We start from the raw sequence: 111,058 nt of genomic DNA on the forward strand, positions 1-111,058 counted from the left end.
CTGCATGAAATGCAGGGAGCTGCCTTCTACTGAACGGGGGGGGGGGGGGGAGAGAACGGTTCTCTGCTAGAAATCCGCTGATCCTAAACTCCTGGACTGACAGACAGGCACTATGCTGTTGAGCCTGAACTTCATCAGGGCTTGTTTCCTGGCCAAGCTGCCTAAGGGCCTGCTAGGGAGTAGCACAGTGAAGAGATCACCAGTGCCCCATGGGGGTGGTGGTGAGAAGGGTAGCGGTGCTCAGCCATCATGGCACAAGAGGTGACTTGCATCTCCTCCTGGGCCCACGCTGCTTCCTGCTGGGTTCAAGAGAGGCCTCTGGATCTGGCAAGCAGGGATGTGGGTCCCGGAGGTGATGGGGCTAGCTTGCATAGTTGAACTGTGGAACTCCCTGCCTCAGGATGTGGTGATGGCTGTCAACTTGGAAGGTTTTAAGAAGGGAGTGGGCATATTCAAGGAGAGGGCTATCTGTGGCTACTAGTAAAAATGGAGACTAGTCATGATGCATACCTATTCTCTACAGTATCCAAGGAGCATGCCTAGTCTATTAGGTGCTGTGGTACACAGGCAGGATAATGCTGCTGCGGACGTCTTGCTTGTGGTCTTCCTGGAGGCCCCCGGTTGGCCACTGTGTGAACAGACTGCTGGACTTGATGGGCCTGGGTCTGATCCAGCAGCGCTCTTCTTATATTCTTATGCTTGTGTGTGTGTGTGTGTGTGTGTGTAAAGTGCCGCCAAGTCGCAGCTGACTTATGGCGACCCCTTTTTGGGGTTTTCATGGCAAGAGACTAGCAGAGGTGGTTTGCCAGTGCCTTCCTCTGCACAGCAACCCTGACATTCCTCGTTGGTCTCCCATCCAAATACTAACCAGGGCTGACCCTGCTTAGCTTCCAAGATCTGAAGAGATGGGGTCAGCCTGGGTTATTCAAGTCAGGGCTTGCTTGGAGCTACCTTGAACCAGCCCGGCCCCTTCTCAGTATCAAGTTGGAATGAATTTGGAGGAGAGCAAATGGAGTTATAAGACGTCAGGACAGAAATACATTAAACAAATGAAGAAATAATGCGAAGGCAACCTGTTTCAGGCGGTAGATTTTGTGATAACCCCAACCCTAAAGGCCACCAAATTGTAAATTAGCTGTTTATTATACTTGTAACTGGCAGAGCCCCGTGGCGCAGAGTGTTAAGCTGCAGTCCTGCAGCCCAAGCTCTGCTCACGACCTGAGTTCGATCCCAACGGAAGTTGGTTTCAGGTAGCCGGCTCAAGGTTGACTCAGCCTTCCATCCTTCCAAGGTCGGTAAAATGAGGACCCAGCTTGCTGGGGGTAAAGGGAAGACGACTGGGGGAGGCACTGACAAACCACCCCGTAAACAAAGTCTGCCTAGGAAACTGTCGGGATGTGACGTCACCCCATGGGTCAGGAATGACCCGGTGCTTGCACAGGGGACCTTTACCTGTAACTGACAGAGAGGTGCCATTTTGATTTTCATTCTCAAGGGCCAACGTGTGCTTGCTTGGACTCACCTTCCAAGCCAAGACGTCTGGGTGACTGTCCTGTACCCCCCTTGAGGTAACCCAGGAGGAGGAAATCTGGCTCCCTCGGCAGAGCTCACGCTCAAGCCTGAGGAAATTCTGCCCAGGCTTTGGCCAGACTCTGGTTTGCCCAGGGTTTCGAAGCCAGCTTGCCCCTCCGTGTGCCTTGGAGAGGGATCCGTTCCCAGGAGTCGAGAACACAAAGTACAGTAAACTTTGCAGATGATAAGATTCCTGCCAACGGATGATGAAAGGTGATGTCTCTCCAGAGACACGTCCTGTGTTCTTGGGGTCACAGTCAACAGGAAATGACTGAACTGGGCAAGGGTAAGCTTTGTTGCTGTGAATAGCTGCCAATGTTTATTGGTGGAGCTATTTTGAGTATGTGTCAAAAGAGTGACCCTTCTGTACACGAGGCAATCCATCTTATTATGCAATTCACTTGCATAATAGTTGCATCACCCTGCCGTCGTTACATCTGCTGATGTTGCAGTGGGGCATTCTCCATGAGCCCTAGCTGGGTGGGACCTCACAGGGGCCATTCAACCTGGGCATCGCCTCTCTTCAGTTTAACACTTGATACCCGAATTTGCTGGTTTTCCTCTTCTCTCCCTTCTCCCTTTTGTATCGTGACTATTAGAGCGTGAATCATTACGGCTGGGACCTGTACGGCGCTCAAATGGTGTTACTATTTGCCAACTCCGGGTCGGGAAATTCCTGGAGATTTGGGAGTGGAGCCTGGGGAAGGCAGGGTTTGGGGAGGAGAGGGAGCTCAGCCATAGAGTTAGGGATGCCAGCCTCCAGGTGGCAGCTGGCGATCTCCTGCTATTACAACTGATCTCCGGGTGACAGAGATCAGTTTTGGAAGGCGGACTCTATGGCATTGAAGCCCCTCCCCTCCCCAAACCCCACCCTCCTCAGGCTCCTCCCCAAAAACCTCCTGCCAGTGGCGAAGAGGGACCTGGCAACCCTACCAATTCAGCCATTTCCTCCAGGGGAACTGACAGCGTTTCCATACCCCGCTGTTCAGCCTGCTGGTGGTGGGGGTCTTACCAACGGAGAACTGAGGCCTTGCCCCCATGTTGTCTATGACGTGTTCTGGCTTTCACCACAAATGACGCTATCACATCTCCAACAACGTGGGGACACTCTGGAATTTGGCCAAAAAAACTATGGGAAAAATGGCTTCTACCAGCCTACAGTTTGCTGCTGCTAAGTTCCCCCCTCCCCTCCCTCGCTAGTTGCCAGGGGGCACTTGGCAACCCCAGGGACTGATCTCCTTAGCCTGATGGTCATTGGTAGTTCCAGGAGATCCCAGGCCCTACCTGGAGATCGGCAACCCTGGGGGGGGGGAACACAGCATGTCGACTTTGTAACGTGAATCAGCCCGTAATCAAGAGGTACATCGGATCATTGAGCATACACATACAGTTGCAATCAAAGAAGCACAAAGCAAAATTCCAGTTTAGTATGCAGCGTAACCGGTGTGCCTGTTTACAGGAAATCCACAGCAAGGAATAGTTTTTCCTGAAACAGAGCATGATAAATATGTAAATATCTAAGTATTTATGATATAAATATATGTATATGATAAAACAGTATACAATAAATGCCAACCAGGAATACATACCTTTTTTTTCACCGAGTGCCAACCCCACCAAGTGGGGTTGAAGTATTTGAAACCGTGTCTCTTTTGTGGGGAGGATACTGGAAAAGAAGAAGGTCCTGAGACTCTTTGAAGAGCAGGTCAGGGTTTAAGCAAACAGCAAAAAGGACTTCAGGATTCTCCATGGCCGAGACCCCCTCATTCCCTAGTTTACATCCTGAGATTCAGGTCACCATTTCACGCCATCTAGGGTTTCACTACTCTGTTCCTGCAGATATTTATGGTTGGGTTCTTCTGCACAGGAAACTTCCCTCTTTTGTTCACAGTATGTGACAATATAAGTGGGTACCACTCGGGACCCTGAAAACGAGACTAGGCAGCAAACTTGAGGCTTCTGTTGTATCTGGAGAATCACGGATGTCAACCCAAGCATTAGACAGACAGACAGACAGACAGATATATGGACAAAGCTCAGTACAAAAGCAACCTCAGGCCTCCCGTTCCAAGTTGCTATTCATTATTACAAATTGGCCAGGGCTTTGGCCAAGCAGCGGATATAGTGCCACATAATAAATTTATAAAGGAGCTTGGAGAACCTCCAGCTATATGTAGGAGCATCCAAACTGGATGGTCAGCGAAAAGGCAAAGAGGGTTCATCTCAGCAGGCCAAATGCTTATAGCAAGGTGGATCCTTTAAGGCAGCCAGCAGGGTTTTCTTAAGACAATACTCTTGGGGAGGTCGTTCTGAGTTTGGCCTGGCTTTTCAGTGTGGAAGGAGGCCAGTGAAGACTGGGTTTTTAGGGCAAAAGCAGAGGGAAATCTGACTTCAGTGGACATGACCAGAATCCATATTCTCTGCATTCATAGAACCATAGAATTGGAGGGGTCCATAGAGGCCATCTAGTCCAACCCCCTGCTCAAAGCAGGATCAGCCTAGAGCAGGGGTGTCAAACATAAAGCCCGAGGGCCGGATCCGGCCCCTTGAGAGCTCTTACCGGCCCGCAAGCCAGCTGCCTACCCCACTCTCGATCTGGGCTGGCGAGGCAGGGCCCAGCCCGAGCAAGTGATATTTGTGTCATATCCGGCCCTCGTAACAATTGAGTTAGACACCCCTGGCCTACAGCATCCCTGACAAGTGCTTGTCCAGCCTCTGCTTAAAGGCTGCCAGTGAGAGGGAGCTCACCCACCTCCCTAGGCAGCCCATTCCACTGCCGAACAACTCCAAAGAATTTTTTTCAGGACAGTCAGTCTGTGTTCCAACCCACTTCCAGCCCACTGAAAATGTTACATGTGCATCCCCTGTGACACATGTGCAGTCTGAACTGAGTTGAGGTGGCCAGGATTACTCCCTAAATGACTGAATCAGCCCCTTCTGTGCAGAGACTGTAGAGAGCCGGCTCTCCGCTTTCTCAAGAAAGGCTCTAAAGGGTTCTTACACAATTGCAAATAAACACCCCAAGAGGGAAGGCAGGCGTGTATTACTGTTCCAGAGAGGTAGCCGTGTTAGTCCATTCCTGTGAAAGCAAACAGGGGTTTTGCAACACCGTAAAGACTTATTGCCCCATAAGGTTCTGTACACGAGACCCTCTTTCGTCAAATGTAGGGTTGCTAACCTCCAGGTGGGGTCTGGAGATCTTCCTGGAATTCAGATGACAGCGATCAGCTCCCCTGGAGAAAATGGCTTAGGCCTTTTATGCATGGCTGTTTCCCTCGTGGGCACCCCTCTGACGACTTCGGATCTTTTTTTGTGACTATGCAGGCTGTTTCTGACCGTCAGAGGTCACCTCACTCTCCCCCTGTGTTTCTGAAGAAGTATCTGAAGAAGTGATCTGTGACTCACAGGAACTCATACCCTGCCAGAAAATGTTGTTAGTCTGCAGGGTGCTACTGGACTGTTGCTCTTTTCTACTGCTACAGACAGGCTAACATGGCTACCCATCGTGATCTATCTTTATCAGATAAAATTCAGATGTTCCAATTTATCTATGGACCATCAGTTTTTCCCTACAATCGTAATTCTTGACGTATTTCTCATAGGAAAGCTGATAGATTTCTTACAAATGAATCATGTCACCTGCAAACAGGTTGGGTATTTTTTTTATACATAATCATTAATTTTAGGAGTTTTCGTTATTCTAGGACCATTCCTAAATTCGGCAGGATGTGCATCACGAATAAGCTTCCAAACACTTTGAAAGCATGCTCACATTCAAAACAGGCAATCTCACAAAGTTTAGCATAGGAAACTTTAGATACTTAATGCTTTAGTGTTATCAGAAATTAGATTTTAAAAAGTCTGAACATAAATGAGACGTTTGGTTAACATATTCAATCAGTGTGCAAATGCCATCTGGAGGGATTGTGGAAATAACTCCTGCTGTTGGAGAGCGCCCTCTTCCGGCTTTGGCATCAAATTCAAATGTCCTTAGTCCCGTGTTTCAGGAAGATGCTTTCCTAGAAGAATATCCTTTTAGCAGAACATTTACTTCAGAGATTTAATTTCTGCAGGACTGTCTAAGAGGGCTGATCAAACTCTACACGTGTGCTCACACTAACAACATTTTATTTATTTTTATTTTTAATTTTTTAATAAACTTTATTACTGGTTCTTGTAGGTTATCCGGGCTGTGTGACCGTGGTCTTGGTATTTTCTTTCCTGACGTTTCGCCAGCAGCTGTGGCCGGCATCTTCAGAGGAGTAACACTGAGGGACAGTGTCTCTCAGTGTCAAGTGTGTAGGAAGAGTAATATATAGTCAGAAAGGGGTTGGGTTGAGCTGAATCATTGTCCTGCAAAAAGTATCAATGGTAAAAAAATTAAACGCAAAAGGTGAAGGAGGATACAAGGGTGTGGAGAAAGCGCTATGGAAAATAGTTTCATAGGGGAAAGGGGGGAGGGGATTTTTAATTTTTTTTAAAAATATCAAATCCAGGCCTAAAAACAGCACGTTGTACACAGAATGGTGCGGAGGGAAAAGGGGTGGGGGAGGACCAGCGTGGAGGTAAACTACAGCCGTAGCAAGGGGAAGAGAGGTTTTGATATATGAAGAGAAAAGAAAAATTTGACAGGACAATTTTGCTACTTAAAAGCTGTTTAGGGTTTTCACACTAACAACATTTTCAAAAGTGGCCGCATCTCCCCTAGGGTTGCCAGGCCCCTCTTGGCAACCAACAAGAGGTTTTTGGGCCAGAGCCTGAGGAGGGCGGGGTTTGGGGAGGGGTGGGACTTCAATGCCATAGAGTCCAACTGCCAATGTGGCCCTTTTCTCCAGGGGAACTGATCACTGTCACCTGGAGATCAGTTGTAATAGCAGGAGATCTCCAGCCATAGATTCCATCCTCCAAAGCAGCCATTTTCTCCTGGGGAACTGATCTTGATCATCTGGAGATCAGTTATCATAGTGGGAGATCTCCAGGTGCCACCTGGAGGTTGGCAACCCTAAGAAGAGGGCATAGTTTAAACGCGGTGTACCTGGTACTCTTTCAGTAGGAATAATTAAAAAAAGATTCAGCTCTTCTCTGGAAATCAGCCTTTTCAGTATCCTTTCCCTGGATTTAACAGCCATTGGCTATTCATCTGCGGGTTCACAAAATCAGCTTCAACTTTTCTATATTATCAGAAATAATGGGAAAGGGAAACCGACTGGGGTGAACATCTGGACTGGCCAGGGGCGCCCTCTGGTGGCCTAAACTGTGACAGCAGCAACCCTAGGAAAAACGCCAGGCAGGCTGGACAAAGTGGTAAATTTCAGGGCATCCCAAAACACAACCAAGACAAATCTGGACATCTGGGCCGGAACTCCTCCTCCATCCACATCTGCCAAATGAAAGCAATGCTCTTTTATGCATGGCTGTTTCCCTCGCCGTCACCCCTCCGACGACTTCGGGTCTTTGTGTTGATTATGCATGCATTTTCCGTAGGGTTGCCAGGTCCCTCTTCGCCACCGGTGGGAGGTTTTTGGGGTGGAGCCTGAGGAGGGCGGGGTTTGGGGAGGGGAGGGGCTTCAATGCTATAGAGTCCAATTGCCAAAGCGGCCATTTTCTGCAGGTGAACTGATCTCTATCAGGTGGCGATCAGCTGTAGTGGGAGCTCTCCAGCTAGTATCTGGAGGTTACAACAATACCACTACTTGGACCACAATTTAGGAAGTTAGTCAAATATATGCAGTCGCTATGGCTTATAAAGTGAACAAAATATATTATAAAGACCAATAAAAAATTCCATGCAACAAGTGTATAAAATTTTTTTAAGTATTTCACATAGAATTTTTAGTTCTGTTACTTCACATGAACCATACAATTTATACACTTTCTTTGCAGCTTGTATTAATAACAACAAACAAAATTATGGACCACATACAACCAAGACAGGTAAGTATCCTGTTTCAAAGTCTGTTTCTTCAGTTGGTGTATAATATTGTCCCATAAATTATAAAAGTAAAGGTGATTGTTCTGCTCATCTAATTATTATTTTCTTTTGCAGGTTTTTTGTCCCACGCTGCACTTTAATATTGCTTGTAGTTCCTCTTTGTAAGTTTATTCCAATATAATTCTTCTATTCTAATTTATTAAAGAAAATTTAATTTTATCATCAGAATGTCATTGGTTATTTTAAATAAACATGCATCAACTTCCATAAAATATACATACAAAATTACTCACCGACAACTTTCCATGTCTTAACATGCATCCTAGCATATGCTTTACAATCAATGTTTCAATAGCACCATGCTGGATAATTTACAACCAGATGTTTCTGAATAAATGGGAAATGGGATCACACTCATTAACACAGGGGCGGTTTCACAAAAATCCTGAGTAGTCGCACTTGGCATTTAATCCATTAGGGGTTACCATATTCATCATAGTGATGAAAAGGCCTCCTGTTGACTAAGAATTTTGTCCACATTTTCCTTGACAAAACGGTTTTTCTTATATTGCCATAAGGCGAAGAATCTCAAGTCAGTATCCTTATGTTTGAATTACGCAAAATGCGAAACTACCGGCGCCTCCATTACAAAACTGCAAATGCGCGACCTGTGTTTGCCGATCCTTAATTTCAGCGATCGATTAGTTTTGCCTATATAAATTAATTGGCACGGGCACAGGAGGGAATAAATGACATTAATAGAAGTACAATCCATGCATGATTTTATTATATCTCAGCAGAGATGTAATGCCACCCAGTCCACCCTTGAAAGTAGCCATTTTATCCAGCGCAACTGATCTTGGTTGTCTGGAGATCAATTGTAATAGTGGGAGATCTCCAGGTGCCACCTGGAGGTTGGCAAACCTCATTCCATTGCTCACGTAGGGTCTAATCACCTGTTACGCCTGAGGGACGGACCGAGCTAGTGTTCCCCTCAGAATGCTTTGGGTAGAGAAAAATCACATGAGGAGGAAAGTAGGGTTGTCAACTTTGGATTGGGAAATTCCTGGATATTTGGGGATGGATCCTGGGAACAGCAAGGTTTGAGGGTTAGAAGAAGAAGAAGAGTTGGTTTTTATATGCCGACTTTCTCTACCACTTAAGGGAGACTCAAACTGGCTTACAATCCCCCTCCCTCCCCCTCCCCACAACAGACACCCTGTGAGGTGGCTGGGGGGGGGCCGAGAGAGCTCTACGAAAGCTGTGACTAGCCCAAGGTCACCCAGCTGGCTTCATGTGGAGGAGTGGGGAAACCAACCCAGTTCACCAGGTTAGAGTCCACCGCTCCAAACCACCGCTCTTAACCACTACACCATGCTGAGGACCTCAGCAGAGTATAACGCCATAGAGTCCACTCTCCAAAGCAGCCATTTTCTCCTGGGGAAATGATCTTTTCCCTCTGGAGATCAGCTGTAATTCCAGGAGATTTCCAGACCCCGCAGGGAGACTGACACCCTATGTATTCTCCCTCTCCCGTGCATTGGGGAGGGGGAGTTGTTTCCCCAATTTTGCTGCTCCACTTGCCCCCCCCCCAGTGCAGTTTTTACACAAGAACGCTGTTTGGAGGGGTGGGTGGGAGCCCTTCGATTGCCCACAGTACCGTTCCTGGCCCATTTGAGCTTTCCTCTTTTTAAAAAAGAAGCCGTTCACAACAACAGCCGCGTGGCTGCAGGGAACACGGGAAAACAAGTGTAGACAAGTGAAAAATCATAATGTGTAGTCGAAGCCTTAGAAGGGGGGGCACTTTGCTGAGGATTTTGCTGTTTCTTCATAATACCTGGCTGCAGCCTTTTGTTGAGCGTCCCTTCTCACGTAAAGGCATCCTCTGTCACGCTATTGAAGCAGATCTATTCACTTCAAGCGGTATGGTAATCAGCAAAAATAAGACCTTAGGCAAAGCATTCGCCTTGATCACATTCTTTCCACTCGGGTCAGTTTTAATCGGGACACTCGTTCTGAATCCTCCTTGACGACTTGACACAATTGCTTGTGATCTGTTTCAGCCAGCTTATCTAGGTTTTCTTCTATCTCTATGCCAAGATACTTTCACGTTAAAAAAAAAAATCTTCCAAGGGATAGATACATCCTAGTCGGACTAGTTTTAACACACTCAGACATGTTAATTCCTAATCATTCTGATTTCTGAAAATTAACTTTCCAGCTGTAAATTGGTCCAAACTTCTGCAGTAAAGATACAGGGCATGACAGGGGCGATCCAAATGGTGTGAACGCTGGGAATACACAAAGCTCTCGGGGATCTGAAAACAAATCTTTACTTTTCTTATTTCCAGAGTCTCTCTGAAAGGTCAGCACAGAGAACTAGTCCTGGCTCGTACTTGGATGGGAGACCACCAAGGAAATCAAGGGCTGCCACGCAGAGGCAGTCAATGGCAAAACCACCTCTGTTCATCTCTTGCCTGGATGGCCCAGGCTAGCCTGTTCTCATCAGATCTCAGAAGCTAAACAGGGTCAGCCCCGGTTGGAACTTGGATGGAATAGAAGAAGTACCCACATTGCATGTATGGCATCAGAAAGTTATGGAGTTGGCCAAGATAGCCAAATTAAGTAAATATATAGAAGATAGCTGGATCTCTGACTTTGCTACAGACTGGAAGGTATGGTCGATATATATTAATCAGTATTTTAGGGATAGAAAAATGACCTTAGGTTTTAGAACTTAAACTTACTAAACTGTAGACTAAGATGAAAGAGGAAAACCCAACAAGAACACAAGAACATAAGAAAGGCCCTGCTGGATCAGACCAAGGCCCATCAAGTCCAGCAGTCTGTTGGCCAACCAGGTGCCTTTAGGAAGCCACAAACAAGACGACTGCCGCAGCACCATCCTGCCTGTGTTCCACCGCACCCAAAATAATAGGCATGCTCCTCTGATACTAGAGAGAATAGGTATGCAGTATGACCAGTATCCATTCTAACTAATAGCCATGAATACCCCTCTCCTCCATGAATATGTCCACTCCCCTCTTAAAGCCCTCCAAGCTGGCAAGAGATGGACGGAATCAATAAAGGAAGCCACGGCCTTCAATTTGCAGGATCTGAGCAAGGCTGTCAAAGATAGGACATTTTGAAGGACTTTCATTCATAGGGTCGCCATGAGTCGGTAGCGACTTGACGGCACTTAACACACACACAAGATGAAAATAACTAAATAATAATTAAAGTAAAAACAGATAAAATCAAAGCTATTCACAAAAGAAATGATATATATAATATGTTCTGTATGAGGAGAGCTGGAAGTCGGTTTCTGTATTGTTTTATATTTCACTTTTTCTTTTCTTTTTCCCCCTTCACTCTTTCTTTTTTGTATACTATGTTTATTTTTGTCTATCTTGACATATTCTGTAGTATTTTGTATACTTCAATGAAACTATTTAATTTTTTTTTTAAAAAAAGAACTTGGATGGAAGACCTCCACGGAAGACCAGGGTTGCTCTGCAGAGGTAGGTGGCCCCACCTCTGAATGTCTCTCACTTTGAAAATCCCATGACGGGGGTCACCACAAGTCGGCTGAGACTTGTCAGCACTTTTCACCTCCACCAGATCAGGGCTTCTTAAACTTTTTCCACCCTCGACCCCTTTTCGCCTGAGAAATTTTTACGCAACCCCAGGTATATAGGCATATAAGCTAGGTATACAAATCAAACATTTACTGATAATAAATAATAAAGAAATTTATACTGTTGCCAAAGTTTTCGCGGCCCCCACATTCAGTTCTGCGACCCCATATGGACCCACAGTTTGATCTAGATGATGTATATCATCTAGATTACTGGAGAAGAGTCTCCTTTATATTGGGACACTGTTGGTGAAATATACCCCAAACTGATCTAAATCTGTTGAGGTCTTGTCAGGACCACCATTGAGTTCACTGGGCTGGAAGTCTTTCGGTCCATATAGCAAATAGGTCTTTGGTTTTGCATTACCAGCCAGTAGGGTTGCCAACCTCCAGGTGGAGTCTGGAGAACCCCCAGAATTACAGCTGGTCTCCAGACTACAGAGATCCCTTCTCCTGGAGAAAATGGCTTCTTTGGAGGGTGGGAATCCATGGCATCATATGCTGATCAGGTCTCTCTCCTCCCCAAACTCCACTCCCCAAATCGCCAGGAATTTCCCAACCCAGAGTTGGCAACTCTATCAGCCAGTGACTCCTGAAGGCAAGAAAAGGCCCAAAGACAGGTCAGCAGGGCTTTTGTTGGCCTTTTGCCATCATAAGGTCAATAACCTGGGAGTTAATATGAGATTTCGGCACACACATTGTTTTTGATCACAAGCTGGTTGGGCAGGAAAGAGGTACAGTTTGAACCGCTCAAAAACCAGATTCTCACCGTCACGCTTATGCTGATGTCCTAGCGTAGCCAGCCTCCAGGTACTAATACACCTCTGTGTATACAGGCAGTTATTAAGGCTGACACATGTTTAGGCTGACCATATGTACCGTTTTGAAAGGGACAGTCCTGTTTTTATCATATTAACCGTCCATCCCGTCTTTTTAATTAAAATGTCAATTTTGTCCCGTTTTGCACCTCATTACACTTCCAACGTTTGTTTCCTTCAGTTCTGACATTTCTTATGCTGCATGCAGGCATGGCTGGCTAAATTCTCATAGAAAAAGTGTTCCAACCGGGGTACGCTAATATTACATAACCCCTGCCCCGTTTTTGTCTCAAGGAAATATGGTCAGCCTACACATGTTGTCCTATGATGTCCAGATGTTTCCTGGCTCCACTGGACACTGATCCTCCTGTGCCTTGCGGTTTTCCCCAGCAGTTCGCTTTACAGTAGCTTTGTAGCAGTTTTGCAGCTGAATGCAAAAGGCAGACTGCTTTCTGTTGTGGCCACGTTGCTGTTTTCAGACAAACGATGCAGGAGGATATATATTTTTGTAAGCTAAAATATTTTTGTATATACGAAATATTTTAAGAACCATGAATTATTTATTATAGTACAAACCTGTGATTTTTTGAGATATTATGTAGGTATGCATTTTATTACAGGTGATACTTGCACGTGATACTCCTTGAAGCTTGACGAAAGCTCTGAAATGGGGATTTTACCGGAAGCCCATTGCGTTTGAAATCTGTTCCGTGCTTCATTTGGACATTACCATTCTGGATTGTCAATTTTTATGCACCTGATTTTGTTGTGTATATACACTTACCTGATGTAAATTTATCGCATTATAACAAGTTCTTGCTCTGTATTTATATCCTTGGGATATTGTTTTGGTGAGGCTCCACCTCACAATATAACTGCTTGCAAAGTGCTTTGTATGTGCTTTATTGAGCTTTATACAAGTGCAGACTTTTGATTTCCTAACCTCCAGGTGGTGGCTGGAGATCTCCCGCTATTACAATGAATCTCCAGGTGACAGAGATCAGTTTCCCTGGAGAAAAGGGCAGCTTTGGAAGGTGGACTCTAGGGCATTACACCCTGTTGAAGCCCCTCCCCAAACCCCACCCTTCTCAGGTCCCCCCCCCCCCAAATCTCCAGGTATTTCTCAATCAGGAGCTGGCAACCCTATTTTGCAGTGCAGCGTCGAAGTTTCCCCCGGATCTTCCAGAATACCTTTGTAAATAAATAGTTCTGAATGAATAGGGTCCCTCTTCGCCACCAGCAGGTGGTTTTGGGGGCGGAGCCTGAGGAGGACGGGGTTTGGGGAAGGGAAAGACTTCAATGCCATAGAGTCCAATTGCCAAAGGGGCCCTTTTCTCCAGGGGAACTGATTTCTGCCGCCTGGAGATTAGTTGTAACTGCAGGAGATCTCCAGCTAGCACCTGGAGGATGGCAACCCTAAGAATGAAGCAGAAGAGCATCTTATTTTCGTTCTGCTGCTCTCAGTTTAGCAGCACTCCTGTGTGGTGAAACAGTCCGTCTGTTCGTGGCCACGAGTCAACTTTCCTTTCCTTCCACTAAGCGTGGGCTGTCATTGGTCTCAGAACAGCACCAGGCAAACGGACCTGAACCCCAATTTGGGTATCTGTTTCTCTGCCGTTTTCTCTCCAGACGTCTCTTGCCCGTTCCAAAGAGAGCAAGCCAGGAATCAGGCCTCCCCCACCCCAAAAAAAAAAAAAACCACACAGGGCTTTGTCTGTCTGAAGTGGCCTGGGAGCGAAACCCCTTTCCCAGCTCGCCTGATCTAAACATCGGGATTCTGTCCGTGCTTCTCTCTTCAAGAAGGGTCCCTTCAGCTCTCCCCCCCTCCCCCAGCTTCCTGGTCTTATGGGCAGGAGACAGCACGGAGGGTGGGGGGCACACCCAACAGGGCCGTTATATTGGCTGCTGTGTTTTATCCTGCATGCTCCATGGGCGTCAGCTCCCGTGGGAAAGGTAGGGTCTCGGTGGCAAAACTACAACTTTAGGAGGGGAAAGGGTGGGTGGGGGGGTTGGTCAGGCTCAGGGTGTGGAACGGCGTCTTGTCGGCTCCTCAGAGGCCCAAATTAGGTGTGCGGAGGGAGGGCCGAGCAGACATAACCCATCTGGCGCCACTGGGTGAACTGAGGCCTTCCTTTCAGCACTTTCACACGAACCGAATAATGCACTTTCAATCCACTTTCAATGCACTTTAACGATTGTTTGCAAGTGGATTTTGCAACTTCACAGTAAAATCCAGCTGCAAATTGCATTGAAAGTGGATTGAAAGTGCATTATTCGGTACGTGCGAAAGCACCTTTTTTAAAAAGAAGGAGAAGAACAGCAGCCACCAAAAGTGGGACAGATACATCCGGTTGAGGCCGCAAGGGTTCCATCAAGCAGATCTTCTTGCTTGAACACATGAAGCTGCCTTCTACTGAATCAGACCCTTGGTCCATCAAAGTCAGTATTGTCCACTCAGACCGGCAGCGGCTCTCCAGGGTCTCACGCAGGGGTCTTTCACATCACCTATCTGCCTAGTCCCTTTAACTGGAGATGTCGGCAATTGAACCTGGGACCTTCTGTATGCCAAGCAGATGCTCTACCACTGAGCCCCTCTCACAGCCCCTCTCCAAATGAACACACAAAGCTGCCTTATACTGAATGAGACCATCTAGGTCCATCAAAGCCAGTATTGTCTTCTCAGACCCGCAGTGGCTCTCCAGGGTCTCAGGCAGAGATCTTTCACATCACCTACCTGTCTAGTCTCTTTAACTGGGGATGCCGGGGATTGAACCTTCTGCATGCCAAGCAGATGGGACCTTCTGCATGCCAAGCAGATGCTCTACCACTGAGCCACGCCCCCCCCCCCAAAGGAGAGTACAAAGCAACTGTGGAACAACTTTGAACAGTTCTGGTCACAGACAGTCATGGCAGCAAAAGACTTCGACTTAGAGAGTCCTACTGTTTTTAGGTGCAGAAACCCTGCTTGATGTGTTGATGCCGGGTGTGATCCTCACCAGTTTCAATCTCTTAAGGCTTTCTACAGGAAAATCATTTATGAAGTCATTGATAATATCTACAGCAGTTTACACAATTGCTTGCGTCAGACGCGTCCCAACACATGAGCAAAACTGAAAAGTTTGCCATGGGAAAGGATGATAGTACATCGGGATACATTTTTAGATATTGCAAGGGAGAGGAAAGTCAAACTTTTAGTTCTTTTTGTGATGTGATCGATCTATTTAGCAGAGAACAAGGAAAATGTCTGCAACAGCTACTACCAGAATTAGTTAAACTTATCAGAATAGCCCTTACCATACCTGTTTCCTCCTGTGCCTCAGAAAGGTTATTCTCATGCCTTAGCGGAATAAAGACCTTTCTACAGTCAAGCATGAGACAGGAAAGGCTCGATCGCATGGCTCTTCTTCATGGACATTCACAGAGAATATTTGATTTTACAGTAATTTTAAAAATGTAGATAAAGAAACAGTTTGCATTTTTAATTAAAAGTTGTATTTCAGCTGTCTGAAGATCATTTGTTGAAGCCCCCCCCCCCAATTTCTGGGGAGCCCCTCCCTAAATCCCGCATGGCCCTGCCTCCATAGATAGTGGCAACGGAGGCCCCTCCCTGTGAGGTCACTGGTTCCTCCCTTTGATGTCATAGCAATGCCTCTGGCCCAGCCCCAGCCCCAGCCCCAACCCCAGGAAATTGGGAGAGCCCCTGAATGGCAGCATCGCTACGTGGAATCTGAAAAGTCCCACCTCTGCTGGTTGGACAACATCCCGGCCGCCCACTTAGATCACTGGCTCTCTCTCACTCACCCCCACTTTCCCCCCTCCTGCTCTGCGGCCGTGATATAATTGTGAAAAAAACCAACCAGATGTCAAAATGTCAAATACTTTTAAGACCCTTTTTGGAATATTTCCATAATTGTTTTTAAATTAAGATTGGTTATGATTATAATTTTGAGCCAAAAATAATTGGGATGTTTAGGTTCATTTTTGAGTAGTAAATGCCTGAGTGCGCATCCTTGATTTGTATTACAAGACACCCTGAAGATCAGAAATGTTTTAAAACGAGACAATAAATTTTCACTAACTGGACAATATGGAGGAAAACCCTCTCCTCCAACTAGGGTTGCCAACCTAGGTAATGGCTGGTGATATCCTGCTATTTCAACTGATCTCCAGCTGATAGAGATCACTTCACCTGGAGAAAATGGCTGCTTTGGCCTTGAAGTCCCTCCCCTCCCCAAACCCCGCCCTTCTCAGGATCCGTCCCCAAAATCTCCAGGTATTTCCCAACCCAGAGCTGGTAACCCTACCTCCAACGCTTCATGGTTTTCCGCCGAAACATAACAAACCCATATTACTGAAAAAGCCTGAAAATGGGATTTTAACAACAACTTCTAATGGTCAAAATTTAGGTCGTTGTATCTTCAGTCATATGAATCAACCTTGGGGGAAGCCGGCTGCAGCCATCAATAGGAGATCCTGCCCTCGGATGGACTTTTTGTCCAGTCGGTGGAACCAAATGGTCATCCTGGGACCTGACTTGTGGGGTTTCTGCTTTCCCCAATGATCTTTAATATCTGTCTTCGGCCCTTAAATGAAATAATCCAAGGCTTTGGAGTTGCTGGTTACCAATATTTATGTATTCGTTTATCTATCAAAATATTCGTACCCTACCTTTCTTGTTGGACTATGACTATGCAGATGATACCCAACTGTATACTTCTTTATCTCAGCCTCCAACTGCAGTTGCCTGCGTTCTAAACCAAGGTTTGGATGCCACAGTCAAGAGGGTGAAGAACAGCAAAACCAAGTCAAAATGCTCGCTGGAAAAGCCAGAGGGTAGTTAGGAAAATGGATTGATGGGTTGAGGGCCCATCAAGTCCAGCAGTCTGTTCACACAGGGGGCAACCAGGGGCCTCTAGGAAGCCCACAAACAAGACGGCTGCAGCAGCATTTATCCTGCCTACATTCCAAACCAGCTGATATAACAGGCCTGCTCCTCTGATCCTGGAGAGGATAGGTCTGCATCATGACTAGTATCCATTTGGACTAGTAGCCATGGATAGCCCTCTCCTCCATGAACATGCCCACTCCCCTCTTCAAGCCTTCCAAGTTGGCAGCCATCACCACATCTTGGGGCAGGGAGTTCCACAGTTTCACTATGAGTTGTGTGAAATCTCCAGCCTTTGGGGGCTGGCTCCTTCCTTGGCTTTCTCTGGGAGGCGAGGGTTGCCGCTGGCCTCCGCTGCCCCCCCAACCACTCTCTGCCACCCATTTCCCAATTTGTCCCAGGCTCTGGGCTCTCCATCACCATGCTGGCTTCCCTCAGGTTCACACCAAATGCCCACACAAGTCCCTGCTGCAAAGGAAGTCAAAAGATCAAGGATTTGCAACCAGTCTTTCCCAGTTTCCTTTGGGCTGATGGTGGAGATTGCATCCCCAGAGACGATTGGAAGGATTAGCTTTGTCTCCTTCTCTCTTTTTATCTCTGTCTCTCTCTCCCCCCCCCCCCACACACACCCCCAATCCCTTTTCTTGGGGCATTTGTCTTTGAGGAACCTGGGGTGTTCTTTTGATCACTTCACTTGCTCTCTGGCACTTGAGTCCTGATTGGCTGAAGGACTTAGAGGGGGGAAAATCTTTAATTAAGTAGATAATCTCTTCTTACGAATTTCAGTGGCTCCATTTCAACCCCCCCCCCCCTTTGCTTGCACTTCAGGATGGATTGTCCTTCAGCGTAGTTTGAATCTGGGGGTCATTCAACTTCTCTTCACACTTGAGGAGCAGAGGAGAGAAGCGCCTTTCCTCTCCTCGTGCCCCCCTCATCCCCACCCTGGCATTTTAAGACCTTCCTTCGCAGTCTGCCTGTCCTTCCTTCCCTCCCCCCCTCTCCTTCATCTCTTTGGATTATGTTTCGGATGGGCTCTTATCCGGGCACGGTGCTTCTGGTCTCCTTCTTCCATCTCAGCCACCCTTGGTGAGTATTCCCTGCTTCTTGCTTTGCGTGTCCAAGGGGACACGGGCGCCCTGCATTTCCCTTCCCCGCACCAGTCATGGTTGTCTTTCTCTTTCCCTTGGGATGCTCGTAATGTCTTCATGTCTTGTGAAGTCTGAGCTGGCTAAAAGGCAGATCCCACAGATCCCTTTTGAACTCCAGAATCCCAGGTTGCTGCTGCTGAGATAAATCAGCGGGAGCCCCAGGGGAGCACCTTGTAAAAGATCTGGGGCATCACTTCCAATTTCCAGGATGAGATTATTGCCGGGCGGCTGCTGTCCTGTGCCCAGGACCTCCTGCGCTGTAGCACTATCTCCATCTCCTGTTTTATGCCCCCAAGGAGAGCCAGTGTGGTGTAGTGGTTAAGAGCGGTGGTTTGGAGCGGTGGACTCTGATCTGGAGAACCGCGTTTGATTCCCCACTCCTTCACATGAAGCCAGCTGGGTGACCCTTGGGCTAGTCACAGTTCTCTCCAAACTCTCTCAGCCCCACCTACCTCACAGGGCGTCTGTTGTGGGGAGGGGAAGGGAAGGTGATTGTAAGCCAGTTTGATTCTTCCTTAAGTGGTAGAGAAAGTTGGCATATAAAAACCAACTCTTCTTCTTCAAACTGTTGGCAGTGCCCATTTCCTAAGGGGCAACTGAAATTCATGGCTTGACACAAGTTAGGAGTAATAAAGGGGGTTAATCTCACACGAGGAGAACCGGCCTTTTGGCAGCATCTTTTCAAGAGCAGAGTTTGGTCTCTCTGGTGACTTCCCATGATCAACAGGGAGTTGTTTCTGCTTGGTCCCGGGGCTGTGTTTTGCCATGATTTCAGTACCTGGCCTGGCCTGGGTGGTGAGGGATATGGCACCAGGGGCTCAGGATTTGCTTGGCAAGCAGGAAGTCCCTGAGATCTCCCATGAAAGGGCCCTTGTGTGTCGGAGGTGCTGGGAGAGTCCCCGGATCGCTACCAGCAGTCAGAGAAGGAATCTGTATTCTTCTGACCTGGCGTCAGGCAGCTTCAGAGTTTTGCGCTGCCCGACCGAGAACATGGGGAGAGGGGGCATGTGCAACTCTAGAGTGCCACATGGATATTGTGCGCTTTCTTCACAGTTTATTTTCTGCAAAAGATGTTAGAGTGACACAGAGCTCTGCTGCGGTATGAACACAGGCAGTTTTTCAAAACTGGGCACTGGGGTTTGCTAGCGTAGGCTCTGACCAGTTTTCAAGTTGTGATGGACTCATCACTGGGCTGAATGAACTTGGGCAACAAGGATGTTATTTTTCTCCCCTCACTTGGCCTTGGTTAGCTTCCCCAAACAGCGGGATCCCAGTAGCATTAACTTGTTTGAGGAATTCAGTAGGAGCCGGAATTTGCACAGGCAAGCTTTGCAGTTTGTCCAGAGCAGTTTGTCCAGAGTGGAGGTCCGGCGTGTCCATACCAAGAGCCCTTTCGGCCACCTTAACGCCACTGGGATCCCATCACCTAGGAAGCGGGGCAATATTCAATGCCGCCCACAAAATGATCATTTTGAATCCCTCAGTTGCTAGGACCAAGAGACCCATGAGCAGGAGAAAGCGGTTTTGCTGTGACAGAAAGTTGTGTTTTGAGCCTCATCGAGCTACAACGAGCCGCTACTTGAAAGTCCAAAGGCAGCCTTAAAGGGAAGCAAATGGAATTTTGTGGCAGTAGAAAAGAGCCAGAGTCCAGGAGCACCTTAAAGACTAACAAAATTTCTGGCAGGGCATTTTTAAGATCAACAGCTTTCTTGCTATCTATTTATTTATTTGACTTCTATTTATTTATTGGACTTCCCAGCTTGAATGGTGAAATTGAATCACGTGTGCATGTCCTTTTTAATTGTTCCTTTTATGCTTGTAGCCGATCCCCAGTCATTGATCCACTGTTTGTAAACAAGGAACTGTTTTCTGATGAAATCAGGACAACCTATCTTATGACCACACAAACCCCAAAAATAATTGAATCAGTTGCAAGGTTCTTACAGTTAGCAATCAGATATCGTGAATGGAGTGTAGCTTTCCTTAATGGCTGATTTGGGATGGATTTATCCAATTTTATTTATTTGTACTTGGATTTATCCTAATGTATATTCTTCCTTTTTTATATGCCAATAAAGGTGTGTGTTGTTGTTGTTGTTGACTTCCCAGCTTCACTAAACTAATTTAACATGCCTAGCAGTTAAGGAAACCTTCGTTTCTGTCCAAGCTCAGATGAATCGGGCCTTCTAATCCAGCAGTTTCACCCAGAATTAACATCTCCTTTTCAAAGTCCGTTTGCTGAGCCCATAAATGCCCTGGGTGGTTAAAACAGTTTCTCGCTGGTTTCTGGAAGTGCCCATTTTGGAGTTAAATTTGTTTGTTCTTCTGCTGACCTGTTTAAATCTATGTAGATAAGGGAAGGACATTTTTTTTGGCAAACGATTGCACAGATTACAGGGGGAAGTGAGCTGGTGAAAGCGCCCAGAGGGTGGGACAGACTTTATTGGGTCTTGTTGCCTGAGAGGGTTTGGGGGCAAAGTTGGCATCTGGGCTTCTTTGAGGGTCTAGTTCCTGGGTTTATGTCTCTATCGTTATCTGTTTTGGAAATATGAAGCCATTTGAAGCTATCAAGTCAAGGGTAATTCCAGCTGGCATTTTACCTTGCCAGAGTTCTCAGTTGGGTCTCTGCCCTTTGCATTTCTATTTCTTTTTAAAGAAATCCACCATACAGATTACATACTTATCCCGCAAAGACAGAATTTTTTTTTTTTTTTACTGCTTTTCTAATTCCCGGAAACTTGCCCACACAAATTCAGACCTATTTAAGGTATCTAAGTAGCAAAAAGTACAATCTTAAACCCACTTTGGATCAGGTTGAAGCCGATGAAGTTCCCCTTGAAACCAGTAGGCATTAAACCCGATTACATCTAACTGGTCTTAGTTCCGTCGCCTTCCTCAGGAACGACACTGTCCTAAGCCACGTAGCGTGCCTTAATGCAGCTATAGACTGAGCTGGAAATACTAAGTACAAAAAAGGATCTCATAAGCATGAAATATAAACACTATGCAGTTTAAAGGATTAAATGGTAGAGAACCTCCAGTTTTAACAATGTTAGCTGTTCTGTCTCTTATTCAAAATAATGTGTTTAAATAGTGATCTGTAATACGTTATGGTATATTCAGGCATATGTTAAGGCACACTTTCCTTTTCCCCTTTCCTGGTTGTACATTCACCCCGTTTTGCCTTGGATTTGCTGCTCTCTAGATGCACATTTTCTCCATCCGAATTCTCAAAAATCTGCACGGGGGCTTAATGGTTGAGTCTTGAAAGTTTGGTTGGGGAAAATGTGCATCTAGAGAGAGGTAAATCCAAGGCAAAATCTCCCGTGCATAAATGGCCATAATAAAAGGAAAGCCCTGAAGTAGTCGGCTGGGTGACTGTGAGGAAACAGACAGGCATAAATGGCCAAAGAGAGCTTAGACTCGTGAAAGCTTCTACCTGGGAAATCATGTTGGTCATTAAGGTTGGAGGAGAGTGTTACGGATACCGTGGACTGCCAAAAAAACAAATCATCCACAGAGTAGCACAATGTTAAAAAAAAGAGACATGTACAAGAAAATAAAATCTAGTAGAATTAGCTCGCCAACCATTTCATCTCCCCCTGGGATAAAGCCATAGTTAAGAAAATTGAATCTCTTGGAATCACTTTGGAATCACTCCTTCTCCTCGAGGAGACCCAGGCCTTCAGTTATAAAGCAAAAAGACATGGATTCAGAAAGTCAACCAGCTCACCTTTATTTTTTGGCATCTACCCTTCTCCAAGTTCCCTCCCTAGTTACTTCTCCACGCCGACATCTCCTCAACTGAGATGTTATTTTATGTTGGCCCGATTCAATCTACTCCCCACGGCGATGACTAGGGGTAGATACGCAAAGCATCCACATGATAAGAGACTATGCTCATGTTCTGCTAAACAAGTGGAATCTGTAACACATGTGACTGACATAATGCCTTTTTTACTAAGTGATAGGGACCCCAAGGCTACATTGTCAGTGGCAAGATTTGTTTCAGTCCTTATATCCCTCCAACACTAAATGTATGCTGCTCAAGATCAATTGATCAAGGAGCTTCTAAGGGATAAAAAGAAAGGAAAAAACCAAATCAGCGAGTTATAGATCAAATCAGGCCTGAACTGACCTTAGAAGCTAAAATGACTAAACTGAGGCTATCGTATTTTGGTCACATTATGAGAGGACAAGAGTCACTAGAAAAGACAGTCATGCTAGGAAAAGTTGAGGGCAGCAGGAAAAGAGGAAGACCCAACAAGAGATGGATTGACTCTATAAAGGAAGCCACGGGCCTGTTTGCAAGATCTGAGCAAGGCTGTCAAAGATAGGACATTTTGGAGGACATTGATTCATAGGGTCGCCATGAGTCTCGACGGCACTTAACACACACATTAGGGTGCTATTCTACTGCAGATCAACTTCCACCTGAAACTGGGACATTATCTAATATCACTTCCTTACTCATAAGTAGTCTCAGGCCATTTAGAGGACCATTAACAGTTTCAGGAAAATGATCCTCCCCATCTATAACAATCTACCTTTAAAAAAAAAGTCACGGATGGCCAAATGTGGTCCCATTTTTCCAACTGAAATGTGTTTGCTCCATACAGTAAGAGGCAGTTCCCAAGCGGCATCGGGTTTCTGGGTGCAGCTTATACGCTTGCAAGAGCACGGAAGGTCCCCTCTTCGGAGCAGTCCGGCTTGCACACCAGAAGGTTCCAGTCCGAAGAGCTGCATGCCCCAGCCAAATGCTCTTACTCTTGAGGTGCCCCCTCTCCGTTGCTGGGGAGCTAACATGTTCCCTCTACTGTGGATCGGTGCAACCATCTGGCAGTTCAGTCCACTGAAGTCAATGGGAATTACTTCTGTACAAAGTCTTCTTTTAATTCCCCCCCTACTCTGATATTATATAGTGTACAATATCCTTATTCATGTAATGTATTTGAGTTAGCAATTCTTTCTGGATGACCTGAGAGATTATTTCTTCCAATGCTTTTGAAACAATTCTCAGTTGTTTGGGGTTTTTTTGCCATGAGAAGGATCAGATTTATTCAGCTTTGTTGCCAAATAGATTGATGAACCTAATCAGACTGAAATTCTTAAATAGACATAAATGCATCGTTGTGGAACAGAGAGACCAGAGATGGAAACGGAATCAACCATGAATAGCAGGTTTTATTACCTATCAGCTTCCAGAAAGTCTTCATATTTAGCTTCTCACCATTTCTAAAGCACTGTTTTTGTTTGATTTTAGTCTTGAAGAGGATTTCTTGAGGTTTCTGCATTAGACTGAACCATCTTCCTTCTTGCAAATGCTGAGGCAAACGAGTACAGCTATATTCCCCAAAGGTTTTTGTAGCAAATATAATCTGCAGTATGATACTGATTGATGTGATATCATTGTAATGCCTTCAAAGATTAGTCATGACATTTGGGGTGGGTTAGGGTCCTGGCTGTGAGGAGAAATGGTACCACCGTTCTCTTATCACCGCTAATGGGCAAATGGGCAAAATAAACAAATGCCTTCTCCGTTGTGAGCCCCACCTTGTGGAATGGCCTGCCTGAAGAGATCGAGAAGCTCTCCCTCTCCTGGCTTCCTGCAAATGATGCAAAACTGAATGATTCAGAGCGCTCTTCTATGCAGGCAATAAGGTAGCCCTGTACAAAAAGCTTCACAGAGTTACCTGGATAAATTATTGGGGGCTGTGGTCTGTGCTACTGTGTATAGGTTGTGGTTAGGCTGGCTCCCGTTGTGTCATTTTGCGTCATTGAATGTGTCATCTTATCATTTCTACTGTGCTTCAGTACTGTTATTTTAGACTTCTGGTTGGTTCTACAACCCCAGTCCTATTTCATTGCTCACTGAATGTCCTACCCTGGCGATTCTATCGACTCAGTCTGTATAATCTGCCTTGAGTCCCCGTGAGAAAGGGGGGCTTTAGATAATGTAAATAAAGTAAATAAATAATGGCAAAGAGGTTGCCAAAAACGGAGTCTCCCAATGACATCCTCATGCAAAGCGGCCCGTGAAACGTTGCTGCAAAGCAGGTGAGTCGAATTTCGGTGAAACACCACCAACAGTATAAACGTGACGGTTGTGTGACTGTTTTCAGACAAAGCCTCCTGACTCTTGTTCCATCCCATTTGACAACTCGGAACCTTAGGCTAGTCACAGTTCTCTCTGAACTCCCTCAGCCCCACCAACCTGACAAGGTGTCTGTTGTGGGGAGAGGAAGGGAAGGTGATTGTAAGCCCGTTTGAGTCTCCTTTAAAAGGTAGAGAAAATTGGAGTATAAAAACCAATTCCTCCACATTCTCCTCCTCCTCCTCCTCTTCTTAGAATCATAGCATCATAAAGTTGGAAGGGACCACCAGTAGGCATATAACAAACCAACTCTTCTTCTTCTTCTTCCTCCTCCTCTTCCTCTTCCACCTCCTCCTCCTCCTCCTCCGGTGTAGTGCTTAAGAGCAGTAGTTTGGAGTGGTGGACTTTGATCTAGAGAACTGGGTTTCATTCCCCACTCTTCTGCATGAGTGGCAGATGCTAATCTGGTGAAGTGGATTTGTTTCCCCACTCCTACACACAAAGCCAGCTGGGTGACCTTGGGGTAGTCACAGCACTCTTAGAGCTCTCTCAGCCCCTGGGAGCAGAGCGGCAGGAGCACCGGATTAGGATCAGCTCCAATGCCACACTTTGCTTTTTGCCCCATCTCTGCCCATGGCAGCCCTCACCATTTCCAGGGCTACGTCACGGTTTCTCTTTGGAGACAAATTTCCCAGCGTTGGGCTTGAACAGGCAGACGGCTGTTTCTCAGGCTTGAAAACAACTACTTGGCCCCCTTTAAAGCCCCAACCTAGGAGATCGAGACCGATAAGAGAACAACTCTGTACTTACCGAATCTTGAACCGTAGCCTCGTAGGGCAGTTTCCTCACCTCCTTGGACTAAGGCTGCTTTCATACCGAGGCTTGTCTTCATCTTGGCTTCCAAATCTTTTTTGGCGCATCCACACAACAGTGTGCGTTAGTTGTTCTTCTTTCCCCATGTTTTCTCTGTCCTCAATGTACTGTGTCATATACCTGCTTTACTATAATGTTTTAGGGAAAATCTCAGACTAAGCATCATTTGGAAGTAGGGGTGCCAACCCTTCAGGAGATCTCCTGCTGTTACAACTGATCTCCAGCCGAGTTCAGTTCCCCTGGAGAAAATGGCCTCTTTGGAAGGCGGAGTCAATGGCATTATACCCCATTGAAGTCCCTCCCCTCCCCAAACCCTCCCCTCCTCAGGCTCCGCCCCCCAAAACCTCCAGGGATTTCCCAACCCCGAACTGGCAACCCTATTCATGAAGGATAAGCCTTGACAGTCAAATGGAGTCTTCATGACCAGAGACAGTATATCTCTGAACCCCAGTTGCTGAGGCAAACAGAATGGGCTACGACTCTTTGGGTAGCTGCTCTTGAAGACTGAAAGTTGGGGTTGCCAACCTCCAGGTACTAGCTGGAGATCTCCTGCTATTACAACTGATCTCCAGCCGACAGCGATCAGTTCCCCTGGAGAAAATGGCCGCTTTGGCAATTGGACTCTATGGCATTGAAGTCCCTCCTATCCCCAAACCCCACCCTCCTCAGGCTCCGCCCTTAAAATCTCCAGGTATTTCCCAACCCGGAGCTGGCAACCCTATGTGGAAGGAATGGTGCACATTCTCCTGTGACAAATCAGTGACCTTTTCTGAGTCATTTTTGCTGCCGTGCCTTTTCAGGGTAATTAAAAAGCAACTGTAATTGTTACAGCGCTATAGCACCGTAACAATGTATTAATTTGCAAAGTCATATTTCCTTGCGTACCTGGAACCTCCTGCCTTCTTGCTAGATGGCCTGGCTTCCCTGCTTTCATGAGTGAGATAAGCTGCTCCCTTTACCATTACAGTAAACACGGTAAGAATAACAATTAAAATTTGGTTGGGACAGCCACTAGCCTAGAGCTAGCATGGTGTAGTGGTTAAGAGCAGTGGTTTGGAGCGGTGGACTCTGATCTGGAGAACCGCGTTTGATTCCCCACTCCTCCACATGAAGCCAGCTGGGTGACCTTGGGCTAGTCACACTCTCTCAGCCCCACCTACCTCACAGAGTGTCTGTTGTGGGGAGGGGAAGGAAGATGATTGTAAGCCAGTTTGATTCTGCCTTAAGTGGTAGAGAAAGTCAGCATATAAAAAACCCCAACAGCAACAACAACAGTGGCTGTATGTAAAATTCATGTAAGTAAGGTAAAGGTCCCGTGTGCAAGCACCGGGTCATTCCTGACCCATGGGGTGACATCACATCCCAATGTTTACTAGGCAGACTCTGTTTATGGGGTGGTTTGCCACTGCCTTCCCCAGTCATTTTCCCTTTACCCCTAGCAAGCTGGGTACTCATTTTACCAACGTCAGAAGGATGGAAGGCTGAGTCAACCTTGAGCCTGAAACCTGAAACCGACTTCTGCTGGGATCGAACTCAGGTCGTGAGCAGAGTTTGGACTGCAGTACTGCAGCTTAACACTCTGCGCCACGGGGCTCCCAAAATTCATGTACCTGTGATTAAAAAATAATAATAATAAGGTAATCCTCATGTCATGTTCAATGCATGTACAGCTGAAAATGTGATACAAACCCCACATTTGTCCAGGTACCGGTCCCTGGTTTAGATTGCAAAGCAAAGCATGTTGGCTTTTTCTTACAAATAGATAAATGCAAATACACACAAGATGCATGTGTGTTCACTGTAACATGTGAGCAGTGTTACAGGCGAAGCCGCGTGGGAGTTGGGCAGTGGTCACTCTGGGGGTCACAGGTGACTTTCTACCTTTTGCATTTCTCCAGAACATGGGCAGATCATCACGAGAGGGTGGGCAGGAAGGGTTGGGTCAGTGCTGGGCTCTCGCGGCCCTTTCTGACAGGCCCAAGGTAATGCCGATCGCCACTTTGGGGTCAGGAAGTGATTTTCCTCCTGGCTGGATTGGCCAGGGATCCTGGAGGATTTTTTTAGTCACCTTCTGGACATGGAGTAGGGGTCACTGGGGGTGTGGAGGGGGAGGTAGTTGTGAACTCCCTGCATTGTGCAGGGGGTTGGACTAGATGACCCTGGTGGTCCCTTCCAACTCTATGATCCTGTGATTGTATGAGGGGTTTATTTCAGAATTTTATGGTGAAGGGTCAGAGATTTGTAGGTACGTTTGCAAGACATGTAGGTACGTTTACCTCCAGGGATAAGATTTGTTGGCTCTCAAACAATTTGGCTCACACCTTCACTGAAGATGGCCAGCAGCCCTGGGTGGAGATGCGCAATCTGACTCACAAGAACAGAGACATTTGCCAAGTGAAATGGAGTTCTGGAGGGCGCTGCAGAGCAGGAGAGTGCCCCTGACCGCTGAGCAGGTGGATTTCCATTACTCCTACTCACCTGCTTCTGGCGTTCCCAGCATGAGGGTGGGGTGAAGAGATGAGTGGGCAGGTAGCCAGGTGTGGAGAAGTAAGCTAGAGTTGGTGACGGCAGTGAATAGGGGGTGGGGCAGCAAAGGGACATCCCTTCCCTTGACCTTTCCCATGGGTATCCACTTGTAGGAATATTAATATTAAACCCCCCAGAAAATCAGCACAGGAGAAAATTGTTCAAAAATGCAAAAGTCTTATTGATGCTACACACATATATAACAACACAATAATCTATACATCACTAACAACAGTGCTAACTCAATATCCCAGTACTAATATATACAGTGCATATACAGTGCAATCTCTATTTTACAATGTAGTCTTCTTAGTAATTGATTAGCCCAGTCCTCAGAACGATCCAATGATTGGTATCATCCAAAGTAATCCCATATGTTAGTAAATAGGGCGGGGGACGACGGCCGTTTCACACTCTTTCTTCAGCCCCGTTTCCAATCAACTTTTTATTTTCAAGTTGATCAAGTAATTCTACTGTCTTTTTCTGCCCAACTCCTCATCAGGATAGTTCACTGGTTCCCCGAAGGATACTCTCAAGTGTGGGCAATAAGCCACATAAGTGGAGGTTGGCAACCCTAGAGCATGAGGTTGTTCATCCATTACTAGTTGAATCCAGTTATTAACTGTTTGTGGTTTGGAACCATCTACCCTCCTGGGGTCGATGGCTGCATTTCTCACAATTCCAAAGGGTGCCAGAGCAGAGAGGCAGCAATAGTAGAAGATTGGGGGAGGGGATGCATCATGCTTAGGGTTTCCAACCTCCAGGTACTAGCTGGAGATCTCCTGCTATTACAACTGATCTCCAGCTTATAGATATCACTTCACCTGGAGAAAATGGCCGCTTTGGAAATTGGACTGTATGGCCTTGAAGTCCCTCCCCTCCCCAAACCCCGCCCTCCTCAGGCTCCACCCCAAAAACCTCCCGCCAGTGGTGAAGAGGGACCTGGCAACCCTAGTCATGCTCCAAATCTGAGGTGGAAGGGCTGTTCTTTCACAAATGGGCAATCCCTTCCATCTCCATCTCCCTCCCTCTCTCTCTGATAAGCATGTTAAGCATAGTTTCAGGTGGGCAGCCGTGTTGCTCTGCAGTAGAAGAGCTGGATTCGAGTCCAGTAGCACCTTAGAGACCAACAAGATTTTCGGGTTATAAAGAGTCAGCGCTCCCTTCATCAGATACGGCTCAGCTTTTAAAACAGCCTGGGTCTGGTTTGAGGAATATGTGGCTGTGGTGGTGCTAAATTGGTGCTAGATAGGGTTTCCAACCGCTGGATGGGGCCTGGATACGGTTGCCAACCTCCAGGTGGTAGCTGGAGATCTCCTGGGATTGCAACTGCTCTCCAGGCAACAGAGAAGAGTTCACCTGGAGAAAATGGCCCCTTTGGAAGGTGGACTCTATGGCATTATGCTACATTTCCAAATTGAGAAATAGCTGGAGATTTTAGGGGTGGAGCCTGAGGAGGGCACGGTTTGGGGAGGGGAGGAGCTTCAATGGGGTATTGTAAAGCCTGTGTTATAGTATTAATTTCGAATTAATATAACACAGTGGGAGGTTGATAGTTCAAAGCAGTAGTTTATTGAGCTCAATAATACATACCGGATAAAACTGTCCTAATGCGCAGGACAGTCTTCATACCGAACAAAGGATTGCTACCCCAGTTATAACTTCTGATTAGGGATGTTCCAATTATGTCGACTTCCTAAACATTGGTTGTCTGCCTTTCTTTAATTAACATAGTATATAGAGATTGGTAGAAGCTGTCTCTAAGCAAGCACTTGGTCTTGTGATTCACATTCCTAACAGTGAAGGTAAGACACTGTTTTTCTCTACAGGGGAAAGCCTGTACCAGGCAATGTGTTCTGTTGGCCTCTTGTAGTTATGGATGCCAACGTTCCCAAAGTTTCCATGTGTGGGTAGAATATATCTGCCTGATGCTATGCTCTATTCTTGAGCATAGCACCTCATGAACCTATGAATGTTTATACATATGAAAGAATATATGTTTTCCTATAAATGAAGTTTATAGGCACTTCAGTATAATGCCATAGAATCCACCATCCACAACAGCCATTTTTCTCTAGGTGAACCGATCTCTGTCACCTGGAGATCAATTGTATCAGTGGGAGATCTCCAGCCATCACCTGGAGGTTGGCAACTCTAATAAAGAAGTACTAAATTAGGGTTGCCAACTCCCTATTGGGAAATTCATGGCGATCTGAGAGTGGAACCTGGGGAGCAGAGGGACCTCATTGGGCTATAATGCCATGCAGTCCACACTCCAAAGCAGCCCTTTTGTCTGGAGGCAACCGATCTCTGTAGTCAAGAGATCAGTTGTACTTCTGGGAGGTCTCCAGCCCCCACCTGGTGGTTGGCAGCCCTAATTCAAACTTCAGTTACAAAACTCATATTTGGATCATAGAATCATAGAACTGGAAGGGACCACCAGGGTCATCTAGTCCAACCCCCTGCACAATGCAGGAAATTCACAACTACCTCTCCCCCCACACCCCCAGTGACCAGAAGATGGCCAAGATGCCCTCCCTCTCATGAACTGCCTAAGTTCATAGAATCAGCATTGCTGACAGATGGCCATCTAGCCTCTGCTTAAAAACCTCCATGGAAGGAGAGCTCACCCCCTCCCGAGGAAGCCTGTTCCACTGAGGAACCGCTCTGTTAGAAAATTCTTCCTCATATCTAGACGGAAACTCTTCTGATTTAATTTCTGCCTGTTGGTTCTGGTCCGACCTTCTGGGGATGCCACAGCTGTTTCATGAAGAAGAGAGGGGATTTTCAATATTTTCCTTTCTTCCACCAGTTTTTAAGGAGTTAGTTTCTTGCTTTTGGAGTCTAAATTAGATTGCTGATCTACAGTGAGGGAAAAAAGTATTTGATCCCCTGCTGAATTTGCCCGTTTGCCCTCTGACGAAGAAATGACCAGTCCATAATTTTAATGGTAGGTCTACTGTAGCTGTGAGAGACAGAATAACAACAGGAAAAACCCCAGAAACCCAGAAGACAAAAGTCAGAGATTGATATGCATTATAATGAGTGAAATAAGTATTTGATCCCTTTGCAAAAGATGACTTGGTACTTGGTGGCAAAAGCCTTGTTGGCAATTACAGAGGTCAGAGGTTTCTTGTAGGTGGCCACCAGGTTTGCACACATCTCAGGAGGTATTTTGTCTCACTCCTCTTTGCAGATCCTCTCCAAGTCAGTAAGATTTCGAGGCTGATGTGTAGCTACTCGAACCTTCTGCTCTCTCCACAGATTTTTGATGGGATTAAGGTCTGGAGACTGGCTAGGCCATTCCAGGACCTTAATGTGCTTCTTCTTGAGCCACTCCTTTGTTGCCTTGGCCGTGTGTTTTGGGTCATTGTCATGCTGGAATACCCATCCTCGACCCATTTTCAATGCCCTGGCTGAGGGAAGGAGGTGCTCACCCAAGATTTGACGATACATGGTCCCATCCATCGTCCCTTCGATGCGGTGAAGGTGTCCTGTCCCCTTAGCAGAAAAACACCCCCAAAGCATAATACGTCCCCCTCCATGTTTGACGGTGGGGATGGTGTTCTTGGGGTTGTAGGCACCATTCCTCCTCCTCCAAACACGGCGAGTTGAGTTGATGCCAAAGAGCTCGATTTTGGTCTCATCTGACCACAACACTTTCACCCAGTTCTCCTCTGGGTCATTCAGATGTGCATTGGCAAACTGCAGACGGGCCTGTACATGTGCTGTCTTGAGCAAGGGGACTTTGCGGGCTCTGCAAGATCTCAGTCCTTCACGGCGTAATATGTTACCAACTGTTTTCATGGTGACTATGGTCCCAGCTGCCCTGAGATCATTGACAAGTTCCCCCCATGTAGTTCTGGGCTGCTTCATCACCATTCTCATGATCATTGCCACTCCACGAGATGAGATCTTGCATGGAGCCCCAGACTGAGGGAGGTTGACAGTTAGGGTTAGGGTTAGGGTTGTCACCTTCTCACCAAGCTGCTTGGCAATAGTCTTGTAGCCCAGTCCAGCCTTGTGCAGGTCTACAATCTTGTTGTCCCTGACATCCTTGGACAGCTCTTTGGTCTTGGTCATGGTGGTTAGTTTGGAATCTGATGGATTGCGTCTGTCGACAGCAGAACCCTAACCCTAACCCTAATCTGGCTGGTTGATAGGGGATCAAATACTTATTTCACTCATTATAATGCACATCAATCTCTGACTTTTGTCTTCTGGGTTTCTGGGGGTTTTCCTGTTGTTATTCTGTCTCTCACAGCTACAATAGACCTACCATTAAAATTATGGACTGGTCATTTCTTCGTCAGAGGGCAAACGGGCAAATTTAGCAGGGGAACAAATACTTTTTTTCCTCACTGTATGTCCTGTGTTCTTAAGTCCTCTGTCTAGTTGTTTTATATTTGTAACAAAAATATTAATCATGACAATAATAACCACCAACCTTTCTAATTTCAACTCTATTAAAAGTTTATCTCGCTCTCTCTTTCTTTCTTTTATAAGCAAACCCAAGATGGCATTTTTACATCAAGTGCAAATATCTGACCATACCCAACAATATTTATTGATGAATGGGGCGGGTGGGAGAAATCAGTCTGGAAGCGCTCCCCCACCCCAGCTGTGAAGCAGGATGGGGTGGGCGACATTTTGGCACGTGTGATCGGCAGGCAGGAGAGGAAAGACCCCTCTGGGGGCTGCGTGGGGTGGTGGGGCGGGCGGGCAGGGATGGAACAGAAGAATTCCAGGCATTCTCCCCATTGATGACCTTCTCTCTCCCTTCCAGGTCAGTGAATAATTTCCTGATGACTGGTCCCAAGGTAAGTCCGTCCCCTTTGATCTGGGTTTCAGTCGGCCCAGATCGGCTGGCCTCAGTTCACCTCTTCGTCTCCGGCTTCTTGGGCCGCCCAGGATTGCAAAGGCTGCATCTCCTTCTCCTCTCGCTTCAGGCTTTTGTACATTGAGATGGAGTTGTGAGAGAGAAGCAAATAAAGGTCCATCTTTGCCCCGTTCTTTCCACCCAGAGTCCAGGGCAGGGGCTGTACCCATCTTAGGGTTGCCAGCTCAGGGTCGGGAAATACCTGGAGATTTTGGGGGTGGAGCCTGAGGAGGGTGGGGTTTGGGGAGGGGAGGGACCTCAGTGGGGTATAATGTCATAGAGCGCCCCCTCCAGAGCAGCCATTTTCTCCAGGGGAACTGGTCTCTGTTGCCTGGAGATCAGTTGTAATCCCAGGAGATCTCCAACTACTACCTGGAGGTTGGCAACCCTAGCCCATCTACCCTCAGAACAATCACAGGCCTGTTGGACTGAGAGAGTCCCTCCCCCCACAGCTGGGCAGTAGGTTTGCCAACCTCCAGGTGGTAGCTGGAGATCTCCTGCTATTACAACTGAACTCCAGCCGATAGAGATCAGTTCCCCTGGAGAAAACGGCCACTTTGGAAGGTGGATTCTATGGCATTATATCCCAGTGAAGTCCCCCCAACCCCGCCCTCCTCAGGCTCCACCTCTAAAACCTCCAGGTATTTCCTAAACTGGAGGGGGCAACCCTACCTGTGGCAGCCATTTCCCTGCCCGGGGGTGGGGGGATGATCTCACACAGCTGTCCTGTGCTGTGACTAGCACGGCGCTCCAAATGAGGTCCCTTGGGCAGGAAGAGCGTGAAATCGTAAAACGTGGTTTTGATCATTACAGTAACCGGGCGCTCATCTCTTCTTGGCCCCTCTCTCAGCCCCCTCATCCTACTCCTTTCATTTCTGTTCACACAAAGATTCCTCTTTCCCAGCCTGAATACAGTTCTTCGCAATCGCTAACACAATTCTAACCTATATGAATGAAGCACACCATATAGGCGCACAGCGTTGATGCTTATAATAATTCCTACCCTTTTACTACATAACATGTATTTCCTCCTACTATCACTACGGGAAAACCAAATTCAGTGGCTTCTGTAGTTCGGTGGTCCTCTTGGAAGCTCTTGGACGCTGCTGACCGTCGTTCCCTTGCAGGCGTATCTCATCTACTCCAGCAGTGTGGCCGCCGGGGCCCAGAGCGGGATCGAGGAATGCAAGTTCCAGTTTGCTTGGGATCGCTGGAACTGCCCCGAGAGAGCCTTGCAGCTCTCCAGCCATGGAGGTTTACGGAGCGGTAAGTCAGCAGAGGGCTCTGAGGCCGCTGGGCGCAGGCGAGACTTCTTTTGCGTGGCCGGTATTCCAGCCCTCGCCCTAACCCTGCCCCAGTTGGGTGTCTGTGGCCTTTTATGCACGGCTGTTTCACTCGCGGTCACCCCTCCATGACTCCGGGCCTTTGTGTTGATTCTGCCTGCCGTCACCGACCATCAGGGGCCGCCTCGCTGTCCCCCTGCCTTTCCCCGCCTTTTGCCTGCATTTTCAACTTTGAGATAAAACAGGTCCCTGGCGGACTCTAATCTGGGAACCGGGTTTGATTCCTCCACGTGAGCAGCAGACTCTAATCTGGAGAACCGTGTTCGTTTCCCCACTCCTCCACGTGAAGCCAGCTGGGTGACCTTGGGCTTGTCACAGCTCTCTCCGAACTCTCTCAGCCCCACCGACCTCACAAGGTGCCTGTCGTAGGGAGAGGAAGGGAAGGAGGTTGTAAGCCACTTTGAGAGTCCTTAAAGGTCGAGAAAGCCAGGATAGGAAAGCCCACTCCTCCTCCTCCTCCTCCATCTTCTTCCTGTCTTCGCTCCACAGCAAACCGAGAAACAGCCTTTGTCCACGCCATCAGCTCGGCTGGGGTCATGTACACGCTGACACGCAACTGCAGCCTTGGAGATTTTGACAACTGTGGGTGTGATGACTCCCGCAATGGACAGCTGGGTAAGGCGCATCCTGGGCGGCCCCGTCGCTGTTTGCTGCCCAGGGAGGATGGGCGCAGGAGACGCTCCCGGGGGCTCCCTGGAACTCAGCGCAGGAGGCAGGGCGCTCTCACAGGCATCCATGGTCCGGCTGAGCTTCAGCCTCTCCGCCCCGCAGCCTTTTAGAGGGTCAGATCAGAAAAGCCCCTTTTCTGTAAGGGATGAGCACGTAGAGCTACAAGGTACTCTCCAGGGTCCATCCTGGAGGGTCCATCCGCTCCAGGGTCCATCCGCTGGGCTCAACTGCCTCTTCCGAGCCTCTTCCTGAGTGTCTTCGTGAGTCACAGAGCCAGTGTGGTGGTTAAGAGTGGTGGTTTGGAGCGGCGGAGGCTGATCTGGGGAACCGGGTTCGATTCCCCACTCCTCCACATGAAGCCAGCTTAGGTGACTTTTTTGGCTATGGGTTTTTTGGCCAGACGTCATGTTCCCCCCCCAAAAACTGCTTAGCCTGCCTCTCACACACTGCTCCAAAGTCCTGGTCGGAGAGAACCGGGTGCCAAGACCTGCCTTGGTCAGCTCTCAGACCCATGACCTTTGTATGCCTACAAGTCCTAACCATGCACCAGCGAGGTGTAGTGGTTAAGAGCGGTGGACTCTAATCTGGAGAACCAGGTTTGATTCCCCACTCCTCCACATGAAGCCTGCTGGGTGACTTTGGGCCAGTCACAGCTCTCTCCGAACTCTCTCAGCCCCACCTACCTCACAAGGTGTCTGTTGTGGGGAGGGGAAGGGAAGGCGATTGTAAGCCGGTTTGAGACTCCTTAAAAGGGAGAGGAAATCGGGGTATAAAAACCAGCTCTTCTTCCTGCCTTCTTCTTTCAGCCATAAGGGCCGCCCTGAAGCTGCAGGGAGGGAGAAGTCAGCGAGGAGCCCCCCACCCCACTTGCCGGTTCCCTCTAACGATGGGTCTGTGTCTCCACAGGGGGGCAAGGATGGCTGTGGGGAGGCTGCAGTGACAATGTGGGCTTTGGGGAGGCCATTTCCAAGCAGTTCGTGGATGCCCTTGAGACAGGGCAGGATGCCAGGGCAGCGATGAACCTCCACAACAACGAGGCTGGCAGAAAGGTAAGTTCTCTGCCCGGTCACACGTGGAGAATCCAGTCAGGGGGTCTCGCCCAAGGAGTATATTGTATTGATTAGTATTTTGCATGTTTTTTTTTTTTTAATATTGGAATTGTAAGCTGACCTGAGACATTAGGGAAAGGTGGGGTATACTTCTGTTCATTAAAAAAAATAGACAAATGGGAACCTGCGAGGAACTTGCAGAGAGGAGGCATCCCGTTCCCCTGCATTTGCTTTCTCCCCTCTTCCCCAGCCCCTTCTCTCCCCTTCCATCTTCTCTCTCTCTCTTCCTCCCTCCCCTACCCCTTTTCTCCCAGTCTCTCCCCCACACCAGTGAAAGCACAGACAACATTACTGTGCTTTGGGGAGGAATTTAAACTCCTCTCCAATTTTTATAAGTTTTAGTGGTTTTCTGCAAACCAGAAGCGGTTCCCCCAAGTTTGGAGGAAAAAATCCCCCTTCTCTCAACATTGCCCCAGTCTTCAGATTTAAGTATCCGCAGACTGGGCCATGTTGACTATTAGACATATGGATAAGAATGGAAATATAACCATCAAGAGGTGAGCAAGAACCAAGATCCACCACAGATGATCCCATTCAAATTCCCACCATTACATGGGCATGGGGGGTGGGAGAGAGAGATTGGGCGAAAATGCACGGTCGCTTGAGCCTCCTTTCTTCCCTGTTCCAGCCAGGATCGAACGCACGAAGGTGCGTTCGATCCTGGCTGGATCCTGGCTGGAACAGGGAAGAAAGGAGGCTCAAGCGACCATGCGTTTTCGCCCATTGAGTTCCTTAGAAATGACCTCAGCTATACTGTCATGAAGACCCCAGAGGAGCTGGGTGGCCCACTTGTTGAGGCAGGATGCTGGGCTGGATGGACCCTCACTGGTCCGACCCAGCAGGGCTCTTCTTCTGTTCTTATGAAGGCCTCGGCCTCTACGCCCTGTTGTTGGCCCTCCAGAAGAACTGGTTGGCCGCTGTGTAGGACGGGATGCTGGACTGGATATGGGCCTTCCCTGGTCTGGTCCAGCAGGGCTCTTCTTCTCCTTCACGCCTAGGCGGTTAAAGGGACCATGAAGAGGACCTGCAAATGCCACGGCGTGTCTGGCAGCTGCACCACCCAGACCTGCTGGCTGCAGCTGCCCGAGTTCCGGGAAGTGGGCACGTACCTCAAGGAGAAGTACCACAAAGCGCTGAAGGTGGGCCTGCTGCGAGGGGCAGGGAACAGCGCCGCCAGCCGGGGGGCCATCGCTGAGACCTTCAGCTCCATCTCCAAGAAGGAGCTGGTCCACCTGGAGGACTCGCCCGACTACTGCCTGGAGAACAAGACGCTGGGCCTGCTGGGGACAGAGGGCCGGGAGTGCCTGAAGCGGGGCCAGGCCCTGAGCCAGTGGGAGAGGCGCAGCTGCCGGCGCCTGTGTGGGGGCTGCGGGCTGGCCGTGGAGGAGCGGCGGGCCGAGACGGTGTCCAGCTGCCATTGCAAGTTCCACTGGTGCTGCGCCGTCCGCTGCGAGCAGTGCCGCAAGCGGGTCACCAAGTACTACTGCGTCCGCAAGGAGAAGCGGGAGCGCAGCGGGGGCGGCGGGGTGCCCCGCAAGCTCAAAAGGAAGCAGCCCTAACGTCCGGGCCCACACGCCCGATCGTCTCCTGACCCCCCCCCTTCAACTTCCTCCTACACATCTCTTCGTTTCTTGTTTTTCACGTGTACAGACGTCGCTGAGGAAAGACGGTTCTGCCTGCGTTATATTTAAGGTAGCGGCAGAGAGGTCCCCACCCAGTGTGGGGAAGTGTCCGCGCAGGGAAGATGTTCCTTGACGTTCCAGCAAAGATGAAGCCACCCCCTGACCTCACAGACTGTTGGGAAGCGAGCTTAATTTTGAACTGGTTGACAGTGGGGACCATTATCTCCAAGAGAGGGACCTGCAGTGGCCCTTTTAACTTAGGGGTAGGGTTGCCAACCTCCAGGTGGAATCTGGACATCTCCCAGAATTACAACCGATCTCCAGGGGTCAGAGATCAGGTCCCCTGGAGAAAAATGGGTGTTATTTCCCACTAGGGTTGCCGGGTCCCTCTTTGCTACCAGCAGGAGGTTTTTGGGGCCGAGCCTGAGGAGGGCAGGGTTTGGGGAGGGGAGGGACTAGAGTCCAATGGCCAAAGCAGCCATTTTCTCCAGGGGAATGGATCTCTATCGGCTGGAGATCAGTTGGAATAGGAGATCTCCATCTAGTACCTGGAGGGTGGCAACCCTATTTCCCACACACACACCCCTGTTATGGCATTATACTCCACTGATGTTCCTCACCTCACAGACCCCGCCCTCCACAGGCTACATACCCAAATCTCCAGGAATTTCCCAGCCCAAAGTAGGCAATCCTAGTGGCCAGCCCACCCTTATCAGTAGGGTTGCCAACCTCCAGATGGTAGCTGGAGATCTCCCGCTATTGCACCAGGTGACAGAGATCAGTTCACCTGAAGAAAATGGCCGCTTTAGAAGGTGGACTCTATGGCATTATACCCCACTGAAGTCCCTCCCCCCCTAAACCCCACCCTCCTCAGGCTCCACCCTCCAAATCTCCAGGTATTTCCCAACTTGGAGCTGGCACCCCTATCAGGAGCTAGTAAATATTCTAGGGGCTCTCACCAGCTTCCAACTAGATCCAGCCTTAGGGCTCTTGCATACATAGGGTTGCCAGCTCCTTCTTTGCCACCAGCGGGAGGTTTTTGGGGCAGAGCCTGAGGAGGGCGAGGATTGGGGAGGGGAGGGACTTCAATGCCGTAGAGTCCAATGGCCAAAGTGGCCATTTTCTCCAGGGGAACTGGTCTCTATCAGCTGGAGATCAGTTGTAATAGCAGGAGATCTCCAGCTAGTACCTGGAGGTTGGCAACTCTAGGCATACAGTTAAGTGAGCCCAAGGTTCAGGGGCAAACTCCTGGGATCAGAATTCGCCTCTTCCCAGAACCAGAGCCCGTTCCCCCATTTGTCTTCCTGTTGGGAGTCTTTTCTTGCTCCTGACCTCTGCCTCAAAATCCAGTTTGCTCCTTGATCAAAGGAGCAACTCATGTGAATTATGAGTGTTATTTTGGAGGCCTTGATGGTATTGAAAGGCTTTTCAGGACAGGTGAGTCTGGAAACTGCCCTTGAGAGGTCAGGGCAAGCTGGAAGAGTGAGTAGAAGTAACCCTGTATGTGAAACGGGAGGAGTGGGAATCCTTTGCAGATGGAGCAGAACACTGTTTTGAAGGGGAAGATGGACAAGAGCAAGACACATGGGGTGTGGGAGGTTGGCAAATTTAACAACCGACACTTTGGATGTTTCCATGCTTTTGTGTCAGATAAAAATTTGCCAGATTTTTTTCCTGAAACGTAAAAAAAAAAAATCTTCATTTTCTGAACTTTTTGTTCCATAGAATTGGACAGAAAATCTTTGACTTTAGGGAAGGTAACGGCAAACCACCCCGTAAAACGTAGTCTGCCTAGCAAACATTTTGATGTGACGTCACCCCGTGGGTCAGTAATAGGGTTGCCAGCTCCAGGATGGGAAACACCTGGAGATTTGGGGGGGGGGTGGAGCCTGAGGAGGGTGGGGTTTGGGGAGGGGAAGGACTTCAATGCCATAGAGTCCAATGGCCAAAGCGGCCATTTTCTCCAGGTGAACTGATCTGTGTCGCCTGGAGATCAGCTGTAATAGCAGGAGATCTCCAGCTACCACCTGGAGGTTGGCAACTTTAGTCATTAATGACCCGGCACTCATATGGGGGACTACCTTTACCTTTTTAGAAATTGTTTCTGGATGACTGGGGCGGGGGTGGGGGTGGCAGAAGGTTGCCCAATACATCCACAGTGTATTATTTTTAGTGCCTGGCTAATATTCAGAGTCTGTAATCAGTTCCCCAAGGAATTTTTCATTCCTCCTTGTCTTGGCTGGGTAGGGTACCATCCGTGCCGTCCTGGAGCGGACTCCTTTGTCTCTTTGATCATCTCTGCAGCGTTCAGCGGTGCATCCCGGTGTGAATAAGGGTTTTAGGAGCTCTGGTGGGAAGAGATCAGGGTGCCCCTTGACCTCTTAATCAGCTGCTGTCTCAAACACGCCGGTTTAGGGATCCCATGACTCACCCTCTGATGCTGCTGCGATTCATCTGGCCCATCCAGCCTGGCTCCCAGCGGTGGGTGTTCCTTGCCCTTGTGGTCCGCCCCGGCTCTCCTGGTACCCCAGAGTCATGCTGCAGAGTAAACACCCCCCCGCCTTAGCCTCTCTTAGCACCAGCACAGAAATGTTATCCCAAGCAGAAGAAGCAGCGTTGGTTTTTATTTGCTGACTTTCTCTACCTTTTTAAAAAAGAGAATCAACCTGGCTGACAGTCACCTTCCCTTCCTCTCCCCACAACAGACACCTTGTGAGGTAGGTGGGGTTGAGAGAGTTTGGAGAGAACTGTGACTAGCCCAAAGTCACCCAGCAGGCTTCATGTGGAGGAGTGGGGAATCGAACCTGGTTCTCCAGATTAGAGTCCACCGCTCTTAACCACTACACCTCGCTGGTGCATGGTTAGGACTTGTAGGCATACAAAGGTCATGGGTCTGAGAGCTGACCAAGGCAGGTCTTGGCACCCGGTTCTCTCTGACCAGGACTTTGGAGCAGTGTGTGAGAGGCAGGCTAAGCAGTTTGGGGGGCGGGGGAACACGACGTCTGGCCAAAAAACCCATAGCCTGTGCCAAGCAGAGCCATTCAGATGTCTTATTTAGGATGAGGGCATTTTGAGCACAGAGGGAAAGGAAGGCAACTCCGAGCCAGCCAGGCCAGAGGAACTGCTTGCAATAGGCTGTGAGGAGCCCACACCACGCCAGAGATTACATTTTGTCGGTGTTTTATATCCCCTGCAGTGAACCCCTTGCGGGAGGGAAGTGTACGCTGTTGAAACTCCCTCCGTGCCTCCTGCAATGAAGGGGAATTACATTGTAAATAGGAGTTAAGCACTTTGAAGTTTTAATTTATTGCACAGTTAAATGTGATGTATGCGCAACCGTTCGCCTGCCTGGATTCCGTATCTCGATGAGGCTTTAGTAAAAGCTTTGTTACTCTTTTGGATGGAAGACGTATTTGGCCACACAATGGGATACACAGAAGTATTTTTGTCATGGTATGCAGGAAATTCCCTGTGGGGCACGACATACCAGGAGCAGTGATTGCCCCCCAGGGGGAAAAAAAATCCATCTACTGAAGTTTCTGGTGTTACTTTTAAACATTAGAATGGCCCTAAACCAATCTACCTAGTTCTTTCTGGCCAGCAGAGACCTCTAGCTTCTTACTCAATCAATAAATTGAAAGCTGTGCTAACTAAAAGTGAAGGTGTCTGAGCAGTTTCTTTGGGGTTTTTGTCTGTTTGTTGTGGGATGTGAACAGAAAATGTATTCAGGTTCAGATTTGTGTTTTCATAACAGAATTCAGATTTTTAAAATATTGCAACGGCAATTGGCATATTAGCTAGTCATCAGGGCAACTATTTTCATTGTTTTCAGCGGGGAATACATTTCGCCTGCAACTTCCCCACCACTATTTATTTATTTAAAACATTCGTATGCTGCCTTTCCACCCAAATAGGGTCCCCGAGGGAGATGGAATTTCAAATGTACATATAAACATTTAACAATGCAATAAAAACATACAGACGTACAGGGCCGGTAAGCCTTTACTGGCAGCATGCCAAAAGAAACAAAAAACTTTTCATCTGATGGAGGAAGACAGTGTCAGAGGGAGACAGACAAATCTCCCTTGGGAGCGAGTTTCAAGGTTTTGGCGCCGCGACCAAGAAGGCCCTTTCTCTAGATGACCCATCTAGCCTCAGATGGCAGGGACACCTGAAGCAGCAGGGCCTCCGAGGATAGTGGTAGTAGATGCATCGGTTCCTATGAGAGAAGGTATGCTGGCCCCACACCTTATAGGGAGGAAGTTCTAGAACTTAAAGACAAATTGCAGACTAACAACTCACCGGGACCAGAGCGACTCCATCCTAGAGTTCTTAATAGGGTTGCCAGCTCCAGGTTAGGAAATTCCTGGAGATTTGGGGGTGGATCCTATGGAGGGCAGGGGGTGGGTGAGAGGTAGGGTTGCCAGTTCTGGGTTAGGAAATACCTGGAGATTTTTTGGGGTGGAGCCTGAGGAGGGCGGGGTTTGGGGAGGGGAGGGACTTCAATGCCACAGAGTCCAATTGCCCAAGCAGCCATTTTCTCCAGGTGAACTGATCTCTATCGGCTGGAGATCAGTTTTAGTTCTGGGAGATCCCCAGGCCCTACCCGGAGGTTGGCAACCCTATGAACTCAAATGTGAAATTGCTGGTCTTCTAACAAAGATGCACAATATGTGCCTATTATCAGTCTCTGTACTGGAGGACTGGAGAATGACCAATGTATCTCCCATTTTTAAAAAAAGGATCCCAGGGGATCTGGGAAATTACTGGCCAGTTAGTCTGTTCCGGGTAAATTGATGGAACGTACTATTAAAGATAAAATTGTCAGGCATATAGAAGGACAAGCCCTGTTGAATAAAAACCAACATGGCTTCTGCCAAGGTAAGTTCTGCCTCACAAACCTTTTAGAGTTCTTTGAAAGTATCAGTAAACGTGGACAGGAATGAGCTGGTCAACACTGTTTATTTGGGTTTCTAGGAGGCTTGTGACAAAGTCCCCCACCAAAAAGACTGCTAAGCAAACTTCATAGTTATGGGATAAGAGGACAAGTCCTCTTATGGATTGAGAGCTGGCTGAAAAATAGGATGCAGAGAACAGGAATCAATGGTCAGTTCTCACCATGGAGGGATGTGAGCAGCGGGGTGCCTCAGGGATCTGTGTTGGGACCGGTGCTTTTCAACCTGTTCATCAATGACACATGGACACACGAAGCTGCCTTATACTGAATGGTCCATCAGAGTCAGTACTGTCTACTCAGACTGGCAGCGGCTCTCCAGGGTCTCAAGCAGGGATCTTTCACATCACCTACTTGCCCGGTCCCTTTAACTCAGGGTTCGGGAACCTTTTTCCTGCCAAGGGCCATTTGCTCATTTATAACATCATTCAGGGGCCATAACCAGGTGTAGATCTCCCGGCGCGTGGGGGGGGGGAGAGGCTAGGGTTGCCAGGTCTCCAGGCACCACCAGGAGGTTATAATCAAATGAACGGCTTACAAGTGCTTACAGGAGTATGGAATTCAAAATATGGCACAAGACAAATATTTCCAATATAGGAAAATAACAATGCAATTCTTGCTATTAGAAGAATATATTGAGAACAAATAGGATACAAATACACTTCTAGAGCAACAAATATGTGGCAACGGGTCAAAAATGATCCCAAAATAAACACAAAATATAAGAATATACCGGCGCAAAGGCTCAGTTCATATCAAATTCGTTGTAAATAGAGTTCATAGATATTGCATCACATGGCAACGGAAACAAGACGTGGTACAATGGAAATCCGGTATAATTCCATTTCGTGTGAACTTTCTCAAGCCTTCAGTCTTTCCGTGCAAAATTCATTCAACACTTAAATGAGTGTACCTTTCCTATGTCTTTGGACGGCAAAAGTAAGACGTCATTCAGGGGCCATAACCCGGTGTAGATCTCCCGGCGCGGGGGGGGGAGAGGCTAGGGTTGCCAGGTCTCCAGCCACCACCAGGAGGTTGGCAACCACAGGGGAGGCCACGCAGAGAAGGCCTGGAGGGCATCCCCGCTCCCCCCTTCCAGGCGGGAGGGCAGCCAGCGCTGGGCCCCGAGCAAACGAGACGCCGGGGGGGGGGGGCGCAGCCCAGAGCCGATCCTCAGGAAAGGAAGGGAAGAAGGAAGGAAAACAGAGAAATGGAGGGGGAGAAAAGGACGGAAGGAGACAGACAAAGAAAGAAACGAGGGAGAGAGGGGGAGAAAGAAGAAAGGGACAGAAAAAGAGAGAAAAGCCTTCCCCCCCCACACACACACACCCCGCACACGCTGGCCCCATGCAACCGGGCCCCAGCCTCCACGCCCCCCCACCCCCCCACCCTGAGTCCACAAAAGGCCCTCCAAGCCCGATTGGCTCCCGCACGCATGTTACGCCACCGGGAGTCACCAGCCTCTCCCCCCCCCTTGCCGCTTGACAGGTGGCGAGAGGGGCTTACAGTGTGCCACGGCATTCCTGCATGCCACAACTGTAGGGGGCAGCCTTGGGGGAAGCATCCCTCCCCCTCCCCCTCCTCTCGCCGACCAACAGTCTACAAGAGGAGGTCCAAAGGGTGCCGCGGCCCCAGGAACACCCTCGGGGAGGGCCGCGCTGTGCTGCGCCTCGCGGCTGGGCCCTGGAGCTCCCAAGGGCCACTGAATATGTTCTCGGGGGCCGCATACGGCCCCCAAGCCGGACATTCCCGATCCCTGCTTTAACTGCAGATGCCAGGAATTGAACCTGGGACCTTCTGCATGCCAAGCAGATCCTCTACCGCTGAGCCACAGCCCCTGCCCTGACCTGGAGTTGGGGACGAGTAGTGAGGGGACCAGGTTTGCAGATGACACCAAATCACTGAGGGTGGTTAAGACAAAAAAACAGATTGCAAAGAGCTCCAAAAGTCTCTCTTGAAACAGGGGGCATGGGCATCAAAATGGCAAATGAGATTCAACGTGAGAAAGGCTCAAGGGATGCATGCTGGGGCAAATAATCTCAACGTCACATATACACTGATGGGATCTGAGCTGGCAGAGGGAGAGACCGGAGCACGTATGGACTGGCTCTTTGGCTGCATCCCCTTCCAACGACGGTATCCAAGCAATCGTTTGTCTCTTTCCCTGAAGCTGCTAGACAGCGGCCTCGGAGGGAGGGGAACAGGGACGTCAAAACAACCCTTGAGGAAGCTGTGCTGAATGGCCTTGATTATGCTGGGAGCTACCAGGGGCTTCTCCGGCTCAGATCTGGGCCACACCGCAACAATGTATGCTGCCCCACTGGCCCCCAGTGGCCCCCACTGGCCCTCCAGGGAAGCGGTCCATCAGGATCTTTAAATTAAAGGGCCAGTCCACCTCTGCATCTATCTCCCTCCACTGAAACATCTGCATCCCCCCCACCAGTAAGATCAAGCAAGATGTTTGCTTGTTCCTGCACTACGTTTGCCAACCTCCAGGTAGTAGATGGAGATCTCCATTATAGCTGATCTCCAGATAGAGACCAGTCACTTTGGAGGATGGTCACTTTGGAGAAAATGGTCACTTTGGAGGATGAACTCTATGGCATTGAAGTCCCCCCCCTCCAAATCTCGCCCTCCTCAGGCTTCACCCCAAAAACCTGCAGGTATTTCCCAACTCGGAGCTGGCAACCCTATCCTGCACTCGAGCTATTACTTGCTCACAAACGTCAACCATTTTGGCAAGGAGCCATCTTTGTCCACTGTGGCTCCAAGCAATGGCAGAGTGTGCTACCATGACATTTCCGGGGAAAACCCAGAGGTGGCACAGGGTAGCTCTAGGAACAGCCAGAAATTCTTCAATGAAACCATAGAGTTCCTGGTGATTCCTAGAGCTACCCGAAGTCACTTTTGGGTTTCCCCCGTAAGTGATGTGGCGGGATGCATGTTGTCACCCCCTGTCCCCAGACCTCCTGCTGGTTGCCAGGCATGGCCTATTAACCCTACAAGGATCTGCCCCGTTTCAAAATTCTGGGCATGGAAATGCCCGTCAGAGATGCTGCCGTGGGCTAAGTGTTCTGGTCCAGCCACGGCCCTATCGAGCTCATTCCTCTGGCTCCCCTTCTCTCCCCAGGGAAACAGAAACCCGAAACAGAGTGGAGCCTGCAGACAGAGTGGTGTTGACCAAGTCTGTTCAGATGTCTGAACTGGAGGTCATTTTGTTCAGTGTACTTATCCTCCAGAGGTTAAAAAACAGGGCGTCAGATTCTGATGATGTCAACCTGTTATAACTTAAGGGCTCAAGGAGGGCAAAACTTTCAAAACCCTTCTTTAGAAAAGAGTCTTGACTCAAGGCAAGCCATCCTGGTTATTCTTCCACAACTATTTATAAAAACACCTTCAGCTGGTGAAATAGCTGTTGCTGGCCCTCCAGAGGAACTGGTCGGCCCCTGGGTGATCCCGGATGCTGGGCTAGAGGGACCCTCACTGGTCTGATCCAGCAGGGCTCTTCTTAGGTTCTTATCAGGGGAAGGGGCCTCGGCCTCTATGCCCTGTCGTTGCCCTCCAGAGGAAGTGGTTGACCTCTGTGTGAGGCAGGATGCTGGATTGGATGGACCACTAGTCTGACCAAGCAGAGCTCTTATGTTCTAGTGATACACGCCGTGTGAAAGCCTTGTACAGACATTTAGAAGTATCACTATTTGATTAATGAGGTGAAGACACATTCCTAAGGATAAATAATGTTAGAAGTCTAACAGAGATTGCACACCTTGTGGTGAGAGAATCCTATTAAAGCAAAACCATATGCTGTCACCTTGTAACAGGCTTTGACATATTAGAGCATACGAACTGTTGTATTAATGTTGTACACATGCAGAATTCTTCAATGTAAAACCATTTTTTTCATGAAAAAAACAATAGAGGCTTGTCTTTCATTTAAAATGAACTTGCCTGGCTAAGAGACTCTTTTTGAGGACTCCTGGAATCCTACGCTTTTGGGAAACTAAGTTTCTAGAATCCTACGCCTTTGGATTTTTTCCAATCTGTCACTAACAATGACTGAAAACATTACCAAATAATGTTATATAATGTTACATTGGGTTTTAAAGTTTAAATATGAAAGAGATGTAATAGAATGTTGAAAACAGATTCATTTTGATCATGCTCTTTGGGAGATGAAGATGCTGATGAAGTCAAACATTATAGAGGTATATTAAAGCTAAAAACTGACTGTCTAAGAAATAGCTATGATCAGCAAATAACCAGCTGGAAGAGGAAATCCTTATACGGTAGTCTGCAGGAAAGCAGTAAAAACCTAGCCGTAGGAATCCGGCTAAGTTGGAATACGGTGGCTTTTGACAGTATAAATGCAGGCAAGGAAAGGCTAGAAAGGGAGATCTCTCTAAGTCTTTGGACTAAGAGTCTCAAAGGAGATTGGTTTGGGGTATGTATTGATTCACGTATATACTATTCTAAATAGTGTGAATCAGATTCTTTCAACTAAATCAGACTTCTTTAACTGTTATATTTTACATATTGGATTTTAAAACTAAATAGTATGTAGAGCTTGCTTGCTTTATTGTATACATTGTTATTGCTTTTAAGACTTTGTAATACTTGCATACACTCACATATATATACACATGTATTACATTGAAGCTATTCAATAAAAAGACTAACTTTTGTGAGTCAATAAGTTGAGTCCTGCTTAGTAGGTGACTAACTGAATAAGATAACATACCACTTCTCAGGAAGGGGTCGATTCTAAGAGCATATTCAACTGAAACGCACTGACCCACTTCAATCTGAGGCCTGAGAATCCACAAGGATAGAAGTCCAAGAGTTATGGACTCTATGGCATTATACCCCATTGAAGCCCTTCCCCTCCCAAACCCCACCCTCCTCAGGCCCCACCCCAAAATCTCCAGGTATTTCCCAACCTAGAGCTGGCAACCCTAGCAGAAGGGGATGCAGCCCGTGGAAGAAGGGAAAGAGGGAAGGGTGACGTGACCAGAGCAGGTAGCGCTCACAGGAGACCTTGGACACAAGGCCAGTTCAGATATCGGCTCTCTTACCAACCCACAGAGAGTCTGGAGCCAATCTAGGCTCGGTCTCAGAACTGTGCATTTCCGTCACAAGACAGGGTGTCGATCTTGGAGATGTTCTCTCTCTCCACCTGTTACGTTATGAAGGAAACTGCTAAATGAACAGAACTGACATTCGCTACCCCCTTAAACATCAGGAGAATAGACACAAGCTTATTTTTAAATAATTTTAGTATAGAAAACAATACATATTTAAAGGCATTTAATTGTGTGTTTTAAAAACAAAACAAAAACTCATTGCTTCGGTGGCCTTTAATTTCTGCAAAGACCACCAAAATAGTTTATCAGGAGCTGCTTATTCCATAGTTGCAAATTGCAGGTAACAGAACTTCTAGCCTAAGAGTTCAGATTCGATATGGCCTTTTATGCATGGCTGTTTCCCTCGCCTTCACCCCTCCAACGACTTTGGGTCTTTGTGTGGATTATGCGTGCCGTTTCCCACCGTCAGAGATCGTCTTGCTCGCCCCCTGCATTTCCCCGCGTTTTCAGAGACCTGTTTTATCTCAAATTTGAAAACCCTGGCAAAACGCAGGGGGAGAGCGAGGCGACCCCTGACAGTCGGAAACGGCACGCATATTCCAAAGACCCAAAGCCGTCAAAGGGGTGACCGCGAGTGAAACAGCCGTGCATAAAAAGCCAATATGTTTAAGCAAAAAGCCGTGTCTATGCTTCAACAGACCTAGTTATAGGGTTCAGCACCAAATGTCTACCCCTTTCTTTCCTCTCCTGCTTTGGAAAGGTAGGAGACCTCAGAAACTGCGTGGCTTCCTGAGTGCACAGTCAGGAGGGTAGTAAAATTAATTTCCTCAGGAGTTAAAACTCAACTTTTATGTGATGGTAGGTAAACAGGACCCCCAAACTTAATTTAGATTAGAGTAACAGGCAAGCTTGGTTAACGCTTCAAAGAAACCAATGGAGGACCCTTCAAGATAAGCCGAGGATTCTTCAGAACCAGACGTTCATTTACATTTGATAAGCACCTCTCAAAATCCCCACACAAATGATATCCCCGGCAAAGGAAGTTTAGCAATTACCTGAACAGGGCAAAAAATCTTTTTTTAAAGAGGCCTGTTGGGATCAAATCCAGCACACTTTCTTTTTGAGATTGTGTTTTAGGTTTCTTCATAAGAAAACTTAGTCATCTTGATTGTTTTGGTTCATGATGCCACCATTTGCACAAAGCAACCTGATTTAGATTAACAGACATACTCAGAGATATTGTGGGTTCCATTCCAGACCTCCAGTATAAAGCAAATATCGCAATAAAGCGAGTCGTGCAAATTTTTACGTTATGTTTACGCTATACTGTAGTGTTAAGTGTGCAATGGGACATTGCAATTGTTGAAGACTTTCTATTCCTTGGCTCCACCATCAACCAAAAGGGAGACTGCAGCCAAGAAATCAGAAGGAGATGGAGACTAGGAAGGGCAGCCATGAAGGAGCTAGAAAATATTTTGAAGTGTAAGGATGTGTCACTGGCCACCAAGACTAGATTAATTCATGCCATCGTATTTCCTATTACTATGTATGGGTGTGAAAGCTGGACAGTGAAGATAATAGATTCTTTTGAAATGTAGTGTTGGAGGAGAGTGTTACGGATACTGTGGACTGCCAAAAAAACAAATCAGTGGGTTATAGTTCAAATCAAGCCTAAACTGACCCTAGAAGCTAAAATGATTAAACTGAGGCTATCGTATTTTGGTCACATCATGAGACGACAAGGGTCACTGGAAAAGACAGTCATGCTATAAAAGTTGAGGGCAGCAGGAAAAGAGGAAGACCCAACAAGAGATGGATGGACTCAATAAAGGAAGCCACAGCCCTCAATTTGCAAGATCTGAGCAAGGCTGTCAAAGATAGGACATTTTGGAGGACTTTCATTCATAGGGTCGCCATGAGTCTTTGAACACTCTGCTTTCTTCATGTGCTCCCTTTTTTAAATACAAGACTGTGGAAATGGGCAGAACCATGTGCACATTGAGATGGGAATACTCCAAGTCATGGCGTCTGAGGTTTGGGCAATCTGCATTTCATTGCAAGGAATTTATTATCAGGTTCTTTGGAGTCTAAAAAGATTTTAAAGAATACTCTGAATATTACTTTGGATTAGAAGAAGAGTTGGTTTTTATACCCCTTTTTCTCTACCTTTAAGAAGTGTCAAAACAGCTTACAAAGGCCTTCCCTTCCCCTCCCCACAACAGACACCTTGTCAGGTAGGTGGGGCTGAGAGAGTTCGGAGAGAGCTGTGATTGGCCCAAGGTCACCCATCTGGCTTCATGTGGAGGGGTGGGGAATCAAACCCGTTTTTCCAGATTAGAGTCTGCTGCTCATGTGGAGGGGTGGGGAATCAAACCTCGTTCTCCAGATTAGAGCCCACTGCTCATGTGGAGGGGTGGGGAATCAAACCCGGTTCTCCAGATTAGAGTCTGCTGCTCATGCAGAGGAGCAGGGAATCAAACCCAGTTTTCCAGATTAGAGTCCACCACTCTTAACCACTACGCCACGCTGGTGTGAGAGTGAATCCCTATATAATTTGGATAGTGGAGAACAAGGTCCACAGCTGGGAAGACATCATACCCCACGATGAGACCCCAAACTCTTCATCAAGCTAGATGCGTCCCTGGCCCCTAGGACAAAGATGGAAAGAGAGAGGAAACCAGACATTCTCTACAGGTGAACATAAAAGGCAGCAGTTGGTAGTGCATGAAAACCTGCTTTGGATGCAGCATCACTTCATCCTGTCTAGTCTGCTGCTAATCCTGTTTGCCATTTTATGAGCACGGCTGCATGCGCTGGGCTTTGTATGCCTTGATAGCTTTAGTTTCTCTCTCCCCCCCCCACCTGTGTTTTTGATACTCACCAACCAGTCTGATGAAGAGCTTCAGAGAACACCAAGGCTTGCTCACAGCTTTGGGATATTTTGGATGGTCCTAATAAAAAGTATTAAACTGGCCTTTTATACATGGGTTGTTTCCGTGGCGATCACCCCCACACACTACTTCGGGGCTTCATTTGCATTATGCATTTCGGACCTTTAGAAGTCACTTTATTCTCTCCCCGAATTTCCCAGTCTTTCCCCCCGAATTTCGCTCTCTCCCTGAATTTCCCAGTTACTTCGCATTCCCCCCCCCCCTGCATTTTCTGGATGCTGGGGGCATCCAGAAAACATGAGGAAAATGTGGGGGGAAAGTGAAGTGATTTCTAAAGGTCTGAAAAGACATGCATAATGAAAACAAAGCCCCAAAGTAGTCGAGGGGGTGATTGCCAAGGAAACACCCATGCATAAAAGGCCAACGACTTTTGCTTTGGGAATTTATCTGTGGACCACGCTGACTTGCAATTTATATAAGCAGTATGTATACATACATGAGATATCCCACTATATGCACAGTCAAGAAATCTGAGGGGATTAGAAATGAGAAGGTCTGGGACGGGGGGAATGATAAAAAACGGGAGAACAATTTTTCTGTCTCTCCCTCTCAGACTCCCCCCCCCCACACAATTGTTTTGATCAGGAAATTTTGAGGGGCATTAAAAAAAAATCTTATGAAGTATTCTTTCATTTGGAATTAAGGTGATCTTTTAAAGAAGAATAGAAGAAGACAAGGTTTAATCACTCAGATTGTGTGGTATGAAGATTCTTATGTAAGACAATCTAGAGCACTGGTTCCCAACCGGGGGTCCGTGGACCCCCAGGGGTCCGCGAGAACTAAATTAAGGTCCGCGAAACAAAGTTATAAACCCATAATAAATTAATATTTTCAATTAAAAGTTATCTATTATAAAAATATATATTCAAATATTATTCTAAGTTTAATGTTTAACTAACAGTTATGATTAAAGTTTATTTTCAAATTCTCAGAATTTTTATCTTGAACCTTGGGGTCCCTGCACCAAGCAAAAAAGTCCTAGTGGTCCCTGGTCAAAAAAAGGTTGGGAACCACTGATCTAGAGCATTAGATAATGATAATAATTCATGATAATACATATTTTCAAGGATTTGTTGATTGTTTAACGTGACTAACTTCACCCACAGTAAATACACTGTAATACATATGATGATACACTATTGAAGAATTCAGAGTTTTCAGAGCTATAAAGTTTAACTCGATATAACCAAATCTGCGGCTGCTCCTGTTATTACTGTATGAGACGGTGTCTTTTACTCTAAATGAGTTTGCGTCTCTCTGTCTCAAATATCTGCTCATACCAAGGGTGGCCTAAAACCAGTTAACCTCCATCCATCTGGAACACGCCAGTCTTAAAGACAGTTCAAAAGACAGAGGAACTGAAGAGGTTGAAAATCCGATGGAATTAAACGAGAATGAGGTACATTAGACTTTGGTCAGCTTTCATCTCAATTGCTAGATCACAAGGAAGCCCCTCACTGGGGGGTGTGTGTGTGTGTGTGAGAGAGAGACGCTGTAGCAGCTACTCTGGGCCTAATGTGGTTAACTCGCTTTCATGTGCGTTCAGCCGCCCCAGGATCAAGTCAGGCAGAAGGCTGGAAGGGCCGGGAAGGAGCTGCCACGGATGTTTTCTTTTCTTGGTACAGTTTAGACTGCGACTGCGACATAAGTTGCCCTCTTGGAGGGGGGGGACAAATAGTACACATGAACACATGAAGCTGCCTTCTACTGAATCAGACCCTCAGTCCATCAAAGTCAGTATTGTCTACTCAGAGTAGCAGCGGCTCTCCGGGGTCACAGGCGGAGGTCTTTCACATCACCTACTTGCCTGGTCCCTTTAACTGGAGATGCTGGGGATTGAACCTGGGACCTTCTGCATGCCAAGCAGATGCTCTACCACTGAGCCACAGTCCCTACCCTTAGCTCCATAGGGCCATGACAGATTAGGAAAATTACACAGGAAGATAGTTTGCATACACACCAATGCCATGGTCCCAATCCAAATTAGGGCCCACACGTGTCTCATTTTAGAAAGTAGAAAACCCTTTGGGAACTTAGTTATGGCACTAATGTCTACTTTGGGTTATTCTAAGAGTGGCAAACATATGGGTGGTTCCTCACCAGCTGTAAAACTGTGTGAATTAGGGTTGCCAGGTCCCTCTTCACCACTGGCGGGAGGTTTTTTGGGCGCAGCCTGAGAAGGGCGAGGTTTGGGGAGGGACTTCACTGCCATAGAGTCCAATTACCAAAGCGGCCATTTTTCTCCAGGTGAACTAATCTCTTTTGGCTGGAGATCAGTTGTAATAGCAGATCTCCAGCTAGTACCTGGAGGCTGGCAACCCTACCATGAATGCTTTTATCAAAACTGATTAGTGAAGGAAAGAGAGGGAGTGAATGATAAGTTTACTCTAAGGCAGGCAGACGTCAATCTGCGAAGGGTAAGTTGGCAGGAATGTACTGGCAGCAACCAGTCTGGCTAACCTAGCACTGTGGCATCTTACTGCCCCAGGCTAGGGTTGCCAACTCCAGGTTGGGAAATTCCTGGGGATTTGGGGGTGGAGCCTGGGGAGGGCAGGGTTTGGAGAAGGGCGGGACCTCACAAGGGATATAACACCATTGAGTTCATTCTCCAAAGCAGCCATTTTCTCCAGGGGCTCAGACCTCTGGAGATCAGTTGTGATGCTGGGAGAACATAAGAACATAAGAAAGGCCCTGCTGGGTCAGACCCAGGCCCATCAAGTCCAGCAGTCTGCTCACACAGTGGCCAACCAGGTGCCCCCAGGAAGCCCCCAAACAAGACGACTGCAGCAGCATCCTGCCTGCCTTCCACAGCACCCAAAATAATAGGCATGCTCCTCTGATACTAGGGAGAATAGGTATGCAGCATGACTAGTATCCATTCTAACTAACAGCCATGAATACCCCTCTCCTCCATGAATATGTCCACTCCCCTCTTAAAGCCCTCCAAGCTGGCAGCCATCACCCCATCCTGGGGCAGGGAGTTCCACAATTTAACTATGCATTGTGTGAAAAAATACTTCCTTTTATCTGTTTTTAATCTCTCACCCTCCAGCTTTAGCAGATGACCTCGCATTCTGGTATTATGGGAGAGGGAGAAAAGCTTCTCCCTGTCCACTCTCTCCAAACCATGTTTAATTTTATAGACCTCTATCATGTCTCCCCTCAGCCGCCTTCTTTCCAAGTTAAACAGCCCTAAGCGTCTTAACCGCTCCCCATAGGACAGTTGCTCTAATCCCCTAATCATATAGTATTTAATTAATTAATTTATTATTATATTCTTCTTTGGTGTTGTAACCCTGCCCTTTACTCTCTTGCACTCTTCCTATACCAAATAAGAACTGAGTGCCGAAGTTCCTTACCCTGCAGCTATCTGCTGCAAATTCACATAGATATTCAAGTTGCTTGGTACTCCACAGCCCCCACCTCTCAGACACAAGCTCCAGTCACAACAACCCCACTTAACAAGGGAACAGTCAAGCTTTCAGGCAGCAATCAACCTTAATCACCCACTGGCACAACAATCACAACCCTCTCCCAGCAAACCTCAATTAAATCCTCAGTTTGGTTAGGCTTCCCAGCGTTTTAAAAAAGGCAAAGTTTAAACTCACCCCTGCCTGTAGTCCCCAGCTCAGCTCAGCTGAATCAAAATGCAGGCCCACCTAGAGCTTGGCAACCCTGAGCTTGGCAACCCTGTCAGCAGCCCAGCGCAGGTAAGGCATTGGGGCTGTTGGTTGCCCATGCAAGATTTCCACTCGTGAAGGGAAGGTCACCAGTGTCTCACCTTGACCACGTCATGTCAAAGTGGCATTTCCCACAGACCTGGCACCCTGGTGGACATAGGGAAGGTCTGGGAAGAGAAGGTGCTTAAAATATTTGCAGAGAAGGGTAAATTATTAGGGGCGCTGCGCTCAGGGAGCCTGACAATATGACAAGGGGCCGCACCCTATTTCCTAGCCTTCTTGGGGCAGAGGCAGCTTCCCATTCCTCTGGCTGGTTTTTAGTGTTGCCAACACCAGGTTTGGAAATATCTGGGGATTTGAGGGTTGAGCCTGGGGGAGGGGGGCTTCCGGGAGGGAAGGGGCCTCAGTAGGGATTCCAGGTGACTTGGAACGGCAGGCAATTGCCCGCCAATCCATCTGCTGATTGACAGCAAGGATCGCGTGTGCGGGTGGCCGCAAGCACACGATCCCCTCACTTCCGGTTTACCTCCGGAAAGCTGCAGCGTGACTGGAAGACTTACCACTCAAAGGGGGGTTTGAGTGGTAAATCATCCCGTTGTGCCTTAGTGCTTCCGGAAGTAAACCAGAAGTGAGGGGATCGCGTTGCTCGCAACTGCGTGTGTGAGATCCTCGCCCCCAATATCTCCTGCTGGAGGAGAGGGGAGACCTGGCAACCCTAGGCCTCAGTAGGGTATAATACCATATAGTCCACATGCCAAAGCAGCCATTTTCTCCAGCAGAAGTGGAATGCGTGTTTTAAACAAATAAACAATAAATAAGCCATCTATGTAGTCAGTTGTAATTAGAACCATAGGATCATAGAGTTGGAAGGGGCCATTGTGTGTGTCAAGTGCCGTCAAGTCGCTTCCGACTCATGGCGACCCTATGAATGAAAGTCCTCCAAAATGTCCTATCTTTGACAGCCTTTCTCAGATCTTGCAAATTGAAGGCTGTGGTTTCCTTTATTGAGTCAATCCATCTCTTGTTGGGTCTTCCTCTTTTCCTGCTGCCCTCAATTTTTCCTATCATGACTGTCTTTTCCAGTGACTCTTGTCGTCTCATGACGTGACCAAAATACGACAGCCTCAGTTTAGTCATTTTAGCTTCTAGGGTCAGTTCAGGCTTGATTTGATCTATAACCCACTGATTTGTTTTTTTGGCAGTCCACGGAATCCGTAACCCTCTCCTCCAACACCACATTTCAAAGGAATCTATTTTCTTCCTATCAGCTTTCTTCACTGTCCAGCTTTCACACCCATACATAGTAATAGGGAATACGATGGAATTAATCTAGTCTTGGTGGCCAGTGACACATCCTTACACTTCAGAATCTTTTCTAGCTCCTTCATGGCTGCCCTTCCCAGTCTCCATCTCCTTCTGATTTCTTGGCTGCAGTCTCCCTTTTGGTTGATGGTGGAGCCAAGGAATAGAAAGTGTTGAAGGGGCCATTACAGGACATCTAGTCCAACCCCCTGCTCAATGAATGGATCCGGCCACAGCAGGGGTTCCCAAACCTTTGGGGCCACCGCCCCCTTGGTTCCACAAACTCAACCCCAGCACCCGCTATCCTATCCAACAACACAGTTGAAGGGGCCCATCTTTAGCGCCCCCCTGCTGCCCCCTTGGCTCTCAGTGCCCCCCTAGGTAATCCCACCACCCTCCAGGGGATGGTACTGCCCACTTTGGGAACCACTGGCCTAGAGCATCCCAGACGCTGCTTGAAGACGGCCAGCGATTCCAGGCGAGCCCCTACTGGGTTCCCCCTCCTTTCCGAAACAAACTCCATCTTATCCCTGCGAGACATGACATGGGAAGCCGAACGGGGGCCCTACGTGCTGGACAAAGAGCGTGGCAATGGAGTCCTGCAAGGGAGTGCCCCCACCGCCTCCCTCCCCGCCCGAGAGGGGCTAAGGCGCCATGGGGCTCTTCCACACCCTTTGGAGCGCAGACAGGCCCGAGCCTTCCGCCAACGGGAGCCCCTCTTTCCCAGCCGGCCTCATTCTTCCCGGGCACAATGGCTGCCTCGGGGCTCTCTGGCCCACCAGTGGCCGCCATTCAGCACAGTGACACCTGGAGGCGAGGGGCAGCACTGGTCCCCCCTGTGCCCACGGAGAGCCAGCGGCCCGCTGGGAGCTTTGCCGCCGGCCCGCCCCGACCCTTCCACCCACTCCTTTCTGCGCCGCAAACCCCAACACCACAGCTGCGGAGCACGCTGACCCCTCGCAGCAGGCCCGGGCCAGGCCGGGGTCAGCTGGAGCCACGGGCTTCCCGGTGGCAAAGGCCGCGCACCATTGTGTGCCTGTATTGGATGCTTCCACATATTCATTTCCTCTTAATGAAGGTGCATTCCTGCGAGGAGAAATATTTACATTGGACTTCCCAGGTGGTCACCCCCATACAAGACAACACCGGAGCAGCTGCCTCCCCCATCAAAACCTCTTTAACAGGCTCCGAGAAGGGAAGGGAACAAAAGTCTAATACCCCAGACACCCACTGGCCTGCCCCCCTCCCCTGGCGGAGTCAATGGAAAGTCCGTTTCACATGCTAATCCCCACGGCTCTCTTCACAACACCTTTTTTCCAAAAGTGTTTGGGAAAAATCCTTGTGGCGGGTACACAGCGCCCCGCGGCTCGGATTCCCCCTTGTTTAGTGCTGTGGGTCTCTCGCTCCAACCGGGCCATTTACAAGGGGGGAGAGGGGGGAAAAGAAAAACTAAACAAAGACTTCGGAGTTCATCAACCTCCCACTGAAATTCACAGCTGCTGAACAAACTAATCCCCTCTTTGGGGCTTTCTTCCTTTCAATGGGTTCTTGGCTTCAAAGACACTTTGGGAAAGGACTTTGCCGGGACTCACACTGTTCCCTCAATAGAAGTTAGCGCAAGTATTATGCTCAGAGCAAGTGCCTTCACAAACAAATGCGGCCCAACGCTCCAGCACACACCCCCCCCCGCAACATCCGACATGCACACACAACCATTTCTCCCAAAGAGCCGCAGCTACCTCACAGGCATGTCGCTCTCTCTCTCTCTCTCTGTAGGTATTGCATTGCTGCCGGCCTGCAACGGTAAGGTTGTCCCCAGGTACTGTTTAGCTACACAGAGACGGGACAGCATTGCAAACGGAGGGACCCCCCCCCCCCCCACAGCAGGCCGGGTAGACCCCACCAATTGGGTTTTAAGAAGAAGAAGAGTTGGTTTTGATATGCTAACTTTCTCTACCACTTAAGGAAGAATCAAACCGGCTTACAATCACCTTCCCTTCCCCTCCCCACAACAGACACCCTGTGAAGTAGGTGGGGCTGAGAGAACTGTGACTGGCCCACGGTCACCCAGCTGGCTTCGTGTGGAGGAGTGGGGAAACCAACCCGGTTCTCCAGATTAGCCTCTGCCACTCATGTGGAGGAGCAGGGAATCGAACCCGGTTCACCAGAGTAGAGTCTGCTGCTCCAAACCACCGCTCTAACCACTACACCACACTGAATACACCTAAAGTATGAGCTCAGAATGCCCTTTTAACCTCATAACCTGGCCTGTGAGGCAGGCTAAACCCAGGACCGTCACTTGCTCTAGACCACCCCAACAGCTTTCCGGCTCCTCCTCCTGCCCCCAGCACCCCCTGTCCCAGCTGTGCAGGCTCAATAGGTTCATCTTCTGCGCCGAGAATAACGAGAGGGAAGGAAGCCCGTGTTCACAAAAAGCACCTTTATTTCACCCGTTTTTCATGTGCACCGAGCAGACGTAGAAACGTCTGGAGAGACAGGCAATAAGCAGACACTGGCTGTGTGCGTAGGGCAGGGGTCTCAGAAGGTGTGTGTGTCTGTGTGTGTGTGTTTGTGTGTGAAAAAATACGGATCAGAGTAAAATCCCACACACAGAATCAGACTCCTCACCTTCGGGCCCACACGGCAAAGACCAGCTCTCTGTGCAAGCGAGGCTCCAGTCCACCATCACACAAGAAGAACCATTTCCAGGAGTGACAGAAAGCTGTACCCACACTGCAAGTTTGAGTACACCTAAAGTATTCTCCCAACCCCTGGAATCCATCCCCACAAAACACAAAAAGCAAGTCTTATTATGGGGCAGGTTATGAAGAGCCAGGCAGTCCCTTGCAGGGGTATGTCAGCAAAGTTACCCATCCACCCTGCCCCGCAACAAGGCAGTTATTAAAAAGTGCCTGAAGGCAGAGGTGGCAAGACCCCCCCCCCAACCTCCCAACTCGGCATGGACTGAATTTCCCAGAAGGGATTGCTCAGGCCAGTTTGGGAAAGTGGGCGCAGGATGCGGGGGGAAGCCCTCCACCAGCAGGGGCCGCAGTGGGAGGGGAGGCCCTTGGTTCCAATCTGGAAGGGGCCTGACAGTTTCCATATGAGGAATTGGTTGACGACCCCCGCCACCTCCAATAAAAAAGGCACATTAGTCAGTATTTAGCAGCAGGATTTTAAGTGCAAGTCCATGAACTCCCCACGCCCAAACAAAGTCCCTCTGAAAGCAACACCCTGAGGTCCCTCGACGCTGCGAGATCGCTGCAACACAGCCCGAGGATCCTCCACAGTGTGGGGATGACCCCGAAGCCAGAGAAGGGTGGGGAACGGGGCTTAGGAAGTCGGAGGAGGCCAGGAAGCTGGCATTCGCTCAGATGTTTTTGTCATGCTGAGGCTAAACGGACGGACTCCTTGCGAAGAACCCGCAGAAGGAAGATGCTTGAGGAGCAACTCCAGTGTGGGCAGTACGAAGATCTAGAGCAGCTTCCTGCGAACGCGGAGATGGCGGAGGGCTCTTGAGCAGCCAGCAGAGCGGCTCTCGCCCCCCTCGGCTTTCCAGAGCTGCCTAACCTGTGGCCACGCCCAGCCACGGCTCCTCTTCAGAGGAGATCCAAAAGAAAACCTCTGCAAATCCAGGCCCTCTTCTCCACAAAGACGATCCAGGCCGCCGGGATGGCGGCTCCAACCTAAACACTGAGCTTTTGGGCAACGGCGAGGAGGGCCTTCAGGGCAGGCATGAAGCTGGAGACGTTGCTGAAGCTGCTGCTGCTCACCACCTGCACGTGCAGTGCCAGGGCCTGCTGGTAACCGCCCGCCCCAGCGCAGCGCGCCATCTCGTGCAGGCCCAGCAGGACGGGACGGGAGAGCTGGAGAGGAAAGGAGAACAGGCGGCACGTTAAGCGGACCTGGCCGCGCGCTTGCTCTCTCTCTCTTGCCTGACAGAAGGGCCCCTAGGATCAACCGCGGCTTCTAAGCACTGTGCTCGGGGTCTGGTGGAACGCTTGCGGGTGGAAACAGGGAAAGCATGCTTGGACATGCAGCCCCTCAATGGGAGCTGCTCTGGACACCGTGTGCTAGTAATAAGACAGTGCTTCAAATGTTTATTACCACCCACTCACTCAACTATAAGAGAAACAGAAGAAGAACAGCCCTGTTGGATCAGACCAATGAGGGTCCCTCTAGTCCAGCATCCTGGATGGCTGACCACTTCCTCTGGAGGGCCAACAACAGGGCATAGAGGCCGAGGCCCCTTCCCCCGATAAGAACATCAGAAGAGCCCTCCTGGATCAGACCAGTGAGGGTCCCTCTAGTCCAGCATCCCCTCACACAGGCCGACCAGTTCCCCTGCATAAAAGGCCTGGGTGAAACAGGAACACCCAGTGGCAAACAAACTGCTTATAGTGCATTGAGAGCACATTCTCCCAGCGTGTGTGAAAGCAGCTCTAGAAGAGACACGTGCTGGGACGTACAGCCTGCTCCTGCAGCTTTTCATACAAACACTCCAGTCGCTGGGTCGCATCCTCCAGCTTCCTTTTGGTTTTCTGTAAGAAGAAGAAAAGAAGAGTTGGTTTTCATATGCCGACTTTCTCAACCACATAAGGGAGAATCAAACCGGCTTACGATCACCTTCCCTTCCCCTTCCACGAGGGGAAACGGGATGTCATCAGATGCTCTAACGATGGAGACCAACTCTACGCATGCTCAGAAGCATTGCCACTATCGACTCAAGAAAACACTATCAGATAAAGGGGGCAATCCTACGCAGGCCTACTCAGAAGCAAGTCTCATGTTATTCAGTGGGGATGACTCCCAGGAAAGTAAAACATAACAAGTCCTTCGCTAAAACAAACCAGTTGCGGGATGGAGACAGAAGCAGGGAACTGGTCTAATTCTAATAATAATTCTAATAGATTCTTGTAGGTTATCCGGGCTGTGTAACCGTGGTCTTGGAATTTTCTTTCCTGACGTTTCGCCAGCAACTGTGGCAGGCATCTTCAGAGTAGTAACACTGAAGGACAGTGTCTCTGTCGAGAGACACTGTCCTTCAGTGTTACTACTCTGAAGATGCCTGCCACAGTTGCTGGCGAAACGTCAGGAAAGAAAATTCCAAGACCACGGTTACACAGCCCGGATAACCTACAAGAACCAATGAACTCTGACCGTGAAAGCCTTCGACAATAATTCTAATAGATTTTGTCGCTGGTTGGTGCTGCTGTTGCACACTCAGAAACATTGATAATTTTACAACAGATGCTTGTATGAGCAAATTACTATGCTAAAAGGCCCATGATTGGTGTTATTGCTTTACATCTGGCCAAGCATTAAGGTTTTCTAATTTTGGGATGCATCTTTAATAATCATGTTGTATATATATGACCTATGAGAAGACGGTCATATATATATATGACCACTGGAAAAGACCATCATGCTAGGAAAAGTTGAGGGCAGCAGAAAAAGAGGAAGACCCAACAAGAGATGGGTTGACTCAATAAAGGAAGCCGCGGGCCTCAGTTTGCAAGATCTGAGCAAGGCTGTCAAAGATAGGATATTTTGGAGGACTTTGATTCATAGGGTCACCATGAGTCGGAAGCGACTTGACAGCACTTAACTAACACACACACACACACACACACACACACACACACACACACGATCGCTGATGAAGGACCACGAGGCCAAAACGCGTATGGTCTGTTGGTCATTTATATTACGTGTTTGCATCAACTGTGTTGGAATATTTCCATAACAGTTTATACTGGTGGTTTTATATGTAGCCTGTGTTCCAAGCCCAGTGTTTTTATCATAACTATTGTGCATACTAAATAAAGATTATTTAAAAGATTTTCTGATTTCCACTCAACCTTTGAGGCTCCCTAATTCTGTCTTCTACCTTTAAAAGGGGAGGGGGGAAGAGAGGTGAAGTGATAAAAGGCTTACAACATCAGTAGCAACGGATGAGCAGTGCCGCACCAGGTTTTCAAAGGTGGTCTTCAGCACCGGATGTTCAGGAGGTATCTCCTTCTTCTGAATTTGCACCACAGGCAAGTGATGAAGCTGGAAGAAGAAAAGGAAGAAGAAGGAGTTGGTTTTTAAACCCCGATTTTCTCTACCTTTCAGGAGTCTCAAAGCGCCTTACAATCGCCTTCCCTTCCCCTCCTCACAACAAACACCTTGTGAAGTAAGTGAGGCTGAGAGAGTTCGTCGAGAACTGCGACTAGCCCAAGGTCACCCAGCAGGCTTCATGTTGAGGAGTGGGGAAACCAACCCAGTTCGCCAGATTAGCGTTCACTGCTCATGTGGAGGAGTGGGGAATCAAACCCGGTTCTCTAGATCAGAGTCCACTGCTCTTGACCACTACACCATGCTGGCAGCAGGAGGAAGTAAAGACTCCAGGACTGTTCTTAAAGGATGCACAGGACAGCTCGAGATGAGCTTGCCCCCCCCTCGAGTGGAACCACGTCCAAGGTACAAAGCAAACCTTGACTCAAGCACTGCTTTGGCGGCAGCTCAAAAGCCCCCGGCTGCCACCCTGCGCGTTTAAGGAGAACCTCTCTGCAAATACCTTTAAAGGAACAGCTGGCTCATTTTCAGGGACTTAATCCCTTGGTCAAAGCTCGCCAAATAAGGGGTGCCGGAGAAACACCTTAAGGGTCTTGGATGCAGGAGATCTGGAGATCTGGGCTGAAATCCCAGCTCAGCCAAGCTGTGGAATCTCTCTGTAGCCAAGGTCTCAAATACCTTGGTGAGCAATGGGTGTGCTATTCTCTCCGGGGAATGTGTGTGTGTGTGTGTGTGGGGGGGGGGCTGAAAACCGGCACGGCCCACTCCAAACTCCCTCCAAATTCTTAGTTTTATCCTCTTAGCCTCAACTCTCTGGCGGAGGAACAGGGATAGACAGCTGTAGCCGACAAGGAGAGACCATCACAACTGTTCAAAACTATATACATGCATACTTCTTTTATCTTATTTTATTTAGAAAAATGGCTTCCAGCAGTGTGGTTGTGGATTTAAAAAAATTAACCACTGAGTTTTTAAAATGTCCTTTATGGTATTTCTTTTTAAAAGGATAGTTTAAAATGAAACTAAACACAAGTCTTAAAGGACTTTCTAGCTCTTAAAACTAAATCAACAACCTTGTGGAACTCCCACCCAGGATGAGTCGATGGCTGCCAACTTGGAAGGCTTGAAGAGGGGAGTGGACATGTTCATGGAGGAGAGGGCTAGCCATGGCTACTAGTCAAAATGAATACTAGTCATGATGCATACCTATTCTCTCCAGTACCAGAAGAGCAGACATGTTATATTAGGTGCCGTGGAATACAGGCACAATGCTGCTGCTGCAGTTGTGTTGCTTGTGGGCTATCAGTGGCTACTAGTCAAAATGGATATTAGCCATGATGCAGACCTGTTCTTTCCAGTATCAGAGGATGGATGGAGGAGATCATACATTATTATATTAGGTTCTGTGGAACACAAGCAGAAGAATGCTGCTGCAGTTGTCTTGTTTGGGGGCTTCCTAGAGGCACCTGGTTGGCCACTGTGTGGACAGACTGATGGACTCGATGGGCCTGGGTCTGACCCAGCAGGGCTTTTCTTATGTTCTTATGACCTGTCACACTCATGACCCGTAAGAGCCAAGATAAAACACATTACGTTTAAAGTTGTTCTTCTATTTAAAGAACCGCTGGGCATGGGAGGGGGAGAACCCCTGGGTCACCCCTGATTGCAGCTGGATTTCTGGTGATTCACTGTGCATTCATGCACAACTACCAGATTTTGTTTTCAGAAAGTACTGTTGGTCTTTATATCTTCTGCGTACTCCCTGTTCACATTTTGCAAAAACCAGGTACAAAGCCAAGCATGCTAATGGGAAGGTGGAATTGAAAACATCTGCGTAAGGTGTAGAGACCTGTCCATTTGAATGCAGAAAGTCAAGGATTCTGTGTTTTGCAGAGGACAGGAAGATATAGCTCTTAAAACCAATGCGGGGTGACACACATCAGTGATGTGGTCGAGCTCACCTGTACGCCGCCTTCGGTCTGCATTCCTGGAGGCCCACAAACAAACTCCCGGGATGGAGATCGTACAGGAGGACCGCCAGGAGACTCTACAGGGACGTTCATTACAGGGGTTGTGATTGGGGTGGGAGGGGTGAACCGCTCAGAAACCTAAAAGGAAAGGAAGAAATCACAAAGAGGGAGACAAACAGTTCCCAGTGCATAAAACACCTTTTGTTCACATCCACCATCACCCACAAGGATGCAGGACTCACAATACTGGGTTTAAACTGCGGCTGGAAAGGTACCGGCTGGATATTAGGAAAATTTGTTTTTCAGTAAGAGTTGTTTGACAGTGGAATCAGCTGCCTAGGGAAGTGGTGAGCTCCCCCTTCCTGGCAGTCTTTAAGCAGAGGCTGGACAAACACTTGTCAGGGATGCTCTTGGCTGATCCTGCATTAAGCAGGGGGTTGGACTAGATGGCCTCTACGGCACCTTCCAACTCTATGATTCTACCTAAAAAGGAGGACACCGCTGGTTTTTTTACAAAGCCAAATACAGGAGATTCCAAAGATGCTTGAGAATCCCAGTGTTTCACTTCTGTTTCTTTAATACAACCACTTGTCTTATGTGCCATCAAGTCGCTTCCGACTTATGGTGATCCTACAAATGAGCAAACTCCAAATACATCCTGTCATTAGCAGCCTTGCAAACAGAAAGCCACGGCCTCCTTCACTGGGTCCATTGTGGTATCTAAGACATAATTACCACCACCTGCCTGTGAACATATACTAACAAGTTCTTTGGAATAGGTTTAAGAGTAGGTAAAAGGCCTCTGGAGCTGACAGAGGAAGAACAGTTGGTTTTTATATGCCGACTTTCTCTACCTTTTTAAAAGGAGAATCAACTGGCTTAAAATTCCCTTCCCTTCCTCTCCCCACAACAGGCACCTTGTGAGTTAGGTGGGGCTGAGAGAGTTCGGAGAGAACCGTGACTGGCCCAAGGCCACCAGCAGCTTCGTGTGGAGGAGTGGGAAATCGAACCCAGTTCTCCATATTAGAGTCCACCGCTTGTGTGGAGGAGTGGGGAATCGAACCTGGTTCAGCAGAGTAGAGTCCACCACTCCTAACCTCTCCACCACGCTGGCTCTCCTAACCACTACACCACACAGCTCCAACTCCCATTCCTCCTGACTTTAATGGCCAGGAGATCACTTACTTTTTTCCTCTGGAGGTTGCCTCTCAGAGCAGAATGGCTGTTCCAGGATTCTTGAGCTGAAAGGTGGTGACAGTAGAGGGGTCAGATGTACAGAAGGATGGGGGGGGGTAAGCCCCTCTTTCAGCATCAGCTATCGCTTCCCTCCTGCTTCCTGACCTGAGCACTGGGGGATTGAGCATGCCAGTTCTGGGCCGAGGAACGCGTTGCTTGCATCTGACCCACAAGCTCCTCACTCAAAATACCTGGGAACTGGTACAACTGAAGTTTTCATGACTTTGGATTTTCACAATGAAGTGTACGTATTCAACGGAGGAGCACTTTGGAAACTGCACAAATACGGGATGCTAATCCCAGTTCACTCAGAGCCATGTGAAACCCCCAAAGGGTGACTTTTGAGACTCCAGGAAATTGTGACATCCCAGAGAGAGCTCTCAGGGCTCCAACTCAGAAGGCCCTCAAGCCCTGAGATGCAGGCGGCTCTCGGCCTGACTGAACCAAAACTTCAGTGGTCCCCTTTTAGATACCCTCCGAAAGACCTCCCTGGGCACTGGTGGCCCTGTGCAGTTTCCACAAGCGCTTGGTGTTTGGCAGCTCTTCCGCAGAAGCCGTGAGCAAGTGTGTGTCAGTTTCAGATGGAACAGTTGAGAGGAAGCTGAAATAATCATAAACAACCTATGCAGTTGCTTATTTGGTCAGTTTCACAGCTAGTGTGGGTCAGTTTCAGGCTTGGCCAGATTGAACAGGGTTGTTGTTTTTTTGCAAGTGCAGGACTAGCGATATAATGCTGGAATAACAACAAACGACCTACGTGGCTGCTTTTTTCTCCAGTCTCCGTTTGTCCTCTTCAACCGCCCCCCCACCCCCAGACATGGGGCTACTCAGTCTGTGCCCAGATGTAAAGGTTACCCAGCTGACTGGGAAGAGGTCCACAACTCTACCAAGTCAACGTCTACTGTATGCGGCTGGAAAATTGCCCAGAAAGTCCAATAGAGTCACGTTTAATTTCAGAGGAGGAAATCTCACGCTCGCACAAAATGAAGGGATTAATTGAACGGAAGGTTACGGGGGAAACAGCACTTCAGGGGGCCCGAAGGTTAATTAAAACCACTACAATACAGCCTCGGCTGAAATGTATCCTCCAAATTAGAAATGCTTCTGAACGAGGGTGCCTGCCTGGTTGGGCCAAGCGGCAGCGCCGAAGAAGCCCGTAGAAGGCAAGGGGCTGCCCTGCGAAAGTCAAAGCCGTAGAGGAAGAGGAGGGCGGAATATAACTAAATCATCATCGTCAAGATGCAAGAGGAAGTTGAAGAGCTGTTACAGGAAGTGACCATTCGCCACAGGGGTTGCGGGGGATCCCCGTGTCCAGAGGCAATATGGACAGGTGGATGCTGGGAAATGGCCACTGCTGTTACGTCCTGCCTGTGGGCTTCCTGGCTGGCCACCAATGAAACACAAGGCCGGGCTGGGCGGATCCTTGGTCTAAGCTGGCTTCTTACGCTCCCTTCTTTTGCTCTGGACAGCCTACCACTGCACATTCGTTCCCCTCAACACCCCAGCAAGCTCCAGCTCCACTTTCCAGATGAAAAGATCTGGGGGGAAAGCCGACAGGAACTGAGAAGCATCCGGTTCGGGCAAACTCAGTTCATACGGACAAAGGGAAAAATGCTTCAGATTGCCCACATAGAAATTACTTAGACATGAAAGGGAATGGAAAAAAAATGATGGATAGCCACTTAAAGATGCCCAAAGGTACATGCCAGGCAAGTCGAAAGAGAGAAACAGTGTGGAGGTGTTTCTATGCTAATGCTAGAAGCCTCCAAGCAAAAATGGGGGACTTAGAGTGCATGGTTTTAAGGGAAAACATAGATATAGTGAGCATTACAGAAACCTGGTGGAGGGAAGAGAACCAGTGGGATACAGTCATCCCTGGTTACAAACTGTATAGAAATGACAGGGAAGGGTGTATTGGAGGGGGTGTTGCTATGAATATCAAGGAAGGCATAGTGTCTAATAAGCTAGAGACCATAAAAAGGGCAGACTCGTCTACAGAATCCTTATGGGTGATTATTCCGGGCCCCAAAGGAGATTTAGTACTGCGGACGTTCTACCGGCCCCCTGACCAAATGGCTCAGGGTGATCTTGAGATGGAGAATGAAATTAGAATGATAAAAGATCAGAAATAATTCAGAAAACAAAGACAGTGAAACATCAACTTAATTTAGTAGTTATGGAAGAAATGAATAAAAATTTGAAATATGTGAAGCAGAGATATTTTGAACATGCAAATCGACCAGGTAAACTTCTTGCCAGTCAACTGAGGGATTACAGGCAAAAGAAGATAACAGATAAAATACAGACAGCAAAAGGACCGGTTTATACCACAACAGATATACAGAAAGAATTTGAATTATTTTATACTAAATTGTACCAAAAAGATCTGATTTCTGGGAAGAAAATAGAAAATTTTTTAAGTACGGTAAATATCAACAAGTTAACCTCCGAACAATGAGACGTGATTGACGCTTCAATTACAACAACAGAACTAGAAGAAGCAATATCTAGACAAAAGACAGATAAAACACCTGGCCCAGATGGTATTACGGCCATGTTTTAAAAACTATTTAAAGAAGACTTAAAGAATCCTTTTTTGAAGATATGCAATTCAATACTACAAACGGGTCAAGCTCCTGAGACGTGGTCACATGCTTTCATATCACTTATTCACTCCCCCTTTCTGGGGAGAAATTAGGCACCTTGGCTTATACGCGGGTCGGCTTATACACGGGTATATACGGTATACACTGATGGGATCTGTGCTGGCAGCAACAGACCAAGAAAGGGATCTTGGGGTGGTAGTGGATAGCTCAATGAAGATGTCAACCCAGTGTGCGGCTGCTGTAAAAAAGGAAAATTCCATGCTGGCCATAATTAGATGAGGAATAGAGAATAAAACTGCTGATATCATACTGCCCCTGTACAAATCTATGGTGAGATACTGTGTACAGTTCTGGGCACCACACCTAAAAAAGGATATTGCAGAGCTTGAGAAGGTACAGAAAAGAGCAACCAAAATGATTAAGGGACTAGAGCAACTGTCCTATGGGGAGCGGTTAAGACACTTAGGGCTGTTTAACTTGGAAAGAAGGGGGCTAAGGGGAGACATGATAGAGGTCTATAAAATCATGCATGGTTTGGAGAGAGTGGACAGGGAGAAGTTTTTCTTCGTTTCCCATAATACTAGAACACGGGGTCATCTGCTAAAGCTGGAGGGCGAGAGATTCAAAACAGATAAAAATAAATATTTTTTTCACACAACGCATAGTTAAATTGTGGAACTCCCTGCCCCAGGATGTGGTGATGGCTGCCACCTTGGAGGGCTTTAAGAGGGGAGTGGACATATTCATGAAGGAGAGGGGTATTCATGGCTATTAGTTAGAATGGATACTGGTCATACTACATACCTATTCTCTCTAGTATCAGAGGAGCATGCCTATTATTTTGGGTGCGGTGGAACACAGGCAGGATGGTGCTGCTGCAGTCGTCTTGTTTGTGGCTTCCTAAAGGCACCTGGTTGGCCACTGTGTGAACAGACTGCTGGACTTGATGGGCCTTGGTCTGATCCAGCAGGGCCTTTCTTATGTTCTTATGAATGTAACTGAGGCTATAAGACTGTGGTTTGCAACAGGTCACGCAGCCCAGCCCCTGGTGGAGGACCAAGAATTCAAACAATGGTAGTCGGGCTTACTTGGACCGGATGCTCGGGACCAGTTTCAGGGGAGGGTTCTTCGGTAGCTGAGCCCCCCTTGCTCGCTGGGTACAGTTGCTGAAGTGCTCCTGTGTGGGCACCACCATGGGAAACAGGGCTGCTGCTCGGCCACACCCTTGCCCAGTGCGTGGCACAGACGGTCTCGGAGCTGCTTCACCAGGGGCTGAAAGAAGGTAAATTCAAGTGTCAGGAAAACACTTCTGTCCGCTCTGTGACCTGCTGATCGAAGCCCTCTGCAGCCAAATGCCAAACCTCGAAGGCTGAAGGAGAGGCTGTGAAAACTTGCTGCCACCTGGATCCTGTGAGGCCTAAGTCCTGTCTCTGTTCCAATTTATGTCTCCCCGTCCCTCCCCGGCAGCATCCGTTTCTGCACTGCTGAACGTCAGTCAGAGCCAAGGATGTGGCTGCGAGACCTCTGTCGAAGAGGCAGGATGAAAAGCCCTTTCCTATGCAGCTGGGCTAACCGAAGAGTGTGCAGAATCTGGCCTTCGCCCGTTCTGACGGCCAGAGCGGTTCCTCAGTGGAGCAGGCTTCCTTGGAGGTGGTGAGCTCTCCTTCTTTGGAGGTTCTGAAGCAGAGGCTGGATGGCCATCTGTCAGCAGTGCTGATTCTGTGAACTTAGGCAAATCACGAGAGGGAGGGCAGGAAGAGTTTTGTCAGTGCTCGGCTCTCATGGCCATTTCTTGCATGCCCAGGGAAATGCTAGTCGATCGCCACTTTGGCGGTCAGGAAACAATCCCCCTCCAGGCCAGATTGGCCAGGGATTCTGGTGGGTAGTGTTTTTTTGGTCATCTTCTGGGCATGGAACAGGGGTCACTGGGGATGTGGGGAGGAGGTAGTTGTGAATTCCCTGCATTGTGCAGGGGGTTGGACTAGATGACCCTGGTGGTCCCTTCCAACTCTAGGATGCTATGGCCATTTGTCAGCAATGCTGATTCTGTAAACCTAGGCAGATCACAAGAAGGAGGGCAGGAAGGGCTGCATCAGTGCTTGGCTATTCTGGCCCTTTCTTACATGCCCAGGGTAATGCTGATCGCCACTTTGGGGTCAGACAGGAATTTTCCTCCAGGCCAGATAGGTCCAGAGAGCCTGGAGGGATTTTTGTTGCCATCTTCTGGGCATGGAGTAGGGGATCACTGGGGGTATGTGTGTGGGGAGGTAGTTGTGAATTTCCTGCATTGTGCACAGGGTTGGACTAGATGACCCTGGTGGTCCCTTCCGACTCTATGATTCTTCCCGGCTGCAGCTTTTTTGCACTTACCGGGCCAGGGGTGTTTGGCAGGAGGCTCACTGCTGCTGCCAAGCAGCCCTGGGAAGCCAAGAGGCTGGCATACCGAACTGTCTGCTCCACCACGACCGGACCTGGGGGTAGCCCAGGATCCCTGCTGTACATCTCCAGGGACCTGGTGAGCACCATCACTTTCTCCATCAGATCCTGCGGGGACAGAAGGAAAGACAGGCTTTGCTTCTCGCGGAACATTCATACCAGGGCCTCAGAGCCAAGGGGTGGGGGTGGTTCTCTGAGCCAGATGGCAACAAGAAAGCCTCTCGTCAGTCTCAATTACTACACTGGACTGGGGTGGGGGGAGGAATTGGGGAAAGAGAGGAGAACTGGAAATGCCCTCCACGGTATCTCCCGCAAGGGAGCACAGCGTCACCTCCCCATCAGTTCAACACCTCAGATTCGACCCAGAACGCTCGCACCTTCCAGCCTGTGCCCTAAACCCAAACGAGGGCACACGGTATGTTCCCACAGGTTCTGCCGACTGCAGGAGGCATGCGGGACTTCCTCGGGCTGCTCAGCCCCACCCTCCCGACAAGGACGATGTCGAGTGATCGGTTTTCCCTTCCTCCAGCCATATTTAGTCCTATCGCTCCCAATTCCTCCAGGGAACATATAAATTCAGGTTTCCCAAATCCAACCTCTGTCCATGTGTACTAAGATATGACATGTATCTAAAAAGCTGGGGTGTTCTATCTATCCATCCATTACCATCCATCCATCTATCCATTCATCCAGTCTATCTATGTATCTTGAGAAGGGGCAGAAAAGAGAACCCAAAACGTTCAAGGGGTTAGAGCAACTGCCCTATGAGGAGCGGTTAAAACACTTAGGGCTGTTTAGCTTGGAAAGAAGGCGGTTAAAGGGAGACATGATGTCTATAAAATTATGCATGGCATGGAGGGAGTGGACAGGGAGAGGCTTTTCTCCCTCTCTTGTAATACCAGAATGCGGGGTCATCTGCTGAAGCTGGAGGGTGAGAGATTCAAAACAGATAAAAGAAAATATTTCTTCACACAATACATGGTTAAATTGTGGAACTCCCTGACCCAGGATGTGGGGATGGCTGCCAACTTGGAAGGCTTGAAGAGGGGAGTGGACATGTTCGTGGAGGAGAGGGCTATCCATGGCTACTAGTTAAAATGGATACTAGTCATGATGCATTCCTATTCTCTCCAGGATCAGAGGATCATGCCTGTTATATCAGGTGCTGTGGAACACAGGCAGGATAATGCTGCTGCAGTGGTCTTGCTTCTGGGCTTCCTAGAGGCCCCTGGTTGGCCACTGTGTGAACAGACTGCTGGACTTGATGAGCCTGGGTCTGATCCAGCGGGGCCTTTCTTATGTTCTTCCATCCATCTATCAATCCTAACCTATCTTATCGTATCCTATCCATCCATTTATCTACCTAATCTATCTAGTACTGCTCATACAGCTATAGCCTTGAGCAGAAAACAAAGAAACACAAAATGCTTTACTTAGCAGAGCTGGAGTGTTCGAAGTTTGTTTCTGGGAAAACTCATATTCAGTGTTCAAGTTAAATCACGTACAGATAATACAGGTATTGTTTTTCACACATCCGGCTGAGTTAGACAAATATTTTAGCTATTCCAAATCCAGTATCTGAAGGTTAGTTAACACGGTAATTGTTTTATCCATTAGGATCCCTACACATCTCCAAGAGTAAGAAGTTAATGTCTGCGATGGGCACTCAGTTGCTGTGTCTTCACTGTTGTTTTAAGCCTAGAAAAAACATTTATTTAATTGAAAAGCCGGCACCCGAGAAATCCAAACTTCTATAAGGAACATCAAAAGATTGGAGATAGAATCATAGAGATGGAAGGGACCACCAGGGTCATCTAGTCCAATCTAGTCCAACCCCCTGCACAATGCAGGGAATTCCAAACTTCCTCCCCCCACACCCCAGTGACCCCTACTCCATGCCCAGAAGATGGCCAAGATGCCCACCCCCCCATCTCACGATCTGCCTAAGGTAATAGAATCAGCATTGCTGACAGATGGCCATCTAGCCTCTTCTTAAAAACCTCCAGGGAAGGAGAACTCACCACCTCCTGAAAAAGCCTGTTCCACTGGGGAACCGCTCTAACTGTTAGAAAGTTCTTCCTAAATTCTTCCAGCTGGTAAGGTCATACAAACACTGCGGCAGGCAGGTAATCCCTGCTGAAACTCAGTCCTTTTACCTGGAGCGCTAGTGGAGATGAGACGCCATGGATTTTCACCCAGCATTCCACCAATCTCTCGACATTCCCTGAGGAGATGTAACAGAGGCAGGCTTCATGGGAGGGGGGCCCTCCTCCTTCTGTCTCCATACGGGCACCCAGCATATCTGCAAAGAAGCAAAAAAGCTCACAGTAAACTTCCATCTACACCCCATGAACGTTTTTTTTAAAAAAAATATTTTTATTGGATATATATATATATATATATATACAGGTTGAGTATCCCTTATCCAGACATCCGATATCCGGACTGACCCGAAAACCAGATGTTTTGAGCCAAACATGCAGGCATTAATCACAGGCCCTCAGCAGCACGCCGGTTTGCTTTCTGGTGGTTCAAGGTACACAAAATTATTAAAAATATTGTTCAAAATCACATTCAGGCTATGTGCATGAAGTGTATATAAAACATAAATGAATTTCGTGTTCAGACATGGGTCCCATCCTCAAGATATCTCATTATGTATATGCAAAAATTCCAAAATATTCCAAAATACGGAAAGATCCGAAATACGGACCACTTCTGGTCCCAAGCAGTTTAGGATAAGGGAAACTCAACCTGTATATATAAAAACAAAAAGCAAAGAAATAAGAATATAGAAAAGAAGAACAGATTAGTAATGTACGATCTTAAAATCTTGAAGTCATAACATTCATTGATTCTTCTAATAATTTAACAATGAACAAGAGCAAACAATTATCTTTTGTGCAATACACATTAACACATTATATATCAGTGAGATCTCAATAGTTTTCAACAGTCCTACTATCCATCTTACAATAAACCAAAAGTTGTCTATGATGTATTTACAAAACAACGTTTTCAAACTGAAAATTATTATACAACCACATTATTATTAAATCCAATTATTAGGTCAGATATAACATATAAAATAAAATATCAGTTACAAAAACTCCCTCCCCACATTTTAAAATTTTAATTTTCTTTCCACCTCCCTATATTTAGTCAGAATAATAATATACTTATTTCTGTTTATTTTATCCTAAGAATAATATACATAATATGAACATCTTGACGTCGCAAGACTGAGGTTAAAGTACAGGGGCACTTTTCACACACGCCGGAATAATGCACTTTCAATCCACTTTCAATGCATGTTTCGCCGAACGTACATTTGATCCTGGCTGAATCCTGGCTGAAACAGGGAATAAAGGAGGCTTAAGTGACCATGCGTTTTCGCCCTATTATGTGAAACGGCAAAATGCACTTGCAAACAATTGTTAAAGTGGATTGAAAGTGGATTGAAAGTGCATTATTCGGCATGTGTGAAAAGTGCCTTGGCAAGAGAGTCAAAAGGGGGAACCTCAGGGAACCTAACTTCTAAGGAAAAGTTAGGAATCCTTTTCAAAAAAATGAGCTTCCATCACCCAATTACACTTCAGCAGGCAACCTACATATCCAGAGGCAGCCAACCTCCAAAGCCCAGTGCCAGACTAACAAAGGCTACAGTCAACAATAGCCATGCAGATTAACTTTGGATTTCACACATTAACAGATCACTTCAGGATACAATTGGTTCCACACCCTCATTAGCACATTATCTTGATACTTACAGGACAATGATTAGCACATTACTTTTTGCAGGACAATGACTCAGCTCAAACCCAACCCCTTTCTGACTACTATATATTACTCTTCCTACACACTTGACACTGAGAGACACTGTCCTTCAGTGTTATTCCTCTGAAGATGCCTGCCACAGTTGCTGGCGAAACGTCAGGAAAGAAAATTCCAAGACCACGGTTACACAGCCCGGATAACCTACAAGAACCAATGAACTCTGACCGTGAAAGCCTTCGACAATATTTTGAGCAGAATGGTTCTTTTCCATTTGTAAATATAATAAACGCACCCTAGGGAAACAAACCAAACTATTCTTTGCATCAAGCCAAGAGCCGCCACCCACTGGCAGAGGCTCCCTGGGCTGGTAAAGAAGCCCCTCCCTACACAGGAAAAGGTGGGGATTGTGGGGCAGCTGGATGCACCACCCTCTCCAGCCAGCCCTTTCCCCTCCGGCCTGCGGATCCACTGGGGAGGCTTTTTCAGTGGCGGGATCACGGCTGCCTGAGCCACACGTTCCAGCACCTGCAGAGGCAGGAGGGTCTCCCCGGTGCCACAAGGGTCCGGGTGGCTGAAAGCGGAGGAGATCTGAGACGGAAGGGAAGGCAGGCTTACTGTTGCTTTCCAGGGAACGCTGCCGTCCAACCAGAATAACTGCTTTTTACATGTGGCAAACCAACACTGCCAGCCTAAGAAAAGTCGGGGTGGTGGTGGTGGGTTGGGGTTGCCAAGTCACAGCTGCTTCATGGTGACCCCGCAGGGCAGGGGTGTCAAACATAAGGCCCCTGGGCTGGCCCCTGGCCCCCCTTTTTTATTATTTTTATAATAAAACATACACAAAAGAGAATAAAAAAGAAAAAAAGAAAAAAAATAATACATTTAAGAAAAACAAAAAAATACATGTTCAGCGCACGACTTATCCACTAATACAATATTCAATTCACTAAATTCCATCGTGCCCTGAATCCAAATCCCACCCCCCCACCACAGTGCCCTTCACCATTGGACTTCCGATGGAGTGTTATGACATTACCAAATATATCTATAGTTATATCATAATTAAAATCGTATTATACTATAGTTCGTTAACTATACTTTTAAAGTCCGTTTTTGCCACTTTATCCCAATATGCGGTAGCCTTTAACCATGTAGATTTAAATTCCTCCATATCTTTACCATGTAAAAAAGCTGTAATTTTGGCCATCCGCATATATATCCATATTTTTTCTCTCTACTCTTTAATTGAAGGTTTATTTGTTTGCTTCCATTTTTTTGCAATTATAATTCTTGCTGCTGCAAAACTGTATTGACATATGACTCTATCACCTTTATCTAAATCTTTTTTTGAAATACCCAATAAACAAAAGGCGGGATCTCTTTTAATTATTGATTTAGTCAAATTATTAGTTTCCTTCAGAACTAATCTCCAAAACCTCCTTATTTTTTTACAAAACCACCAAACATGCATAAATGTACCTGTTTCCTTACCACATTTCCAACATAAAGTTTCGTCATTTTTCTTCATTTTACTTAACAATACTGGGGTTATATGCCATCTATTTTATACAAGTTCTCTCTTATTTCATTTGAAATGGTAAACTTAAATTCCTTTTTCCATAAGTTTTCCCATATTTCCAGATCCATATTATAACCTAAATCTCTCATCCATTTCAACATCACCGGCTTAATCCTTTCTTGTTCTAAATTTATTTCTATAAGTAATTTATATACCCTCCCTATCAATCCTTTATTGCCCTTAGAGAGTATAATCTCAAATTCCGATTTGGTTTGATTAAAACCCAACTTATTATCCTTATTAAAAACATCTCTTAATTTATAATACATAAACCAATCTTTAATCTGAAGTTCTTCTTTTAATTTCAGAACCCATATACCATCTTTGTATTCTATCATTTCTCTATAATTATTACCATCCAAATTTAAATGTATACCCCTTCTCAAAAATGCTTCTACAGGATTAATCCAGCCGGGAGTTTTGCTTTCAAAAGCATCCTTATATTTATTCCATATTTTTAATAGATTTTTCCTAATAATATGAGAGTTAAATTCTTTATTTACTTTCTCCTTTTCATACCACAAGTAAGCATGCCACCCAAATCTCAACTTAAATCCTTCTAATTCTAATAATTTCTGGTTCTCTAAGAGAATCCAGTGTTTGATCCAGGTGAAACATGCTGCTTGATAATACAATTTCAAATCTGGTAAGCCAAATCCTCCCGTATCCTTCAGTTCAATTAAATTATTATATGCAATCCTGTGTCTTTCTTTACCCCAGAGAAATCTCATAATATCCTTTTTCCAAACATCAAATATCTGTACACCCTTAATTATTGGGAGGTTTTGAAACAAAAAAAGCATTTTAGGTAATATCATTTTAACTACCGAAATTCTCCCCCACAGTGATAATGGCAATTTCCCCCAACTTATCAAATCCTTTTTTATCTGTTGCCATTGGTTCACATAGTTATCTTGAAATAAATTAAGATTATTATTAGATATCCATATACCTAAATATTTAACTTTATTTTCAATATTAAACCCCGTCTTTTTTATTAATATTTGTTGTTGTGAAAGAGTCATATTCTTAGTTAAAATCTTGGTTTTAATTTTATTAATTTTAAAACCTGAAAGCTTTCCATAAACCTCCAAAATTTTATTCCATCTGTCAATTTGTTCAATCGGATCAATCAAAAAGCAAACTAAATCATCCGCGTATGCTTTGAGTTTATAATGATTTTTACCTATACGTACACCAACTACATCATCATTTATTCTAAAATTATACAGTAAGCGTTCTAATACTAAAATAAACAGTAAAGGGGAAAGAGGACATCCCTGTCTCGTTCCCCTTTGTATTTCAATATTTGGTGATAATGACCCATTTATAATCAAATTGGCAGTTTGTTGTGTATATATTCCTTTTATAGCTGTTTTAAAATTCACACCGAAATCCATATAATCTAATATCTTAAACATAAACTGCCAATTGACATTATCAAAAGCTTTTTCAGCATCCAAAAATATCAAAGCTATTGGTGTTGTATCTTGTTCTGCATATTCTAAAAGATCAAGTACCACCCTCACGTTCTGACTCATCAACTTTCCAGGTAAAAAAACAGCTTGATCTTCATGTATTACTTGATTTAATACTCTTTTTAGTCTAGTAGCTAATATTGCTACAAATAATTTATAATCAGCATTTAACAATGAAATTGGCCTAAATTTTTTAACTTCCAATGTGTCAGAATTTACCTTTGGTATTAATGCTATATTTGCTTGTTTCCAAGTTTGAGGAATAATTCCATCTCTCAATGCTAAGTTCATTACTTCCAATAAGTAAGGAATTAACTGATCCTTAAATGTTTTGTAATAAGATACATTAAATCCATCTGGGCCAGGAGATTTATTTAATTTACTTTTTTTTTATTGCTTCTTCCAACTCCTCTTTAGTTATTAAAGAATCCAAAAAATCTTTATTTTCCTGTGTTATTTTTCCCCAGTCCCCTTTACTAAGATACTTATCCATTTCTACCTCTGATACTACATTTTTCCTGTACAGATTTGTATAAAATTCTACAAACGTTTCTAATATCTCCTCTCTTTTTTTTGTAATCTTGCCATTCTTTTTAATGTGAATTATTGGTATTTTTTTCCCTTCTGCTTAAGTTGCCAAGCTAACATTTTACCCGGCTTATTTGCATGTTCAAAAAATCTTTGTTTATTATATATAAGTTTACTTTCAATTTCTTCTGCAATTAAAAATTCATATTGTCGTTGCCAATTTCTAATCTTAACCTGCTGTTCCTGCTTAGCTGCTTTATCTTGCAGCCTACTTAAATATCTTTCACCTTGTCTTATTTCATCTAATATATGTTTTCTCTTTTTCTCTTTTTCCCTATGCCACCTTGTATTTTGTTGGATTAACAATCCTCTAATTACTGCCTTACCAGCATCCCAAACTATATCTTCACGGGTACCCTTGTCTATATTTTCTTTAAAATAATTCTGTATATCCGTCTTCAATTTAGTGACTATTTTAGTATTTTTTAAAAGAAAATCATTAATTCTCCAAGGTTTATACCCTCTGTCTCCCATTTGAATTTTAACTGAGACCGCATTATGATCAGACAGAACCCTAGGTAAAATCTCTGAATCTTCTGATTTCTCTATAAGGCCCTTCGATAGCCACAACATATCTATCCTGGAATATGTAAGGTGCCTTTGGGGAAAAAAAGTATATCCTTTCTTATTTCCATGTGCCAATCTCCAGACATCAAACATATTCCATTGATCAGTAAGAGCATCAAAGACCCCTGGTAATTTTCCTTCATTAGTTGCTTTCTTCTTTTTTCCAGATCTGTCTATCTTAGGTACGTTAACACCATTAAAATCCCCCATCCATATCATTTTTTCTGTTGCATATTCAGCTAGTAATATTGCTAATTTATCATAAAAAACTTTTTGGTTAGTATTAGGCGCATATATTCCCACAAGCATTAACTTCTGAAAGCCACATGTTATTTCAACTAACAAAACTCTTCCCTCCATATCTTGGAAAACAACTTTTGGTTCCAGTGAAGTAGGTATATACATAGCTATTCCATTAATTTTTCTACCATTATTACATGCCAAAAGTGTACCCAACCTTGAATGCTCCAACCTAAATATGTCCTTTGGGAGTATATGAGTTTCCTGTAAACAAATAATATTAGCATTACTTTTATGTAGCTGGTGCAATATTTTCCTCCTTTTATTAGGCGAGTTCAAACCGTTAATGTTCCAAGATAAAACCTGTAACATTTCAAAAATCAGTTAGATCCCATACTCTTCTAAACACAACATAAACAACCGTATTTCTTATTGCCCCCCTTTCCCCCCCTTCATTAGTCTTCAGCTTCATCAATTGGAGAGTCCTCTGGAGAATCTGTTGGCAAATCTCCCCCTCCAGATGCCTCAGATGCCTTTTCTTCTTCCGTAGATTCTCTGATTGGAACTTGCTTAGTTGATTTAATAGGTTTCACCAATTCTGCATCATATCTTCTTAAGAACTGCTCTGCCTTATCCACTTCTGTATACTTGAATCTTTTTGTTTTAAAAGTGAAGGAGATGCCTTGAGGATATTCCCATCTGTATTGGATTCCATTGAGCCTTAAACATTGTACAATCTCCATAAAATCTTTCCTTTTCCTCAGCAATCTTGTCGGTATTTCTTTCATCAATCTCAAAGGCTCATCATCAACTTTTAATGGTGTCTTGTAATGGGTGTTAAGTATCAAATCCTGGTGACTCCTTGAAAATAATTGAAGCAGGCAATCCCTAGGTACTTTGTTTCTGGTTGCATACGCAGAATTTATTCTGTAAGCTGTCACAATCATCCCAGTAATAACTTCTTCAGATTCTTGTAAAAAGTCTGCCAAGAGAACTGCCAAATATCCACGTAAATCCCGATTTTCAACTTTTTCTTTCAAACCACGTATACGTATCGAAGATTCCTTTATCTTAAGCTCTATCATCGCCATCTGGTCTTGTTGCTTCTCGTCTCTATCAGATGAGGATGCTATTGCCATCTCAAGGGTGTCCACCTTCTTCTTAGTTTCTTTGATTTCCTGTGTATTTTTCTTTAACTTGGTTTCAACCCTATCTTGCCTGATAGTCAGAGATGAGATTGTATCTTGCAGAGTAGCTATTGCAGCAGAATTTTGGGATGTAGTAGCTGTATTCTGAGATAGCTCCTGCTTCATTTCAGCAACATCTTGATGAGTCTTAGTTAAAAGTTCAAATACAGAAGTCAATGTTACTTCAGGCTTTGCTTTTGGAGTCATCTTGGCAGTAACAGATGTTAGTGAACCTGGAGAAGTTGTCTGTTTAGTTGCAATTTGAGTCACAAATTGCAAAGGCCTTCTCTGAGGAAGCGGTACCACCAACTTTGTATCTTTAAGAATATCCTTGGTATGTTTCTCTTTTTCTCCCATTTGCAAGCTGTATAAGCTGAAGACAAAACAGCTGGTAATTATAATCCAGAAAAAAAAAAAGGGAAGTGGGGGGGCAAAACTTTTCTTTCAAATCATTGCACAAAAGTTATTTCAGATGAAAGAATCCAGTTCAGAGAAAACAATCACCATGACATCTTAAATGATTTTATTCCATGTCACTTGATTATTCTCCAACTCCTTTCTTTTATTTCCAAGTTCTTGCTTAGTAAGAATTTTTTTGCAGTGCGTCACACAGCTGGCAAAAAGCCAAAAGTCAGAAAACAGAGCGTAACGGAACTATAGATGATTCTAAGTTGAGTCTTTTATAAACAATCCTGCCACACACCCCAAGTTGATATTTTAAATGAAGAAAAAAAAATTATTCCAAGTTTAGAGTAAATTGGATCCCACCTCGCTTTCTTCTTGCTGTGCCTTTAAGATGGCGCCGGCTATACAGCGGAGTCCTGTCTGGGCGACCGCCGCCGATTTCGTGGCGGCTCTCGCTCCGATGACAGGTCCGCCACTGGCACCCGATTCCGCATCCCCTCTTACTCCGAGGGGAGCCGCTTGCCGGATCTTCAAAGGGCGAGATAATTGCCCCGCGGCAACGAGGCAGCAAGAGCGCGATTCCGCGCTTGTGGCGGGGGGGGGGGGCGTCCGACCCGGAAGTGCCCCTGGCCCCTTGAGAGCTCTTATCCTTCCCATGAGGCAGCCACCACCACCCCCGCCCAGCCCTGATCTGGGCTGGTGAGGCCTGGCCCCACCTGACCAAGTGTCATTTATGTTATATCTGGCCCTCGTAACAACTGAGTTCGACACCCCTGCCGTAGGGTGTTCCTGGCCATCTGTCAGCAGTGCTGATTCTGTGAACTTAGGCAGATCATGAGAGGGAGGGCCGGAAGGGTTGCATCAGTGCTTGGCTCTCATGGCCCTTTCTTGCATGTCCAGGGTAATGCCGATCACCACTTTGGGGTCAGGAAGCAATTTTCCTCCAGGCCAGATTGGCCAGGGATCCTGGAGGGGTTTTTTTGGGGAGGGGCATCTTCTGGGCATGGAGCAGGGGTCACTGGGTGTGTGTCAGGGAGAGGTAGTTGTGAATTCCCTGAATTGTGCAGTGGGTTGGACTGGATGACCCCTGGGAGTACCTTCCAACACTGTGATTCTATGATTCTATCTGCAAGTGTCACTTTGTGTGGGTGAGCGACTGCATCGCTAGCAGAAATGTACATTCGGCTTGCTGTTCCAACCATGAGCTATGAAACCTGACTTGGAAACCCAGAAGGGGCTGGATCGCATGCTAGGTCCCCTTCCCACTCTCATTATTTGACACACAGGCAGGATGAAACACGACAATACCACCATTCAGAAACCCTCAAGGGCTTGCAAGAGGAACGGTTTGTCCTTGGAACTGGGACGCCATTCTATACTGAATCACAATCAACTTTTGAAACTCCTCCAAGGCCCGCTGGTCCAAAAGGCACAGCTCCAATGGTCTGTCACACTGTGTTCTGGATTGTGCTCAAAGGTGGTCCAGGTATGCATTTTTCACTGACCCTTTTCTCTCGAGAGCCACATGAATTTGCAGCGTTGAGAGAATTGTAAGGGTAGAAGAAGAAGAAGAGTTGGTTTTTCTATGCCGACTTTCTCTACCACTTAGGGAAGAATCAGACTGGCTTACAGTACCCTTCCCCTCCCCACAACAGACACCCTGTGAGGTAGGTGGGGCTGAGAGAGCTGTGATTAGTCCAAGGTCACCCAGCTGGCTTCGTATGTAGGACTGGCGAAACAAATCCAATTCACCAAATTAGCATCTGCCATTCATGGAGGAGTGGGGAATCAAATTAGATTAGAGTCCACCACTCCAAACCACCGCTCTTAACCACTACACCACGCCAGCTCTCCTATGCATTGATTGGACTGTTTTAATTGCAATACTTTACAGTGGGGCCTAATGACTTCTGAGGGGGCAGGAAGTTTGTAACGAGGGAAATCCAACACACATTCTGCTTACAGAAGGCAAAGGGTCACAAAAATCACACAAGGTTGGAAGAGACCACAAGGGCCATCCACTCCAACCCCCTGCCATGCAGGATCCCACAATCAAAGTGCTCCTGACAGTTGGCCATCCAACCTCTGCTTAAAGACCTCCAAAGACGGGGACTCCCCCCCTCGAGGCAGTGCATTCCACCGTCCAACAGCCCTCACCCTCAGGAAGTTCTTCCTAATGTTTAGGTGGAATCGCTTTTCTCATTACTCCGTGTCCTAGTCTCTGGAGCAACCGAGAACAAGATAGTTCCCTCATCAACATGACATCCCTTCAGATATTTAAACATGGCTATCATGTCTCCCCTCAACCTTCTCTTCTCCAGACTGAACAAACCCAGCTCCTTAAGTCTCTCCTCATAGGGCATGGATTCCAGACCTTTGACCATTCTGGTCGCCCTCCTCTGGACACGCTCCAACTTGTTGGCAGCCATCTTAAATTGTGGAGCCCAAAACTGGACACAGTATTCCAAGTGAGGTCTGACCTATGCAGAATACCGTGGTAGTATTACTTCCCTTGATCTAGACACAATACTCCTATTGATGCAGCCCAGAATTGCATTGGCCTTCTTAGCCGCCATATCACACTGTTGACTCATGTTCAGTTTGTGGTCCACGAAGACTCCCAGATCTCTTTCACATGTACTGTTGTCAAGCCAACTCTCTCCCATCCTGTACCTGTGCCTTATGTTGTTTCTGCCTAGGTGAAGTACCTTACACTTCTCCCTAATGAAATCAGTTTTATTACTTATGGCCCAGCTCTCCAGTCTATCCATTCAGCACAGGCCCAGAGTCCTTCCAGTCACAGAAATGTACTTCATGTGCCTGTTTTATTCCAGCCACAAGATTTGGATTTTTGAGTGTAAAATAAAAAAAGTAAACAAACCGACACTTCCCCTCGATTTTCAGCATGCCCTGCCCGTCTGTACCTTGTCAGCCTGGCTTTTCTGCTGCGCCTCCAGGCTGCTGCCCATCACCGAATAAAGGCTGAGCTGCCCGTCAACAGAGGCGGTGGAGAAAACAGACGGATTCCGAGGGCACCACTGGACATCAAAGCACCATTGGGGGGGCGTCTGCAGTTCGTAGACCACCTAAGGCACAGAAGCAGAGGCGGTTTCCAGGCAAGTCATTCGTTCTTCGGTACAGAAAACCCTACGGCTGCTGCTTCCAACGGTTACGTTACCTTTTTTTCATTCTCACAACTTTCTGAAGGAATTCCACAGGGCCTGTAAAACGGAGATATTCCGCCAGGCCTATAGTTGAGGGCAGCAATGGTTTTCCCACCACAACTGGCCTCCCTACCTGCTCCATTCTGTTATCAACTTTAAGTTGGGGTCCCTGGCTGTGTTTCCAGGCCCACCATGGCCCCAGGCTCTACAGATGAGCGCCACTCGTTAATCCTTTAATTGATTAATAACTGGCAACCGGTTTTAAGCTTTAGAAGAAGAGTTGGCTTTTGTATGCCAACTTTCTCTGCCACTTAAGGGAGACTCAAACCAGCTTACGATCATCTTCCTTCCTCTCCCCACAACAGACACCCTGTGAGGTAGGTGGGGCTGAGAGATCTCTTAACAGAACTGTGACTAGCCCAAGGTCACCCAGCTGGATTCATGTGGAGGAGTGAGGAAACAAATCCAGCTCACCAGATTAGCCTCCACCACTCATGTGGAGGAGTGGGGAATCGAACCCGGTTCTCCAGATAAGAGTCCATTGCTCCAAACCACCGCTCTTAACCACTACACCACACTGGCTCTGTTTATTTATTGTACATTGTGGTTTTATCGTACTGTTGTGTTGTTTTGATGATGTCAGCCGCCCTGAGCCCCACCTTGGCAGGGGGAGTGCGTGATATAAATCAAAATAAATAAATAAATAAATATTTTCCCCTGGCAGCAATTTGGGATGCAAAACACAATGGAGTTTTTGCCCTGAGGCTGTTCACAAAACGCAATTCAATTAAAACTGCCCATATGGCAGCACAGCATAAAAAAAAACACATAAAACTCCAGAAAAGCACTCCCCTTTGACCACACAACACATACATGGAGCAGGATGTGGTGAGGGCTGCCAACTCGGAAGGCTTGAAGAGGGGAGTGGACTTATTCATGGAGGAGAGGGCTATCCATGGCTACTAGTCATGATGCATCCCTATTCTCTCCAGGATCAGAGGAGCAGGCCTATTATATGAGGTGCCGTGGAACACAGGCAGGATGGTGCTGCTGCAGTTGTCTTGCTTGCGGGCTTCCTAGAGGCACCTGGTTGGCCCCTGTGTGAACAGACTGCTGGACTCAATGGGCCTTGGTCTGATCCAGCACGGCCTTTCTTACGCTCTTACATTCAAAGGGGAGTCCAGGAACACAGGAGGAGGCCTCAGCACCACAACCCAGGAGAAAGATCCCTCTAGCGACAGCAGGATCGAGGAACCAGCCTCAGATCTGTTGACCTTGGACGAGTCGGCCATTGAACCCGACGGCCTTGCATGCCCAGGAAATGTTTTTTTTTTTTTTTTGGCCATCTTCCCCTAGACTGGAGGGAGACGGAATTTAGGGCACTTAGCTGAGCACAAGAGAGCTTCGGGGTCGGACAGGAGAGAAGGCGTCCGGCTGGCCACTCACTTCGCTGGTGCAGAGGTTCCAGCACAGGATCCGGCTGTCTTTGGCGCTGGTCAGCAGCAGGGCCGGGTCTGCGCGGCACCAGGAGAGAGACGAGATGCCTCTGAAAGGAAGCGAACAGATCTTTGGAAGCCGAACGCACATGTCTGTCCTGCTTGACGTTAAGAGCTCCAGAGTTCCAAACTGGGAGCCCAGGAAATGTTATGCAAACCAAGCAAACCTATACATGTTTATTTCCCCCTGAATTCACTGGCCATTTATGCATGGCTGTTTCCCTTGCGGTCACCCTTTGCTTTGATTATGCTTGCATTTTCCGACCGTCAGAGGTCGCCTAGCTCTCCCCCGGGCATTTTCATAAGTTTTTGGGATGCTGGCTAAGCATGAATTCAGAAAACGCAGGCAAAACGCGTCGGGAGAGCAAGACGACCTTCTTCTTCTTCTCTACCTTTAATCTGTAGAACCAGGATCGGTTTCCCGCTCCTCCACATGAAGGCAGCTGGGTGACCTTGGGCCAGTCACAGTTCTCTCTGACCTCTCTCAACCTCAACTACCTCACAAGGTGCCTGTTGTGGGGAGAGGAAGGGAAGGTGATTGTAAGCCAGTTTGATTCTCCCTTAAGTGGGAGAGAAAATCAGCATATAAAAACCAACTCTTCTTCTTTAAGGACACTCAAACTGGCTTACGATCTCCTTCCCTTCCTCTCCCCACAACAGACAACTTGTGAGGTAGGTGGGGCTGAGAGTTCAGAGAAAACTGCAACTGACCCAAGGTCACCCAGCAGGCTTCATGTGGAGGAGTGGGGAATTGAACCCGGTTCTCCAGATCAGAGTCCGCCGCTCCTAACCACCACTCTTAACCACTACACCACAAGTTTGGTTCCTACCTTGTGTGGCCCTCCAGCTGGCTCAGGGGAGAGGTAGCAAGCTGCAGGTCCCATATCTGGATCACTGGCCAGCGGTCATCTTCTGAGGAGAGTACCAGTTGGGTGGCAATCTCGGGATGCCAAGCCATTCCTGAGCAGTGCATCTGGGGGGCGGAGCAGCTGGGGCTGAAATGCAGCAGAGCAGACAAGCCAAGACACGCGGAGGGGGGAAAAGGGCCCAAAGCACTCTCTAACCCTGGGCCTCTTCCAACAGCACAGTTCAAGGACGAAGGACAGTTCTGCAAGTCTAGTGGGGTGGATGGATGGAGGTGGGGGGTGGCGGCGAGAGGAACCGAGCAGAGTGCAAAAACCCTTGCAGACAAGGATGCCTTCTCCAGAAACATCAGGGGCATATCCTGAAAAACATGTCTCCATCACTCTAAGGGCTGGGGATTTGCACCTCTATGGAAAGTAAGGAAGGCAGCATGGTTGTTACCCACTGTGGTTGTTACCCACTGTGAGCCTTGCTCGCTGGGAATGAGGGTGGGCTATAAATTTGAATAAATAAATAGCTGAACTGTGAAAAATTAGGGTAGTGGAAGTCTTGCTTAAGACCTCCTGCTGTGAAAAAGAATCCACCCATGAGATCATACAGAAACTAATGATATGCAGGGATGTATAGTGATGGTGAAGGGTCTGGAGACCAAGTCCTATGAGAAAAGGTTGAAGGAGCTGGGTATGTTTAGCCTGAAGAGGAGAAGACTGAGAGGGGACATGATAACCATCTTCAAGTACTTGAAGGGCTGGCATAGAGAGGAGGGTGCCGAGTTGCTTTCTGTTGCCCCAGAAGGTCGGACCAGAACCAACGGGCTGAAATTAAATCAAAAAAGTTTCCGTCTAGACATTAGGATTTTCTAACAGTCAGAGGGGTTCCTCAGTGGAACAGGCTTCTTCGGGAGGTGGTGAGCTCTCCTTCCCTGGAGGTTTTGAAGCAGAGGCTAGATGGCCATCTGTCAACAATGCTGATTCTATGACCTTAGGCAGATGATGAGAGGGAGGGCATCTTGGCCATCATCTGGGCATGGAGTGGGGGGGGTCACTGTGTGTGTGTGTGGGGGAGGTAGTTGTGAAATTCCTGCATTGTGCAGGGGGTTGGACTAGATGACCCCTTGGAGTACCTTCCAACTCTGTGATTCTATTCTATGATTCTATGATGATTAGAAATGATCAGATACTACAGTAATAATCAAGCTAGGTCATGTATTTCACTTTTTTTTTGGCTTAACTCTTTTATATATGATACAATCAGATAAGCTATTCTTAAATTCTGTAACCTTTTTAAACGATATATTATTAGTACAGTTATTTTATTCTATACGATTGGGTCCTTGATATGAATTTGCCACAAATTTTTGTGCCTAGTAGTGATCTCATCTCGATCTGCAGTATCTGCTTTATATATTTTATCCCGTTTCTTTTCTTTTCTGTATTTCTGTTTTTGTATTTCTATCCTGCAAAACAAATAAACGATGACCCCCACCCCCGCGCGCGGCCATTGCCTGGAAATGGGTTGAGAGAAGCCCTCCCTCCCGGATCTGGCCCTCTTTCCTCACCCTGCTGCCGCGGTCGCTGACTTTGATGATGGGCTCGTTCTTCTGGAGGTCCCACAAGACGGTCCTCCCGCTGGGGTGGGCCGAGGAGAGGATGTGCGGCACCTGCTGGTTCCAGGCCACCACGCCGACGACCTCGGGAAGCTGCCGAGAAGGGAAGGGGGAAAGATGCACTTTCAAAACCAACCCCCAGAAGCCAAGAGCTGGAAGGGATCGCCAGAGCTCCTCCAGCCATGGCTCCCCGCGCTCCTGAGTCTCCTGGCAGACACTTCAGGAGGCTTTCCTGGAGGGCTTCCTAGGAAAGGGACTCTAGAGCAGGGGTGTGTGTGTCGAACTCAATAGTTACAAAGGCTGGATATGACATGAATGTCACTTGGTCCGGGCCGGGCCAGGCCTCGCCAGCCCAGATCGAGGGGGGGGGGGCGGTGGTTGGCTGCCTTGGCTGGCCGGATAAGAGCTCTCAAGGGGCCGGATCTGGCCCGAGGGCCTTATGTTTGACACCCCTGCTCTACAGCTTCCACAGGCAGCCTATTCCACGGCTGAAAAGGTTCTGGATCACACTTTCCCAACTGCCCAGCACGTCAACCCAGCTGCGACAGAAGACACAAGGTGGGTATCCAAGGTTGGGTGGAATGAAAAAAATATATAAATAATGAAAATATAATTTATTAGAAGCGTTATGTAAAGATTAAAATTGTTTAAAACCGTTAAAACAGCACAATGGCATTTCCTAAGGCTGGCATCTACAGCCACATGCTAGACGCGTTTTTAGGGCTGTCAATTCGGTTCGGCCCGAACTGAAAATCAGCCGAATTTCCTCTGATTCGGTGGTTTTTAGTTCGGGAGGAACCGAACTCAAAACTGGCGGGCAACCGGGGGGGGGGGGGCGAATTCAGCGAGTTCGGGAGTTCGCGAATAAATCCGGCCAATTCCGGGCGGCAGTAAGCAGCATAACCGTCAGTAAGCAGCATTCTCCTTCCCCGGCCAATCGGTGGGCAAGCTGGGTCTTCTTCTGGCCAATCAGTCAGGATTGAGTACTGGAGGAATCAGCTGATGTGCGGCCCGGCCAGGGAAAGAGAGAGAGAGCGAAATCCTCGTGTGTGTGTGTGGGGTGCTTGTGCACATTTGCTCCTTTCTGTGGCTGCAGGGGGCGTATTTTTGGGGGTACAGACACAAAACTTTCAGTGGAGCTTCAGATGAAGCTTCTTAAGATACCCCCCAAGTTTTGTAAACATTGGGTCAGGGGGTCCCGAGATATGGGCTCCCCCCTTTTTCTTTCCATGGCTGCAGGGGGCGCATTTTTGGGGGTACAGACCCCAAACTTTTAGTGGAGCTTCAGATGAAGCTTCTTAAGATACCCCCCAAGTTTTGTAAACATTGGGTCAGGGGGTCTCGAGATATGGGCTCTCCCCCTTTTCCCTCCCCCCTTTTCCATTTATGTGGCTGCAGGGGGCGCTTTTTTGGGGATATAGCCCCCAAACTTTTAGCATAGCTTCAGACAGTTATTCTTAATATACCACCCAAGTTTTGTAAAGATGGGTTCAGTGGGGGCAGAAATATCGCCTCCCCCCCTTTTCTCTTTCCGTGGCTGCAGGGGGCGCATTTTTTGGGGTGCAGATCCCAAACTTTGAGCGGAGTTTCAGACCAGTGTTCTTAAGAGACCACCCAAGTTTTGTGAACATTGGGTCAGGGGGTCCCGAGATATGGGCTTTCCCCTTTCCCCTTTTCCCTATTGGGATGAATGGATCAGCGAGCAGATCCTGTGTGCATCTTCTCCAGAGCAAAACGTCCCGTGCCTAATTGGAATCATCTTGGATTACAAGTCCTCCCCAGCCCCTCCTGAAGGAACAGAAGACAGCCACAGTAAGACCCCTTTGGGGGCTTTAATCTATAATTTTTCTCCTGTGTATGTGTGTGTGTGTGTGTGGGAAAGCAGAGTCTGTGTGTGTGTGGGGAGGGAGCAGTTTCTGTGGGTGGGGGGGAAGCCAAAGGGGGCTTTCGTCGGTTCTGCCTGGGGTGTGTGTTCCCCCTCGAGTCACTCGCTCCCTGGTTTGAGGGGGGAGGTTTCAGTTGTGTGTCTTCTGGTTTTTCCCTGTTGCAAAGGTGTTGTTTTACAAGGTTGAGTTGCTTTGCAAACTGTTGTCGGGGCTGGGAGATTTGTGCGTGGGCGGCAAGCTCTGCTGAGAGATGCACATTAAGGGTGGGGGGGACCCCTTTCAGGGCCCATATCTCAGCCCCCCCCTGACCCAATCTTTACAAAACTTGGGGAGTCTTTCAATAAACGTCCTTTGAAGCTCTGCTGAAAGTTTGGGACCTCTAACCCCAAAAATGCCCCCCCCAGAGCCGCAGAAAGGCGCGATTGTGTTTTTAATGGCTTTATTCGGCCGAATTATTTTTCCGAACTTTGAATTCCTGCCGAATTGAACGGATCCGAAGTGGGGGAGTTCGGACTTCGGCACATCCCGAATCTAAACGGGCCGAATTCGGCCGAATCCGAACTATACCGAATTTTTTTAAATTCGACAGCCCTACGCGTTTTGGCCTATTTGGCCTTCCTCAGTGATAAATTGAAACCCATGTAAAACACACACACATTCAGATATATATATATACACACACACACACATATACAGGCAATATGAAACAGACCAGGCATATACTGATTGTCTACAAAATAGAATAGGTTAGTCACAATCTATTAAGAAGCCAATTGTATAAATCTTAAAAGAGATGTTTGGAATTACTTCCACTACAACAGGGAAACACCCAGCGCCAGATGCTCCACGGTCCTGTGGGGGAAGCCTTCGGGCTGGTCTGATCTGTGGTGGCCCCTTTGCTGGATTTGGATTCTTTACACATAGAGGAACCTGACGTTTTGGCAGAAACTGAAGTTCAAAATCCAGGATGGGCATGTTTTCTGGAATGATCTCATGACTTTATCCCAACTGGGCAGGGTGACAAAGGGCATTTAGTGTCTTGGAAGTGGAATTGAACACGTGAACACATGTGAAGCTGCCTTAAACTGAATCAGACCCTGGGTTCCATCAAAGTCCGTATTGTCTGCTCAGACCGGCAGTGGCTCTCCAGGGTCTCAGGCTGAGGTCTTTCACATCGCCTACTTGACCTGGTCCCTTTAGCTGGAGATGCCGCCAGTGATTGAACCTGGGACCTTCTGCATGCCAAGCAGATGCTCTACCACTGAGCCACAGCCCCTCCCTGTAATTCCCCCTTCCTGCCAGAGCTCGATTCAGTGGAAGCAGCACCTAGTGTGCAAATTCAGTCCTGAAACTTCTGGGTCTTCAACCCATCCCCAAGGGAGCCGGGGAGAAAGGGAAGGGGAAGGAAGACAAAGAAGAAGAAAAGGAAGAGGAAATAAGTGGGAAAGAGCATATTTCCACAAAGAAATGGACTAGAGAATGTAATAAAAATGAAAGCTGGGGATTCAGAGAACCTGATGCGTATTTTGGTATAACAGTGTATCAATGTAACTATGAATTTATTGAAAAGACCACGGAAACCTGCTGGGCGGACACCCTCAGTCACCCACACCAGCAGCGGCAGCAGCAAGAGACAAAACTACGCAAGTCTGTCCCCGTGTGGAAAACACCCACGGTTCCTGTTGGCACTGCCCAAAAAGTTGTGCAACTCTTGCAAGAGACGGGTGTTAAGATTAATCTTATTTTGCATCCTTCACTGAGTCTTACTTAGAATACTTTAATTCTAGGATCCCTTTCTCTTTCTTTCTACTCCTTGGATCAGGTGCTCCGAGTTCTTAAATCTGCTTTGGCGGCTAATAGGATAATCCAGCATTACTCGAAGGCCCACGCTGCACCATTTGGACTTATGGATACTTGTGCCAAGGGAAAAAAGTCGTTGATAATCGGCAAGACACCCCTGACATATTCATATTTGCATGGGAAGTTTTTCCTCTATATGTTGCCTGGTTTCCTCCGCTGCTGCATTTCCCCTTTATCTCTCTCCTCTACTCCACTTTCCTTTTTCTTCCATGCTTCGTCTTTTGTTCTTATATCTTATTACATCTAGTAGTTCAGAGCCCCCCCACCCCCACCCGCCAAATTGGGTGGTCTAGGGTGGAGAGAGAAGGCTGCTTATGCAGGTCACCTTTATTGTCATTTTATTGTTTTTATTTGAATAAGATTAATAATTTTTTAAAAATTGTTTTTAAAAGGATGCATGTGGATCACTAGAAGAAGAGTTGGTTTTTATATGCTGACTTCACCACTTAAGGAAGAATCAAACCGGCTTACAATCGCCTTCCCTTCCCCTCCCCACAACAGACACCCTGTGAGGTAGGTGGGGCTGAGAGAGCTGTGACTAGTCCAAGGTTGCCCAGCTGGCTTCATGTGGAGGAGTACGGAAACCAACCCGGTTCACCAGATTAGCCTCCGCCACTCATGTGGAGGAGTGGGGAATCAAACCAGGTTCTCCAGATCCGAGTCCACTGCTCCAAACCACCTCTCTTAACCACTACACCACGCTGGCACTACCACAAGAGGAATGCCGAAAGCAACTCTCCAGCAGCTTGGGAGGTCTGTTCCCAAAAGGGTCTTGGTTCGGCTCCAGCAGCAACCACAGTGAACACACTTTAGGCTTATTTGTGTGATCTCAATATATGTATTTATGATTTTCAATTTCCATCCCACCCTCCCCAGCTGAAGCCAGACTCGGGGCGGGTAACAACATTAAAAACCAGCCAAACAGGCATAATGATATCCCATAAAAACACACCTATCTTTAAAACAATCATAAAACATTTAAAAGCAGTAGATGTGGCCAAAAAAGATGGTTTCTGCTGAACTACTGCAGGCAGACATTCTCCATAGATCATAACCTAACTCACTTAACATGGGGGAAATCTGTTATTTTTGCGTTTGTACTCAAGCCAGGAAATGAACCCCTCCTCCCCCCATAGTTCGGACTCCTGGCTTGCCCAGCAAGTGCAAACCACAGTTTGCTGGTTGGGGTGTTGTGGCAAACTCTGGTTCGCAGAGAAAGCAGAAGCAGCTGATCGACTCTCCACGTCCTAAGGAAGCCAGCATCACGCATGATGATGCCTGGCTGCCTTATACTGAGTCAGATGCTCGGTCCATTGATAGGGTGGCCAGGTGGGTGGTTTCGACAGGCAATTGTCTGCCAATCCACCTGGCTGCTCCGGAGCAGCTGCTTTAGCATTTAAACCCCCAAATTGGGGGGGGGGGTTGAGTGCTAAAGCGGCCGTGGCGATGTGGTGCTTCTGAGTAAACCTGGAAGTGACGCAATCGCGTGCGCACGGCCCTGCGCACACGCAATCACCCCAGCCCCACCTACTAAAACCTGCTGATGGAGAGGAGGGACCTGGCAACCCTCTCCATTGAGGACCTATGCCGAGGTCAGTATGGTCTACTCTGACTGGCGGTGGCTCCCCGGGAACTCAGGCAGAAGCCTTTCACATCACCTACTGCCTGGGCCGTTTTAAAACTGAACAGGCCAGAGCTTGAACCTGGGGCCTCGTGCACGCCAAGCAGATGTTCTACCACTGAGCCACGACCCCTACAGCACGCAAGCCTGAAGCTCCTTCAAGGCTCATTTGTAGAGCAGCACACTACAGCTGGTTGTTGAATCAAAACAAAGCCCCCCCGCTTAACCCGACCCCGCCAGGGCCATTTGAACGATCTGGTAGGAAATGTCTTGGGCAGGAGGAACAAGTGCAGGAGCAAAGATCCTTGAGTTAATAGTTGCAAGACACAGAGGCACATACTGGACTGGATGTGATACCAATCCCCACAGTGCAAATAATCTTCTTTTGAGCAAATGCCCAGTGGCTCAGTGGTAGAGCTTCTGCTTGGCATGCAGAAGGGTCCCAGGTTCAATCCCCCGGCATCTCCAGTTAAAGGGACTAGGCAAGTAGATGACGTGAAAGACCTCTGCCTGAGACCCTGGAGAGCTGCTGCCGGTCTGAGTAGACAGTACTGACTTTGATGGACCAAGGGTCTGATTCAGTATAAGGCAGCTTCATGTGTTCATGCCAGGGATAAACCAGCAACCCGGCACCATCTCTGGTCCAAATTCTGCTCCTCCCCTTGCCAAAGTGGTCTCAGAACTGCGGGGGAGTGGTGGGAAGAGAAGAGAGATGCCTGAGGCATGCGTGGAATTTTTGTGCAACTCCCTGGGTCCAGCTGAAAAGCCAGCTGAAGAAGGTCGGCTGGCCAGCAGCACAGAGATCCTCTGCAGAGGTCCTCCACTGGATGGCCCGGCTACTCCCGCGGGTGTATCACCGTCTGGGCCGGCTGAGCATGTGATCAGCCATCAGAGCCACCGCAAGGCGATGGGAACAGGCAGGTGAACACGTCCGCAGGCCCGAGACAGCGAGAGATTAGCCCGCAGACGAAGGGAAGCGGCTGCCCCCTGACCCCGGGGAGAGAACAGAAAGTGGAAAAGGGACCGCGTGCACCACTTCAGAAGGGCAGCCAGACGGAAAAGGCGACGGCGTTGAAGCCTCAAGACAGCCCCCCCCCCGCCACTCACCCCCAACAACAGGAGGAGGAGCAGGTGACATCGAGAAGGAGAAGGAGAAGATTTTAGCTACCTCTCAAGGAGAATTAAACCAGCTTACAATTGCCTTCCTTTCCTCTCCCCACAACAGACACCTTGTGAGGTAGGTGGGGCTGAGAGAGTTCGGAGAGAGCTGTGACTAGCCCAAGGTCACCCAGCAGGCTTCATGTGGAGGAGTGGGGAAACCAACCCGGTTCTCCAGATTAGAGTCCACCGCTCTTAACCACTACACCACGCTGGCTCATGGGTACAACTAGACAGGACAATGCTCTAGAGGAGCGCGCTGGGTGTGTTGTGGGGGAGTGTTATAATTCCAAGTGCAGCAAGTGTGTGTGCAGAAGAGCCCAGCCATCTGAGAGCAAGGGGCATTTTCTCAGCAGGTTCCCTGGAGGAGCATGAACTTTAAAATTAAATAGCCCAGAATTATTTCTAGCCATGGAGATTTACCAGGAGAAAGAGAGCTTTCAAAAAGTATTTTAGAAGGTGGAATTTACAGGGATTCTGTGACAGACACGGTGTTTACTATGGCAGACAGCCTCCTTAAAATTTGCTAAGGCGGCTCCTTCAGCGTAGGAAATACACAGATCACAGCACTAGAAGAGAAATCCAGTTGTCATCAGAGATGATGATGAAGAAGATTTGGTTTTTATATGCCAACTTTCTCAGCCACTTAAGGAAGAATCAAACCGGCTTACAATCACCTTCCCTTCCCCTCCCCACAGCAGACACCCTGTGAGGCAGGTGGAGTTGAGAGAGCTGTGACTGGCCCAAGGTCACTCGGCAGGCTTCATGTGGAGGAGTTGGGAAACCAATCCACTTCACCAGATTAGCCTCCGCCACTCATGTGGAGGAGTGGGGAATCAAACCTGATTCACCAGATGAGTCCACAACTCCAAACCACTGCTCTTAACCACTACACATGCTGGCTCTGGGAAAGAACTGGGTATGTCCACTTTTTCAAAAAGAGACGCAGGTTATGGTTCTGAACCTCCACTAAACTTTCAGCTCTCCAGAATCTTTTTTGGGGGGCTTCGTGCACCCTGAAACTTCCCAGCGTCTCCCTGGCAGGTTCCAAATGGCTTCTTACACAACATCAATAACACTGTAATGCTGATGAGGTGCTGTAACAGCATCGCCCCACATGGCTCTGAGGTCAAGGAACAGGTGCCAAGGTGGAAGGATCCTCCCGAAAACACCCTAAAAAGGCAGGGAGCTCCAGCCGCGGCAGCCGCCTTTCTGCCTCCGATCAGAATCGGTTTCTCGTTAGCTTCCACTTCTGAACTTTATTATTACAGGTTGAGTATCCCTTAGCTTTAGGGGAGGGGGCCGTGGCTCAGTGGTAGAGCATCCGCTTGCCATGCAGAAGGTCCCAGGTTCAATCCCCGGCATCTCCAGTTAAAGGGGCCAGGCAAGTAGGTGATGTGAAAGACCCCTGCCTGAGAGCCGCTGGCAGTCTCAGCAGACAATACTGACTTTGATGGACCAAGGGGAGTCTGATTCAGTATAAGACAGCTTCGTGTCTTCATCCGGACTGCTTGGGACCAGAAGTGGTCTGCATTTCAGATCTTTCCGAAATATTCTGGGATATTTGCATATACATAATGAGATATCTTGGGGAGGGGACCCCAAGTCTAAACACAAAATTCATTTATGTTTTATATACGCTTTATATTCAAAGCCTGAATGTAATTTTAAGCAATATTTTTAAACAATCTTGTGTACATTGAACCATCGGGAAGCAAACTGATGTGCTGCTGAGGGCCTGTGCCTGCGTGCTGGCTCAAAGAGTCTTGCTGTCGGGTCCGTCCAGATATCGGATGCCCTGATAAGAGATACTCAACCTGTATTATTATTATTTTTTTTTAAAAAACAAGCATCGTCAATTCTGGCTGCTTGCCTCTTGCTCTGGAATAAAAGCAGAACCACTAGTGGAAAGGATCCATAGAACCCAGTCCTTCTGCAGTTTTCCTGCATCTGAGAGACTTGTTCCTTCCTGCTGGAGCCACCAAGTCAAGGTCCTGCACATTTTGCCCTGACGACGACTAGCCTCTCTCTTTCCGTTTTGTCCGAACTGGACGGACAAGCAAACTGCTCTCTTGCTCCAGACACAGGGCTCCTCCCTTTCCTCCTCCCCCCAGTCGCTCCAGGTAGCCTCCCACCTGCGATTTAGCCCCCGGAGTCATCGGCGTATTGAAGTTATTCAGATCCCAGATGTAAATCTCAGAGTCGTTGGCTCCAGAAGCCAGTAGGTTGTCCTGGAAGGAAAACAGTGATTAGAAGAGTGATCATCTGGCCAGGCTGCGCACAGAAACGGACAACAGAAACTGCAGAATCTGTCCTTACCAACAACCTTGCGATGATATAACACGTGACCTGGGGTTACACAAATTTGGTTTGGGGCTTGAATAAAGTGCATACTTTTTAGATGCAGGGACCCTTCACCTCGGGTCTACAAAAACCCAAATGTTCCCTCTTAAAGGGCAAGTTGCTGGTTTCAGACTGCAGTGCGGGGGTGTCAAGCATAAGGCCTCTGGGCTGGATCCAGCCTCTTGAGAGTTCTTATTCAGCCCGCAAGTCAGCCGAGGCAGCCACCCTCACCCCCGTCCTGAGGTGTCAATGATCAAAGACTGTTAAATAAAAGAAAATACTGTAAGAATGTTATTGTTTTAAGCATGTTTGTATTTTAAGTTTAAAAAAATCATTAATTGGCTTTGCCTGTGTCTTCTGTAAAGTTTGTATCTAAGAACATAAGAAAGGCTATGCTGGATCAGACCAAGGTCCATCAAGTCCAGCAGTCTGTTCGCACAGTGGCCAGCCAGGGGCCTCCAGGAAGCCCACAAACAAGACGGCTGCAGCAGCATTTATTCTGCATGCGTTCCACAGCACCTAAGATAATAGGCCTGCTCCTCTGATCCTGGAGAGAATAGGTATGCATCATGACTAGTATCCATTTTTACTAGTAGGCATGAATACCCCTCTCCTCTATGAACATATCTCCCCTCTTAAAGCCTTCCAATTTGGCAGCCATCACCACATCCTGAGGCAGGGAGTTCCACAATTTAACTATGCATTGTGTGAAGAAATACTTCCTTTTATCTGTTTTAGATCTCTCACCCTCCAGCTTCAGCAGATGACCCCGTGTTCTAGTATTATGAGGGAGAAAAGCTTCTCCCTGCCCACTCTCTCCATACCTTGCATAATTTTATAGACCTCTATCATGTCTCCCCTTAACCACCTTCTTTCCAAGCTAAACAGCCCTAAGGGTTTTAACCGCTCCCCATAGGGCTGTTGCTCTTGTCCTTTAATAATTTTGGTTGCTCTTTTCTTGCACCTGTTCAAGCTCTGCAATATCCTTTTTTAGGTATGGTGACTAGAACTGTACACAGTATTCCACAGTATCTCCGGTACCTGGCATTATATTTTATGGTACACATGGCCGAGTGACATTTATGTTATATCCAGCCCTCGTAACAAATGAGTTCAGCATCCCTGCCGTGCTGAGTATGTGCACATTTTGAGGATGCTTTCTGATCAGAAGTCAGGAAGGGCAGCCTAGTGGCTCAGGAGGTAGAGTGGCTTGTGAACATTACAGATAAAAAGAGCCACCCCCACTCACAGCTTAAACACACACTATCACGCCCCAGACCACACTCCATTTCTAACACACTATAAAATGACCAGCGGGGTGTTAAGAGCGGTGGTTTGGAGTGGTGGACTCTGATCTGGAGAACCGGGTTTGATTCCCCACTCCTCCACGTGAGCGGCGGAGGCTAATCTCGTCAACCGGGTTGGTTTCCCCACTCATACACATGAAGCCAGCTGGGTGACCTTGGGCTAGTCAGAGCTCTCTCAGCCCAACCTACCTCATAAGGTGTCTGTTGTGTGTTAGGCAAATTTTCCCTTTGTCCCTTTCCCTCGATTCTTGGTGTAAATGGAATTCTCTGCTAGCCTACTAACCAAAGCTCAGCCCAGAGAATGTGATAAGCAGGACAGGCCTTTCATTCCCTTAGCACACCATTCTCAAACATCACATTAAACATATACCAGTAAAACATGCAGGTTTATTAGGCTTACAAGAAGATATAAGACAAGGAAAAAGAAGAGCAATACTTTGGTAAATATACAAGACAGAAAGTAACAGACCCACACAAAAGCGACACACTAACATGTTATCAGATCGCTCTGAGGTCATTCCAAAGAAAGACAGAGATGGTCTCTCTCTTAGGAAGGACGAGGGACTGGGCAACTGGACTAGCCTTTTATAGGTTGAACCATGAGAAAGGGTCTCAAATGGCCCCCTCCTGCCAAATTCTTCAGGATATGAGTTTTCACAAATAATGGCTATAAGTTGTTTGGAAGATCTCTTGTTCCATAATAATTCTTTCAGTGTCCAGGTCTGATAACTGATTGTTCTGTCCGTCAGCTAATGTACCAAAAACAACCTCCCCCTATGTGAGCAGACAATTTGTTGCCTGCTTAAATGGCCTTGCCATCACAAACATAATTTTGGGGCATCCAATGTGTTGTGGGTGATTAACTCTAAGTAATGCAATTTCCTATGACCTTTTAGGTCAGAATCCTAATTGGACCTAGGGTCAACTAAAAGTCAGGTCTTCATATGGTTTCTAAGCTATAGGTTAATATAAGCTATAGGTTAATAGAATTGGTTCTTCTTAAGCCAAACTAATATAAAAGATATACATATAAAAAGATTCTCGCAACATTGTGGATAGTGGAAGGGAAGATGATTGTAAGCCGGTTTGATTCTTCCTTAAGTGGCAGAGAAAGTCGGCATATAAAAACCAACTCTTCTCCTGACCTTTCTAAAGGGTTTTAGAAGGGACCACAGGAGAGGTTCTCTGTTTGCTTTTACAGAGCCCAGTGGAAGCCCCCTCCCTCAATAATTTTTGGGGGAAAGGATCAGAATTGCCAGACTGTTGGATGAAGAAGACCCCAGAAATGGGTAGAATGAAGAGGAGGAAAACCAGGGGCCACGGAAAGGGCCTTGGGCTTTTGAGTTGTGAAGGTGTCCTGCTTCCAACCAAAAACTCTACCCAGATATCCCTCTGATTTTTTCAGGCTTGCTAAAGGCTTATTTGAAAACGGAAATGGAAACCAGTAGAATTCTCAGAAGACAATACCAGAAGCCACATCCCACATTTGATGCTATAATTGTTAACTATGAAAACCGCAAAAAAAAAAAAAAAAAAATGCTAGCAGCTTTCAGCTCAAAGCACCTGAAAAGAGGCAGCTCAGAGAACTGCCAAGAAAGCAATATTCCAGTTCATGTGCCAAATACAGGGAGAGTATCCCTTAGCTGGACATCCCATGATCCAAAAAACGGAGCCTTAGAGCCAACTTGCAGGCAGATCCGTGCTGCCTGCTTTCAATGTTTTCTCTCACCTAAAAAAATAAAATAGCGTACATTGCATCGTAGGTGGAGAATGAAAGCGGGTGGTTGTTAGTTTGTTGTTGTTCTTGTTTTACAGCTGACACAGGTATTCTGGCGAGACAGCGACACCTTTGCTTTTGAATGGTTCAATGTACACAAAATTATTTTAAAAATTATTTACCATTACACTCAGGCTATGTGTATAAAATGTATATATAACATAAATGAATTTGGGCCCCATCCCCAAGATATCTCATGATGTATATGCAAAAATTCCAAAATATTCCAATATACGGAAAGATTCAAAATACAAACCAATTCTGGTCTGTAGCAGTTCGGATAAAGGATACTCAATATGGGTTATGTTGGCCATGGAGAACACTTGAAGATATCTTTAGGTCGCTGCCTTAATCTTCATAAGGAATAACAAAAAACAAAAAAAGCTGGCATTTACCATCACGCGCAGAAATGTGAAGCAGAAGAACCAAGTGATTTGGGATTTAAACTTGGAGCGTGGAAAACTGGAGTGCATTTGTTTAGATTTTGTATGTGAATCATTCAGTGCCTCAGTCTCTTTCAGCCTCACTGACCTCCATCTGGAAAAATTCAGCTGACACACCTTGCGCCAGAAACAGGTGTAAAAGACAGCAGGTGTTTGGTTTCTTTGTGTGTTCTCTGTCTCCCCCTTATGGCTAAAGAGTATATACACAGTTGATCATTTTCTCTACTATTAACACTTTTGGGGATGCTCAAGTTATGAATTTTAAATTCAAAATGTATTTTTCCCTATTTTAAAAATAGCATTTAAACTCTTACTGAATGTGCGCTTCTTAAGAATCTGTAACTTACCAGAGACAATAAATGGTATTCTTATATTAAGGTACAGAATTAGAACCATATTTGTAATATATAAGAAGAGTTGGTTTTTATACCCCACTTTTCTCTACCTTTCAAGGAGAATCAAACTGGCTTACCCATTGCCTTCCCTTCCTCTCCCCACAACAGACACCTTGTGAGGTAGATGGGGCTGAGAGAGTTCAGAGAGAACTGTGACTGGCCCAAGATCACCCAGCATGCTGAATGTGGAGGAGTGGGGAATCCAACCCAGTTCACCAGATTAGACTCTGCCACTCATGTGGAGGAGTGGGGAATCGAACCAGGTTCTCCAGATTAGAGTCCGCCGTTTATGTGGAAGAGTGGGGAAACCTACCTGGTTGTCCAGGTTAGAGTCCACCGCTCTTAACCACTACACCATACTGGCTGTACAAGAATTAAATACACCAAACTGTATTACAAAGCCACAAAATGTGTATTTTGTGGCTTTGTAATACAGTGTACTGGTACACCCTAACTTATAAAATGCTTTTCTACTAAGATTAGTTTTCACACTGCAAACTATCAATGCAATCCTATGCAGTTACTCCAGTCTAAGCCCGTTGAAATGAATGGGCTTAGACTGGAGTAACTCTCTTTAGGATTGCACTGTATGGATTCTTTGGAGTTTTGAAAATGTGTTTGTGGAAGAAGCTTTGTATTTTGGCTTCTTCTCTACGGGTCTTAGACACGGGCTACGCTTGATACTATTGCTAGAACTGAGAAACGGCTGAATTGCATTTCTTTAATTACATGCCAATATGTGGAGGAATTCTATGGAATCCCAAGGCTCACTTTAATTTGGCCCTTGATGAAGGCTGGCTGAAGACTGACTGATTTCCAATCAGCTATTACTGAATTCAGTTTTGACTGAATTTTGAGGACTTCTACACTGAGTCGTTATCAAACGTACCAAGGCTTTTCATTAAGACAATCTGCAGCTGACAAATCTTTGACGTCAAGACCTTCTGTGTTATGCCAGTTGATTACTCCAATTCTGTGCCTAATTTAATCTGTAATTCCATTGGTTGTTGACGCCACCTTTTCACCTGGCCAAGCTGGAATCCCAGCTCCCGTTTCCAGGCCAGCGTGGTGAACTGGTTAAGAGGGGTGGTTTGGAGCGGTGGAGTCTGGAGAACCGAGTTTGATTCCCCCCTCCTCCATATGAGCGGCGGAGGCTAATCTGGTGAACTGGATTTGTTCTCCTACACACGAAGCCAGCTGGGTAACCTTGGGCAAGTTACAGCTCTCTTCGAGCTCTCTCAGCCCCACCTACCTCACAGGGTGTCTGTTGTGGGGAGGGGAAGGGGAGTGTAAGTCAGTTTGAGTCACCCTTAAGTGGTAGAGAAAAAAACCAACTCCTCTTCTTCTTCTTCAGGCCAGCCTGTAAACTAGGGTTTAATTTTCCATAGAGACCACTAGAAGACTCCCCTCTTATCAAGTTGCTGTAGCATGTCGCGATTCAGTAGCCGGGTACCTGGAAAGGGTTGAAGTCGAGTGCTCGGACAGGGCCGGTGTGCTTCTCTGCGTGGCCAATCGCTGGCTCATTTGCTGAAGCCAGACTCTGGGAAGCGCCATACAGGGTGATGGCGCCGTTATCCCCACCACCGACAATCACTCCAGAGGGATCAGATCCTCCTTTGGCAAAGCTGCCCCAGATGAGTTTGTGAAATCTAGGAAGGAGAAAGATGCTGATTGCAGAGTTGGATCAGAGCTGAAACCAGGTCCTCTGGAGCCGGCGCAAATAGGCAGCTCAGAAATATTAAATGTTAAACCTCCAGAAATATTCTGTGGAATAGCGCTCTATTTAAGCTGACGCACAATGAACGATTCCTCTTTTCAGATGGCCTTAACTCTACTCCAAACCACAGATGAAGGAAGGGTGGCGTCAGTGTTTGGCTCTCGTGGCACTTTCTTGCACGCCCAGGGAAATGCTGATCACCACTTTGGGGTCAGGAAGAAATTTTCCTCCAGGATCCAGGCCAGATTGGCCAGGGATCCTGGAAGATTTTTTTTGGCCATCTTCTAGGCATGGAGTAGGGGTCACTGGGACTATGTGTGGGGGGACATATTTGTGAATTTCCTGAATTGTGCAGGGGGTTGGACAAGATGACCCTGGTGGTCCCCTCCAACTCTATGATTCTATGACCATGAACACATGAAGCTGCCTTATACAGAATCAGACCCTTGGTCCATCAAAGTCAGTATTGTCTACTCAGACCACCAGCGGCTCTCCAGGGTCTCAGACAGAGGTCTTTCACATCACCTACTTGCCTGGTCCCTTTAACTGGAGATGCCGGGGACTGAACCTGGGACCTTCTGCGTGCCAAGCAGATGCTCTACCACTGAGCCACGGCCCCTCCCATCAAGTTCATTATTAGGAGAAGTGATGAATACCTGGCATTTATCTACATGCATATCGTTTTATAATCCCGTACAACAACCATCCTGTGATGTAGTACTGCTCTGTCACCTCTCTACTGCAGGTGAAGGCCTGAGGACAGAGGGAACGGCAGGCTTCTAGCCTTGTGGGTTCATAGTAGAGGTGAAATTCAAACCAGGAACTCTCCAATTTGCAGGTCAGTCTTTTAGCCACTACGCAACATCAGCTCTCAGACTGACACAAGCAGATTACGCACACTATGCACATGCTGATTTAAAAAGTAATACCTGGCAGATGTATCAAAGTCCATACTGCCTCGGCAGAACTTGTGATACGGACCTAACTCTTTGCCCACTGGCTGAGCTCCTCTGCCTCAGTTGCTAAAATTGTACAAAGCAGTTGGAACAAAGGGAGGGGTGGAACGTCTAGGATCCTGGCGAGCAGCTGTTGGGGGGGGGGAATGAGTTGCTCAGGAGCCCATCCAGAGATGTAAAGGTCCGGGGGGGAAGTGAATTCAGAACAAAACTCTCCACCTGAATTCCCCCACCAAGGACTTTTATTTCATTATTTATTTCATTCCACCACCACCCAAGAGAAAACCTTGGAAATTTTGGAAGCAATTGTAAAGCAATCTACGGCATTAGATAACAATAATTCCTGCGTAGACGGCAGGAATATGCAACATATTTTCAAAAATATATTCACTGTTAAATGTGGCTTGTTTTGTCCACAATTAATTCACTATAATGTGATAATAGACTACAGAAGAGCTCTGTGTTCTCAACGTTTTCCAGTTTAACCCTGTATCTAAAGATGCTGCAGAACAGGGCAGTTTCTGTTCATATGACAGACTTCCTCTTGTCACTTACAGCATTTGCAAATTCTGCTTTCTACATTTATTTTCCCCGAGGGACTGTGCAACTCTTCCTTCTGTTTGGTGTGTTCAGCACCATTCCGATTGCGGAAAACCGACAAGGCAGTTCTAAGCAGCATCACACCCCTCCCAAGTCTGTGGAAGTCTATGGGCTTAGCAATGCGCTCTCCTAAGGAGTGCACTGTAAGACACTCCTACTTTTCAAATCCATAAATACGGCAACTTCACATGCTAAGTACTGTTGTTAAAGCAGTAAGATAAATTTGGGGTTGACAAAAAAAATTGCCTAATTTCTCAAAATTTCTGACATTTCTCCCAGACACCCCCCATAACACCTTCCCTCCCACTTGGAAATTCCTGGAAATTTACAACTCTTAGCTCCCCCCCCCCAACCCCCCAGCACTGGAAGCCCCATCTGGACGCCTTCTAACTAGCTCCTGCATTAATTAAGCGGTACTCAGTAACCACCAAGGTTAGAAATTCCCCCTGCTCAGAAATGACACCGCAGGAATCCTCAATGCCTTAGGCTTGCATCTCTAATATCCATGCCTGCTAACTACTTTAGGCCTAGGGACGCTTCTAAGACGGGCCAGGGTTGCACTGGACATCAGCCACCATTAGGCCACACTCCGGTCCCTTTTCAGCGTTCCCCACAATATCATCTGTGTGGACTGGAGGACTCCATGTGTCTTGGCGACCAGCTCGTATCGATGGCCAGGCTACGGGGAAAGCCAAATTCTGGCTGCCAGAGGCAATTAGTTTCCACCTGGAAAAACTTCCCCCTCTTTTGCTCCTTCCCGCCCCAGCAATAACCCTAAAAGAAGAAAGGGTAAGAAGCAGGAAGGGTCCGATACCGATGAGAGGCAGAAAGGCTTCCCCTGTATTTCATCTCCAAAGAGGGGTCTCTGAAGTCCACTTCGAAGATGTCCAGAGCAGCGCTATTGCTGAAGGAGGAGTCCAGCTGCTGGGCAGACGTTCCTGGGTCGGGACACAAGAAAAAAGGACATACAGCCTATGCTTTCGACATTTGTAAGGGCATCTGTCTAACGAGAGAGAGCTTCAAAGGTTGAGCTCCAAACTACACCGTATAACAAAATAATTACATTTATTGCAAAGTGTACAAGTATAAAATTGTTAAAACACAGGGCGTGGAATACAGGCTATGTTTAAAAATATCAGTTATAAAATTCTTATACATGGTTGATATACAATCAAAGTAAATGACCAAAGCTAGACCAGATGCCAGTAGTCACAAGTACAGAAAGTTATAAAAAACACATGTGGAAATAAACCTTGGGAGATATTTTTATCTGAAAATGGAAAACCACAAGAAAAAGGAGACAAAAAAGATGTGTGTTTTTAATAACTTATTTGTATGTGTTTTTTACATGAATTGTCCTAGATCTGAACACAGTATCTGTGCTGCATCCCTGAAACTAAAATGCCCAAATGCAGATTTGTTTGTATTCAGGGCTCATTGTAGCATGCAACAAAACAACAAGTATTAGCGTTTAAGCATCCTGGCTTCGAGATGAAGGTGCAGAGCAGACACCGCTAATGAGTTGCAAAGCAGGAGACAAGTCCAGGGACAGCACAAGCACACCCTCGATCACAAAGAGATGTGGACGATGTGGCAAAGAGTGCATTCGGGGGGGGGGAAGCCCCCCATGTAAAAAGGATGATGAACAGGTCAGCAGGAAGCCGCCACCGCAAATAACACCTTCCCAAAGCCAGCGTCCGTGTGGAGCGCACCTGCCGCCAAGCAGATGGGGTGGTGGCCCGCAGGGCTCCAGGCCTGGACAGCCATCCGCTCGGCCTCCTTCAGCTTCATGGCAGCAGTTCTAAAGGAGACACGAGAAGAAGAATTGCACGGCTGTTAGATCACCACATGCCCACAGGACAACTGCTGAGACCTGCCTGTTTGAGGGGAAACCCCTCAGTGGCATGACTCTCCTGGGAGCAAGCAGTGAAGGCTATGAACGCATCATTAAATGGTGGAGCTCCCTGCCATGTGGTGATGGCTGCCAACTTGGAAGGCTTTAAGAGGGGAGTGGACATGTTCATGGAGGAGAGGGCTATCCATGGCTACTAGTGAAAATGGATACTAGTCATGGTGCATACCTATTCTCTCCAAGATCAGGAGAAGCAGGCCTGTTATATCGGGTGCTGTGGAACACAGGCAGGATGGTGCTGCTGCAGTCGTCTTGCTTGTGGGCTTCCTAGAGGCACCTGATTGGCCTCAGAGTGAACAGACGGCTGGACTTGATAGGCCTCCTGGGTCTGATCCAGCATGGCTTTTCTTATGTTCTGGTGTTTTTACAATGCTCCCCTATTCTCTCCAGGATCAGGGGAGCATGCCTATTATATTGGGTAATTCACAGTGGGTAGCCGTGTTAGTCTGTCTGCAGTAGTAGAAAAGAGCAAGAGTCCAGTAGCACCTTAAAGACTAACAAAAATATTTTCTGGCAGGGTATGAGCTTTCGTGAGCCACAGCTCACTTCTTCAGATATTATATTGTGGACTGTGGAACACAGGCAGAATAAATGCTGCTGCAGCTGTCTTGTTTGTGGGCTTCCTAGAGGTACCTGGTGGCCACTGTGGGAACAGACTGTTGGACTTGATGGGCCTTGGCCTTATCCAGCAGGGCTTTCCTTATGTTCTTATGAGCATGACTGTCTCCTTTCCTCATGGCCACATCATCAACTCAAGCTAGAGGTGGTTCTCCTTTGTCTTCCCTGATTCCAGCCTGCCTTGTGCATGCAACACATTAGGGCAGGAGGACTCCTTTCGCAGCTTCTGTGACCCAGTAAATTGCCTGGTCGCTCCGAATGCTCATCTGAAGATCCATGCATTTTTGGGGTCCCTGTCTAAACATGCTGACAGCTTCCCACAGAACCATTCCAGAAAAGGGATGGAAACCAAAGGCAGCAAAGAAGGGTCGGGGGGGAGGGGAGGCAGCGTTTGCGTTTTCGCTGGAGACTCCTTTATTAGAAAGAGGAAACTGAGAAACAGGACTGAGAACTCTGGGCCTCCCTGAATTTATGGCATTTGATCCCTCACTATCCTGTGCCCACACTTAAGACTATCCGGGATAAAATGATTGAAGGCCTCGTCCTTTCAAAACAGAAATTAGCACACCTATTTGCTGGATGACAGTAAATGCTAGCTCTCAGAACGAAAGAGATCTCTTGTGCATACTCAACACAGGAAAACGTGTGGGAAAAGCTGAGTCTTTGCTTTTGCATCATTAAAAACAAATCCACCCAGAGCCTTGGGCATGAATTATCCCGATCAAAGGCTATACTGCAGCTCTTCCTAGGCAGACGGAAGCAACCTTTGCCTTATTAGAATGTGGTGATGAGGACGATAAAAAAGTCCCAAGCCCCCTTAAGCAGAGGGATCCACTTCTGAAGCCTCAGCCATAGAACCAGGTCAACTAGATTTGAGTCCAGAGACACCTGAGAGACCAACTAGATTCTCAGGGCATCAGCTTTCGAGAGTCACAGCTCAGGCAGCCAAAAAAGACCTTTGACTCTCAACAGCTGATGCCCTGAAAATCTAGTTGGACGTAGTCAGATCTTTAACTAAAAAGCCTTCACGAGATCCCAGTGATCTGCATGACTATCAAGTTATTGCAGGGGAAAGTCCTTGAGAGTTGATTAGTATCAGCATATTGATGCTGTACCCCCAAATCTCCCAACAACCCCTTCCAGCCATGAGTTATCATAGATATGCTAAACAGCAGAGAGAACAAGAAGGATCTTTAAGGGATCCCAACTCCAACAATGTAAGTAAATAAGAACCTAAGAAACGCCCTGCTGGATCAGACCCAGGCCCACCAAGTCCAGCAGTCTGTTCACACAGTAGCCGACCAGGTGCCTCCAGGAAGCCCACGAGCAAGACGACTGCAGCAGCATTTATCCTGCCTGTGTCTCACAGCACCTAATGTAATAGGCCTGCTCCTCTGATCCTGGAGAGAATAGGTATGCATCATGACTAGTACTCATTTTGACTAGTGGATAGCCCTGTCTTCCATAAGAATATAGGGAAAGCCACACTGGATCAGACCCAGGCCCATCAAGTCCAGCAGTCTGTTCACACAGGGGCCAACCAGGGGCCTCCAGGAAGCCCACAAACAAGACGGCTGCAGCATCGTCCTGCCTGTGCTCCACAGCACCCCATATAATGGGCATGCTCCTCCTGTAGAGAATAGGGATGCAGCATGACTAGTGTCCATTTTGACTAGTAGCCATGGACAGCCCTCTCCTGCATGAACATGTCCACTCCCCTCTTCAAGCCTTCCAAGTTGGCAGCCACCGCCACATCCTGGGGCAGGGGTTTCCACAATTTCACTATGCGTTGTGTGAAGAAATACTTCCTTTTGTCTGTTTTGAATCTCTCACCCTCCAGCTTCAGCAGACAACCCCACGTTCTGGTATTGTGAGAGAGGGAGAAAAGCTTCTCCCTGTCCACTCTCTCCATGCTACGCGTAATTTTATAGACCTCCATCATGTCTCCCCTTAGCCACCTTCTTTCCAAGCTAAAAAGCCCTAAGCGCTTTAACCGCCCCCCATAGGGCCGTTGCTCTCGCCCCCCCTGATCATTTTGGTTGCTCTTTTCTGCACCTTCTCAAGCTCTGCAGTGTCCTTTTCTAGCTGTGGTGACCAGCCGCCTTCTGCTTCTCCTGCTTGGCTCGTTTTCTTCCTCGAGCGTCTAAATTTAGACTGTGAGTCAGTGAGTCTTTTGATCATCTGGTGCACCGGCAGAGCTCTTGAAATAAAGTAATGAAAACAACAGCATTGTGCCTCTGATGCTCCCTTCTGGAGGGAGAGCACCAGCGCAGCAGGGTCCCGGGAGCGGGATGGAGGCAGGCAGGCTCCCCTAACAAAGTTCACAGGGGAAGCCTAAGCCAGCTTCTCTCTCCCCCACCCCCACCCCCACCCCGGTCAAAAAAGTAGGGGACAGAGCAGCATGACCCAGATTGACCAGGGATCCTGGAGGGTTTTTTTGGGGGGAATCTTGTGGGCATGGAACAGGGGTCCCTGAGAGTGTGTGTATGTGGTGGGGGGGGGGGGGGAGGCAGGAAGGGTTGCGTCAGTGCTTGGCTCTTGTCAGGGCCGGATTTAGGTTTCATGAGGCCCTAAGCTATTGAAGGTAATGGGGCCCTTTATATGTCCAGCTGTCCTTTGTCAACAACAAATTGTCGGTTTTTTGTGTTGAATATATGCTATATGGTAATTTATGGACCTAATAGGTATTTAAAGCCATTTGCACATAACAAAATATGTATTTTATCAAAGTAATTGATATTTTAGGGAGCAAACCAGTGATATTTTAGGGAGCAGGCTAGCAGGTGGGGCCCATTACTTACATTATAGGAGCCAGCAGGCTAGCAGGTGGGGCCCATTACTTACATTATAGGAGCCTACACAACAGAAAACAATGTTGCTGTATGTAGGTTTTATTTTGTTTTTTATTATACTTTGGAAATGTACATCCAGTTTTTTTTTCCTTTAAATTTTTTGGGGGCCCCCAAGAGAGTGGGGCCCTAAACTATAGCTTGTTTAGCTTATACGTAAATCCAGCACTGGCTCTCGTGGCCCTTTCTTACATGCCCAAGGTGATGCCAATCACCACTTTGGGGTCAGGAAGCAACTTTCCTCCAGGCCAGATTGGCCAGGGATCCTGGAGGGTTGGGGGTTTTTTTTGGCCATATTCTAGGCATGGAGCAGGGGCCACTGGGGGTGTGGGGTTAAGGTGCATTGTGCAGGGGGTTGGGCTAGATGACCCCTGGAGGTCCAACTCTATGATTCTATGCTGCCTTGTGCTCTGTAGAATAAAGGATTTTAAAAGTGAGGTTTTAGGTTCTGGGTTCGAGTCTCCACTCTGCCATGGAAGCTTGCTGGTTGACCCGGGGCCAGCCACACTCTCTCAGCCCAACCGGCAGAGTTGTTGCAAGGATAAAAAAGGAGAAAGAGAGAGGCAGTGTAGTATAACGGTTAGTGGGTCAGACTAGGATCTGGGATGTCCAGGTTCGAATCCTCACAGTATGGCCGCTCGCTGGGCCCATGGCCCAGACACTTTCAGCACAACCTACCTCGCAGGGTTGTTGTGATGGCACAATGGGATAGAAATCATAGTTACCAGCCACTTAGGGCCATAGAATCATAATAAAGTTGGAAGGCACCTCCAGGGGTCATCTAGTCAAACCCAATGACCAATGCAGGGAATTCGCCACTACCTCCCCCCCCACACCCCCAGTGACCCCCACCCCCCTACTCCACGCCCAGATGGCCAAAAAAAAAACCCCTCCAGGGTCAATGGCCAATCTGGGTCGTGCAGCTCTGCCCCCTCGTTTTTTGACCCTCACAACACCCCTGTGAGGTAGGTTAGCCCGTGGAGGGGGAAAAAAAAAAGCAGAGTAGAAATAGCTAAGCCAATAACAAAACGGCGCTCTGCACATTTCGGGGCGGCTGAGAGTGCGGCCCGGGGAGCCCCCGGGCTGAGTCCCCAACACGCGTGTCCGGGCGCTCGTGTGAAAGAAGCACCCGCAACTCTCTGGCGGGGAGGAGGGGGGCAGGAGGGCCGCTCACCGTGGCAGAAGCTGACTGAAAACGCCCCGACCCCGGTCCCGGGCTGCCCGCCGAGGCTCCCTTGCGGGGCCGGCCTTCCCGGGTTGAGCGCCGCCGGGCGCGACCGCAGGTGTCTTGGCCGCGGGCGGCTGCCGTCGCCGCGGCCGGCCGCGATCGCAGGGGTCTTGGCCGTTGCCGGCTGCCGTCGCAGCCGGCAACGGCCAAGACCCCTGCGATCGCGGCCGCCCGCGGCGACGGCAGCCGCCCGCGGCCAAAACACCTGCGGTGGCGCCCAGCCGCGGCTACGGCAGCCGGCAACGGCCAAGACCCCTGCGATCGCGGCCGCCCGCGGCCAAAACACCTGCGGTGGCGCCCAGCCGCGGCTACGGCAGCCGGCAATGGCCAAGACACCTGCGATCGCGCCCGGTTTTACGGTGGAAGAACGGGGGACCGCCAACCCCCCCCCATGCAAGCAGTGGCCCCAGGCCAGCCCGCAAGTGGGAATTGAACCCCCCCACCCCAGAATCACGACTGATCTTAGGGTTGCCAACCTCCAGGTGGAGGCTGGAGACCTCCCGCTATTGCAACTGATCTCCAGGGGGCAGAAATCCGTTCCCCTGGAGGAAACAGCCGCTCTGGCGATTGGACTCTTATGGCATTGAAGCCCCTCCCCAAGCCCCTCCCTCTTCAGGCCCCGCCCCAAAACCTCCAGGTAGTTCCCAACCCGGGAGCTGGCAACCCTATCTGATCTCCAGGGCACCATTTCCCTGGAGAAAAGGGCAGTTTCAGAGGACTTCCATGGCAGTCTCCCAACATGCAAACTCTATGGTATACCATAGACTCCGGGCAAAACCCCTCCTCGACCCCCCAATAGACCAGTTTTTCCCCACCTGCAGCTGCCAAGTCTGAGGTTTTGCACCTCCTGCAGAAGCTTCTCCCCGGGGAAAGATTCCCAGAGGAGCTGGGTGGCTGTGGCAGCAGCAGCAGGCCATAGGGTCACCCCACATACACATGCATTAGGTCCTTTTTAAAAAGCTCCCCTAGAGCGGGGGGGGGGCATACCTGGCTCTCCCTTCTTCTGCTCACAATAGTCACCCAGCGAGGTTGTGGTGAAAAGGCCAGATTGCAGCCATCTTAAAAGCTAAATTATTACTATATTTCTAACCCACCCTCCCCAGCTGAAACCTCCCCACTTTACCTTCTGTTTTTTCATTTCAAGGAAAAGAACATGCTGGATTGTCAAAGTCTAGCAAGCCCCGAAGAATGTGGTTACCTTGAGAAGGCACAGCACTTTCGCACATGCCGAATAATGCACTTTCAACCTGGATTTTACTGTGTGAAACGGCAAAATCCACTTGCAAACAATCATTAAAATCCATTGAAAGTGCAAGCATGATAATGTATTAGCAACTCGTTGGAGCTGGCTGAAGGGGGTGCGAACTGCACTCGAACAGCATAACTGCTTTATTGTTGGACCAAAATCATCTGGACAACCCATGATCTCTGCCCCTGGACATAAGGATGTGTGTGCGCGTGCGTACCTGTAATTGATAAGCAAATAAGGAAGGTGGACTCGATAAACATGTGATCCTCACTGCAAACTGTTGTGTAAAAGACCAGAGAGGGTGTTGTGCGCGTTGGAATTCTGGGGTTTATAATCCCGACTCCATTTTTATTCAAATAAGGCAATTTTTTTTTAAATAAATCATTTTAATCTGGAGTCCAACTGGTTGTGAAAATTGGGAATACTCCACACGGCAAGCATAAGAGCTTATTTTGGTAACGAGGCCTTTGCTGAGGGAAGCCCGCACTACAAGAGCTAGATTTGTGTCCAGGAGCACTTTAGAGACCAACGAACGTTTTCGGGGTGTATGAACTTTTGAGAGACACAGCTTTCATATCTGACGAAGAGAACTTTGGCTCTCAAAAGTTTTTGCCCTGAAAATCTCGCTGGTCTCTAAGGTGCTACTGGGCTCGGATCTACCTGTGAGGTAGGTGAGGCTGTCCGACCGGCCCACGGTCACACACTGAGCTTCCGTGGCAGAGCAGGAGATTCGAAGCTGTAGAGGAGTCTGACTCTGCACCCAATACACCTCTCTAACTCTAACCATGATGACTCCTGGCTCTGTTAT

At 47.5% G+C, this 111,058-nt stretch overlaps 2 protein-coding genes across 2 annotated transcripts; one reads left to right on the plus strand and one right to left on the minus strand.

Annotated features, from left to right (window-relative positions):
• The first annotated feature begins 17,856 nt into the window (after positions 1-17,856).
• On the plus strand, positions 17,857-37,044 carry WNT8B (Wnt family member 8B). The gene is made up of 6 exons (XM_056849341.1): positions 17,857-17,930; positions 32,272-32,305; positions 33,492-33,630; positions 34,197-34,322; positions 35,283-35,425; positions 36,484-37,044. The coding sequence occupies exons 1-6, from the start codon at positions 17,863-17,865 to the stop codon at positions 37,042-37,044; spliced, it is 1,071 nt and encodes a 356-aa protein (XP_056705319.1). The 5' UTR covers positions 17,857-17,862.
• Positions 37,045-58,761: 21,717 nt separating this feature from the next.
• On the minus strand, positions 58,762-104,185 carry SEC31B (SEC31 homolog B, COPII coat complex component). The gene is made up of 16 exons (XM_056850554.1): positions 104,107-104,185; positions 103,209-103,332; positions 100,575-100,770; positions 94,992-95,087; positions 86,284-86,424; positions 84,692-84,834; positions 83,812-83,911; positions 82,126-82,287; positions 73,586-73,748; positions 71,540-71,685; positions 69,318-69,491; positions 68,109-68,219; positions 63,097-63,243; positions 61,013-61,129; positions 59,545-59,616; positions 58,762-58,941 (listed from the first exon to the last, which is right to left on the minus strand). Exons 1-16 carry the CDS (start codon positions 104,183-104,185, stop codon positions 58,762-58,764), a joined length of 2,151 nt encoding a protein of 716 aa, XP_056706532.1.
• Between the last annotated feature and the right edge of the window lie 6,873 nt (positions 104,186-111,058).

This window comes from Euleptes europaea, chromosome 5 (genome assembly GCF_029931775.1).
Source record: "Euleptes europaea isolate rEulEur1 chromosome 5, rEulEur1.hap1, whole genome shotgun sequence".
Taxonomy (NCBI): domain Eukaryota; kingdom Metazoa; phylum Chordata; class Lepidosauria; order Squamata; family Sphaerodactylidae; genus Euleptes; species Euleptes europaea.

Excerpts from the sequence above, each read along its gene's own strand:
- WNT8B (XM_056849341.1), top strand. The coding sequence starts at position 17,863 with ATGTTTCGGATGGGCTCTTATCCGGGCACGGTGCTTCTGGTCTCCTTC. Across the intron at positions 17,931-32,271 it reads TTCCATCTCAGCCACCCTTG|GTCAGTGAATAATTTCCTGA; the intron begins GTGAGTATTCCC and ends TCTCCCTTCCAG. Across the intron at positions 32,306-33,491 it reads TCCTGATGACTGGTCCCAAG|GCGTATCTCATCTACTCCAG; the intron begins GTAAGTCCGTCC and ends GTTCCCTTGCAG.
- SEC31B (XM_056850554.1), bottom strand. The coding sequence starts at position 104,185 with ATGAAGCTGAAGGAGGCCGAGCGGATGGCTGTCCAGGCCTGGAGCCCT. Across the intron at positions 84,835-86,283 it reads TCAGCGACCGCGGCAGCAGG|ATGCACTGCTCAGGAATGGC; the intron begins GTGAGGAAAGAG and ends TCCGCCCCCCAG. Across the intron at positions 58,942-59,544 it reads AAAAGCTGCAGGAGCAGGCT|CTCTCCCGTCCCGTCCTGCT; the intron begins GTACGTCCCAGC and ends TTTCCTCTCCAG.